Source organism: Numenius arquata, chromosome 10 (assembly GCF_964106895.1).
Source record: "Numenius arquata chromosome 10, bNumArq3.hap1.1, whole genome shotgun sequence".
NCBI classification, from domain to species: domain Eukaryota; kingdom Metazoa; phylum Chordata; class Aves; order Charadriiformes; family Scolopacidae; genus Numenius; species Numenius arquata.
Genome location: NC_133585.1, coordinates 54480901 through 54625079, shown reverse-complemented (window position 1 = coordinate 54625079; position 144179 = coordinate 54480901). Strand labels below are relative to the sequence as shown.

The window sequence follows — 144179 nt, the reverse complement described above, 5'->3', positions numbered from 1 at the left end:
TCCTGCAGGAAAGGCTGCGGCAGCGCTTTTTAGGCATCAGTGGAATAATTCAGTGACATAAGTGAGATCAGAATTTGGCCTCCCCGCTTCATCTTTTTAGAAAAGTCCCTCGGTATACAAATGCAGATGTTGTAATTCTTAAATTAGGCTATTTGGCTTGCCTGGGGAGCAGGCGCCGGCCAGAACACAGGGAGCTCACAGCCCAATGTACACTGTTTGTGAGAATTAAATGTTTATAGCCGGATACAGCTGATTTTGGGGGCAGGAGAGAAAAGGAGGAGGAGAAGGAGGAAAAGAAAGAAGTGCAGGGAGGGGGGGAGAGGAGGGGAGAATGAAATCACAGAACCCACTGAATGTCAGCTCTGTGTGTCCCCCCCGAGGAGGACGAGGACCACCCATGGGGAGGACAAGGGGGCAAAACCTTTGCTCAGAATGCTGCCTGCCTCCCAAATGCAGCATCCCACAAAGCAGCTGCAGTGAAAAAGTACTCACCAGCCTCAAGAGCAGGTATAAACTTCATGCTCTCCGGGCTTCGGATGCATCCTCTCAGCTGTGTTTATATATATTGGTCTAGAACACAGGACACCTACGGGATTCGGTTAATCTTGGCTGATGTAGGAGAGCTCAGGCTCGCGTTTCAGGAGGGCAGGTGGCAGATGCATTATTTCTCTCCTTAAGGATCCCGCCAGGAAAGAATGGAGTTTTCACTACAGCTTAGATTGCCCAGAAGTAGTTTATGAATATACCAAGTATTTTCTGAATTGAGCCGCTTCTTCAACATGGAGCCCCAGGCACTTTTACACGGATGCTGCCAGCTTCGGCTGTGATTTTTTATTTTTTTTTTTTTCTTAGTTCTAGCTTGACTTTTTAAAGTTTTTCCTTTCTCTAGGCAGAGTTTTGAGGCCTAACGATTTGCATCGCACCTTTGTGGCTGCAGAGACCACCGCAACCTAAATCGATTTATCGACTTCAAATGGTTTGCCAAGAAGCTTTGAGGCGAAGGGCAGGATTTAGCCACTTGGTGGAGGGGGCAGGACTACAGCGTAAGCACAGCGGGGCTCCCTGCGTTGTACTCAGCCTCTTAACTCTCCTCCAGTAGTACTTTCATTATAATAATTTCTAAACAACTCGCTTTAATCTGGATCCTTTTTTGTTGCCTGTGTGTTTTGTTAATGGTCTGTGGGTTTTTTGCCTGAATGGAACCAAAACAAGGTGGGATAGCAACAGCACCCTGAATTTTTTATGTCGGTTTTATCCTTAAAAAAAAGACCAGACCACAAATGAAAAAAGACCCAGGTGAAATAAATTATACTCAGAGTAATGACAGCATTGCACCTCCTCACGGACAAGGTTTTGGCTTATTTTTGCACCCTTGGCTTCCAGGCGGTCCTTGGGAAAGGTGATATTTCAAGCTTGGAGGTGCCAGCGGTGCTTCCCCTTCCAAAGCTGTGACTGTGAGAGCAACCCCTTCCTTCCTCTTCCTCACAGCGGCTGTGCTTTGTTCGTAGAAATACACCTTGTCTCTTATTTATAAAAAAAATATATTTTTTTTAATATTATATATTAAAAAATGTTATTTTTCCCAGAGAGTAGCAGCGAGGCCGGGTTCGATGACACCAACATTTCTGTCTTCAGAAGCTCCTCCATCACTGGAAGAGATGGGTGGGTTGTATCTCTCCTCTGCCTGGGGAGAGGGGCTGGGAAAGGGGGAGGAATTCCAGAGGGATGACTTTTTCATCTACAGAACTGCTTTAAAAGCCCTGGTCACAAACCTACAGATTTCAGCAGTTTCTTCCACCTGTGCACCACCCTTTAAAATAATACACTTTGCACTTACTAGGGATGTTTTCCAGGCACTGAATTGACTTACAAAGTTGTATGCGCCAGTCAAAATTTTAGAAAATAAGCAACAGAAAAAGGGGTAAAATGTTTATAGTGTGTTGTGTCCTGTATCAATACTCATAGGTGTATGCACAGGCATATATTTTACTGCTGAATTTATTTGGATTATTAATTTATCTCAACGTGGAGGGGGTTTCATTCCCATTTTGCAGGGGGATAAAGACATTTCAAGAACTCTTGCCAAAGGTAGCTTGATGAGTAAGAGTGGAAGGTACTGAAATAAACTCAACATCTTCATTCCAGTAATTTTATATTTTAATATGATAATATATCTGCAGCTGTGATAAGTGGTTCCTATTAAATTACATTTTTGCAATAACAAGGCATCTTACTTGTAATAACGAGTAACATGGGCTATCTAAAATTAGTAATTCTTGTATTGTGTCTGCATCGAGGTTTAGGAAAAAAAACCTCAAAAAATAAGCCGTAGGAAACTGCGGTTGGTTTTGCTCCGCCTTTTGAGCTGCCTGCAGACTGTTTTTTACAGGATTAAAAATCTCTATATAGGCTGAAGGGTAGGCTGGCTGAGTTCACCCGAGAAAAACCTGTCAAAGGCAAAGATGACACCTCTGGTTCAGGAAGGATCCAAGTTGCAAGTTGTTTCTCATTCTGAAAAAGAGGGTGCTCGGTTGGAGTCCCCTTCTCTGGAGACCTTCAAGCCCTGCCTGGATGCAGCCCTGAGTGATGTGCTCTGGGCAACCCTGCTTTGGCAGGGGAGTTGGATCGGATGGTCTCTAGAGGTCCCTTCCAACTCTGACAATTCCGTGATTCCGGTTGAGCCTGTGCCCTTTTGTCTCCAGAACCTGGATAGAAAAGTCACGGAAATCGACAAGAAGTAGTTGTTCCGGGTTTAGTTTTTTTAGGCTACGCTCTGAATTTGCCCGCTTGTGCAAGTCTGAAGGAAAATGTTACGACTCTGGAAACCGCAATAGAACACTTTTATTATGGCATGTTGTAAAAAGTGGAGGAATAAACGTTGGGATGGACCGTGCGCTCTTGTAAATGTTTGGGCCCGTATTTGGAGTACGTGGGGGGCACAGCACAGTCTGGAATAATTGCTTGCAACAAATCTCCCCTTAATAAACCAGTGCTGGGAGAGACACATAATTCAAAGTCAGAGCAGCTGGCTGTCAGCTGGCATAGACTGGTTCTCACCTTTTTTGGAGTAAAGGTGTGGGGTTTTTTTTTCCCCTTCTCTGTTTCTCACAAACCCCCTTTTATTTTTATATTTTTATTTTATTCAGGAGGATGGGAACGGTGCAGTGGGGTTACTTGACCACAGCGCCACAGGAAAAAAAAAAAGTGGAAAAACTAAACAAAATTACACCATCATTTCTATAGAAAACCAGAACGGTTTATTTCCCTGTTCTTAAAAAATAATCTTACTGTGGTTTTTGACAGCAACTCTTCGAAAGCCTTTTCACTTTTTGGCACCGGATGCGTTCGCAGCAACTGTGTTTTGTATTTGGGATATCCTGGTCTTAAAGAATATTTTCCCTTTCCCATAGGTGCCAGCCAAGACACACCGGGGGCAGAAGAACTCTTATTATGTGAAAATTATCAGCTATTGCGCTTCACTGCTGTTATTCTGGCATGTTTAGTTTGGAGAAGAGGAGGCTGAGGGGGGACCTCATTGCCCTCTACAGCTCCCTGAAAGGAGGGTGTAGAGAGGTGGGTGTTGGCCTCTTCTCCCAAGGGAATAATGGCAGGACCAGAGGAAATGGTCTGAAGTTGGGGCAGGGGAGGTTTAGAGTAGATATCAGGAAGAATGACTTTCCTGAGAGAGTGGTCAGGCACTGGAACAGCCTGCCCAGGGAGGTGGTGGAGTCGCCATCCCTGGAGGTATTTAAGAAGCGTGTAGACATGGCACTTCAGGGCATGCTCTAGTGCCCGAGATTGTTGGGTTGTTTCTGTTTGTGGGTGGGGTGGTGTGTGGTTGTGGGCATTTGTCTTGGTTTGGTTTTGGTGTTTGGTGTTCTGGGATTTTTTTGGGTTTTTTTGGTTTTGGTGTTTGTTTTTACTATTATTTTTTTTTTTGTTGGTTGGACTCGATGATCTCAAAGGTCCCATCCAACCAAAAATATTCTGTGATTCTGTGATTCCTGCCTGATAATAACCTCTTTCTGGTAGCGCCTGGCCATTGAGGAGTCGTTCAGGTACCTGATGTGTCTCAAAGAGATAACACTACTAAGACCATTCATTTGTGTCACTCCCTGCTCTGTATTGACCCTGATAACTACCAGAAGCTGTCATCTGTATAATTAAGAGTTTGAGTGGTGTGGCATTAGGTGCAATTGTCTGTTCTCTGAAAGTGCGAAGGTAAAGTAGTTATCAAGGAATTGTGGAAGATGAGTAAGACAAGGACCAACACTACTAGACGTGTGCTAGACCTATACTAGAGAGGCTGCCCAGAGAGATGGTTGAGTCTCCTTGTCTGGAGACATTTAAAACCCGCCTGGGCACGTTCCTGTGCAACCTGCTCTGGGTGACCCTGCTCTGGCAGGGGGTTGGACTGGATGATCCCCAGAGGTCCCTTCCAACCCCATATGAAATAAAAACCTATACATCAGTCATGTTACAGCAATGGCATTCTAAAATCCTTTCCCAAAGATATTTGTTCAGAATAGGTATGTATGTATGCTTTTTTCCTTCTCTTTTTTTTTAACTGTTAGATGAAATTTTTCTCCAAAAATCAAAAAATACGATACAAACTGGACAGGATTAACATGCTCAACACTGAAGATACCTGTGCAGAGAATTGCGAAATAAACAGTCCTTGCGTGGGAATGACTGAGCTGTTTCTCATAAGGTTAAGTGATAGGCTAAGTGATAATTAAGTAAATCAAGATGAAAGAATCATAGAATCGAAGAGAGAAACATGGAATAAAGCCAATATAAGAAATAAGAGGCTGAGATGTCCACATCCCCCTTTCCAGCAAGAGGAGATGGAAGAGGGAGAGGAGGCTCAGCCACCTCTGGCTGAAGACGAACTAAACACCCACTCTGCTGCCACAGTCTCTTTAGACAGTCGGTTTGTTTATTTAGAGGGCTCCATAGAAGTGTGCCATAAGAACTGTTGAGATTTAGATTTTCCTGTCCAAGGGTAATAAACAGTCCACTTTGAAAATGAATTGAATTGGTTTTACAGTATACCCACCTCTGGCCCTGAGATCGCTGATTTCCATTTGGATGTAATTCTGTCATCTCAGTTCCTGCTCATAGAAAATAATTGATTTTTTTTTCTTCTAAATTAGGTATTTAGCTTTAGCTAAATATGACGATTGACTTTTTTTTTTTTTTTTTTTTTTTCCTAACTAGGGGAATGATTAACTACAGTAGTTACATGATTAACAGTGGTTAAACTACTGGTTTGGTCAGTAGTTTTACATAGGCTGAATACATTTTTACTGTAATTTGGCTATATTCTTACACTGCAAAGACTCTCTTATTTATTATCTACTGCAACACACTCCTGTGAAAAAGTGTCCATTTGTATGGACAAGCAAACTGAGGCTTCTAGTCCTAAAAAAGAATGGCATAGTCTAATCTTCAGGTACTTGAACAATTTATGGGAACCTAGCAGGTACTTGAACAATTTATGGGAAATGCTTGAATAACATTTTCTATTCATTACTCAGAATTTTCAAGGCTGATGTAAAGTTATTTGCTTTCTAAAAGTTTTCAACTCTAAGGAAAAACAAACTAAAAAGCATATTTTCGGTGTGTTTCTCCAGGTGTCATGGATTTGAGATTTCTGGCTAAACGTTGTGATGCCACCACGGAGATGTTCGGTGGCCACGTGTCCCTCAGCCCTTTCCGTGGGCTTTGGCTGGGTGACTGTGACCGTCTGGGCTGGGGTCTGCCTTCCCAGTGTGACCTGGAACCTGCTCAGTTTTTCTCTGGAGCCAGCTGTGCTCGACATGTTCTCTTTTTGGTTTAGGAAATGGGAATAAACCTGACCCACTGCTGATCAGAAATGGTTGCTTGCGACATCAAGGACATTAGTAGCCAAAATCAGTTCACTTTCAAGACTTTTTGTTTCTGAGAGAACGTGAGTTATGTGGCCAAATTCCTTTTCTTTTCCTCTCTTCGAGAGGACCTTGTTTTAAATTTTATTGGTTGTGATGCAGCTCTGCTGTGCTTGCGTTGACAAAGTCAAGGTTCTTGCCCCACCTTTGGTTTAAGTTGAAGTGAAGAATAGCTTAGGTCTTAATAGAGCAGGACTGTGGCTGGTTTCAGCTGGCACAGGGGTTTGCAGACTTCAGTGCCTGAAGTTCTGCCAGTCATGGTGTCCCCCTTCGTTCTGGATTTGGGGACAACGAAGGAGCACGAATAATAAACTCCCGCTGACATCTGGAGGAGGCAGTAGCTGTAACTCATGACAGAGGTCACTGGTGGGACAGGAGGTGTGTATTGTGTCCTCTTTTCCTGCTGCCAGTCATTTACTTTTTATAGGCATTAAATGTTAAAATAAAAATGATTGTACATTATGAGCACTTCCTCTGATGAAGTATACAAATGCCCTTTGAAACAAAGTGAACTAAGTCTAGGACTGAGTTAGATTCAACATTCCGCTGGAGTAGCTTTATGTTAGGGCTTGATTCATTTGTATCCCAGCTGTAACTGCCATTTTTACTGATTTTCCTATTAACAAAGCCCAAATGACAGCTCCCAGGCTGGCCTGTAGGAAAGGCCTGAGGTGAGCCTATTAAATGTGTTAACTTTAATAGGGCTGTATTTCTTTAAAGGCTGTGTATATATATAACCTTATTTTTCTATGTGTATCAATAGCGAGATGTCTTTTCAGAAGGTATGTAATTTAATTTTTAACAATATTAAGACAAACATACTGTCAGTCTATTTTCTAAATTCATACTTCGTTATTTCTTCTTGTGGCTAAACAAACCTTTTGTTCATTCTTAGCATCTGTACAGGGTCTCACGGGATGGAATTAATTTTCTTCAGAGCAGCCCGTATGGTGCTCTGGTTTCGATTTGTGACCAAACCAGTGTTGATAACACCGATGTTTTTGTTATTAACACCTCTCTGTTTCTCACTCTGTCCCCTCAGGGAGCAGGTTGGGGGTGGGCAAGAGGTGGGACAGTGGATCCAACTGACCAAAGGGATATTCCACACCAAATAATGTCACCTTCAGCCATAAAATTGGTAACCGAGATTTTTTTCCAAGGTGGCCTTTGCTGGGGGATTGGCCGGGCACCCTTCTGCTGGTGGGAGGTGGTGAGTGACAGACTTCGCGTCCCTTGGTCTTTGGTTTGCTTGGGTTTTCTTCGCTTTTTAAGCCATCTTTGTCTTGACCCACGAATTTTTGTCGCTTTTTTCTCCGTCTCCCCTGAAAGCAAGTGACTGGGCGGGGGTTTAGGTGTCAGCTGGGGCCAACCCACCATATGTCAATTAAAAGCTTGTTTCTTTTTTGTAAGGTTGTTGGAATTTTGACGTTACATTGTAGTGTAAAATGTATGGATGTATGAACTTTGTGCAGAGGGAGGAAGGGCCCAAGTCTAGCAACTAATGAGAACTCTCTTTTCTTGTGCCAAATCTGAAATCCCTTGATATGGGAAATTTCTTTACATGGGTAGGCAGAAGTAGTGTCAGCTGCAAAAACAATGAAAGCTTTTGAACAAACTGGGGACCTCTGCAGAAACTTCACTGTGTTTAGGTGAAAATTGTTATTTGCCAACTGAAATATACACCGGGTCTGCTTTATTTCTTCATTAGTGAACGTACGTGTAAGCCAAGATTAATTCCACTCGTCAGTTGGTTTGGATTAGGTGTAAAACAAACACGGGCACAGAAACTAGTCATAGTGCCTCGGCTTTCACGTTATATTAAGTCAGTCAAAAACTTTTAAACTTTAAAACAATGTAATCTTAAATGAGAGGTGTTTGAAATGCTAATCCAAATTAATTCTTGGTTGCTGTTCTCTCTGCTGCAGGGCTCAGAGGAAAATGTAATTCAATAAGAAAAATGGGCCGTTGTGGAGGTAAGCAAAAGTTGTAACTTTGAGGAGACCTCCAAAGAATTCAGGTTAGAGCAGGACCTTCTAAGCTGTGGTGTGTATATCACTAAGTGAATTGAAGAGAAACGTGGCAAGGTACAGAGCTAAGTGTCAACTACTAACGTTGGTAGGTGTTGCAAAGGCAGCTGTCACTGGAAGAGTGTTGTCAACTGCTAGATATTTGTAAGTGACAGAATGCAAATCCCTTCCACAAATTTCAGAACAAGGTTCCCTGACAGTTGTACGTGATTTAATGCCATACATCCCCTTTATGTTTTTTCTACTAAACTCCCTTAGAATAAGATTTGCTCTAGGTCATCAAAAGCTTGACCATACAAAACATTATTATGGTGTTCCCAAGCAAAACTTTATTATGGTGTACTCATACAACCTTGTGATCTAATTAAAGGAAAATTGTTACTTCCCAAGGTGTAGAAATGTGCTTTGGTTTCCACCCACCCCTTTCATCCTTTTTTTGAGGTCGGATGCAGCCTCTCATTATATTTAACTGAGTACACTGAAAGTGTGTGCGGGAACATCATCTGGTTCCAGCCTGCAGGGTTTGTAGGGCAGCGGTGAGGACAGTAGGGTTTCCATTTCACTTGTGTTGTCACGTTGACGGATTAGCCAGTGCTTGTCGGGGGTTATGTGCCAAGGGACGTCTCTTGAACCTGATTCCAAAGAAAACAACAAGGCTTTCCAATCGATGAAAGCCTGAAGAGGCTCTTCCTGGTTGTTAGAAACAGATGACTGAAAAACTCAGGCACATAAAAACATAAAACGCTTCTGTGTTCGGGGTAGTTTACATGTTGGGTGGAGTGTATGCAATAACTTAATATGATCTCTTGATTTCATTAGAAAAAAATTTTCTCTTAACAATATTAAAACTAACCTTCTGAAAAACAACTCTGCACTATGGTACTTGAGGTGGAATGTATTTCTCAGACCTGTTTGAAGGAAATAGCTATGAAAGCTTTATTGTGGTTTATTTTTGGTCACACAAGTAGAGGCACGTTGCATTTACAGCCTGTTTGCACCATTAATATGTGGGTTAGAAGCTACAGCCTCTCTAATGGGGATTACATTAGAGCCGTTAGATCGACCTTTTGATCCTGAGGTCTTTATTTTTTGGTCATTCTGGACTCATTCCTGGCACTGGAAAAAAAGAATGAACACAAGAGCACGAGAAACCACCAACTTCTTTAGTTCTTTTGGTACTATCAGTGGACTGAAGGGGAGTTAAGGAAAGATTAGTCAAGAACGGTCTGGACTCACATGAACCCCATGTAGTTTCTGGTACCCCTATTGTGACTGTTTCCCGTAGCCAGACAAACTAATTTAAAGTTTTTTTGCCTTACGCTGAAAAGTGCTGTGGTTTGTATATTTAGGCCAATTACCTCAACACATAGTTGAAGGCTCTCAAGTAAGTGAAATAAGCGGGGTGAAACACTACAAAAAGTGGAAAAGTGTGATGTCGAATGAACTGAATGTTCATACCCATAAAAATAGACACTTTTTTTCCTCTGTCAAGTTTTACCTTAGCATCATTGAGTCTCACTCACACAATTTTACCAGCATTCTGTAAGAAAAATATTCCCTTTAGCTGGCTTAGGAATGACAGATTAGATGTGATCGTGTTCTTCTGCAGTGAACTAATACGTCTGCTCAAAAATATCACTGAAACTTGTACTGTTCCACTTGCAGAAATGCGTTATTTTTCTTCACCTCTTTCAAAATGGATGAAAGTTTTCATGAGTTATGTTTCGGAGCTTTGTATCCAGTGCATTGTCTTTTAACAACTGGACTTCTTAGGTCAAATTCATCGTTCAAGTACGGATGGTGACAAGAGGTGTGGATGAATTAGAAACTTTTCTTCAAATATTTTCAGTCTTCCTGTGATATCTTTAGAATCACAGAATGGTTTGGGTTGGAAGGGACCTTAAAGACCATCCAGTCCCACCCCCTGCCCTGGGCAGGGACACTTCCCACCAGACCACGTTGCTCCAAGCCCTGTCCAACCTGGCCTTGAACCCCTCCAGGGATGGGCAGAATTTACCTCATATTCTTGATAAATTCTAGGCCCTTCAAATATTAGCTATTTATCATAAGCCAAAGCAAATCCACATACAGTTGTATGACTTGGTTAAAAGTATATGGTGATAAAGGTGTCAGACTATTCATCATGTCTTCATGGCAAACTTGAGGAATCATTTTGATTTTGTCATATAATGACAAAAAACAACCTCCAAATGAGAAGAAGCTGAATGCAAACTATCTGTCAAAGTGATGACTGATGCGACATTCTGGCATCCAGGCAGATTCCAACACATTTTGTGGTTTCTTGGTGTTCAGTGTGTATCATGTAATAATTTGTTTGGCCAATGTGCTAGACGCTGCCATTTAGAAAGGATTCCATTTTAATTAGCTATAATAATTTGCTATGAAATGATTTAAACAGATTGTAGCAGCCTGGCTTGACTCTGACTGTTGGCGGTATTAACAGCGTTCTGGCTTTTCTATAAGAGGAAAACCCATTATTTTTAGTTTGGAACGCGTTCAAGTTTAACTATTCACAAGAAGAGTGCGTAGAATTCCATAGGCTCTGGGAGAGCTCACAATGGGAAAGCGTGTTGGGAAAACTCACAAGTGGTCCACCCGTGCCAAATGAGATTCCCCTGTAGCATGTTACTTAAAGATCTGTAAATAAGTTGGCATTTATTAATGAGCCCACTGATAATGATTTTATTAATGCTGTGAGGCTCTTCCACTTGGAACTATTTGTTTCTTCTGTGTGTGTATTTTATTCACTTTTAAAAAATAACCACAAAGGTCATTGACACGAATTGGCATGGGTTCCATACTTCCAGTCATGGGGCTTACAGAAGAGTAAATAAAATTCTTTTAATCAACTTGAAGAGGCTTTAGGTTAGGTTGTAGCTGGGTAGGAGTTGTATGGGCATAACAGCATACTCCTGCTTTACTCTATTTGATTCCTGGGCTCCTCTGTCCTGCCATTGCTGCTCCAGCAGAAGGACAATGAACTTCTTCACCACAGGACAGGGAAGAGGAGGTGTAAAAAGGACTCACCGTGGCCTTTTCTTGTTTGATATCTGGTGTCCTGGTGGCATGGTATGACCAGAGGTGGCCACTTCCCGGAGTGGCTGGCCCACTGTAAGGTTTAGAGCCCTCCTCGCCTTTACCCAGGGCTTGTCTCTTCCTTCATGGGACTCCAGAAGTCAAAGGTGACACTTCAAAGTGGAGTCCTGGCAGGACTCAGGGATGGAGAAGCTTTGAAAGTGTTGGCTTGTCTCAGAGTCCAATAGAAGTGGCATGTGATCCCTTTTTCTTTCTCTGCCGGACCATCAGACAGGTAATTTCTGCATCTTTTAGTGGCCCATTATATATTTATGTACTGCCTTTCAGCCCCTTACTGGCCAAAATAAGCAGCACAATCAATTTCCAAATGAAAGCCAAAAAGTGTATTGGTCACAGGAATGGAAAGATAATTGGTTTAATACAAAAAAGCATTGCTTCGCTTCTGAAACATACCAAGAAAATGTTGGTAGATTGTTTTAGAAAGAGAGATATGATTAAATTATAAAAACTTCACAGCCACGTGAGTTATTGGAGCTTAGAGAAGCTGATGCTTTGATGAGTCCAACTGATAAAACTTACCGTTTTTTTTTTTCTCCCAGATTTTTTTGGCACAAAAGTATCTATTTGTAATCTGAGTTTGGAAATTTCAGTTTAAGAGCAGGTTGGGAGCAATTGGCCTGGTGTGAGTTATGGTAGTCAGGCAGAAAAGCTGAGATAAAATGGTATTGAATATGTGTGAGTCTTCCTAAGAGGAGGGAGGCACAGACCGTTTACCCCCGAAATCAGGTGCAGGTAGTTTAATGCTTAGAAAAACGAGGAAATAATGAGAGGTGACATATTTGTATTGGACACAATGTATTATCCCTCTGCAATCCCTGGTGATTGTGTGTGGTAATGGGAATGCTCAGAACTGAGATATCAATATTTCTTACTCGAATTAGACTTGAACTTGGTATTTGGAGTTTCAGCAAGTGCATAAAGACAACACTGAGCTTTGTTTTTCCCAAACCTTGTTGGCATAATTCTGTCAAATACCGTATTTTTAAGTGGATGTTTATAGCTAAGTGTCATTTGTCCTGTGAGCTTTGCGTTCTGCTTTGATCCTTACGAAAATTTGGACTTATATGGTGAAAAGAACAAAGAAGTTGAAGGTTTTTTTGTGAGTTAAACCAATTTGTGCTGCAAATCGCTTTCAGCCAGCGAAACATCCTGGTCCTGGTGTTTGTAACATAGACTGTGGTGGGGGCTTCTGTTTGCAATATCTAAATATAGTGTAAGTTATTAAAATGGTATCCTTTCTAGGTGAGCTTTTAGGACTATACGTAGTCTTAAAAGTTTATTTCTAAATTAATATAATTTCATATTGTCAGATTATTCTGTATTTTAATTTTCATAGGAAAAAGCTGGGTTAATTTTAAAATGTCAGTATTCTGTTGAATACTCAACACTGCAATTGCCTTTCAGCATTAATCTGCCTCTATTTTAATTAAAATATACTCAAAAAAATGAAACACTTGAAACAGTTTAAGAAAGGAACTTGCTTGAAATACTTGATGAATGCGAACGTGGTCCAAATTGGCAGCCATAACTAAATAAAGAAACAGTCCTGTAACCGTGTTCCCCCCTCTTCTCCACCAGCCGTGACTAAGAGGGAGTGTTTTCTTCTTCACAATAAGAGGAAATCTCATTTGTTACACGGTAACTTTTAATGTTATCTCTGTAAGCACTGTTTAAAGACAAATTACAATACCAAACACAGATTTAATGGAAAAAACATGTATTGAACATGGGAAAAATGTATAGTTTGGTCCTATGAAAATCCCTGGATTTTTTTTTTTAAGTAACCTGTTCTATATTAAAAACAAAATACTTGAAGAAATTGTTTTCTTTCATGTCCCTGAAGTGGTTTCAACAGATGTTCCGTGTTTCGTCTTGTAAGTGATACTTTTAAAGCCATCTGTGGCGTTGTAAAGGCTGAGGATGGTGACAGAAAATTAGAGCCTTCGTTTTATATTTTGGAAGAGGATCTTGGAACTAGTCCTGATACCTCTGGTGGGTTTGCCACTGAGTTTAACAAGCCTTGAATGAAACCTTGAGTCTCCAATCAGGGCATCCAAAACCACACAATTTTCCTTAACCTACCATAGTTAAGTAAGAGATGTAACGCTTCCTAATCTCAATAAGTAATACATTTTTATTATTAATATTTTCTTATGAAACATGATATTGAGTGATACAACAAATAGAAGTCGACGGATGACGTGTAACAAAGTTTTAATCTGGATTTCCAATCCCATATAAACCTGTGAAAATACTTGGATAGTCTTTAATAATATGTTGGATTAATCTTAATGGTTTATTGATAATAAAGATGCTTAACTGATGTACTTATAAGAGAGGATAATCATTCTCAAAATCGGTTGGTTTATGTAAATTGTACAAGAAAGTAAACTAGATGCAAGCAGCTCCATTCCCAGTTCTACTCAGAGGTTGTCTGTGTTCTGCCCCTGTGTATAAATCTGGTTCTTATTCTGGAAAATGAAGGGACTTATTCTTTTCACAATTTATGGGTTTATAGAGTTTAATATATTAGTGCTACTATTGGAAATAGCTTTGTATGCAATTCAAATGCCTTTTTCAATTGGTTTATGACATTCTGTTAAACATAGGGACAATTAGGATCTTACACTTGAACAAAGTAAAAGAAAAAGAAAAAATAACTATAGAAAATAGAAACTGAAGTAAAAAAACACTGTAATGCAAGTGCAATATAGAATAGCTGTGTGATTATGATCCAGAAGTTATTTTAATGCCTTACTATGTATCTTTCCTTTATGTATTTAGATTTCAGTGCAAATTTTACTTTGAATTTTCTTGCTTTGTAATATTAGATTTTGAAGTATTTTCACATCCATATAACGCTTTTCTTTCTCTTACAATTGCTGATGCACACTGTTAAACTTAACATTCCTCCAGAAAAGAATCTCTGTTGAAATACTGAAATAACAGAGGGGGGTTGTTGTATTAGTTTAATCCTGTTTAAATTTGCAGTCAGCAATTAATGGAAGTAAAACAAAACATTTGGGTTGAATTTTGCAATTTTGGTCAGTGAAAATCTGTTTGATTGCATTCGTAAATCATCATTTCTGAGGGGCTCAGAGACTTAGAGCCCCTCTCAGGAAATTGGGTTGCTCTTTGGTGTTAGAAATGGTGCAAATGGGCACAAGATAGACAAAACTAGAAAAAGAACCTGAGAAATGGCCATTCCCGGGGTGAAGCCAAGTAACCTCTACAAAAGTGAAGCTGATTTATTACTTTGGTGACCAGTACACCATAAGTTTATCTGCTTTTTGCAGTTGAGTCAGAAACACTCTTAATTTTTTTTCTTTTTTAAGGAATTAAGGAGCACCTCCCCTATGAAGACAGGCTGAGAGAGCTGGGGTTGTTCAGCCTGGAGAAGAGAAGGCTCCAGGGAGACCTCATAGCAGCCTTCCAATATCTGAAGGGAGCCTACAGGAGAGCCGGAGGGGGACTCTTTGTCAGGAGATGTAGTGACAGGACAAGGGGTAATGGTTTTAAATTGGAAGAGGGGAGATTTAGATTAGATATTAGGAAGAAATTCTTTACCGTGAGGGTAGTGAACCACTGGAACAGGTTGCCCAGGGAAGTGGTGGATGCCCCATCCCTGGAAGTGTTTAAGGCCAGGCTGGATGGGGCTTGAGCAACCTGCTCTAGTGGGAGGTGTCCCTGCCCAGGGCAGGGGGCTTGGAACTCGATGATCTTTAAGGTCCCTTCCCACTCTAACCATTCTATGATTCTATGAATTTATTCTATAAGAGAAATCATAGAAAGACATGGAAAGTAGGCCTTCAAAGCATGCCAACGCTTTGCCTAGTTTATTCTCTCACCCCAAAGCAGTGTCATGTATATATTTGTCTTCCCCAGTGAATATTTAAGATCCAGCTGGGCACAGAACTCCACATCCCTAGACAATTAGTGCCAATGTTTCGCTGTTTTGAGTTCTAGAAACCGTCTTTGTGAAACTGAAGTCTTGTTGACCAATGTCTTCTTTACACCCTTCTATCGAGTGATATTACAATTTATTGGATCATCCTGGGATCATCCAAATTTTACAAGACATCTCAGTGGCAGTTGCTTTTATGTATTTAAAGAATGTTACATTGGCTAAAACAAGACTTCTTTTTCCAGCTTGTTTCCCCTAATTTAAGTTATTTCAATCTTAGTTCGTAGTGTTTTCACCTGATCATTCTTGCTGCCCACGAGCAGAACACAGGCTAAAATGATGCTTCGCTGTAAAACCAAGAAAGATGTTGTTGCTGTTACTTGTCCAACGCAAGTGAAATATTTGAAAAACAGTAATTAATGCAGAGAATCTGGAAAAAAATGAACTTTTTCAAACAAACACTTGTTGATATCAGTAGTGGTGGAAACAGAAGGTGGTTTGCTGTCTACTGGCATTATGTTATTTAACGAGTCATGATAGCAATGAGTGTTAAGGCCAGTGCAAGGCTTCAGATGGAATAATATCTCTGGGTACAAGCAATAAGGATTATCATGAAACCAGAAGAGCAGGAAACACGCCATCTATCAATCAAACCACTTTTCTTAAGGATGAGATCCCTTAAAGGTCTTAGCATTCTTAGCTAAGAACCTTTTGTCCAAAGAGGAAAAAGTGATCAAAATTCATTGTTTGGATAGAATAATGAAACAAAGCATTCTTTTCCCTGGATTCTCCTTTTGCATCAAGGGGCGGGCAGATGAGAAGGTATTTCTTGTGTAGTTTATAGTAAGACTTTCTGTAACTTCACTTTGCAATTGTTTTATTAGGAAAGTTTCAGAAAACCGTGCCACTCAGACACTTGCTTTTGTGCATTGTTCCAAATATAATCTAAGCATCATAGTCGTGTTCAGCACCCACCTTGAAACAACATTTACTTGACTAGATCTCCAAAATTATATCTAAATTAAATGTTTTTGCATTTTTTTTTAAACAGGCTTTTTTTTTTTAATGATCAGCCAACTATATTATAGTCCTGTAAAAAGCAATTATTCTGTATATTATTTTTAACCTCTAAAACCAGTCTGAGTTAAAATCCTCTTCCCATTTTTTGTAAAATAAAATGCTTAATATGTGTTAAATTAGAGGTTTTCAGAAACTGTGATTTCTGTAGTAATGTGGTTTCATTAATGAATGAGTGATTAGGAAGCAAATTCACAGGGGAGGAAGACAGTCTGAGGATTTTTGAAAAGCAAAAATTATTGCCTGGATTTAATGAGTGAGAACGATGGCATATCTTGTGCAGTAATTGCAACCTGTTTTATCAAATCATATGGTACATAAATGGAAGTCGTTTACCGAACACTATGCCAAAACAAACTAAGTTAAAGCGGATGTCTATTCCCCTTCAGATTTATTTCATCTGAAACTGAGATAATAAATTGTTGAAATGGGGCCAGAAAGACAATCAAGATAATCACATCACCAGACCTTTAGACGTTCCTGTATGGGAAAGAAGCTTTAATTTCACCGATTAATTAATTTCAATCTGTTTCAATGTTTTATTCGCACTCTGCCTTTGATTGGGCTGTGCCGGCAGCACTGAGTGCTTTGGCAGTGGTGTGGTTGCATGACGACTTGGGTACCAATAAAGATCAAAACACAGGAACAGCTGAGTCTCATTTCTGCTTGAGCGCGGTACAGTAGTTGTTTCCTTAAACCTTCAGTCCAGTAATTAGTTTTGGCATGTGCACCAGACGATTGTAATCAGCCACCTTTGCAGGCTGTGAAGTAGTAGCTACGTTTTGATATTCAGATAGTTATCTTTTTCTCCGTTAGACAAAAAACCAAAAACTTATTAGTGTAATAGTAAAAAAAAAAATATTTTACACAGTGTTCTGTCGCTCTTTGGGTATTTCACAAAAATATAAAACAACATTAGAGATACTGCATGGACGGTGTAAGAATATTGATTCTTACATTGTGCCTGGAAAGTCACTGCTGTCCTGTTCTGAAATATGATAAAGGGAACTGCTTCTTGAGACACGGAAAGATCAATCTTCTCTCCTTTTGCACAGCTGAACCCGCATGGATTTCTAGGACAATTTGTGTTTTTTCAAATGAGGGAAAAACCAGACTGGAACGTTCAAAGTACAGTTTCCATTAGGTGATAAATAAAAGGTTTTAATTGGAAATTTTAACTTCGGAAACTGGATCTAAATTTAGGAGCCTCTGAACAGCAACTTAAACCATCTCCAAGTGTAAAAATGAAGCCAGTGAGTTACTGGATTAAAAGTGTTTGAGTTCACAGGAGCTTTCTCTATTCCTGAAACAAGCATTTGTAGGCTAGCTGGGGTTTCTGACTGCAATTCAAGAATAATGTGATGGAAATCATTACAGCAGTTACAGTTGGGTGGGTTTTGACAGCTGGAGCTTGTAAAGATATAAATCTTTGTCTGCAGTACTTATCAAAATAAGCTGCTGTTCAGCCTAAGAAGCGCTGGGTGAAAGAGGACCTTTTTGTCCGGACGTCAGGATGCTCCTGGTGAGTATCGTGTGATGTTCATCCACCTGTAACGAAATGTGTCGGTATCTTACACTTACATAGACGCTGGAAACACCTTCCTTTCTTTTACATCTGAACAGTAGTTGGGGAACCATGATATCGTGGAGTCTACCTTTGATGGTACCAAAATCACCGAAACAGTGATGAGAACAGTAAAATCTCTAGCCAGGGTTAGAACATTTGATTTTATTTGTTGGCTTCTGACCTTAACTTTTCCAAATTACTACTTTCCATAAGGGGCACTAATCTGTTTATTAAAATGAAAATTTCATGAGGTTTCTGAGGAATTTCTTCATCTGCTGCGTAGGCATAGGTGATACCTTATTCATGCTGGGGAGCAGCCAACCACTATTTTACAAAGAAATTGCTCTCAACTCACCATTATCAAGAAAAAGGTGTGTGATATTTTGGTGGACACGGTTCAATAATTACCAAGAAAACAATTTTGAGAAACTTTTGAAGCATAAAATCATGTTGGAGTGAACCTGGCTCTTCAGCCTACTTCCTGAAGTCACCCTGTATTTTCTGGCTTTTGAGGCAGTCGGGTAATGAAGCCAGAAACACAATGAATATAATGCGAGGAAACATCTTTATCAACACCCATCCCCACAGTTTCATCTGAAAGTAATTCTTTTCTTTTTCTGGGTGGACTGTCCGTAGCCCATCCAGTATGGGAATCTCGGGTCTTAAATGAGAGCAATTAATAATTTTCAGGCTGACATAAGCATTTTCAGTGTTCCCAAGTTCACATCTATTAAAATACAGTTATTTTATTTGAGAACTGCATTTTTTATAACTAACTCCCTGCCTCTTTCTCACACGCACCCACACACATGCTTTTCATTGTATTTATTGGATAAAACGTCACTAGTGGATATTGCAGCACAGTTTGTATAGAGCATTAATCCATACCCTTAAAACACTATTAAAATATTCAACAATACTCTAGCTACTGTAGCATTTTAAATCCTTGATGTATTTTTCTAATGTCAAAGTTTACTTTACAAAGAGTTATTTCACTTAGTATTTCCAAGAAAGCAAACCAAAACTTTTAAACATGTTTTAAAACACTTAAATTTGAGTTTGAAAGGAAACATGAAAAGAAGACTAATTAACATCAAGGAGTGTAAATCATACAACGCTTTATTTGTTTGGGTAGGCAGGCGGAGTTACGTGGTAGGGTGGAGGCAGGATATCCTAGTCATCATAAATTTTTCCCCTATAATTATGAGGCCTAATCAGCATTTGGTGCGCACTTTTCTTTTCCTTTGTGCAAACACCCAGCGAAGTTGATACTGCTCTTTCTGCCGTCCAAAATCCTACAGTGGTTAGTGCCAACACTTGAAATGGCGTATCAGAATTCACGTGCATAGACAATCTTGTTAAATTTAGTCATTTGAGCCATGATGGAAAGGAAAAGGCTTTTTCTGTTTTTCTCCAAGTCCTGTTCTAATCAGTTTATCTGCATAGAGAAGTCTGGAGGCCTTGGCCATCTGCTCTGAAATGTACATTATAGCTACATTACAGTAGACGTGTAGCACGCTTGTTGACTGCCCATGACATAAAACCCTTATTTATGGGATACAGGGTCTTGAAGTCCTTCTAGCTTTTTATCATCGCAGAAGAGAAAGCTGGCTGAAATTCCCTGGAGCTTCCATTCATTTGTGAAGTGCATAGAATGGCAAAATGCTCAGAAATAGCTATGAATCACAGAATGGTTTGGGTTGGAAGGGACCTTAAAGACCATCCAGTGCCACCCCCTTCCTTGGGCAGGGACAACTCCCACCAGACCAGGTCACTCAAAGCCCTGTCCAACCTGGCCTTGAACCCCTCCAGGGATGGGGCAGCCACAGCTTCTCTGGGCAACCTGGGCCAGGCTCTCACCACCCTCACAGGAGAGAATTTCTTCCCCACATCTCAGCTCAATCTCCCCTGAACTGAAAGAGTTTGAAGTTTATTAAGACCATGCCATTTTCCAGATCAGCATGGGCTGTCACTCTGAGGGTCTCTGTCCCGTTTCCTGGACACCATGTGGTTGGGCAGTGCCTCAGCTGTGGAGACTTCCTCTCATAGAGAATGATGCCCGTCTGCACAAATACTTAGTTATTTGTTGCTCCAGCTATCCTCTGTATAAAAATCAGTAGTATCTGAGAGATGATATTGTATTGTATTGATTGGCGTTATCTTCTGTTGCCCAGTGCCTGTACTGGGAGAGACCAACCTCAGTTGTGAGCGGACCAGAGCAGAGAATTGCTCACACACGAAGATGGGACTGAGCTGAACGCAGGAGCTCCAGAACTGATAAATTTGGGGGAGAAGAGAGATTGGAACAGTTTCAAAACTGGAAAAAATAATTCTGTGGGGATAGCAGAATGGTTCAACAGTGATAATACAATGTACTCGCTTGGCCTGGTGGCCTTTCAAAGTAAGAAGGTAAATTAGCTGAGCTAAACTGAGGGGAGATTTGAGTAGCCCTGAAAAGGCGCGTGGAGATAATGGTTAATACATTGCATTCTCAGACTGCAGAAAGAATTTTTCTTTTCAAACGCAGTGAAGTGAAAACATTTGTCGGATGCACCTTTTAAGGCAAAATTGTGAAGACAATTTTAAACCCAAAAATCTGCATTCAAGTTCTTCATATGTACCTGACAAATACTTGTCATCTATAATAGCAATCAAACTCTACTTATTTGGTAGTTTAGGTATCTATTTAACAAACACTATCACTTTCACAGAAACATTGCACATTTTTTTGAAAGAAAAGCACCCTTCCCACACTCCCACCCCCTGCATTTTTTATAAAACATAAACGTTTTCTGACTGGATGATCCTGTTTTACAACCAGCTGTGAGTTGCCATTTATCAAGGCTGAATTTATTACATAAAAATATGAAAGCAATAAGTTTCTATAGAGATTCAGTATAAATCAGGTTTATTTTTTAAATAATTATTTAATCAAAGCCAGCTGGGTTTTCTAAGGCCTGATCAGCCAGAGACTAATAGATGAAAGCTAAAACTTGAATATAATCAAATGTGAATGTATAGAAAAATCAAATACTCTTTTAGAGTGCATGTGTCCTTAGAAGTAAATGTCAGATTACAATAAAACTCAGACTTCAAGATTTTTCTGTATATAAATGAAAATAAAAGCAAAGCATATCAATAAAACAATTCTGAAACGTCAGGTCAGAAGGAAGGAGGTGAATTTGGTAAAAAAGAATCAGCTGGAAATTACATATGACAGAAATACCAATATGTAGAGTTGATGTGGTGTTGATTTAGTCTTCACTTACAACGTCATTTCTGTTGAACAAATAAGTGAGTTCAGATTAGTGCATTTGGATATGTTTTAAAGTCTTCCTAACTTAATTTTATTAGGAACTCTAAAAGTTCTAAAAGTAGAACTCTTTTTATTATTTAGCATGCCCTTATCCATGCTTTCTCTCTACCTTGTTTGTGCACCTTTCTGAAGTTGTTATTGTATTACATATATACTATATACAATGTGTTATATGTACAACACAAATAGTATTGTATTGTTATCGGCATATACATATTTATATAGTGTCATAACTGACAAATTTCTACTTTTTTCCCATTAGTATTTCCTTATCTTGTAGGTTTTCATAGGATATATAGTAGCTAATAAACAAAAGTTAATTACACTAACTAATTTTTAATTTCAGTTGAGGTTCACCTAGGTCTTTTTTATTTCATGTGGATCTTTCACCCTAAAAGCTTCAATGGACTGAAGTAGTTGATAATGTTTGGTCTCTCCAGTTTCTTTGGTTTTACTGATTTTAAAAGGCAGACAGATATTATATTAAAATGATCAAAATCGATCGAATATATATATGTAATTACACGCATATAATAAATGTATGTATGCATAGTATATACTAATACATATAATTTAATATTTAATAAATATATATTTATTTATATAAATATATTCTATATATTCTACAATGTTTGTTTTGCCCTACCTCAAATATAGATAAACTCTACGTTGCTCTGCTCTATATATAGTATATAAAGGGTATAAAAGTTCTTAGTCTTGTTTTGTAATTTTGCTTTATGTTGTATACGCTCCTCTCATCATTGAAAAAAAAAAAAAAAACAATCCAAAATATTCCAATAACCACTGTTGCTGTGGAGTATTTTTGTATCGATGGAGCCATTGATTACACTTCACTGGTTTGTGTTCTTTTCTTGAAGTACGTAGCACTCTAGGTCCCATGCCAGGCTTAGAAAATATTCTTTGATTGGTATGTCTGTAGATAACTCAGTGCCCTTTGTTGCTTTCCTGGCTTTTTGTCAGCAATTTATTGAAGGATAAAGTTTTTTCCTGAGGGTTTTTTTTGTCTTCTTTTTCCCACGAGGCGATATTGGAGCAGCTTCTCAAAGTCAGCCATTGCCACTGAAGATCCCTGAAGATCACTGAAGATCTTGCCCCATCCCTGGAGGGGTTCAAGGCCGGGCTGGATGGGGCTTTGAGCAACCTGGTCTGGTGGGAGGTGTCCCTGCCCAGGGCAGGGGGGTTGGAACTGGATGGTCTTTACGGTCCCTTCCAACCCCAACCATTCTGTGAGTCTATGAAGATGGCCAAGCTGGTCCAGTCTCTTTAAGGCACCTCAAAGAGTGAAATAGTAAGAGATTTGGGTTTTTTTTGTTTGCTTTTTGAGTTTTTTAAGGCTGTATTGCTGAACGAGACAGTCCCACAGAAAGGTGCACTGGTTCACTGGCTGTACTAAACATAATTATTAGGAAAACTAAGGCTCAGTAACTAAATTGGCTGAGATCTCATTTCATTTCCTTTGTATTCCTGTAGACCTCTACCCTCAGGAACTGAGCTGTGGGTTTTACTTGTGAGAGCAGAAGGAAACGGGATGTCGTATTCTCTTGTCCTCAAGGCTTGAAGGGAGTTCACCTGCAAATTGTTTGGTCTAAAATTTCAAGTCCTGTTGCAAGACGTTTGAAAGTGGGGAAAAAACCCTGTGGAGCGCGTCTCTTCCTTCCATTACTTCCTGAGCGCCTTCGTTAGCAGCCTTGTAAAATCCTGTGCTTTATCAGATACCATTTATCTGCGCTAGGGATGACCCCGTCATGTTTGTCCATTGTCTGCTCGCTCATACATTAGCTCCCAGCTGTCAAACAAGTCATAGGTGGAGGCCCCATGGGCTGGCACTTCCTCCTCGCTTCCAGATGTACCGATAAAGGAGTCTCTGCCTGGACGTCTCTCGGGGTTTGAGGGGCTCTCGGCCTGAGGCTGAGGATTGGGTTGGGTTTCTCCCTCGCCCTATCTTGAGCACACAGACACACGCCTCTCGGTATCAACGGCGTGAAAGCACAACTCCAAAAGTCAGAAATACAAGCTTCTTTTTGATATACATTTTCGGAGCTTCTTGTCCTTGCTTGAGTCTTAACAAAAAAAGTACTAATAAAGCCCTGTTATTGTTTATAAAACGTCCAGCCAGAAGCAATAAAAGTAACGGAGTGGCCAAAGCAACAAAGCTAATACAGAATCACAGAATCACATGGGGTTGGAAGGGACCTCTGGAGATCGTCTAGTCCAGCCCCCCTGCCAAGGCAGGTCCAGCCAGAGCAGGTTGCGCAGGAATATTTTTTTACTTAAAAATTCCTCCTTGCTATTCTTATGCACATCCTCACGGCTGAGTAAGAAAAGTAAATTGAGCACTCCCTATTCTATTCTACGAGTTTTTTCCCCTTGATAAAAATATAATGCTGGAATTTGGGGTGTTGCTTCAGAAAATTTTGTCAACACGTGATTATTTAAGATTCAGAATTGATTTAATAGACAAAACCTGCCACTAGTTACAGAGGCAACTGAATGATAATGGGAAACAAAGGATACTCTTCTGTATATTGACTTCATTCAAATCCTCAAGTAATTTAAAGCTTCAGGTTCAGAAAATGCTGTATCAGTTTTGACATTGAAATTGGACATATTTAGTATAATAATCTAACTAGCTTGCACTGTAGTAGAAAATAATTTTAAAATAATCTTGGCTCTGGAATATTGTGCTGGAACTTGGCAGCTCTCTCTGGCTATTGTGACGCTTGAATTGAGCAGCTCAATCCCCACTAGGGTGGGGGTTGACTAACTATCCATAAATAAATTGAGAAATTATAGGTAATTATAAATGCACACAGTTGGCTCTATATATCTGTAAAGCTTCTACAGTGTTTGAAAGTCTATTGTCAAATTCTTTTTCTGGGAATTGGAGGGTGGGGTGTTCAGTGCTTCAAAAATAAATAAATAAGAAAGGGAAAGGGTGTGTTGTTCCTTGATCGATTCCAAGCCCAAGCTGGTACGCCGAGACTTTTATACGCTCGGGCTTTTGTAGTGGGTTGACTGGCTGAGTGTAGTTATGGGGAAATGCTAAATCCTTAATGCTTGACTGGAAATTTTCCCCAAAGATACTGATCTTCCGAGGCGTAATGTGCCTTTCACTAGGCAGATGTCTATCAGTGGTAAGAACATTTGGGACAGTCCCTCATAAAGTTGTGCGTGTAACAGACGTAGAAAGAGGTGAACTTCTGTTAACCTTTTCACGGCACACCCATGACCAGATAATTTACGTTTCAGAAAAGTACACAAATCAAGAAAATAAAGGGTTACTTGGTGCAAAGCAATGCTTTCTATTATTAACGCTTATTGCAGCAGCGAAGGAATTCTACCCAACTCTGTCCTGGAACATGTTGTTGGTATCTCCATGTGTAATGGAGAGACTGCCTTTGGCTGTTTGGGGAACCTGTTGCCGAAACTCACCCGAAGAGGAGAGAGAAAGCAAATGATGGCCCAGGAGATAAAAGGCAAGGGGGTCAGGGAGAATCTTGGGGGAGCAGGCACAGATCAGAAGTAGGGGTACAATATAAGCCTAAAAGTTTGGGAAAATTGTCATGGAAAATAAAGTTTTTATTGAACATTGAAATTTTTTACCTATATATTAATTATGAAATATTTTAAGCATTGACTTCCTTACTGGATTAAAGTTTATTTGACTTTGACAAGTAATATTTTAGCTCAGCTAAGGATATAGGATTTGGTCTATGGTTTAAAATAGATGTAGAATATATCTGGTAATGGGATTTTTTTCTTAATAAATCTGCTGCAACAGAAGATACTGAAATTGTCTTTCTGCTGGTCAATGCCAGGGTGAATCTTTTCACATTTTTGTGCTGTAAAGACAAAAATCTGTTCAAAGACAAGGTGTTGTGGGGTTTTTTCAGCATATTACTTCCTTCTGAGTCACAGAAAGTATTTTAAAAGCATGTATTGAATTAGAAAAACTTGTCTGACATTAACAACCTGCTGTGCCATTCACGTTTCTTTTTTCGTTGTAGCCGAAATGTCAGATACACACACGAACGCAGGTCTGAGCTTGCAGAAGAATAGTATTCAGCAAGAAATGGAAGTTTGTGGGAAAATTCCCATTTTGTGGGATTAGAACTAATGAAAAGTGATCTGCAAGACTTTCGGAAGCATTATTCCTACATGTTCAGCAGTACGAGTATAAATCAAAGACATATTTAGCTTTTTCTATTTTTAGATGATTTTTTTAAATGACAGGGTGTTTCAGTCTGCTTGACAGATAAATATGCAGGTATCATCTGAAATGAAACCTGTGGTAGTTTATCAAGGTAAAAGGAAACAGCTAAAAACTTCCTTTATTGTTGAATGTTCTAGATCCTCCTTGTAAAAGCGGATGTTACCAAATATTAATCAGCTTCATCCCTTATGTGGCTGATGACATGATGAAAAATAGCTGGACCTTCTTTCCGTCAAGTTTATATATGGTTTCTTGAGGGGAAATTTAAAAAGCAAACCTCCTTAAATACGCCCAGTCAATTATGGCTAGATACCAGGTATGACTTAGTAACTAGACTTTATGTAATGGAAAAAAGAATTAAAATTTTAGAACAGAATTAAATGAATTTAATTGGGATTTTATTTGTAGTGGTCAGTTTCCTGTCTCCTTATGGCATCAGCCAGAGTAACTCGACTTTGTAGCAAGTCCTTTCCAGCCTGGATAATTCTATGATTCTATGTAGTACTATTTAAAGAGGGTTGTTCTTTAACCTTTTGTAGGGAGAATTTGAAGAAAATTTAATGACTCTTTTAAAGATAGGGAGAAAAATACAAAATGCAAGTGTTTCACTTAATTTATTCTTGGGATAAAACAGTAGTCTTTTTCATTTTGAAATTACCATTTCCACTTCAGAAGGCAAATAAAGTTGAAAAATAAAACGAGAAAAATTTTAAATTAAGCAAAACAAAAATTGCAATGGAATGTTACATCTTAGATTAAGCTAAATATTTCAGGTAGGTTAAAATGCACTTCTCCTTGATCCCCCATTTAGACATTTCTTTTTTAGAGCTGAAAGATGTTTTTCATTAATGTGAACCCTATCAGCCAAGGGCTGCTGTTGCTGTGATTTTGAGAGTTTTGGTACAGAAGGAAAGACTATAATGTACTTCCATTCATTCTTCTTTGAGACATCACAGAAGATGGTTTATAGGCAGTTACTTTTCTACTCCGAAAAGCCACAACATCAGAAATGTCCAGAACAACAGACATAATTTGTTATTTTTGTTTTGGTTTTTTTTTTAATCTTTTCTTTTCAATTACTACAACACATCTATGGGTGGGTATGGGTTACCGTGGGATGTCGTTAGTATTTCTAAAGTTTGTTTTGTTTTGGTTTATTTCCTCTTCAGCTAGAACTGTTGCCTTCCTTTACATTTGGCTGATTACAAGCCCTGGATGAAGGCCATCTGGCTGAGTTTCAACCCAGATAAGGTTGGCAAGGAAGAATCTTTTGAGCAAATGTCAAAATCTGTACCTGCTCCCTCAGCTGAGACTGCCTTCAAGCTGGTACAGTGGGTTTACAGTAGTTTAAACCTTTCCAGTGTCATTATTTTTTCCTTACTTGAGATACAGCTTTTTTTATTTTTTTTCTAGTATTATGGTGATTCTTGACTTCTGATTAATGAGCGGCCGAAAGAGAGATTTAAGCCTTGAGTGAGTTCTCTGGCAGCTCTTTGTGGACAATCAACCACTAGAAAAAGACTGATCTCGTTTTGCTTTAGACGGAAGATGATGAAGTTGGAGCAGAGAGGCAGATTTTTTTTATCAGTCTAAAGATGATGACAACTTTCATAAAGACACTTTATCTTTAGGCACCGAGGAGTTGCAAACAAAGGCTTTAGGCAATAAACCACAAGTTCAGAATAGGGGAAAAGAAATGTTTTCTGGAGGAGCTATGAAGAAAGCCGGTTGATGGGTGGGAAAAGCAACTGGAGTCTCCTTTCTTGAGAAGAGAGCGCTGTAACTGTCTTTGATTTTCAGTATTTTTGTGCAATGCCTTAAAGGCTAAAATACAAGCTTTTAGTTTCCCTCCACGTACGTGATACCAGGTTCTGCTCACCTAAAATAGTGTGTTGGAATTGTAGTTTTCTTGAAAGGGCTTGAGACGTGTCTGCATAGAAGAGCAGAAGGTGGTGCATTGCCTAGGTATGGGTTAACGCTCACCTAATCTTGGCTTCCAAATGTGAAAAAAAAAAAAAAAATAGGAAAAAAAGGGTTCTTTTTACCTTTACTCATGGGAGAAGGATCATGGCAGTCTATACGGGCAGTGGCAAGGCAGTAGGTGAGTTATTCCTTTTTACTAAGTTTCCTCATGTTAAGTTCTGGTGCTACACCAACCAGATGTTAATCCCCAGTGTAATATTTAATGATGACAGCTGGCTTCACTAAAACACCCCTGAAAAATTCACAGGCTACATTATCTGACTAAAAATATTAACCGAAGGAAACCTGTCCTCGTGTGGTTGGTATAAAGACAAAGACCAGCAAGGACTTCATCTGATCGCTGCACTGCACAGTCTCAGTTTGAGGGCCTACAGACTTAGTTGACTAATCAATTTTCCATTATTCTTTTGCATTTATAAAAATAAGTCTATTTCTATATGTTAAAATGCTGTGGTGTTTCTATACCTAAGTCTTGGTGAATACTTTTACAACTTGGGAAGACAGTAAATTAGTTCAGCAGAAGCTTAATGGGCCGTCAAAGCGAGCTTGGGCATTGAGAAATATGTGTAATATTTAGGTAAAATAAGAAAGAACTGAAAAAATCATTCAGCAAATAGCTGAATTCCCTCAAATTCCCCTTCATTCCCTCAAATTCCTTGAGGGAGTTAACTCAAGGTCTTGGGAAGAGACCTTGGGAAGGTTAGCATTTCATAAGAACCCGCCCAGTTTTGATGTGTGGTTTGTATCGCTATTTTGTTTTAATCGATTGTTGCTGCTTCCTTATTAATTTCATTTTTAGTAAGCTTGATTTAAGTGTTATTCATGTAGTACTTGATTGCAATAGTACTTTTTGGTTTATTGAATTTTTAGATTTTCTTGGTTTCTATGAAACTCTGGCAAGCTCTAGAGAAACTTTTCACAGCGATGTTCACATGCCCAGAAGGTCAAATACACTTCCCACTGATATATTTTCAGGCTTTGTTTCCAGATCACTACTTTGCTTCTTTACACGATAACGATCACCATGTGCATGTGAAAACATGTTCTAGCAGGTACTTAGCAAGTCTTTACAGATGATCCATCTTTTAGCACTGCAGCCAAACAGTTAAAAAAAAAAAAATGACTTCGGGGAAAAAACAGGTTCTATAGTAAAAGCAAAGAAACAATAACATCTTCGGCTGCCAGCATATATTTATACTGGGTGGGCTATTGGCACAAGTAATCCCGAACTCTTTTATTAAGTGCATTTTTCCTGTAAATTCCCTGTAGCGTGTTATATTTTAGTTGATACTGTACCTAACCTGTCTCTAAGGCAACTGGGCTTGCTTTTTTGATTTCTAAGAGGGAAAATCATAAGACACACATATGGATATGCTAGAAAAAGAGACATCTGTAAGGAATTTAACTGCTACCCGCAGACTTTTCATTCCCATCCCTCTGTCTGATTCTCCTTGCTTATCCATAGGGGTCCGTTCGTGTAGGTCTGACTGGGATGAATGCACCGGTGTCAGATGAGAGAAGACTTTATCAAATGATTCAACAGAAAGGTATGCAAGGGGTGGGAGGTGACACAGAGTCGGCATTTAAAATCCTCTACGCCAGGGAACTGAAACCTCTCAGAATTTGGTGGAGATCACCCAGAGATCCAGTCAAGATGGAGCAAGTAGAGAAAATACGTAATGGTGTTACGTTGGAAAAAATCTGAAAGTTGAAAGGCATCAGCAGGACCCTGGTGCTAAAATGGAAAAGGCTTTAGATGAACAAGAAGGGTATTGTCATTTTAAGGCCTCTCGGAGGAATGGTCAATTTGTTATGTGTAAATAAACGTGTGATTAGATTTTATTTAGAATTTTACCTTTACTTTTTACTTGTAGTTTTATTTTATTGACTTTATCTCATACACGAAAAGAAAAGAAGACCTTGGGCATTTATAGTAGGCCTTTACATCAGGCAACTTCTCCAGCATTTTCTGTTATAACAAAAAATTAGGGGGAAGGGCTTAGTGGCTTTACCTGTGCTAGTGTCTGGACTTCTTATTTTATTCAGGTCATCTTCAAAAGGTTTTACTAGTTTCTGGGGTGCTGGTAAATTGGATGATGGTAAATGCATAGACCAGGTGAGTTTGTCTTGATTCAACTTTCCTGCAGAAAGGGGTGCCAGCAGGGGAATTTGTCATTAAACTTCTCTATTAAACAGCTCTATGAATTTCACATACTGAATTTCCTATTGGAACTGAGAAAAATCATGTTAATAATTATAGCAAAAGTCATTGAGTGACGACTGAACAAATAAAGCAGTTTTTGCATATTCGTAGTGAAAGCTGCTGCACCGTGGTGATTGTATTTCAGTGCAATGCAGCCCATCCCCTTTCTGTTCCAGAAGGTTACTGTCCCCAGCTCTCATATCTGTGAGGAACTGAAGAATAGTCTAACCAGAGAAGTTCATTTTTTATTCAAATATTTTTTAATAGTACGCAAGGAAGGACAGTCTCTCTTTAAACTTCATTTATTCCCCTTGAAAGGTTTAGTTGAAATTCAAAGACTAGGCATGTCTTCTGATGGAAGAAGGCTTACAGAAAGGGGTTTTTTATTACATTTCATGGTTAATTTATCTTTAATGAACAAAATTGAAGAAACATTGGGGCCTTAGCTGTTCTTAATATGCCACTGTGATACACTACCGCTGAATAGTGCCAAGTTTCTGAGCTGCCAAGTGGTCTTTGTACTCATGGCTCCATGGAAAAAAAATTGATTTCATGCCATATGATGACATATAAATAGGAAGGCCTGTTTCCTTGGAGGATATAATTTTCTTTTAACTTGAGAGAATATTTTATCATCACAATATCACGAGTAACTCTAAATGTTATCTTGCACTTCACGTCTGTTTCTTTGTTTTTGTCTTCTGTCTCTTTTGATGAATATGTTCTCCAGGGCTTATTGTGTGTACGCGTCTCATTTATGCATGATAAAAATTGCTGCTGGGTTTAATTTTGGTTGTACAGCCGTTTTCAGTCTTTACTTCAGTTTCCTTTGTTTGATTCATTGCTTTTCTTTATTTGGTGCCTTGCCACAAGCCAGATATTTCTGTAACCCCTATGAAAAAAAGTGCTAGTATATGATTAGGATATGGTCTCCTTCTACTCTTTCATATCATCACGTAGTCTGCAGACATGTTAATTTAAATTAGGATTTCCAAGTGGGTATAACTGTATTTTTTCTTATCGCTCTATTCCTCCTACACCTCAACAACTCCTTCTTTACATTTTAAAGGAAAGATAATGTCTGATAATGTATAAATTATTGCCTATCAACTTTTGAGCATCTTAACCTACTTAGTACTCGCTTCAGACAGTTTTCTCCAAATCCTTAATTTAATTAGAATTTGGATAGCAATGTAGATGAAAGAATAATTATGTCTTTAAATATTTCATATAATTTATATCCCCTGAACTATTTTTCCTAAACATTGCCATATTTGAAACAACTTTGTTGTTCTGAACCTCTGTATTTTTCAGCTTTCAACCTTAAAGAAGTTTTTCATCTCATTTCTCAAAATGTGTTGACTTTTTGTTGTTGGCTTTGGGTTTTTTTGTTTTGGTTTGTTGGTTTTTTTTTTTCCTTGGGAAAATATTTCTTCATGTTAAAACATATTATTTTAAAAAATGTTTGGAGACTCAAAGATTGAACACTGATGGGCTGCTGAAGTCAATTATCTCTTAACTTTTACATATATCTTTTTTTTAAAATAGAACTATGCAATTTAGTTATCTTTTACTGAGAAGTAGGTACTGCTTTTTATTTCATCCTGTGATCATTTAAATGAATCATGGTAGCACAAAGTAACATCCCAATAATATTGTCAGTGAAACGTGGTGTACACAGTTCCCAGAGATTCATACTTTAAAAAAAAAATAATTAAAAAGCCATAGAAATTATATTTTTATTGACAACTGCCGCTCCAGATTCAAACTGATATTTCTAAGGCACACTAATAATGTGTAAGGTAAAAGATATGGTTAAGATATTTTGCTCCCCAGTCACAGGTATTAAGTCGTGTATGTTTTCAAGCCAGAAAAAATGCTATTCCTGCTGCAAGAATGGCACAAGGAGGAAAGATGGTTGGTTTGGGATTTCTCTGACCAAATATTGACAACCATAATACAGACACCGTCATCAGAATTAGTCATCTGGCTTCGTTTACAGGCAGAAGAAAGAAACAGGCATTTCTACGGCATGACTAACCTCATTCAAAAAGCAGTGGGATAAAACACACCCTTTTGGAGCTCTGGAGGGACACGGAGGTGACTGGCTCAGGTGTGGCCAAGCAGTGGTGTCACCATCTACGGAACCGGGAGAGGTCACCATCCAGCGACCCACATGTACTGGGTGTAACTGAAGCCAGATGTGAGTACATACTACTCTGCGTAAATAAGACAGCGTCCTATTTTGCTGCTAAGAGTCAAATTTAATTAGATTTTGGTTTTATATTTTATTACATTTTCTTGACCTGCCGGGCTCCTTGTCCAATAAAATAAAACCAAGGGCATCTCTTCATGAACCTCTTGGAATCCTTTCTTAAAATCTGAATTACAAGTAGCAGTATTGCAATTCTCATTCTGTGCTCCTGCTAGGTTATGACGTTCAGGCTTGTTTTAGCTTGCTAATATAAACTTTGGAAATGTATAAAAAAATATTACATTAAAGTGTTTAACAGCTCGGTGGAAAACTATTGCTCCATAAATTTATGATCGGTGATGAAAAAAGTAGTGCAGGTGAAGCTGATTGTGATGAATGCAATTACAGTCAGGTTTGTAATTTTCCCTTTACATATTTGGGCTGTCTTTGGTCTTTATTTATTCAAGGTTTCGTAAATGACAGATGTTTATAGTTGAGAAAGTTGAGGAACTTCAGCTTTGTAGCTTTGTGATGAAGCAAATTCCATTGGACAGAGGAGACCACATCTGGGATTCCTTTGTAAGCCATCCTTGGAGCAATTTCCTTAGCAGCATTGAAAATAAGCACAGGAGTGACACAGTGAACAAAACCAAGACCTCAGAGCTTCCCATGGGAAATGTCTTTCTTGTGAGGTCACACATTCAGGCTGTCTCTTGTGCGTTAAATATGTGAATCCCTTTGGCACAGAGACCCATTTACCACAGAGGGGAAGGAGACTGGTCCACTATAGCCCATTATAGGTTATCAGTTAGGAATATGTTTTATTTCCTGGAAAGGTGCTTTAATCAGAAGGTGATTGTGCAAAGATGGGTAGTTCCTACCACTTGCAACTGGTTTTGCTTTTCTTCAAGGCAAAACCCCATAATCTACAAACCTGATTACTTTTGTCTTCAGTATTGGGTTTGAACAACGTACAGCAACAAAGCAAAGCTCTACATAAGGACTGTAAGGAGAAATAGTTATTTTTTGAGCAGCTTTTATGTTCAGCAATAAATTCACTGTGTGAGATAGGAGTGCAAGGAAAAGAAAGTCTTGTGCAATCTTATTCTCCTCTTTTGCAATGGCATGGATTAGATTAGACTTCAAATTAGCGTTTACATACTGGATTTCAATGGGTCTTTTCAACTTCTAAATTTTTATATATATATTTAAATAGTGCATATACAAATAGGCCGTGGAATCCTTGATAAAGTTGCAGTTTTCCAGTCCTTCTGGTCATTTTCTCGGATGGAAAGCAAGCAAAAAACCACACCAATACATCCATGTCCAATGTGAAGGTAGTTTGGTGGTACAACTGAACGGTGACCTCAGAAATATGTGAAAATTCAGAGGCTTGCTTAATCACTGTGCTTGTTCTTCCTTTTTAATTCTGGCACTGGTTTTCCTTCTTGATAAGTATGTAAATAAATAACATACCTTCCCTATCCAGACCTTCCGTTGTCCTCCCTTGTATGTGGGTTGCAATCAGAGAAAAAGATATGAAAGGCAATTTATCTTTATCAAGTATCATTATCAAATTGTGCCTGGGGTTATCTAGGATTATCCTGTTCTGCAGGGGGAAAAAAAAAAAAACCAACCCTAATTGCTCAGCACGGGGTTTATTCCACAGTCTCTCAGAATGCTCAGGATAAATAGAAAGAGGGTGTCCTCTCACTTCTTGAGAAGGCTGAAGACCTGGAGAGCCCATGTTTGGGTGCTTCTATAGGGCAGACAGTCCTACTGCTGGGTGTCCTTAGTTCTTGCAGACCAACTCCTCCTTCCACGCCTGAAGAAAAACGTGTGCATTTCCTTAAAGAGAGGGTCAGAGGAAAAGAAGGTCTTCTAGGTCCTTCTGTTATCCCATGGAGTAAGTCCTGTCTTGGCACCAGAGCAGGAGTCAGTGTAACAATACATAACCTGTTCTTCTGGAGTCAAAATCCATGAATTTAATGAAACTCAGGCTGCAGTTTTACAATAAAATTTACAAGAATTATGAAAAATGAAAAGATAGTGACTTGATTCCAATTCTAAAGGCAAACTCAAGTGAAAAATAAACCAGCTTCTCTTAGGAGAACTTCCAGAACACACTAGGTGGTGCTGTAGTCCCGACAGCAACTGCTGAACATGCTTTATTTGCTCTTTCCTACTGTCCAGGTAGAACTTGTTGCAGTGTGCTTTTTATAGATTTCCTAATACTTTTGAAAATATAAATATTTCCTGTATATTTAAAGATGCTGTTGCTGATCTTCTAAGTAGTAGGAACAACATTGCATGCTTTTGTTTTTTGTGTTTTGGTTTTTGGTCTGGTGAAATAGTCCAATAGGTTTTGGTTCTTGTACTCTTTTGGTTCTGGACATGGGTTGTCCTTCTGTTGTATATTTTCGGGAAAACTCTAGATGTTGTGCCAAAACACTTCTCGCTATGAACTTTATAATCTGTGTTTGCATCTGTACCACCACTTTACCAACATCAGTGACAGTAAATCACACATAGTCTGGAACAGGCATATCAGAAGTGCAGGAGGACGTACCAGATTTAGCTTCCCACTACCACCCGTGTAACCGTCATGGAGTCTTGTAGCCCCATAAATAGGGTGTTTCCATTGCTAGAAAAAGGAATGCTCACACATCTTTGTGTTGAGCTAACAGCCTGAGCTTCGGGTTTATCAGGCTCTGTCTGGACCTTGTCTCAGTCTTCCTGGAAGTTTGTTTTAGCTTGTTTAGCTGTTACGGCAATTACCTAATGACAGGACGACCGGGAATGATTTGTTCTATCTTTTGCTTAGCTTTGTGCAATTTCGTGGTATGTGCTTACTGTTGTGAGTATATTTTAATAATAGGTAATAATATCATAAAGTTATTCTATGTAGAATGAACTGTGTGTGACCCTGGAATAAAATGTAGAGTAGAGGAGATGGGGGGATGACAATGGAAGCCTTTTAAATTATAGTAGAGGCCCCGTTGCTATAAACCACTCCATGTGGTGGGTCACTGGTCACCACAGAAATGCAGCCTTGCGGCTGGTCAAAACCAGGGTCAGGGACTGCAAAGAGAACAGGGGAGAAGCATCCGATATGTTATAACACGCTATATATAGCAAATTTTGGTTGTAGCGTGGAGCTGTAAAAGCAGTGACACAAGCGATGTGTAGAGCATGTTAGAAAGGACATCAAGATGATGAACAGCCCTTAGAGGGGAGGAAGAAAACTTCATCATCACGCTCCTAGAGAAGAGTGGAAAGCAGTCATCAGGTTCCACTGTAAACCTTCGTCCTCTCCCAAACAAAGGGTGAGATAACACCAAAATAAGACATAGATACTAGGAAATATGTGAACTCAATTTTAACTAGTATTTTGGAAGCTTTTTTCTGTAATAGTATTCTTTGATTTTTCTCTCTTCCCCCCGCCCTCCCCAGTAATTATCAGATCTGGGCTAATAATAATTCCTTGATTAGACTGTTGCGATTTGAGATTTACAGAAGTAAGTTGTACTTTTTAACCTGTGAGGTTAAAACACCTGTAAGGTGTTCCTTTGGCCCACGTAAACAGCACAAGTTGTAGCTCAACAAACTGCGTTTTACTTCCCCCTCTTGGGGATCCTTGCACGAGCTGGGGCAAGGAGATAAAGAAAATATTTGGAAGTGGCAGGTTGAGAGAACGAGACTTCAGACATGCCATGTATGTTTTGGGATGATGTAACGTTTAATAACTCTTCCATAGCACTTTCTCACTCTCCTGTAATCCAAGAGTATGTATTTAAGCAAACATTCGTAGACTGCCATTGGCATTCTTCGTGTGGCAACTTCTCTATTCGTTGTCAGTAAGAAGAGTGAAAATTGAGTACAACTCTCAAAGGAAAAAAAAAGTCACTGAAGGAAATTATCTTGGGAATATTACCCATAGTCCTTTACATATATATATGGCTTAAAAAACAGTATGGATTCACAATGGTCCTTTTAATGTATCAGTAACAGCTGGAAATACTCTCTAGTCATGATGTGAATTGGGAATGGTGTGGGGAGATGTGAGAGCCCTCCAGTTCAACGTTTAGATTAACATTTTTAGGCAATTTGAACCCATACCCTAGAGGGAAATCAAAAGAACTACGTACTTTTATTAGTTCTACACAAGTCATATATTACTTTACTGTATCAGATTTTGTTTAGGTTATTTAAATAGAGTTCTTCTCTTGTCAAGTGGCCCATATTAAACTATAATTACATGTTGACATCCACTGAGAAGGAAAGGTTTCATCAGATGTTTACTATCATGTCAGAAGGACTTTGCTTTGGGTAGGCAAATATTGCAGAAATTAACTCAGCTTAATTAAATCTAAAAATATTGAAGGATTAATAGACTTCTTTTCAAAGTACTTAGCATTCTGTCAACATTGATTGTTTTTGAATTCTCTTCGATGGTTTTAACACAAAAAATGCCAACCTCCATATCAGGAAAATCTTTACTCCTACCTTTGCTTTTCAGTTCTCTATCTGAAAGCTTGTTTTATCCAGTGTGTTACCTATTACCCATATTTATTCGAGTACATTTTGATTCACCTTTCTAATGGTATTTTTCACCTTATAATTTCTTTAATTTCTGAAAAAAAATTCATTTTTTCTTATGTTTTAAGTGCAAAACTATACACAGTTAACTCAAAATTGAACCAAAATGGAGACATTAATTCCATTTTATTCATTTTTTCCATTCTAATCAGAAAATAATCACTTACCATCATCTTTTCTGTTACTTCAAAATCCATATTAAAAAAAGAAATAGATTTCCAGTTAAGCTGGAGAAATCCTGTGGGCTTTTGAGTTGATCCATCTATGGGTAAAAGCCTCAACTCTCTAGACAGCTGAGCATCCAACCAGGACACCCTTAACCGTAGGAATCTAAGTGTCCTCAGTTCCACTTTTTTGGTGAGAGTTCCAGCAATATGCCAAGTCTTATTTCTTTTCCATTCCACGAGTTGGGCGGATAAATAAAATTCTGTTTTAATAAATAAACATTTTCCCCAGCTTGCTCTCTCCTACCTGCAAAGCTGCTTCTGCTTGAAACTAAAATCTTTACATACGCATCTCTGAAACAAAATGTTTTCTTTCAGTGTACCACAAAAACTTAATGTCTTTTGAATCAGCCTAAAATCTGCTTCCTGAAGCTATTGTGATGCTTCATGAGAATTGAAAGTGTATCTCACACTATCATTGTGTCTGTTTGCCAGGGTCCCTCTCTAGACTATGAATTCTGGGGCTCACCATGATTGTGGTGAAGATGCTTCATTATAGGGACTTAGGCAAAGGCACAAAAGGCCAGTGATACTTTTTTTTTCTCTTTTTGTAAAGTAGAATTAACATAAGATTCCAGATTTTAAAAAAAATAAATCCCAAATTTCAAATTTCCTCTTATTTCAATAGCCGGAACAGAGACCTCTTGTCTTCTCACTCTATGGCTTCTGCAAGAATTCCTTTACAGTTCTGAGTAGTATTCAGTAACTATAAAAGTTTGATTTTTTTTTTAATCACATCTTCAGGCTAATTTCAGTAGATGAAGAAAATTAGATAACTTGGAATAATTTGAATGAGCTGGATTGTTACATCATGTAACAAGGCATGCCAGGGTAAGGAAATGCCATTTCCCCATAGGAAATTAAAACAATGAACACCTATTTTGAGATGAGAAAGATGCTATCAGTTTATGTAGACAAAAGTTCATCATATCTCATCATTTTATGATTATACAATAAATATAATTAAAGATGGAAAAGGATCTTGTAGATAGTGCTTTCTACTGGTACGCTGCTAGCAGCTTAATGAAGCAATGTTCAAAAAATCTCTGTAAGTAATTTGGAAAAGTTCATATTGCATCCTTCCTTGTTCCATAACAATTTTTGCCAAAACCTTTTTAGCTTTAGCTTCCCATCCTCTATGGACTTTTCTCTCTGTTGATACAAGGTGAAAGTTCTTTCTGTTTGCTTAAGAAGTTAAAACACATCCATGTTCCTTGGATATCCAAAGACAGGACGAGAATTAGGCCACTGCAGGGTTTTCCTCTGATGTTTTTTCTTCAAAACAAAGGCTGAATACAGATTGTCATAAACAGATACCACTTCAGTTCAAAAGGTAAATCTGTAGGGTCCCTCAGATTTCATCCCCTCCAGTGCATCTCTCATGATGCTAATGATCTGCTGGAAAAAATTAGCTAATTAGTTAATACAATGAGTTTTGGGAAGATCTAACTCTTATAGGAGTTTGACCAAAATTATGGAATTCTGCCCGCCAAAGATGATGATGTTCAGCAATTGCCAACCTTCCGTAAAACTTACTGAATGTGCTTTTGATTAGTTCCTTGGCATAGATGGAGAAAAACCTACCATGGGTGCAAGCAAGGAAAACCAGAGAAACGAGGTGCAGCCTGGTTCCCCCCTCTCCTGCCTGCCCCCTCCCCCCTCCCCGGGATTAATGAGATAAAAATAAAGACGGCTTTTGTGAGTCTAAGACAAAATGTTTTGAAAATGCTCAGATAAGTATAAGCTTATATTAGTTATATTCTTCTAATGCTGGCTTTTAATGCAAATAAGAACCTCAGGACCTTATTATTTATAACCTATAACTTAACAGACCAGTTGTTAACTTGGCTAGTAACAATCCAGATATGCAGACAACACTGTTTCCATCTGAGAATAATCTTTAATGACCTAATCTGTTGGGGTTTTTTTGGTGAAAGTGCCTTGTGACATTGCATCTTTTCAATTTACAATTAATATAAGATAATGGTAAGATAAAAAAAAAAAAAAAAGGAATTATAGGTTTAACTCTGATTGCAAATCTGTAGTTTTATAGAAATCTGTTGAATTTAGGTTTGGAAAACTGCGTTCAGAATCCATGCCGTAACAAAATTCCTAACATTTTTGCATGCTAATTACAGATACGAAGGTTCCCTAAATACACTAGCCAGCCTTACCCTCTAGCTTGCAGGTATTTGAAAGCTTTTCTTCCTCGTTTTTGGTCCATATTTTACTGAAGTTGCTGAGAAACTTGCACTGGTAAAGCAGGATTGTGTTAAGTTTTAGATTTTCTATTTAAATATCTTAAAATTTTCATTAGCAGTTCTCAGCTTTTGGAAAACCAGAACCATCTTGAATTCTTTAAAAAAGAGGAGAATTTGGGGGACTATTTAAACTCAGCATTGGGCTGGGCTATATAAACTGTTAAAAATAGTCATTTTGACTGAAAAATAACAATGAATAGACAGGGTATGTGATATTTATTGATCTTACATCTGCAAAAATTAAAAGTGAACATTCAGAAGCCCTTGGCATAGAAGTCCTACAATGTCACTTTTGGTTTATATCAGTGAAACCAAGAACAGGGTCAAAGGAATTTGTTTCTACAGAAAACCTGCAGTGTCCAGGAAACATGCAAAAGGACTCATTCTGTTCACAATTTTCATTTTTACATTCCCTTCCAGCCTAAAAGAGCTCGGGAATTTTAAAAGTTTCACAAGAGCTATTTGTAAGAGCAGCTTAGATCTGTGGTCAATTTGCCAAATATTTCTTTTTGTGGCACTTTGAGGGTTTTTTACAGTAATTTAGTTTCTTTTAAGGCGCAATCAGAGAGACAGAATTTAAAGACGGAGTTATTAAACTGAGTTATATTCCTGTGGGAGTGATGGTGATACATTCCTATCACTCTATAAAGGAAAATAAGAAGGCTCATCAAACGCAAGAGGAGATTTTATTTGGATAAATCATGTAATATTGCTTTGAGTAAGTATAACTCTTAAATCTCCCAAGCTCTGAAGGTCAGGGAAATCACTCACATGATCTACTTAATTCCTTCTCAAAGTATGTTAATGGAGTAAGTGTAAAGTAGAAAGAAGCAAACAAGGAAGGCATAAATATTTGTATTTATGTCTGTTGCACTGAGTTGAGACTTGCAAACTCAAGGTGAGTTAAAATTCCTCAGTTTATTCCTGAGGATTAAGGATGGACCTTGCATAAATTGGCCTGTCCTATTGTAGGAGGAGATCTATTGATTTTCTCTCCGATTTATTTCGTCGTGTCAAGCTCTCAAACGGCGTCACCAAACCGGAGAGGTGCCTCGTTTTTTTTGGTTTTTTTTTTGAAGTTTTCTGGTTGGTGCAATGGAACTGCGGTGACAGTAGCTGTGAGGCTTTGCTGGTTTAAAATGTAACCCTGTTAAATATCAACCCAAGGCTCCCGCCGTCCTCAGCTGGTGCGTGACTCGCCTGTTTACAGAAAACCCGCTGCATGTTTCTGGCTGTTTACAAAGTGGCTCCAGAGGTTTACTCAGCAGTGCTCTGCTTTCAACAAAGCTGAGCCCTATTTCCGACTGATTTTCTGTTTTTTTTTTTTTTGGACTTCCATGAAAAGGAGGAACATTCTGAGTTTATTTAGGCCCACGTTTTGCTTCTGAGCTGGCTTTAGAGCCCAGTTCAGAATCAGTTCAGTGGGAGCTCTTTCTAGAGGAATTCTCTCCTGGGCAGATATAAAGACTTTAGATTTATTGGTACCTACCTTAGTTTTGGATCCCAAAGAAGACTTTGAGGGTGTTTTAGATTTACTTTTTCTATTTTACTTCTTGCTTTTAGTGGGATTTAGGATTGTTGGAAGGTCCTCAGTGAACAGGAAGGTGACAGCATCACACTGTTCTTGACCACTTTCACCCCATGATCCATAAGAATCCGTGGGAGTAGTTTCTGTCGTTTCCTTAAATTGTTTAGATGTATAGTCAAATATGTCTAACGATAACATTTTGATTCTTAAAAACAGTTCTTCGCTTGACTGTACTTTTTTTTCTTTCCTCTTGAGTTTATTTATCAGTTCATGACTCTGTTGCTTGACACCAAAGCTGATTTCTCCTGATATGTTGTCTCGTACATTCCTGCAGGGAAATTGTCACCCCTCAAGGATTACTTGTGATAGGACACTCCTTTCCACCCACAGGTTTGATCATAAACACAAGTTCTGTACTTTCTCCTGCAGGGTCAAATAGAAGGATCATGGATTGGGAGGAAGAGAACTCCTTTTCCACAACAAATATTTTGAATGACTGAATTGCATTGTAGGAAATACCTAACTCTTATGTACTCCATACTATGAATTTTTTTCCTTGTTTTCACTGAACTGAAAGTTATTCTTTATATTAATTAAGGAAATTATAAAGTGAAAATCAAAGTACACCTGCATTACTTGTAATTCCATCTCTCATTTCGTTTCCTGCTGAGGAAACCAGGCCCTTTGAGGTGGAGACAATAGGCTAGAATCCATAAGAATTTTATTTAAAGAAAACTAGCAGTCATATTAAGTGAAAACTATAAAATAAATGTATGCAACTTTTTTTTTCTTCTTTTGTTGTGAGAACAGTAGTTTAGATGATTTTAGTCCTTTAATGTTCTGTTTTAAAACTATATGGGTGAAGTGATTTTGGAACATCTCTGTTCTTGGTAGGTATTTTGGGATACCTTTAAATGTGTGACAAAATGTGACAAATCCATAATCTCATTTAAAAATTTTGGTCTTTTTTATCCTTATACTGAGGATCTGAGAAATAAAAGCAAATTGTTTTCATAAGATACAAACTCATTATCATAGAATCATAAAATATATCAAGTTGGAAGGGATCCATAAGGATAATACTCATTCCTTTGGAGTCTTTGCTGTTTCAGACTGTGTTTCTGTGGTGATTATTCAAATTTTCATAGCCTTGTCTTACAGGCTACAAAAGAGAAATTAAATCTTAAAATACAAAGAAGAAATAAAGTCATGATTAATTGCAGACATATGCAATTTTAGTATTTGTTTTCACAATCAGTTTTGGTTGTCTTAGATTTACCACTTGTAATTACTTAGAATTGCAAGTTATTATTTCATCAAAAATATGCAGGGAGGAGCATAAAACATAATAATAATAATAATAAAAAATCAACTGGATTTCTTAGCATTATGAGATGAAATAGTTCGCTGTTCCAATGGATATCTATTGAATAGTATTCTTCAATCATCTATCTCAAATCTGGTACTACTTGATATAGGTTAATGGCTTGAATAATGGAATAAAAAGAATATATAGCATATTTGCAGATAACAGTGACCCAGAAGGAAGCCATAAAGTATACAGGATGAGAGATTAGAATGGTTTTTAAAAATGGAAGAAAATATTTCGGAAATACCTGATAGAAGGAAAAGTTGTATGCCTAAATGAGAAAAATCATGAGGCTGGTGGAATAAAGTAGGTGGAATGCAGAACTTCATATTGGCAAAATGGGAAATATGAAGAGAAGTGTTATGTATAAAACATGTCAGACAGTCTCTTTGCTTTAAACTAAGTTAGAAAGATGTAAACATGATTTTAGAAGACACGATTCCATGATGAAAAATGGAAGGACTTCGGTTTTTTTAGAATAAAAAAAGAGGAGACTGGGTTGAATAGTGTTTGAATAAATACAGGATAACACTACTTAAAAATAGTATTTTTTTCTTGTATTCAGATTTGAAATTGCAGAAATCAGTTGGCTTCAAATCGCAATCAGGAAAAATGAGGCAAGATGGAAAACTGTCAATGGTAAGTGCAGATGAACAGATTGCTTAGAGGGCTATGGAATCTCTAACATTGTTTATTTAAACATTTCTTTATATTTTTAAACTTTTCTATTTAGAATTATGTGAGTGTGCGTGATCCACACCTTAACATATGGGAATCTATCTTGAGGGCACTTACAGAATCTTTCTACTACACTTTCCTTTTTCCTGTTTTCAGGCTGTGTTTTCAGCCTACATAATATATATAGTCTATCATCTTACATATGATGTTTTGTAAGTGTAGGTTGCCAATTTAAATAGAGTGGGATAGAACTGGAGATACTTTGCTCTGTGTATGCAGAAAAAAAGCCACAAGATATTAAAAAAAAAAAGAAACAAGATACTTTATCTTGGAAATGGAGCAGAATATTGTGAGATATTCTCAGGTGCTGTGAATATTACGATGCCAACAGTTCAGGGAGTCTTTTATGAACACTGGATTGTAAATTTAAAATAAAGCACTAAAAAGTTGAAGTGCAAAGTGATGTCAGAGAGAACGACAGACCTTCAAGCTAACCTGAAAAATCAGTGCCTGGCAGTAGCAACAAAGCTTTATTTAAAGATATTTCTAGATGCTTTGAAAGGCATCCCTGGCATGATTACATTGCAGATCAAACTTGCTGTATTTGGGTAAGCATTTGAGGTTGATACTGTAGGGCATACAAATAAGAGTGAGAAACAAAGCACTTCTGTGTATTTAAAAAAAAAATTCCTCTAGTCAGCCATGGTGCTGTGTATAAGAAAATATGTAGTCAGTTTTAAAAAGAGAAAGGCAAATTGTGACAAAGCAAAAAGAGGTATCCTCATGTTGTGGATCAGCCTTCATGCCTAGAATATGATGGTGTACACCTCTTCAGATGTACAAGCAGTTCCATGCAGACCAGCATTGTGGGTGATGTATGCAAAGTAATTCTATAATCAGATATCAAACTAGCATTTTTTAGGGCTAAACAATAGAAGAACTGGTTATTTAAAGAAGCAACATGCAGCTACTCTTAGGTTTCCAGCTGAAAATAGCTAAGTTCAAGTGCATTCCCAGTGATATAAAACAGTCATAAAATACTAGCTGGTACACGTTCCTCAGAGCAGAAAGAGGAGGGAGGAGGCAAAGAAGAGAAAAACTCTGTAGGATCTGAAAAATGAAATAATATAGGAGCTTTGGTTGACTTTTCAAATTCTCCTGACTGGTGTCTTTTGTGTGTTTCATGCAATTCTTTGGTTTATAATAATTAAGATAGTTTCAGTCCACATCACAGAAAAATGTGAACGTGTTGTTTCAGAAATTTGGATTATAGGATCAATTGGTGATGTGTTCAACTCCTCACGAAATCTCACTTATTGATTAAAGAGAAAGCAACCTTGATTGATTAAAACCAAGCTTGCAGTCCTCAGGAGCCCAAAAAACCTTCACACAGTTAGTGATTTGTTTAAGTCACTCTTTGATTCTTTTGAATAACTTGATGTCCTTTATAAAATTTGTAATGCCAACACGCATGCCTGCATTGGAGCTGAAGTATATTTTCTTAATTAGGAACTATGAGGGAATAATCAAAATTTGCAAAGATGCTAGTCTAGCTCCATATAAATACCGAAGGAAGTGATGAGGTATTTGTTGTGAAAAGTATACATGCATGGAGTTACATACCCTGGAGCTGGGAAAAATGGGCTGAACCTACTAAAATGCTGAATTAGATTGCTGACCCTTGGAAATCAGGTCATTCGTTCTTCAACGCTGGCTTATTCTTCGTAGCCGTGTAACACTCCGTAAAAACAGTTTCAAAGTCACATAAAAGCTGAAACTCTGCAGTTGAAAGTCATGTATTTGAGTGCTTTGGAACCTAAATGTCACTGAAAATGGAAGGTAACACTCAAATTTGGGCACGTTTTAAAATCATGCTCTCAGCCTAGTCCCTGAAGAGCAATGGAGGGTCGACATAGCTTTCAAAAGACAATAGAAGGAAATGCCTTTAAGGGAGCTGTTGAAGAAAAGCCTTTTAAAATAGCCTCTAAGTCCTTTTAGACTCTGCCTTCAATTCTGCTGCAAGGCGACGGTGTCTCAGGATGTGGCTGTTACGGTGCTGTTGAGGGGTTTTGTACGTGAATGTTCAGTGAGGCAATGGGGTGACATTAGATAAAAGGTGTGAACTAAGAACATTTACAATTATTTTACAAGGAGGCATACAGAATAACTTCTTCATGAAGTCATAGAGGTGAAGAGGGTGATTCTAGTCCATTTTTCTACGTGTCTCATTGAGAGTGGAATACAATCAAGTATTTGCCATGAGGCTTGGTTTCAGTTGTAGTAAGCTATGGGGCGAGAAATATCGTAGAATGCTAGAATGGTTTGGGTTGGAAGGGACCTTAAATATCATCCAGTTCCCCCCCCTGCCCTGGGCAGGGACATCTCCCACCAGACCAGGTTGCTCAAAGCCCCGTCCAACCTGACCATGAACACCTCCAGGGATATGCCTGGACGGAGTAACAGATGTAGTGAGTATCTGCTCATGAAATGATAATTTATTTATCTTTGATTGAATAAAATTACCAAATGAGTCAGCTTTTATCAGAATTGGACAGCATTTCTCATCGTTCTGCATGAAACCAGTGTTGCCACGTACAAACTTTTGACCATGGTTTTGTAACTCCTTCATCCCCTCTACTGGGAAATAAAGAAGCGCACAAACAAAAAACTGCAAAAAAACCCTCTTTCCAATGAAAAACTTTCTACAATAGATGAGAACATGTTTTACTGTTCACCAGACAGAGCTTTTTACCCCTAAATTCCACGTTGGGCACACAGGATTTTTCCCTCTCTGATGCAAACTGAAATATATGGAAGCCTTGTTTGATATGGCTTCTAAGAAAAGCAGGAGTGAGGGAGGGAAGCTTAAAATAATAATCTCAGTTACTGTCTTTAAGACACAGGGCTAATGAAGGGCTCACCATTTTTAGTCAGTAGATTATGTACAAGCAAATATTTAGGATATTTTTCCAGTTTAATTTCTCCTTTCTGACTAGTTGCTTGAGATTCTTTGCTCCTCAAAGAGCAGATTGCTAAGGAAGAAAATGTAACATATTTGCTACAGTTTAGGAAGCGTGTGAAGCTTCGCTTGCTGCAAATAAATATGGTCCATGGAATTGTGTCCTTTTTGGCCAATCCTGCAAGAATAATAATTGTATTCCTGGATATTAAGAGGCTGGAAGAAGGTGACTCAGTTGTGGAAACTGTTTTTAGAATCCCTGCAAGCTTTGCAAGGTGCATTTCATGTAGAGATTGGTCATAAGCCAGACTGTAATTTCTGTGGAACCAGCCTGTTGGATGAGTTCACGTGTGAATATCGGTATTTTGAATAGTTCCATGGGGTGAAAATGGGAGGGGAAGTAAGAACTCTGACGGCGTATGCAACATCTTTAGATTCTGGCCTGCGAAACTCTCTTCTAGACTTGCTTCTAGGTAATAATTCAAAAGAGTTCTTTACCTGGAAGAAATGAAAGTCAAACATTGTATAGCTTTGCTGATGATAGTTTTTTGAATGCTTAATTTCATTAACCACATTTTAGACCACATTCCTTACTTGCTGGTTTAGCTGGTGGTTCCTCCGGAGGATGAATGTCTTCTCAGTTCCTCCTTTGAAATGCGTATTGCAAGTCCTCTTGGCCAAATGTTCTGCTCCTTTTCTTGCAATGAGAGCATCTTTTGAGGTAGTTCTTCCTCCCTGCTCTTCTCATTTTTATTCATTTTCAAAAACAGAAGGTCTGCTGCTGGGATTTTTATGTTCTTCTTGGGGCTTTTCCAACATCTATCACATAGTATGTATGAGGTGTGTGGAAAAGGCAAGACGATGCACATTTTGGGGAAGCAGCAGCATAAAACATAGCTCCTATTTCCCTTTTAGAATAAATTTCACTTTAAATATAAACTAAATTTTAAGGGATTGCCTCAGAAGAGATTTGTTTAAATACATACATTAGCGATTTGGTTCTGTGGTTGTCTTCAGAAGATGTTTAATTAAACAAATGCTTATTAGCTTATCCTAACAGTTTAGCAGCTGTCAGAACATGTAATTTTAAAGGTCAACGCTTAGGTAGCTATCTTCTAAATCCTGAGGGGGAAGAAAAGAGGGACAAAGATCAGTGCTTGGGTAGTTTACCTTGCTTTGAATGGAAAGAAAAACCCAAACAAACCATAAAATCTTAACAATCACTTTGCTTTCATCATGTCTTAAAAGGCTTGTTGCAAAGCCTTTCTCCCTCGTGAAGCCAAGCAGGATTTGTCCCTTTATGATGATTGTCTCAGAGCAGTTAAAATGCAGGAAAATGAGTTTAGCAGCTGACAAAATTAGCGCAACTCCAGGGACTAATAAAAAGAAAAGCTGTGATGTTGACACATCAGATAACATCCTTGGGATGTGGGACAACACCTAATGTGCGTTTGGTCTGACCTGCCCTGTGCCTGTGTGGCAGCCCTTGAGTACAGTAATTAACTTGAAGAGGGACATTATGCTTAGGTTTCAAACTGTATATACTACTTAAAGGAGAATAAACATTTTGCTGCAAGTCTGGGGGATCTAAACATAATCTGAATTTGTGGAGAGCTGCACTGCAGTAGTTATTCATGCTTAAATGCCCCTTACAAAATGTGTGTGTTTGTTATTTCTTCAGTGTGTGAATGTGTATATGTCTAATAATGTTCATACGTCTAATAATGTTCATATTTAGAAAATATTTAATGGGTCTATGAGTGACAAAAGCCAGTACGTATATAGATATATATTCAATGTATAGCAAGAAATCATAAGAATTACTAAGTATGTGTTCTTCAAAAATATTTCCAGATGAAAAAACAGACAATCAAAATAGCAGTAGGAAAAAGAATTATGAAAAAAGAAAAATGGTGGTTTAAGACAAGTTAATTTCCAAAATACTGTTTTAATTACCTTGAACTAAATAGGTCGAGGACTTGAATGTGCAGAAAAGGCCTGCAAGTCAAAATGCAAAAGAGAAAAGACCCACAACACCTTTGCAGGGAAGGTCTCCAGGCTTATCTGGATGAATAGTGACCTGAGAAAGAATCTCTTCCCTCCTGCCCTAAAGGCAGCCTGAAGGAGAGCTGTGTCTTGTAGGTCAGAGAAAGTAGGAAACAGAATTGGCAGAAGTCAAGATGGAGCAACCTACCATCTTTTTTGCTTTCCTTTTTCCTCTTCCTTGCTTAGGACATGTCATATTGTGAGTCTTCTGAAAAACCTGCTTTTTCTGAAAGTAATTTTGCCATTTTCAAGCAGGCTGATTGGTACAAAACAATCCCTTCGTTGTTTTGTTAGCCTGGATGCTTTTGCTAGAAAATCTGTTGGCTACGCTACCACATAGTTATAAAATTACTTGTCCTGCAGTATTAAATAGAAAATAGATAGATTTTAAAATTACTAGAGCACATAATTCTGTAAACTTGGGTACTTTCCTTACTCATACGTCTCTAGATGCATTCAGTAATGATGAAAGGCTTGAAAGCCTTACGGATATAACATCGCTACTGCAAACATCTTGCATCATCTTGATGAGTAAAAGAAAACTCTGGATGATAATTTGGCCTATTTTTTGGCCTATAATCTGGCCTAAGACTCAGATCCTTCTTTGCAGACATTGTCTGAATCGTTTTCACTGCCATTCAGGCTATATATCTTCTCTCTGAAAGATATTATATTAAACCTGTTGTAAATCTGCTTTTTTGGGTAGAAAAATTTTTGGGTAGAAAGAGGTTTGCATTACATACATAATTGTTATGAAGTTTTCAGTAGAGGAGTTCGGTTTGTTTGCATTCATAGAAAAAAAACACACTGGCTCCAGTGATTTCATACATGGAAAGTCCTGGAGATGCAGGAGTTTCTGTTCAATCTCTCCTGAAATTATGTCAATCCAGGTATGACCTGCATGTCAATAAGGAAGCACCACATAAAGGAAAGAAACCTGTAGTATGTGACTAGACTTTGTCCCCCTCAAGTAACTTGGACAATAAATATGTTTTTTTGGGAGGGATTTACCCTCCCCATTGCTGATGATTCCTATATCTCCTAATCCTAAGAACTCCTGTGTGTCCTGCTACACACCCTGCCACAGCATTTCAGTGCTAGGAAAAGATCTTGCACCTCCTCTAAACCTCTCTCTGCTCTGCTGCTTAAGCCAACTTTTCCCCCAAATTCTGCAAGAGTCATGTCAGGAGGCTGCTGTGTGGAGGGCAGGGGATGCAGGAGGTCTCCTGGGATGCCATTTCAGGTGTCACTCTCCAAAGCTCTTCACCTGCAATGGAGAAACGGACTTTCATGACTTTTTAGTGGCTTCTTGTGGCATGTCCTTCCTAGTCCCTTCTGTAGTGTACAGTAGAGTAGTCATTCAGCACAGCTCTGACAAACAAATACCACTGATGCATGAAGAAGGTGAAGCAGTGGAAGGGCTGGTGGGACTTTTCAAGGAGGGTCTGCAAAGATTTGAAACCTGCAAAGCAGGTTTACAATGTCCTGAATTCTACCCTGTGTCTATACGTGTGGTAATTGCATACTGGATGAAAAGAGGGGTTTTTTGCAACGTATGCTACATAGAATCATAGAATGGTTTGGATTGGAAGGGATCTTTAAGATCATCTAGTTCCAACCCCCTGCCATGGGCAGGGACACCTCCCACCAGACCAGGTGGAAATTCAGAAGTCAACGCTAGTGGAGAGTGCTGCAGTTTCAGGGACGCGTGCTGAAACCATGATGAACCTTTACCTTGGAGAATATGTTACCGTAGTCTTTCTTTGTCACATTTCTTTCTCGCTCTTCTACTGATTTATCTGGAGAACACAATTTGCAGATTTTTTTAACCATGATGTTTAATTGCTGGGATACCTTCATCTAGATATTTTTCAATATCTGAGGACTTACATTCAAGATTGTCTTTTATTTAGGAGAAATTATGGCTTAGATGGAAGTTTTGACTTTGAGGCAAAGCCTATTGGTTGGGTGGTTTTGGTGTCTATTGTTCTCACACTTGGAGTAGATTATTTTAGTGGTCTTCTCATAAATATGAATTATTTTTTTCTCTGAATGCCTCTTTGCCATTGACAGATTCTTGAAAAGTGGCTATAGGTTATTTTTGCTTTAAGAAATATTTAGTTTAGGTGATATCTTCAGAAATAAAGAAAAAAAAAAAGAAAAAATTGCATTGTATTAAGTATTTTCATTCCAAATGTAATTTTCATTTCAGAAGAGAAAATTGTCTGGAACTCTTGCAAAGCAAAATGATTACTGAAGTATGGAACATTTTTTGTGTTTGTACACTCCTTACAGGTTCAAGGAAATGAAATTCATTCATGTTTGGCGTATCATATGCATAATCCCATAGAGTTCAAAGTCTTGTTTTACACTTCAGCACTGGGAATCGGGATTTCCCAACACAATGCGGTCACAAAAAATGAATTAGCACTGACGCAGGGCTCATGACCTCCTTGGCGCCAAGGGGCTACATTTAGCCAATTTCCTGCAAGGATATGGTTCAAGGACAGTTTCTCACCGTTGCCTAATGTAATTTATACGATCACATTTACCTTTTCTTTTAAGTTTTACAGGAGTGACTTTTTAAAAAAATCAATTTTTAATGGTTATTTGAACACCGTTCCCTCGTTGAAAATAAGATTTCATTCCACTGCCTTTGTATCTGCCCTGTTTGACTGTTAAGTCCCACGTTTTGTTATTTCAGCAGACTTCAAACGTGTAATAAATAAATTTCCACTGGGTTGGCACTTCCTTTTTGCTTCCTGATGTAGGGATTGATTGTTCTTTGCAAGTCTCTCGGGATTTTATGAGCTTTCTCAGAATGACTGACTTGCCCACAAATTCAACCACCATAATTTTCAGAAACCGTTCACACAGAAAAGCCGATAGAGGCAATTTTTAGAACAATAGCAACTGCTGCATATTGTATGAGATCAAATGCCTTCTCAGGTGTAACAGGAGATACAAACAATGATGGAATTGACTCAAAATGTTGTTAGTAATGGGATTTGAGTCAGTTGCAGGGAAAGTTGTTGAGATGAAACGTTGTACAAGAGAATATTCTTAGAGTAGGGATTTTTCACAAGGGAGGTCTTTACATATGCATAAAAATAGTAGAGTGGCTGCTTAGACCACAATTTGGAAGCTTGATGAGTACTGTGGCGATGAAACAATATTAAAACTACTTACTGAAACGCTCTTAAATTGAGGACATAGTAAAATTTTAGTCATAAATCTAAATTATGTCAAGAATGTAACAGAATAATTAAATATCTCAACTGGAAAAAAAAAGAAACTAAAGCATTAAAAATGTTTGAGAAAGCAAAAGTTCAAGGTTCAATTCAAGTGGCTAAAGATAGAGTAGGTAGGTAGATAGATACATACATGCAATCTCCCACTAGGCAGTGGAAGAGAGCGGTCAGACACCCACCCCCCCTTAGCCTTCTTCAGGAAGCCCAGCTACCCCAGCCTCTCCTTCTACGCCTTGTGGACCACCACCATCTCAGTGGTCGGCCACTTGATTGCCTCCAGTTTGCATGGGTTGTTATTGAACTGGGGAGCCCAAAACTGGGCACAACATATCAAATACACTCTTGCAGGTGCCAACCAGAGAGAAATAGTCTCTTGCCTCTTCCTTCTGGTTGTATCTCTTCACATGGCCCTGCTTCATTGCTGCAAGGGCAATTCTCTGGGCCATGTTCAACTTGTTGCCTGCCTGGACCTTCAGATCCTTTTGTACAAAGCTGCTTTTTGGACTGCCTGCCCTCAGGCTGTAGCGTTGCATGGGCTTATTCCACCCAAGGTGTGGGGTTTTGTATTTGTACTTTATGAGGCAAACCTTGTCCTTCAGCTTGTCAAGATCCCTCTGAAGGACAGCTCTACGCTACAGTACATTGACGGCTGCTCCAGGTTTGGTGTCATTCCTGAACTTTATCAGTAAAGGTCTGTTCTGTTCCATCATCCAAGCTGCTGGTGAACGTGTTCAAGAATATTTGCCTGAGAACTATTGACCCCTGAGGAATGTCACTGGTAATCGCCATCCACCCAGACGTCACACTGTTAACAACCAAAAATTTTCCGTAGAGTTAGTGGATTGAGTATTCTAGAGCGGAACAGCGATAATGAATAAATTCTGTAATATCACATACCCAAGTTTTTGGATGTCTGATTTGGATTTCCTATCAATTCTTTAAATGCTTTAACCAATTAGAAGGTTCCTCTGGAGCCAACTTGGTGCATGTCTGGACAGTTGGACTGTTATTGCCCTATCAGATCTTATTGGTAGATATTTTTTTAAGTCAATGCTTGCCAATACTAAGAAGCAGAAAATGAGATTGCAGAGTTATTTCCTATTCCAAATACAGGGTAAAACTGGATTAAACATTTAAACACAGTAATTACTGGAAAAGATGTTTTGTAATGATGCACTAGCACTCCTAGACTTACTATTAAAAATATTTCTGGAAAGCATTTTAAGTGACGCAGAAGTAAGTGTAAATTATGTAATTAATTTATACTTAAGGAAAACAAAAAGATTTTGTATGTTAAACACACAATATTTAACAGACTGCTTTTTTAGACTTACATAGAAGGATTATTATTACTTTATATATTCTATATGGATTAGAAGTAGTCATTCTACATGTATAGAATGCATACTGTGTTTTCCATGCCATACAGTGTAACTCCTGCTAGAAGGTGTAACAAAATAAGTCTGTAATCTCTGCTTATTGATTCCTAATTTACATTTGGATCAATTATTGCTGGAGTGGTCCATATGTGACCCTTGGGAGTCTTGGGTTTTAATGTAAGTTCCCCTGCCCTTAGTAGAGTGTGTGAAGGGCCCTAGCAGAAGGTGGTGGCAGAGGCTGCAGAAGGCTGTGGTCACCCTTGGTACAGGGTTGGACCAAGGCTGAGGTCACCCTTGGTGCACATCTGGACCTTCTACTCTGGGGCACCAGAGGACTAGTTGTCCTCTCCATCTTCTGCACCACCTTCAAGGCCTTCTCTGCCTTCTCTCATCTCCTTTGGGAACCTGGAGAGCTATGTCTCCTGGTGATGTGAAGATTTGGGTATGTGACTCATGGATTCGTGTGTTGCATTTGAAAAACTAAGACATAGACTTCCTCTGCTCAAATGTTAAAAAAAAATGCTGTTGGCACAGTCATTCATTTGGGAATAGGTGGTTACTTGACTGCTGTGCAAATGTTGTACTAAGGAATGGAGTATAACATCACGTAATTTTCCTACGTTCCTACCCTCAGAAAAAAAATGTCAAGGGCTTTGGTCCAAAGTAATCACGTTTCCTGTTTTCACCGACCGTTTGTACAGTTTTACCATATTGTGTGGAAAGACCGCTGGAATTATATATCCTGTATAAGCAACCACTGTACAAGTTTGTACTTGGGAAGTAAATGAGCTCAGAAATGTTTGTAGAGTCTGCCATTTGCTGAAAGGGACTGAAACTACTTATTAATTTGCCAATGTATTGATGTCCTGTATAATCAAGATAACTCAGCCATTTTTATGAGAACTTTATGCCCAATGGCATAACTTTCAGTCTTCAGTTGTAACTAATGTGCAACTAGTGCCTACAATGAAACTGGAAATTCAGCAGAGCACTTTTTCTCATCTAGCTGCATGAATTTAGAAATTCTCTACTAAGAGAAAAGAACTGAGAGTTTGATGTCTGTTGCTCAATAGTTAATTCAAAGTATGCATTTTTTTTCTTGCTGTCTTTCAAAGACAACTGTTCCCCCTTTCCCAAGAACTGGACCGTCGTGTGGGTTTTGTTGGATGTGGTACTTTCTTGGAGCGAGTTGGGATTGTGTAGGAAACTAGTCAGGCATTTGAGTTAGGCATTGAAGGTAAACATCAAAAACTAAAGTTTTGTGATAAAAGATGAACTTTACCTCTTCGTAGGGTGCGCCTCAATGTGGGGGATTGAGATGCCATTTGGAAGGATGCATGAAGTTGAAACAGAAAGGAGACCGTTACTGTGCTCTTGTGAAGATGTTGGTTTCCTACAGAAAGAGTAGCTGTGGGAAAAGAACAGAAATGGATCAGAAAAGTTGGCCAGAGGCTGCATTGTTAATGTTGTATGGGATCAGAGGAGATATAAATTGAATATAATAGGTGATATATGCATGATATATAGTGAGACTGCCTGTCTCACTAGTGCTGGCTACCAGATCTTAATACCTGGTCATACAGCACTTCAAGCAATTTTAATTTTAATAAATCAATGTTTGCAGTGAAACAGAGGATATGCCTTGTTTGCATCTTGTCATGGGAATTAGTCTACTGTTTAGAAAACAGATCAGCCTAATGCTGGCCTGAATAGGCTTATGCAAGAGCAAAAAAAAGCCACTTCTATTGTTTTTATTTTTGAATGCCTGTCGTTAAATTTTTTTTTATTTCTTTTCATTTCTTGAAGATTTATGAAATATATGAATAGTACTGGAACCATCATTTTATTGAGTAATATGAAAACCTTGCAGTGTTCTCTGCCTTATTTGCAGTTAAGCATCTCTAGAGAATATGTTTAACGTTGTCTTTTCTATGTTTTATTTTAGCATGAGAGGGAGATTAAATCTCTCTTAGGAATGCGCAGTATTTGGCATAATCTAAAAGCAAAACAGGATTTATCAGAGTTCTAACTAAAGAAAAAATTAGTCTAAACTGTCTGTTTTAAAACTTCCTGAACCTTGTATAAAAGAGTTTTGCTGTCAGTGACGGTTGTTTCAAATGCACTTAATCTTAATTAACACTTCATTAATGGTGGGATGTTTAATTTTCTCTGTCTTATTTTTTTTTAAGTCTTCTTCCATGAGGCTCACTTTGAGCTTGGCAGTGTTGCTCACTCTCTTGAAAAGCTAACAAGGATTCCGGTAGATATCGGTTACTTCATTTTGTGTAAAAACACATGATGCTGTCTCAAGCTATGGAGTTCTAAGAAATACAGTTACTTATTTGGTAAACGTAAAGAGTTTTCAGGTAGAATATTCATGAGTATATGTAGTACTTCCCTCCCAGAGCAATCAATGATCAACATCCAACAGGAGTGGTGGATGACATTTACCAGGCCTCGCTACTCTGAAGACTGATCTCGGTCTTACAGTGATGCCATTAAAGTGAATAATACCATTTAAATTAGAGGAAACACTCAGTGATGTCAGCAACAAGCTGTCTCCTGCAGACATAATGGTTTTGGCTTGCCTTTAGCTAACCTCTTCTTGATGGTCTTCTTGGAAGCCAAGAAAATTATTTGTTTATTTGGTCATTTATTTATTTTTAATTTCCTGCATATTGATTTTTCTTCCTGCGAGTTTGAGAATCACAGAATGATATGGGGTTGGAAGGGACCTCTGGAGATCATCCAGTCCAACCCCCTGCCAGAGCAGGGTCACCCGGAGCAGGTTGGACAGGAACATGTCCAGGTGAGTTTGAATATCTCCGGAGAATGAGACTCCACCACCTCTCTGGGCAGCCAGCCTGTTCCAGGGCTCTGGCACCTTCAAGAAGCCCCCTAATACAGATGATCATCAGGCTACGCTAAAGGCAGGTCCAAGAAGCTGCCCTATGTGCAAGTCACAGAAGAAGCCAGGATCTCAGAAGCATGGGGGGGCTGCAGCCACATCCCCACCTTGATACAGCCCAGGGAGAGTATGGCGGGTCAAGAACCCAGTGTTCTGCAGGAACTGGGGCTGTGGGGTGTGAAAGGTGACGTTTTTCTCAACCTGATGCTTGTTTATGGCCTGTTGTCATATCGTTGCTAGAGTTACTAAAATAAAAATATTTTGGAAGTATTTTTCAAAATAAACTGCAGTTAAAGAATATAAGTTATATTTCCTGTGCATTTTGAACAACAGTGGCAAGTAACTAATAAAGTAGAGGGAAAGGTTGACTGGTAGATCTTCAATAGCTAAAGACTTGTGATTGCAAAGATTTGTAAAAGCTGAACGTTTGTAAACTTAATACAGTATAAATCTAATGCAGTATTTTACTGAATGAATAGATGAACTTTTAACTCTTTGATTCTCTAAAGCATAACCTATTACTGAGTATTAATCTGTCAAAAGAGTAAAATAGTAATTTTTTATATATATACTTGCAGTAATATTAAAACGTCTCATCACTGCCCTGCCTGTTCTTGCAAATAAATACATGAAAGTGCTGTCAGACAGTTCTATAGTTCCCCCACAGATGACACTAATATGTACTTAAAATATATTTGAAAATTCATTCTCTTATTTTGGAAATTACCTTTGAGAAATGCTTAATCTCTACATAAAGCATATATTTGTATATATATTATTTTTATATATTATATTTTATATTATATATTATATTTTATAATATATAATATAAATTATATATAATATATATAAAAATATATATAATATAATATTTTATATTATATATATTATATATATATTTTTTTTTTCAGGAAAATAAATGTTAGTACTACATCTTCCTCTAATGGATGTAACTGCCTTGATTTAGCCTCAGGAAAATATTTCTGTGTTTGATTTTTAAAACTTAATATTACTTGAGTTTAATTCCAGATAAGCTTCCAGGCAGTGTGTCTGCAATACAAATCCAAGATATTCTAGTGCTTCAGTAACAGGTTATTTGCTGTATTTCAAAATAATTAGCTCTTAAATAGTTTATTAAAAACGGATTGGAGCAACTGAAACCAATATACTATCTACCTTGATGTTAACCCATAGACTGTGTGTTCTGTGGCTGAGTAGCTCCCTGCATCCCAGTTACTGGAGATCACGATATCATAAATTGTCTTTCTTGTCTCAAGTGCAATTTGCTAGGGCGATTTCTGTATCAGCTATTTTTATTTGCAAGTATGCTTTGGGAGGCTCTCAACTGGAATAATATTTATTATTATTGTTTGCTTGGTCAGAAGGGATTTGCACACTTGGAATGTAAAGCTTCAGACTTTTTAGCACTTGTTCTTTCATATATGTATAGTTAAGAGTATCACTACACAACTATAAATAGATTAATCCCCATGTCTATTTGAAGTAGAGAAGGAAAGAGAACTTAACGGTAATAGAGAGGAAAGCAATGCCATTTTTAGTGAGAGATTGGATATAAAAGGGAAATGGAAGGGTTAGAGTTAACAGTGATGTGTAAGAGAGGCTGAAGGGAAAATACAGCTATTGTTGTGGGGAGATTGAGATATGGTCCAGAAATCGAAGAGAAGTAATTTAAGTTGAGAAAGGGGGCAAAGGGGAAGAGTTCAATGACTACATACGGCTGATTATAAATGTAGCAAATGGATAAAGAGTTTGCTGAAAATCATCTGAAAGGTCAGTGTCTGTTGGGAATGGATACAGTACCCTTACCCTGGAAAAATATCTGAATCTACAAGATGTTATTGTCATGACAAGGTTTTGCTGACAAGAAAAGAGAATAAATGGTAATACACAACTTGCAGAGCTATCCATAATGGTTTGCCAACAAGTAGCAGTGCTTATGCAAAAGAGCAAAGCATTGTGGTTTGAGTTGGTTTGGGGTTTTTTGTTTGCTGGTTGGTTTTGGATTTTTTTTTTTTAAATTTTTTTTCTAGAATGTGCTGTGATTTGTAATTCAATACATTCTCAAGCTGAAGTAAGGTCCCCTGATTCATAGCTTCAGACTATAGATAAAAATATACATTTTTATAATGATACATTACTGACATGTTAGAAACTGTGCTATTGTACAATTGGTGACCTTTTAATTCAGGTTGCTACTGTTCAGATTCCATTACAACATTTGGATGTGAAAAATCTGGATAAAATGAGTCCATATGTGCTCTTCCATAAAAATGGTTTGATCTATCTGGAGCTTTTAAGAACTCTAGTGTAATCCAGAGTCTTAAACCTTCATTGAACTGGACTAATTTTATTAGTTCTTATTAGTACTTCATATTTAGAACAGTAAAAAAAATTAATACCTGGTCCATTTGTTCTTAGTGTTTCATCCCTCAATCAGAAGGTTGTCCTGTGTTCTTTCCCAGAAGTTTTATCTGAAATGGGAAAGGAAAAGAGAAAGAGATGAAAGAGGAAGCTATTAAATACATTATCAACTATTATTTTCATTCTTTCAATAAAGTAAAAATCTTATAATACTAACAATTGCTATAGTATATTGTCTAAGTTACAAAAGTTCTGAAAATTCTGAGTTGGTCACCTTTAAACTTTTCTACTTGAGGGCAACCTTGTGTCCCTCCAAATAATGCAAAATTAAATAACAGTTAATGAATTAAATAATCATTAAGGAATATAGTCTTAAATTAAATAATATTTAAAAGAATATATTCTATTCCTCAGGATAATCTGTTGATGAGCTTACTGGCTGCGGAAATTATTCCATTCCTAGCTTTTGGCCTATGTGTGATAGCTCGTTATACTTCCAGGAAATCAGAGAGAGGGAGAGAGATGTTAAAATTCCAGGGCATCTGGAGTTGTCGCTGACATCTGAAGACCGAAAATGAGAATATTGAAAGCAATCCTAACGCTAAGCCGTTCAAGATGATCTGCTACATATGCGAGAATTCATGCTGGTCTTTCAAATAGAACAGAGAAAAATTGATTTACTTTCTTGTTCAGCATGAATTAAGCAAACGCACCAGCAGGCTGACAACTCTCACGCTGTAAATAGCATGTCCTTCTGTTAATACAGGTAGAGAGGGGTTGCTCTGCGTAATTTATGGTCTCCATATAGGAAAATATTGAAAGAGTACAGAAACGGTTGTAAATTCCTGATGAAATGCAAGCGTAAGTCTGTTTACTATTAAATGTGATTTACTGCAGTTACACTCTCTCTCCGCTCCCTGTATTTTTTGCAGAGAGTAGAGGGGTTTTACACAAATAACAATATGAGCTTTTTATTCTGAGTGAGTGCAGAATAACTCGTACAGAGAATCATCACCTCTATTTTTAGATCTTCTTTTAAGCTGTATAGTCTCTCTTTAAGGTATTTTAAGAACACCAAGTTAAGATTTGAAATGAAGATGAAAATCACAATCAAATAACGCTTCGAAACTGAAAATTGTGTAAATCTATCAGCTACTTTATATAATAGATGCAAGGAAGACCTGCTATGCAGCTTATGCCACCACTCTATATTTCTCCATAGATAAATTCTTGCTTAAATATAGATGGTTTTGTGCCGGCACTGAGATAAACAGAATCCCATTTTATCATACAGAATGGGAAATCTGTAGCCTATACGAATGATGATAATTGTGATATTTATTGTGTTCTTGTGTATAATGCATTTCAAAAAAGATTCACTAGTTCTATGTAAAGCAGAACTGGAGAGCCTGATTACCAGAAAATGCTGTCAACTGCTTGAATGTATTGCTCTACTCATCTGCATAACTTTGAGAAGAGTCCACCAGTCACTTTGCTCAGGCATAAACCCGATTTGTGGCAACTTTCAGAAGTCAGCTCTTTGCTTTCTTTAAATCTTAGTTTTACTTAGCGATTTATTAATTCATGTCCAGAAGTCTCAATATGGAGAAAGTTAAGAAATGGAAAAAAAAAATGCATTTGAGAAAGTCATTCTTATTGAGTGCCCATGTTTGTGATAAAGTTGGAGCTCCCATTTTCCAGCTCCCTGCCTTCCCTTCCCTGGCCTGATGGGTTTTATGATTTTGGAGTGTAGCAAGCTCAGTAGAAATCCAAATATCTGCTCAGCCAGAATGGTTTTATTAGCTCTGCTTTCATGAACTCCTTTCAGATAGTTTAGTGAAGTAAAGTGAGCATTGCTTGGTTTAGTAGGTTTTTTTATTTGCGCAGTATTCTAACATGCACTTTTTACACTCTACATAGAATTACATGTTGGAGTGCAGTTCTGCTCTGTCTTCATGTGTGCCCTCCTCCTTTTTAGCCACAAGTACATATTTTATCTGTTAGATACTGGCTTACTTAGCCTCTGTTCTTGGTTTTGGATTTGCTTTGTCCTTCCCCCACTGCCACTCTTCTGTATTGGGCTTGGAGAGAAATTAAAAAGCTTATTTTGGGAGCTTCACCTACAGATTGCTTTCTCTTCATTAAAGTTTGCTCTTCAATTGATTTCTTGAGATATTTTGTGCTTCCTTCAAGCAGGTGACACATAGAAGTGGCTGCCTGGATCTTTAGTAATACTGAATATTTTGACTATTAACCTCTTGATGTGAGGTTGATGTTGCCAGTTCAGACACTGGCACAACGACCAATCCAGCCCATGGGAGTTGTGTAAAGGTGGGTTTCAATGTCAGACTGTCATCCAGATTTCTACCTGCATTTGATTGCTGAGGCAGGATAGTAATACGGACATTCCCCGGTATTTCTGTGCCTAAACTTCATCCCGTTATCCTGTTTGGATAATGCACAGCTGGCCTCTTGGGAAGGACACAGAAGACACAAGGCGTAGAGCGAAAAGCGCGAACTCCCAAACAGCCTCTCATCCCGCCTACACTTGTTAGACTGTCCCGACCCACGATGGGGACCAAGTAATTAAAAATAGCTGTCATTCAGTTTTAGGAACTCTGATACCTAAATATGCAAGAATCTAGAAAAGCACCCCCTCCCCCCAGTCCCCAACTTTCTAGGAAATAATAGGAAATAATGCTATTTCATTAATATCTCTTTTAAGAACAGCTGCTTAGAACCAGCACTTCAGGCTAATGACATCTGAAATTATTTCTGTAGATCTGCCCACTCCTGTTACAAATATCTTGCTTTGCAGCTTTGCTTGTTCCACTTCCGCACCCAATAAAGTTTCTGTAATTTACCAACTTCCTTCCAGCTTCTGAAATATTTTAATTTTGAATAGATGGTTCTATGCACATTTCTTTTCCCATGTGAGTTAAAAATCTTACCTTTTTTTAGAGTTGCAGATGTTTGATTTTGCATTCTCTTTAATAAAGAGAAGTCCTGACAATTTCTTTATGTCAATCCATACCAGACCAGTGGAAGTCCTTTCATGTTCCCCTTGGAATATTAATGGTAATTTTTTTCCTTCAAAGTATTTTTGCACACACAGATATTGTTGATCAAGACATCTGATTGACTATATGAAAGCATAGAGCGCACCAAAGCATTTTGAATTATTAATTGTAAATTTTACAACATAGCCTGTAGCACTCAATAAAAAGCATAGCTGGCATTTTCACTTTCATACTAACAACCTTCAACAGACGTTATTTTATATTATTCTTTAGGAATCCTAACAGGAAATAAAATGAAAGGTGAATATGTTGGAATGTGAGAAGTTGCTGCAGTCCTTTAAGTGTAGTCCTTCTCCTCAGGCAACGTACAGGATCTCCAGCGTTTCCATTAGTTATTAATTGTACTTGCTTTGCTAATTTCATTCTAGAGACAGAAATACCACTGGTCAGGAAACACCAAGTATAACTCTTTCTATTTCAAATAACATATATAACAGGTATGAGAAAAATCTCTGTAGTTGTCTTTTCATAAAAGTGCTTTCTTTTAACATCTTTTCCCCCCCTTTTAAGACCCTGGTAATAAAGCTGAATTGTAGTTCCTGTCTATAGGCAGATGATTAAACATTCTCACCATTATATAATACAATTTCCATTTTATTTTAAACATACTTTGCATGATATAAAAATATTGATCACAGTGAGCTTTAACAATTGTTACTGCTATAAACAGAAATGCTGCACAATGGTTTTAGTGGAAATAAATTATATAGTCATTATCTCTTTTAAAAAAAAAAAAAAAATCACAAGAAGAAGAACCTAGGCTGTTTGGTCATTGGCAGAAAATAAGTCCTTATTGAGTCCTTTACAAAACATGAACCCCAGTTATTTTCTACATTTGCTTTCCACATCTTGAGAAAAGCACAATGTGTCCGTCTCTGAAAGCCCCACAGGGTCCCTGGTGCACATTTAATTCCAAATATTAGCAAAGTTTCTGCTGTTCTTTTGTTCTCATGGAAAAAAGAAAAAATGTACACCCAAGCAGGGAGTAGTGCTCTCTTCGCTAATTCATGAGTGGTCTTTTCCAATATGTGGGTACGCAGCGGCACACTTCTTCGCTGAAATAAAACCCAGCATCGCAGCGTTTCGTTCGGACTGTGCACGGCGGTCTGTAACAACTGAAGAAACGCAAAAAAAAGTAGGGATTAATCACGGAATCACAGAATCACAGAATCACATGGGGTTGGAAGGGACCTCTGGAGATCATCCAGTCCAAACCCCTGCCAGAGCAGGTCCACCCAGAGCAGGTCGCACAGGAGCGTGTCCAGGCGGGTTTTGAATGTCTCCAGAGGTGGAGACTCCACCACCTCCCTGGGCAGCCTGTTCCAGGGCTCTGCCACCCTCACAGGAAAGAAGTTCCTCCTCATGTTTAGGTGGAACTTGTTACATTCAAGTTTGTGCCCATTTCCTCTTGTCCTGTCCCTGGGCACCACTGAAAAAAGACTGGTCCCATCCTCCTGACACCCACCCTTTAAGTATTTATAGGCCTTGATCAGATCCCCCCTCAGCCTTCTCTTCTCCAGACTAAAAAGACCCAAGTCCCTCAGCCTTTCCTCATCAGAGAGATGTTCTAGTCCTCTGATCATCTTTGTAGCCCTAATGAAATTAATGAAACACAATCATTCATATTAATCTGGAGTAGAAAGCTGTGTACATTTAGACTGCCATTTCTCGACAGGATACTTAATTCCTACAAATACAAGTCTTTTAACTTCTATTTACGTTCTTGCATAAGAAGGTCCTAAATTAGACCATTCTTCACAAAAGCCAAGAAAAGAATGAATAATGAATGCTATTGAAGAGAAATTATTCTATTGCAACAGATACTCATGAATATTTTTAACATATTGCCTGGTTGTAGCTTCATTCTAATCTTCAGTAGTACTTTTTAAAATTTAATATTGAAAATACAGCGATGTTTTTCTCTACTTCAATAGGCTTGTTATGACGCACTGCATGTTTGAGGTGGCAATCCAGAACCAGGTGGTGATCAAATTTACCATCTTCTCACCCAGGACTGTTTCTCACCTCATTCACTGCTGCAATAAGCCCGAGAGAGATTTCTCTGCCTTTGTTACCCCCTGACTCTGATCTGGAAAACAAGAACATACGTCCTTCACGCTGCAAACTTTTATAGCCATTCCCTGAGGCCAGGGGGGGATATATCGATGCCTCACATTGCATCTATCTATGGAATAGATGACATTTATGATAAATCTTAAAGGAAAAAGAACAGAAGTAGTCCTTACTTGATTAAAATAAGTTTAACAGAGCATTAAATCACAAGTCACATCCACCTAAAACACAACACAATTTTTCTTCGCAGATTCCTTGACTGAAAAATAGAAGTTATACAAAGATAATATCTGTGGTTGTCCCTGAACTCTTCCTTTTCCTATTTTATTTTTCTATTAAAACAAGAAGTTGACCTAAAATAACCTTACAATAACAATGCTAAATACTTTCTGGTGTATAATGGAGACAAAGTACAAGTCTGGGGGGTTTTTTTTCAGACACTGGCAAGGAGTCAAAAGACAAAAGTATATGTTTTGAATTTCAACATAGTATTTAAATAATGTGTGCCTGTTTGTGAAACACTGATATTATGATCTATTACTATAATTCCTACTTACTTCAGTTCAAAGACACGACAGTACACTATATTAAGGCAATGTCACTCTCCTTTTCCTGAGGCAACTCTTCTTTCGGGCTTGTGGCTACTCTTATTATTGTTGCAGATAAGTTAATATGGTGTGTGCTTGTTTTGGAATCCAATTTACCACTCGGCAATAATTTGTTTATGAGATGACATCTGGATTACAGTTACATTAATTCAAGCCAGCGAGTGCAACCAAGGAACCTGGCTATGAGGAAAACTGTAAGGAATGAGGAAGGCTGCAAACATGACATTTATTAACTAGTCACATCTTGCTCAGTGTTTGCAATGTCGTTAATCACAGATTATTTCACCAGTGTGGTCTCTGTAATTAAGGGAGTAACATGATTTTGTGCCACTTAATATAGATATTTGAGATGAGTGTAGCAGCTCACGGGAATCTCTCAAAGCCCTACTCATCTTTTCCCCAATGGTGTTTGGAAATCGTGGTAAAAGGCAACAAAAATCACGGTATCACTTGAGAAAGAAAGCAAGAGAACTTTACTGTCTCGCTTTTTCGCTGAAGGACCTAGTGCTCCGAGCAAACGGGCAGCCAGCAGTAGGTTGTTCTGGGAAAAAAGGTACTCCGTAGAGATGCAGTGGATGAAACACTGACCTCACTTGCCTTTTTGCCCATCCCTGCCGTGAAAGTTAGGCTATTTAATGTACTGAATGACCGTAGAATGAAATAACAGAAAGATATGGGAAAAAAAATAAAAAAAGAAAAAAAAAGGAAAAAGCTCAACTCTTCCACCCACTTATGACTCGCTGCACAAGCCGAGAAGCAGCCAGGTAATCGTTAAATAGGGGAAGTTCATTTGTGAACTGCAAACTTCACTTACAGTTGAGCGTGCCGCAAAGCATCCCTCCCGTGGGACTTGGTGTCTAGCAGCGGTCAAGGTCAGGTCACTGCAATTTTATCCTTATCTGGAACACTTCAACAGAGCAAGAAAGCCCCTCTCCTCCTCTAAAACGCTTTGCAGCTGAGGTGCCTAGTTATCTGGCCTGGCCAAAACTGACCAAAATACATTTTTGAGGTGATAGCACTGGGTGAATAGTAGCAGAGTCATTGTAACTGTATAAATGTGGTTTCCTTAGGAAACTCTGCTGAACAATAGACTAGCTCTTTCAAAAGATTAAGGCTGAATGTTGTTTATGGAGTGCTTCCATGTGACAGAAGCCTGTGTTGATGAGGCCAACCCGAGCCTGCTGGAGCTAAGGTAGATGTGCAGCCAATATATGTAGTGCTGGGTGAGCCAGTGGCAACTTTCTCTTTATGGTCAGAAATTGTGATTCTTTTTTTTTTTTGCTACCAAATGCTCAGCTTCGAGATTTTAGAGAGTCTAACATCTGCATGGATGAAACTGAAGTAGGAATGTTACTTTTAGTGGTGGTGACAGCATGATCACCTGTAAAGCCAGTAGAATTATTGGTGTTTTGTTGGGCTTTTTCCTTTTCTTTTTTCTTCCGGTCCTGTTCTCTGTAAATGACTTTTTATTCCTGTCCTCTGGAGCAGGGTCTAACATTAGACACTGAGGCATTTCAGGTCGAGTGCATAAAAATGCAGGTCCTTCAAAACCTGAACCTACAAGGACCTACAAGGACCGTCTGTCTGCACAGGGACAGACACTAGGACACGGCGATGGGGTCTGCTCCTGTCCAGGTCTCAGGCATCTTCCACAGTTATAGCGTGGCACCTCCATTTACACGCTCTTATAGCAGCCAGGGATCTTTCTTTCAAAAGACAAAGAGGACTCTGCAAGGTTTTTTCTTGCTTTGACAGAAACCTTGTGGACACACCAAATATGCAAGGAACCTGTGCTAAGAGCTTTTCAAGAAGGAGGAGAGGTTGCCTCCTCAATTTTCCTTAACAATGCTACTATCTCCAGGGCTATTGGTTGGAGAGCTGTGGAGTCACACTATATACAAATAATTCTCTCTCTCTACACAAAGATAAACTGCTTAGAAAAGAGAAACAGCTAAAAGCACCCCATATCACATTGTCCTTGCAAGTGAGAAAGGGGTTCAAACTCTTTATCATATCCAACCACAACACCACAGAGAAAAGCTCAACCGCCTCCTTCAAATACCAAGTCTTTAAATCAATAGAGGTGGCATCAGATACCTATTAGGGCATTTCTTAGCTTTTTGAATGCCTGACTTCTCCAGGTGTGAGTGTTCTTTTAAAATGCACACAGTTTATACGCGTAGCACTGCTGGAAGTGCACACTCGAGTAGCGCTAAGAATTTGTAACGTGCTAAAGTTCATGTAATCAGATTGTTTTTTTCCCTCTGCAAACATAAAATTAAAATAAAAACTAAATGATAGAGAAGAATTATTTCTTATGTTTCTAACAACCCTTCTATTCCACTCAAAAAAAAAAAAAAAGGCCAAACAGGAAAACACATAATGTCAGTTACTATTAATCTTTTCCTCTATTTTAGAGATTTCAACACAGGTCTCATTCCTAATATTAGACATTTTTTCTTTATTCAAGATGAACTAATGAATATATATCTGGCAATATATTTATTACTAACTACATGTTATATTAAAGCAATACGTAAGGTTTACTTTTGATAAACACGACATTTAAATGTCCAAGTTTTTCTGACCACGGACATCTAAGTGTCCCAATTTTCTATTTTCCATTTCCAGTGCCTGAACATTTCTGGAATTGTTATTTGTCATTAATATAATAGAAGGATTCCCATATGTCACTAAATAAGTGATCTTTCTGCTCCAAATGGCATTGCTTCTGTTTTAACAAATTCACTTTACAGGAAAACTTTCTTCACAAAATACACAAAGCAAAAATGAAATGGTTTGTTTCTGAGAACCTAAAGTCATTCGCATTTTTATATATAGACTGCTACCACTATGGGTGTAGCTGTTGTGGAAGGAAAAGCTCCCATGATATATAAAGAAACTGCAGAGTTTTTTTCCTGACCAAATCCCATTTTAAAAGATGAATGTGGGCAGCCTGTTTTACAGTTATATATGTTTATTTTTCACAGAAATCACCCAGAGCTATAAGACTTTTTTATGCATTCATGAATCTTTAGTATCAGTTGAGTGAAATGAAGGATATGCAAAAATTTAGGAAGTGAAAATGAATAATGATATCTCCAGAACTAACCCATCAAATCCATTCCAAAAAAGGAATATTTGAGTTATTTCAATTGCAATATTCAGTTCTGGGGAAAAATAGAGTGGGATTTTGAGTAGCATTAAAAAAAATGGGGAGCTTGAACTTACAGCTCATTTTCATTAAAAGAAAAAAAATTAAATCACATGAAGTAGTAATAGGAGTACAAGAAACTACACATACTTTAAAATACTACTTCTGCCTCATAGTTTCCTCTTAGAGGTGATAAAAACCACAGAAGATAAAACTGAATTGAAGAGAGTTTTAGTGTTTACTTTAGGCTACAAAGCAATCCATCAAGGCAACTAATGACACAACCGAAAATTTTACACCTTGAACACAATGAAAGGGCTAAAGACTGAGTTTTTACCTGCATGTCTGGTGATGGAACCTTTTGCCTTTTAAGAAGCATTTATTGGGAGATTCTATACATTCACAGATGCACTTTGCAGGATTTAGTGGCTGATGTTTAGGACAGGTCTTTTTACATACACACTGGCATTTATCTTCATCGAACTCCTTGTTGGGCCCACAGGAACCGGGAAGAAGTTTGTTTTTGCACATGCACTGACACGACGATCTGTCCAATTCCTTGTGAGGTCCACAGCTGGAGGGCCGCACGCCTCCCTTGCAGACACACTGGCAGGTCTCTTCATCCAGCTCTTTGTTTGGTCCGCAAATATGGAATCCTTCAGACGTGTCTAGAAACACAGTGGAGAAATTGCAGTTATCAGAATTTTGCCTCTACCCATCTTGCATTTTTAAGTGAAGAAATTATATGAAATTTGTACCTTTTAAGGTGTTTTAAGAACGAACATATGTCAAAGACAGGCAACAACCATTAATAACATTGGTAAAGAAAAAGATTCAACTATTTACTTTTCATGTTTTTAATTTCTCCTTTAGCTAAATGAAAACATGGAACTACATTTAACTGTTTAAGCAAAACTGCTTACCAGAATCTCCAAGGTGAGAAGAGAAACCAAAATCATGCTGTGACAAACATCTGCAGATTTGATTATTCCAGATATGATTTTTTGGGCAGGTCTTGTTTGCCACATGACACCTGTGGAATGAATTACACTGTTGATTTACTATCAGACTATCTGAAGAAAAAAATTGATTTTAGGTGCTAATTGCTTTTGTTTCCCTCCATTACAAAACCCTTTCGAAAATCTTCAGCTCATTCGAAAATCTTCTTTTTAACTCCTATCAAATCTGTTACTAATTAAGATTCTACCAACTATGGGGATCATCAACCATTTGTTGGGGACACCTTCCCACATTTCAAGTTTTAGCTCTAACTTCTAGAAACTGATATTTTTACTTTCCTAAGGTACTTTGGAAACAGATCTAATCCTTGAAAGTAAGCCTCATAGAGAAAATAGACCAGTATTAAAAATATTTGTGTGCCAAATACCACATAGGTGGTTAACAGGCAACATTTTCTACATTGATTTTTGCAGTACAAAAAATGTTTTCACGCATACAGACATCAAAAGACGGCTGATAATAGTTTCTGAATGAATGCTGTAGACCAAACTCTAATTTCTGAAACAAAATCAGATTATCGGATTCCTTTTCCCTTTATGTGAAAGTTATGTGACATTAACTGACTCTTTCTCACCAGCCACTCAAATCCTGGACAACTTTCTTGAATCTAAAGATTTGGACTCCAGCAGAGATGCCTCTTCACTTTAGAAATGAAAGTCAATAAAACAATTTAACAATTTAATGCTCTTTACCTGCTGGAGTTTTGTAGCTGTACCAAATAAAACATTTAATCTATACAACATACGTCCAAACCACATCTAAAATACGTTTGTCAATCAGTTCTAAGGTGCCTACCTACAAACCATGTGACAAAAAGCTCCTCATAGAGACCAGGATCTGAAAGATGTATATTGAAGGCCCCTCTGCTTCCCCTACCCCAAAACAGAAAAAATTCTAAAATTAAGAGAGTCAATTTTCTAACTCAGTTGCACGTCCTGATGGAATTCTGTATAAACAAAGAGTACAATTTGATACCATTAATCCAAGAGGTATTCTGAAACACAGATAAGCATGAACTGACATGCCTCAGCTACGCAAGTACGTTGAGGTAGATACTACTTTTTGGAAGGAAAAGAAGGAGAGAACAGGCAAAGACCTAGACCTTAATTTTCAGGATAAAATTTTTCAGAAAATATATTTTATATAAAACCAAAAAGAAGATCAACTATTTGTATTCTATCTTAGATATCATTTCTTTCTTCTTCCTAACATGTACCTGGGCACCATGGCATAATCCAGCCTTGAATTCTTACTAAACCCCAAGTGTTATTACCCTAAACCCAGAGATTACACTCCTAGGCTTTTCTTTGCAGTAATACATAAGAAAGCCAAGACTATATTTCTGTTAAAATGAGCATGCACATAAATACATGCACCCACGTCGATCTGCCACTGTGACAAGAACGTACACTTCCAACTTTGGAATTTATGACAGTTCTATTAGCATTCAAACCTCTAAATAAAAATGTTAAGGAAAAATCAGAAGTTGAAAAGAAATTGAGAACATTAGTACAAACAAATGCTGGTGGGATTCTGAAGAGCACCCAGGCACACACTAGGAACATCTTTACTTCCCTTTCTAGAATCTAGAAGCACTCAGCTTGGTGTGTTTTGGGTTTCCCCCCCCCTATTTTCTTGAAAAAGCCACAGATTTTAAACTTAAAGACAGTACCTAAGAGTAGAGAAGGCCTGTATATATTCTGAGCTAGTACTCCTCTGTCATCCCTTTCTTGAAGCATGATCCCTTACTGGGAGTGCTAGTCAGCGTGTGGTAGCCGAACGCTTAATTCCCTCTAATTATGGCAGCTGCTTCCTGGCTAGAATAAACTCTTGCAATGGTCATTACAACTGCTCTTTGTCTGGAAGCATGAGAAGCTGCCAACAGACAGCACAATCTCACTTTATTATTGACTCCTGGGTTTTGAATTTTAAAAACCTGTTCATTACACAATTAATTAAACTATTAATAGATTTGTTTCCTAATATTTTTCTAGTCCACTGTTTATGATCTGTGTTTTGATGAACAAATTCAATAGTTTGAATTCAAGTAGAATATAATATATTTTTAGCTGGAACACGTCAGAAAACATCAAGACTTTAAGTGAATGTAAACACAGAGGAGATGACCCAGCTTCCATCTCAGTATTTTGCAGTATTCCTTATAAAAAATGTCTACAATTAATTCCAATTCAGCTTTGAGTCATTGGTTCCTTCCTAAAGCAACTGTTAGTCTGTTACGTATTTTTGTTCTACTAAATATTTATACAACATTAAACCATCACTCAGTTGTCTAGGACAAAGGGAAGGAGTTCTTCAGGTGTTTTAACAACAACTGCTTCAGTGCCAGGTTCCCTCTGTGACTTTCTCATTCAAAATCACCAAAGAAATCAATATGCTAATTCTGCAGCCTGTCAATTAACCCTCTATTTCCCCTTCCCATTTTGTTTTATTTTCACTCTTGGCATATGAAAAGGTCCAAAAAGATTTGGAGCCAAGGATTCCCTAACACCAGGACTTTTTTTTTAACAGCGTTTCAAATAGGAAAATACAGTTTTAGAGAGAAACGTTGTCTAACCCTTATTAGCAAAAATAAGTATTTTGTGATAGTTTTATGATGACTTTAAAAAAATCACGGAATGATACGGGGTTGGAAGGGACCTCTGGAGATCACCTAGTCCAACCCCCCAAAAAGTGGATTTTATTGATGTTTCCTTTACGCCTCAATTGCACTGTAGCTCTTTCCATGAAACAAACCCCACAGACAACATTCTTTTTCATTTTTAGACCGTCTAGTTCCAATTTATCCACTGGGTAGAAAGGTAATGCTACTTTAGTTAACATTTTTCTCCATGTAAAACAATATTAGCTCCTTTGCAAAATGCATTCTGCTACTACTGATGTGCGTAAGTTCACCCACCGTAACTGTAAAAGCTCCCAGGAATATTTAAGAAAAAAATAAAAATAAAAATTAAATATAGGCACGCTCATAATGTGAAGGGAAAGACAAGTCTTCTACTCACTGAGTTTGTGTTGCTGGCAAGGAACGTCTGATGATGGAATGAACTTGTCTGTAAACATCCAGCTTCGACATGCAGCGGCAGGACGTGTGATTGGCAAAACTGACGGTTACGGGCTTGGGGCCGTGAGAGAGAGGCACCGTGATCTCAAACAGCTGTGACAGGGAAAGAAAAGATGTTTTTTATAAGCCAGGAACAGCACAACTTAAAAAAAAAAAAAAAAACAAAAAAACCAAAACCAGAAAAAGCTAAAAGGAATTTAAGTTTGAGGTTTTGCTCTCTGCCATCATTCAATTATATCACTAAATAAGCATTATGTGCAAAATGAGCACAATAGCTCTGCTACAATAATGAACGTTTTTAGTGTTAAACTCTGTTACATGCCTGTTTGCGCACCGTAACGTTCAAACTATCATTGTTAAGAGAGGAAAACGTACAAAGAGCTCATTTGTCCAGAGGAAATGACTTTACATTGGCAGCCTTATACAAAAAAAATCTAAAAAGTGACATTTGGAAAGTGCTTCAAAAAGTTGGAAAACAAGAATAACTTAAAAAAGGGGTAAGCTACAACCTCATACATCAGTTGCACAACTACAAGAGCTTGTGTAAAGCAGCAATATATTGGACTTAGATCAAAAGATTTTTGGATGAACAAGTTTTGAATTGCAGCATACTCTGTCTTTGACCTTCCAGTACTTGCATCAATGCAAAATGTATGGTTAGCCTAACAGAATGCATCTTGAACTATTAAATTTTTGGGGGGATATTAAGAAATATTCACTATTAATAATCATGTATGTGAATGAATAAAAACCTAATTTTAGTGGGAAATGTAGTTCATTTGGTGGAAGAGAACAATTTCAGCGATACCTTGAAAAACCAACGTGTTGGCAGACAAACAGGGAGACTCATTTCGATACTCAATTCAGGACATCTACTTTGTCAAATTAAGAAGGTTTCACTGTAAGACTCAAACCTCAATAGTATCCTGAAAAGTTGGGATGAATACTTCAGGTCAAAGTTTTTAAAACTATTTTTGGTAGTATTTTTAAAAGGTTAATAGTGCACTGTTGTCTTTTAGGCAAAGATATATTTTTCCAAATATATTTAAGAATATTTCTGCATTTTCTAGGGACTTTCCTAAAAACATGGTCATTGGTTATTATTCCAGTTTCAGTTGATGAGACTGTATTCAGCTAATTTTTAGCTGAAATTTATTCGCAATATTTTTTTATAATCAATAACTTAATGCACGGCATACAGGCAGCATGCAAATGTAGTGAAAATGCTTGTAATATTAAATGATTCAAAATGTGAAGGACATCTACAGATCTCCTGAAAACCATACCTCGTACCCAAGTTGGCAAGTGAATCTGGGTGCCAGCAAGTCCACGGGTGTAGCACGAGGTAAAGGGGCACTTGTGCAGCTGGCAAAAAAGCTCATACTATCGATATACCTAAACTACACAACTTAAAACCTAAACTTAAACCTAAACTGTATAAAGCTTCATCAACTCTTATAGCAATTATCTATTTTGCAAAACAAATTTTGACAGTATTTAGTGACCGGATCTTTAAAAAAGTATAGCATTGGAAGCGTCATCATACAAGAACTGAAATGGCAAAAGTATTATATTTGCATTTTTTTTTTCCATTACAGATGATTACAATGTTATTATTTTGCTGCAAAAGTACCACATCCCTTATATCAGTTTTAAATAGTTTTTTTTTTCCCCCCACTAGAATCTAAAAATGCAAACTGGTATAAGTTTGCTTTCGTAGAAAGAAAATCAAAAAAACCCCACTTTTCTGCAATTTCCAAATATTGATGAAATAAACTATCCATCTAGGAAGCTACTATGGAAAGAATTTCTCTTGTTAAAGAGACTTTTAGCCAAAGCATATTAACATTTGCATTCTTGCTCCAGCTGCAAAACAAATAACACTTCTTAACATTTTGGTCTTGAGTCATTAATAAGATAAGGGCACACATCCACTTCCAGTTTAAAATTTGGTATCAATAAAATGAACATCTAAATCAGTGTCTGCCTCTCTCAAATGTAATTATCACCAGATGCACCTCCAGGGTTTGCACTAAGTTCAACACAGACTTCTGGAAACAGACTTTATAATAATGAACTTTTTATTATACTTATAATCCTTCTTGGCTTCCAAACCAATATTGGCTCCTTTACCCTTATCTATTATAAAAGTTCCTTTAAATTAATCACAAAAGGCGTTCTTACCGAGATGCCTCATCCAAAAAGAGCAGCAATCGTAACACAGAGCTATCATTTTCATACTAATATTTTATATGAAAATAGCTTTATGTACTTATTCATTTCCTTTTAAAATATGCACTTGTTTGAAGGCCATCATAGGTTTTGTTATATCTAACTAGGAAACTGGAGAGGAGGAAGAGACAGAAAGGACCGTTTTTACAAAAAAATATCTTCCATTTTTGCATTCAGTACACATTTGAGAAAATATACGCTGAGTTCTTTGGGTATCTGTTTTTTAAATACTGACCTTTAACCAGATGACAAAAATCCCCCACATACACAAGACTTGTGTCTTTTTTTGAACAAGTTGGGCTTTCAGAAAGACAGCACAACTGCTGAGACCTCTGAAAGTCTGAACAGCTAAGGGTCTACAGATGTCAAAGCCTTTACTATATTAAATACATTGTAAGAAAAATTATTGTTAAAAGATATATATGGATGCTGCAATTTCAAACCCCTGGAAGAGGTCCCCTTCAGCCCAACTGCTCCCATCAACACTGCAGCGGTGCAGGGCAGAAAAAGCCTCGTTAAACAGCATAAAGGTAGACTCATTTCCTTGACCTCATTGAATTACCTTCAGTTTGTTCAACTAAATTCTCTTAATAGCAATGTATTTTACATCACTTACTAGTAGCTACTGTTTATACATAAAGTAAAAAAACCAAAGCCAGCTATTTATGTTAGAGATTATATTATATTATGTTATATTAAGTATTACATTTCCAGTCCTCACTAGAAAGTGCTTTAAGTGCTTAAAATGATACATGAAGCAGCATTTTGAAAATGGATATAAACCAGATTATTTCCCTTAACGGAAATGACAGAAATGAAATATTGTGGTTGGAATTATTGATTTATTCTTCCAGCACTTTTTATTTGTCTGCACACGCTATTAGGATACCATCTTCTGATGCACACTGAAAAAGGAGATATTTTTTCTTCTCTGATGAGAATGAAAACACATCAAGAAGAGATTTCACAGGAAATAAATTATTGCAAAGTAGTCTGTTACAGAAAATGTATTTAATGCTCAGAATAACCCTCTTTAAATATTCTCTGGCATTTTGAAATAAATCCGTTCTACAGAAAATCTACATTCTGCTCTCAGCTGTGGTAGCCGCATCTCTAAATCCAATGAAGCTATTTAAGGGTAAGTGATTAAACTCTCAATATACATAACCTGGGTTTGAATTACCACCTTAATAAATGCTTTCTGGTTTTGTTAGCATCTCTCATTTATTTATTGCTCATCTTCTTCATCCAATAGAACAATAAACTCAACATCTCTTGTCACTACAGAGCATGGTTGGCAACGCATAACAGCCAAGTGTCAATATCTAGAAAGGGTATTTCTACGCAAAATGAACCGTAACATCGTGTATGAGGTTGGGGCTGGACTCCCTTCTTTTCTGGCACTGTTGCTGGTTGTGGTAGAACAACTGGTACTGCTGGAACCCACATTGTTCATACAGCTACCTCTTCCTGGAAATCAGATGGCTTCTATTTCTCCCTGATCCCTCATTCAGGGAGGGAATCCCTGTATTCCTCGAGGTCCAAATCTTCTCTCCCTTCCCGACTTCAAATCAGCAAAAATTGGACTAATTCATGCTACAGGCAATAGGAAATGACATTTCCTTCATGTCTGTTCAAGGACCAAAGCCTAAAGACAGACATTCAGGACCAAAGACTGCAAAGAACAAGCTTCAGTTCCCAGAAGAACACGAGAACCCACACAAGTAGGGATTAGGGCAGTTTTTTCAGTGAAGAGCTTTTATTGCTTGCAGTTTTGAGAAAAACATTAGTAATTATAGTACCGTAAACAGCAAATTCAAGTACATTAAATGAGCATTGCTAAAGTTATACTCAACTTGCCCATGCTGTCCTGTGCATCTGCACTACCAACAGTGCATTGAGGGCAGGAAACCAGTGGAGAACAACCACCATAGCAATATTGATAGCATAGCTAAACAGTATTATATCTAACAAAACTAAACAGAAAAAATGCCAAAAAATTACAGTCAAAGCTCTATCCTAACCTCTTCCATATGAGCTAATATGTGACAAATATATCCAAGTCTCCCAACAATTCCATGTGCTTCCTTGAGTTCTTTTTTAACACTTAAGAGTACGCAGACTCTCTCAAAGATAACAAACCACACATTTCTAACACAAAAAACCAGCTGTTATATCCTTTACCTAAAATAAGGGAACATGAAATTTCTTTTCAGAGAAAAAAAAAATCCTGGTTTTTGTTTTATCAATAAAGCCCTATATACTTCTCTCTCACTCTGGTCCAAGAAAGAGCAGAACCATAATTTTTGCAGAATTTTTAAAGCAAAAATCTAAGAAGTAAAACCAACACATCAAGCTGAGTCAGGCACCTGGCAGAGAAAATTTTAACCCCTATTGTTAAAGATCAGCAAAGTTAGGCTGAGAAGGACAATAGAATTTATAACGGAGTATGTCGGGTGATCTTAATACTTCACTTTTTAAACTAGAGTTGCTTACCATTGAACAAGACTATGTGTGACTATAAATGCTTTTTCCCCATTTTTCTGTCATGAAAAAATTCAAGACCCTTGTATAGTAAATGGCTAAAATAGAAATTTTTGTGCTAAAACCACGACAGTCATTGATGTTATATAGATTTTTTTAAAAAATTTTTGGTTACAGGACATTTTTTAATTTTTTTTTAAGGATTTGTAGTTTCTGTAGTTCCCACTGCCCTATATCAAGAGGACTTTATATCTGCCTTTCAACCTAGCCAAACTCGAAACATTCATCTTCAATAATGAAGGGAGGTCATTTTTCTTCATCCATTTGGATTACACAATCTGTAATAAGGTGTATTTTAGGCTTAATACTTAACCTTCATTCCACTGCACCAGCCAAAATTAAAAGGCAGCATATCCTACAGACCCGAACATGAGCTTCTTATGCTTGTATTTTCTGCCTCCCAGTACAGATAGGTATATAATCAAATAACTTTTCAGACTAATATAAAGGTAAGTGAATAATTAGATCACTTTTACCATCATGTGCACAGCTACAATCAATTTTTTTTACCCTAGATTTTCATTCTTTTACACATAAATTTTTTAAATCCTTGAAGATCGGTGCATATGCTCAGGTGAGAAACACAGCAAGAGGACACCGGGGAAAAGGTGTCTCTGAATTGCTCTCCGCAACCTGCAATTACTGTGATGCCAAGTGCACCATTCCCCTTCATTCCAATCTTCCCAAAGCACTACCAGAATTCCTATAATAAAAAAAATTTCCCATATATTTCTCTTCGCTGATGCTTAGGAAACCATGTATTTTTGATTCACTGCATTGATAGCTTCTTCTTTGGACTAGAAGGATGTCATGCCATACTTTCCAGAAAAAACTGTTGATTTTTATAGAAAGTATTTCTTTGCTTCAGTAGCTAAATTAATTTATTCAGCACTGTCATCATATGTGCCAATATCCATTGTATCAGTACTATTATTATGATCACTGAGTTTTGAAATATAAAATAATCAAAACTCTTATTTTCCTATCAGGATGAGGGAAGCTTATCATTATAGATACTTTTCAAATACAGAATTTATGTATGATTTTTTTTCCCCAGATTACAGTAACTACACTACATTCTTCTGGTGGATTGTGGGTTACTTTAAGAAGTTTCCCTTAAATCGATTGACTCTCAGTTTCCATCACTTGTGATCTTTGCAATTCTTAAAGTGTCAGTAGGACTGGCCAAATATAACCTGTCTAACAGAGCACAACGTGTCTAGAGAGATTTTCAAGCTAAGGATATAAGACTTTTTGATTTCAAAACTCTAAACATCTCTATACCAGAAAGAAAGAAAATAGGCTATTTGAAACATGGTACATCATCATTATTTATTTTACTATCTAACTCTTTCAAATAAAGAGTATTTCAAGGCTTATGTGTGACACAACAGGTAATTTATCTGATATAACACATTTCATATCTGTTTAATACGCTTGGATTCCTTATTCTATCTTTTTATATTTTAATCACTTTTTTCCCCAGAAATTTAAAAAAAAAAAGCATTTGGAATTTATACTAATGTATCTCCCACTATTAATAGTACCTACTATATCATAGAATCATGGAACGGCTTGGGTTGGAAGGGACCTTAAAGACCATCCAGTTCCAACCCCCTATACTGTATCATTATAGTCATCACTCTAACAGAAAAATGCATGGGAAAAGGCAAAAATGGTAAAGTTCAAAAAGACTGAAAATTCTTGTGACATATGCATCTTCAAATTGTGTAAAGGAACACCATGTACATCTCAAATATGGGAAACAATTTCAAGCTGTTAGCTTGTTTCCTGTGAGAACAGCTCCTCTAAATCTAATTTCAAACTGCTTAGAACGATGTTTTCCCTTGAGGGACTATTACTGTAACCACGAAACAGGAAGATTTAAGACCTTTACATCAAATTTGTTGAAAGAAGCCAAAAAACTGTCCGTCTTGCCAGCAAAGAGGAAGAATGGAATGAGATGGCTCTTTAATATCTCCTCACTGCTTCCCTTCAACATATAAGCAAGTACCTACAGGTGGGACATAAAAAACTACAGCTGAGGGACAGGCTGTTGCTCCACCAGGTAGTTCCAGTCTTTGTAACTGTTGTTGAATTACTCATGGAAACAGAGAGCAGCTGCTTGATTAATTACGAATTAGAGAAAAAACCAACACAAGCACACCACAAAACCAAAACCCAACCGACCACCCTCGCCACAGACCTGCACTAGACAAGCCGCCACTTATAAAGTCGGGCTGTTGCAGTGTCGCGGGTCTAGGAGAAGGAAAAGATCTACTGCATTTTATGAATTAGCCTAGGGCGTCCTCAAATGTTCTCACAGACCTTGCACCACATCTTAATTAAGAAATTGTCTCACAACCCAATTGTGATTATGTAAACACCCCTTAGCAACTACAGAAACAGTTTTTGTGGAAAAAAGGGTATTAAAAGCAAAGCAGAATACTTTTAAATTTTTCTCCTAGTAAAGTTAAGTAGCAAGAAAAATGAAGCACAGCCCAAACTAGAGAACTATTGACCTCTCTCTGGACCACCACAGTGTTCCATAAGCCAATCTGGGAACATCTGACCTACTCCATTCTCCTGCCAGGCAATGATTTGCTCCCCATAAAAATAACTTCTATACTTAGCTCTTTCCTTTTTAATTCATTTTCATGAAAGCTGATATCAACTTTCTTTAGATTTTAATGTCTGGAACCAGTTCTAGAGCTTGCCCTCATAGTAAGACCTTCAGCTGAAAGGTGAATTTCCCACTGAGAACCTTTTCTGCAGGGTGAACGGTATGAAGTTATCGGATGGAGTTTATGCACCAAAAATAAAGCTACAAAAATGGTGATTTATGAAAAAAACCCAAATCCTGGTTACTAACCATTTGTTCTCATTTCATTCAGGAAATAAAAGGAAAACAGTACTGAAAATAGGTGCGTAGGGACCTATTCCACAGAAGGGTCTTGAATCCAATACTTTTTTCTTCCTAATTCTCATCTGCTTATAGGGTAAGCTGTGGTCACAGAACTTTAAAAAGATTTGAGATGATGACAGATGAAGAGATATAGCTATAGGTCTCTTCCTTTATAAGGGTTTTTTAAAAACTGCATTCTGTCAAGGACCAGATAAAACTGGAAAGCAGAAGCAAGATAGAAAACTGAGAAATTAAATTGCTTGCTTTTACAGAATAGGTAAGAAAACAAACCAATGCTATTGCCCCTTTCTTCTTTCTGATAAATCCTTTAACATTTTCCTTTTCAGAGTCTCTCAAATCTTTAACTACTCCTGTATCATATCACCACCAATAACATCAGGAACTTAAAAAACAAACTCGGTACTAGTCTAAATTTTTTCTACTAGGCCAAAAAAATATTACTTTGCTCAATAGATACGAACAGAAAGATGAATAGAAAAAGCATTATTTACCCCAAACTGACAAGGTACTCAAAGACCAGGACATCAAATTGCTAAACACAATAACTGTAACAAGACCATCCTTTATTCAAGTCAGCTAAACTTTAAAAATACATGCCAAGAAAAAAAAAAAAAAAGAAAGGTCATATTTATTGGTTTATAACATGAAAATTATATTTGCATCTTTCAAGCAACTGGAATTAGGACAGCTGTTTGTGGGAATAACTATGGGCTTGAACAAGTGTTGTCATTTTCCTGGTTTAAGTTATTTAAGTTACATTATTCCTGTGCTGTGTGGCTGTCTATCACTATCTTACACTGAGGATTGAAAATTCTTGGTAGAATATACTATTTCAGACAGAGAGATTTAGTGAGAAATGAGGACAGAAAATGTATTAAAAGAAAAGATTTGTTTTTTTCCTGTTTTCCTTATGTCCTCTTTTCCTACTCCCTTCTCAATATGGCTCAGAGCACAGAGAAGTTTCATGTTAAAGAAATGACATTTCCATGGGCCACGATTTTATAGTTGGCTATAAAGTTGTGTATCTTCCTTACAAATACGTACTGCACCTTCAGCGAGATAAGTCTACTTGAAAAAGAAGCAGGATTTCCACTAAAATTAGGTTTTTTCAACGTATCAGAAAGATGAGGTAAAAAGAGGAAAAGCCCACAACCAACGAAAGACCTACCAAACCCACAGCAAAAGCAAAACACCCTAGCAAATATTTTGAAGCATGGCTATTTTTACACGATTCTTGAGGGAAATGTTGTAAGACAATCGTGATAATTGTTACAGCTACTTAAAATAGACTATGCATGTATGCTTTTCCTTTAAAGGCAGCTTGGAGGCTCAGTGCATCATCTCTGCACGCTCCTACCCGATCACTAGCCCTGACCTTGAAGAATAAAAACCACACCTACACCTGAGGAAGATGCATTAAAACAACAACAACAACAACAAAAGGTATAAATACTAATATCTCTTAATACAGTAAAAGTTCCTATAAGGCTTTATTTGCAACATGTATCCTGTTTGGATTTCCTAAAAATGTCTTCGCTACTAAAATTACAGGCTAGTTTTCCAGAGTGCTTGCCTCGTACAGCAGGCAAACGGTAGATGTGAAAAAAAAAAAGGATAGAATTAAGTTTCATAGATAATCTCAAACCTGAGAATTGGACATGATATTTTTATTTTTTTTTTCACTTAAAAAAAGAGAATATATTTGGGGGAATAGAGTGTCAAACATTTTCTTCCGGGAAGTAGCCTCTTCAGCTGTTTTTCCTGTGTATTCTGGAATTAATTTTTCCTTCCCCGTAGCAGCGATAAGGTGGCTTAAAGTACGCATGGTCATAAATTGATTTGCAAGGAGCACTAGGATGGTAATAAGAGTGAGAACTTACTGTCTTGCTGATGTAATTTGTGCTGATATTCATACACTGGAGTCCTTCGCTATTGCAGCAGCCTCCACATCTGTAGATGGATACACATGGGGGTTTAAAGAAGGTGTTTGTAGTGGCTCCAAACTCTTTTCCCACATCCACACACACTTCACGTGGCATGCACTGAGTTTTTCTCCATTCAGTATCAATACCTGCCAAGTTATAGGGAATTTCATTTGTTATAAAGTAACTGTTCCAAAACAATACTCTCCTGCAGGAAGTTAGTAGGGCTTTTCTTAAAGTTTAGAACCAGAATATGCATTGCTAGAGTCACAACCTTTATTTAGTGAATATCACTCTGTGTCAACTTCTAGCTAATTTTTCTTCTTTGTAGGGATGTGACATATTGTCATGGAGCAGAAGAAAAGTCACAGTGGTGCTAAGAGGGGACCTAACAAGGTTGGGAAGATCTTAAAACGTAGAAACAGAAGTAGTGGGTTAGAAGGGACTTTTAAAGGTCATCTAGTCCAATTCACCCACCATGAGTGTGGACATCCTCAATGAGACCATGTTGCTCACAGTCCCGTCCAGCCTGGTCTTGAACCCCTCCAGGGATGGGGCAGCCACAGCTTCTCTGGGCAACCTGGGCCAGGGTCTCACCACCCTCACAGCAAAGAATTTCCTCCTGAGATCTCATCTAAATCTCCCCTCTTTCAGCGTCAAACCCTTCCCCCTCATCCTATGGCTCCCCTCCCTAATCAAGAGTCCCTCCCCACCTCTCCTGGAGCCCCTTTAGGGACTGGAAGGGGCTCTAAGGTCTCCCTGGAGCCTTCTCTTCTCCAGGCTGAACCCCCCCCAACTCTCTCAGCCTGTCCTCACAGCAGAGGGGCTCCAGCCCTCACAGCATCTCCGTGGCCTCCTCTGGCCCCACTCCAACAGGTCCATGTCCTTCTGATGTTGGTGGCCCCAGAGCTGGAGGCAGCACTGCAGGGGGGTTTCCCCAGAGTGGAGCAGAGGGGCAGAATCCACCCGCCTCGCTCTGCTCACCAGCAGCTAAAGCTGTACGTGTTCTTTCTTCTATGCCTGGGGTGAGTCTCACCTTGAGTGAAGTCTAAAGAAGGACTGCACATCTCTGCAAAGTAATTTTAACTGGTCCCACACAGCACTTCACCTGGATACTATATACTAAAAAAACCTAAATTTGATGCCTACATACTTAACATGAAATTAATTTGAATATATGTTTACTGTGTTAACTACAAGAGTATAATTTAAAGCAAAAGGTTATTTCTGAGCAATTACATGCACCATATGATTTAATCTGGAGGGTGATATTTGTGCCCAGATTATCCATGCAAATTTGGGCAAACATTTCACATGGTGGTATAAAGCATTTTGCCAAATACAATCTTACACCAACAGCCATGAGACTTGCAGCTGTAGAGGCCAATTTATAATCTCTTGGCACCAGTTTTTGGTAGGCTATTCAGCAAAAATGGAAATTTCACCTAATGTCTACTGCAAAGTCTCCATTAAGGTACATGATTTCCAATATAATGTCAGAAAATACACCTCCTGTTATAAATCCTGTGTTTCTCTGTCTACAAGCACTTGCTGAAACTGTAAGCTAATATGTTTTTATCCGGGCCATCTGGAACACTAAGGGATATTCACCTATTTGTTTGAAAGCTGGGTTTTTTTCTGGTTTGAGCATAACATCATGACAACCACCCTCTTGTATCAGGAAAAAGCTATGAGTGGATTATTTGGTGTCCTAACGCAATAACGTAAAAGAGGGGAAAGCATTACCAGCCGTGACGTAATTGCAGAAAATGAGCAGAAACAGTTGAATGAATCCAACCATTAGTGCCCTCTTTGCTTTATTGCAAAATCGTTACAGCCTCTACAAAGCAGAATTCCTTATACCTGCAGAAAAACACATAACTTCCTACATCTACTGAGCTACACCTTTCCTAGAATGAATGTACCAAAAATACGACTGTGGAGCAATTTATTTCACTATGGAAGGTTGACTGTCAACGATTTTATATTACAGACATGACATCAAATCAAACTGCTGAGGTTGGTTTCCTCATGATGCTTAGCTTTTAAAATATTGAGAAGCCTTCGGGTTTTAATTTATCGTGTGTGAGACGGTGGTTTGTGTCCTGTACTTACTTTTCAGGATCTCTGCATTATAGTGTGCTGCGGCAAATTTCAGGGAATCATCTGATCTCGTGTCAAAGGTGGAGTGTTCCCTGTTGTGTTGCCAACCTCCTTTCCTCAATTGACATTTGAACATTTTCCAGTATTCTGGGTAAAGTACTGTCATGAGTTCATCCACACTGGACACAGACCGCAACTGCTCTTCCAGGTCTTTGCTTGCATGAGCCTGTCAAAGTAACATGCAAGATTAATTACTTTCTCTATCACACAAGGTTTGCTGGAAACTAGCCCGAAAAACAACTCAAACATTGTAAAATGAAGCTGTGCTCAAAGGGGTCCTCGTCACAAAAACTCCTTTTGTCAGTCAATGCCAAGGGTAGTATATTGATAACTACTGAAATGTTTTGCTTCTGCCACTAATTCTTTATCACACTTGTAGTTCAAAACATCTGTGTGAGAAAGGAGCTACAGAATTAAGCCTATACAAATATGGTTTGCATATTAAAAAACAAAAAAGGCACTTTTTATCCCATAAAGTTCTCATGATAATATTTGAATACTTAAACCCCAAAATATTTACATGATATTCATGTTATTTAATATCACATACTCTTAAACTAACATGAATTTTTTGCCCATTTTCACTTAGACCAGAAAAATCAAACACCCAGAAACGGAAAAAAAAAATTAGAAAAAAAGAAGAAAATAATTCCTGTTATTTTGTACCTTTTAAGATAATATTTTAATAAGCAAATTCTATTATAAAACACTAATCCTTAAATCAGTAGGAGTCGAGGACCTTGGTACCTTTAAGAATCTGAACTGCCCACTCCCTCACTGCTAAGAGTTTCAACAGAAACTCTTCAGGGCTCTAAGCACCACACTCCTTAACTTCTTGTTTCAAGAGCAGCCCCAAATCCTGTAATTGCGCTTTCTGAGTTGCTGGCTTTTGCACAAACTCACTGCAATTGCATTTTCCTAGAAAAGACTCAGATTTATACTCTAATTTCTCAATTAGCTGGAAGATTCCTCTATCTTCTTAGATGGAACAACATATTGCATCAAAGGGCTGTTGTTATTCCCTGCCCACCCTCTCTCATCCCTCAATCGCTGTCTTCCCAAAGGGAAAGGCAGGAAGGAGAAGGAAAAGTAAAGAACCTCTCGCCACCTTCTCAGCCTAGGTGGCCCTTAGATGGCAGTATGAGACATGAAATATAGAGGTACATGTCTTAAAAAGTGTCCCGCGACTGGCTCCAGGCTCTGCTATAGAACTGCTGCCCTGGGCCAAGAGACACCAGGCTGTAACAGCGGAAAACGTGTGTCTGAAACCAGAAGTATGAAACTATACAAACTGAAATTTAAGATTTCTTATCGAAGTCCACTACTAACAAAATGAATTCTTCCAAATTGAGGAAATTCTTTCAATTAAGTTGATTTGCATTCTTTCAATTAAGTTAATTTGAACGCTATGCAAATAAAACAACTGGTTCTGAACCAGTTCACCCGAACCAGAACTGCTCCCTCTCTCACAAACAACTCACAGGGCATAAAACAGGACGTGCTCTCGCATCCTCACCAGGTCCCAAACCCAGGAGAAACACCTGGGTAAGGCAGAGTCACAGACCTCATTTCTGCAACTACAAAAGCCAAAGCTCATACAGATTTTGAAGTCATATCATACATCCAAGTGTTACAGAGTGAAAAAAAATATGTTTTCACTAAACCCTCACTGACTGCAGTGTCATGACAGACCACTTCGTCCTGGGAGATTTTAAAAATCAATCTCTCAGTCTCAGAAACACACTCATTCAGGACTTCATCTCTTTCTTTGCCTCTGTAGGAAGGATCAATTCTGCCCCAAGCCACCCAGCAAGAGTATCTTGGGACCTTGCCTTCAAATTCGTTGGCAACAAATGTGCCAACGTTGGCCCCTGGCTGCCCACCAGCCCTGCTCTCCTTGCAGGACACCACACAGGTTCTCAATCAGTGGGTCACAGACAAAAATCCAAGCGGAACAAACAACATGGGAATGTGTATGGCACGGGAGGTCACGGCATGGAGGTGGCACGTGGATCCTGTCCCAAGGCCGGATGCCAGTCCATTACGTAAGACACGGGAATGGAAACTATGTTTAGTCACCCAGTAGCCGATACTAGGAGGTCCCAGCAGATCACGGGGGTGACAAGGGAAGAGAATCCAACCAAAGGGTCCCCAACCTTTGACGAATCCCTTAAGAGCCTGTGCAGCCCACTGTGGACAAGATGTTGGCTATTGCTGTTTCAGGTATTCAAGCTAGAGGCCTAGATCATCAGAAGAATAAGTATTGAAACTCAAAATTACTTAGTTTCTAAGAAGCCAGGGTATGGAGAGGGAAAGAGGTTATATTTGTTAGAGATTATGTGTGTTGATGAAATCCTCTTTGATCAGGAAATCAAGTCATGTCTTTCCAGCTGGACAGAAAATTTGGTATACACATATAAAATATGTATGAATGTAAGTCAAAGCATGAAGAAATTTGTGGATTTAATAAAGTATTGTATCAAATTCAATCAAGTACTGTTTTCAAATAAATTCCTTCCTGGATATTCCATGGGCCAGAGTACCACGCGAAGGATAGAGAATATTGCCTGCAACATGAAGCGCTCACTTAATATGAGCAAAAGGAAAACAATTTCTGGAGCAGATACACAAAATTACCTTTTTTAGAAAAAGAAGTCATCATTATTGCATCAGAATTATTTTCTGCTTTGCTTAATAAAGCCATTTGATTGTAAAAACGGCTTCAATTCCAACTTATAAATACATGGTGGAAAACCAATTCGGTCACTGGAGGGCTTTTGTTCTCTTTTCTGACTTAGCAATAAAGGGAGAAGGAATTCCACACATGTAAACCAAATGCAGTACATGCAGTGCCCAGAGTTGGGGAAAAATATAATAGAAAATAGATGTTGATTTTTCAATATGTTTCCAATTCTACCTTGATACAGAAATCTTCCTGGTATATCCACTGTACGGCTATGGAAGGCAGGTATTTTTGAGCTTCAGCAAATTACTCTTGTCTGTGTCAAAGCATTTAAAGGAACATACGTGTAAGGAGCTTGTGGAGTGATTTAATTTTGTACAACAGTCAAACTTTATTGTTGACATGAACATCAAACTAACTCTTAAGTCCTGTTTGATTAGAAAAGTGTGTCCAGCATACAGTGAAAGCATCAGGCTGTTAAGGATTGTTAAAAAGAGTTTCTAAATTTTTAAGAGGGGAAAGCAACTGCTTCTGTAAATATGATAATTGTCTCATAATATTTTTTGTTTTGTCCAAATTTTGATTAATTTCACAAAAATATATTGACTTGGTCCCTCCTCTTTGTTCCAAATTCTTTGTTTTTTCTTAAATGTGCATAGGCTTCTAGTGTAGGACACTGAGAAAGAATTTAAAACCACAAAATCATCTTGAAATGGAAATCCAGATTTCAACACCAATTTAAAATTTATGACAAGACACAAAGTAAGTAACATCAACAAAAATGCACTACAAATCAGAGAAGCCCAAATTTTTCATTGATCTTACGCAAGCCCAGATTAGTGAAATTTGGAAAGAAATATTGTTTGTAGATACGATTACTGTCACCAGGCTAGTTAGTCCCAAATGTAATCTTAAATTTTAAGAAAAAAAAGGAAAAAAAAGAAATAGAAAAGAATACTAAAAAAATTATCTATTGTTTGAAAGGAATATAATGCAAGAAATGTTTTGATAAGAGAAATTCTGCAACTTTTAATACTAAAGTAAGCTTTTTGATAAATGTAAATAGTGTATTGATTTTCTTATGAATCAGTTGCAGTGTGCTCCACATGGAATCCTGGGCCAACTCTTTAATGCTTTTCTGAAAACGCATTCTGGGATCTATGTTCTACATGGAGAAGGATTGATTGCTGTCCTTTCATTGGCCGTTCTACTGTTTTTGTCAGTTTTGCTTATTATTAAATGTTGTCCTGCATGATCACTTAAAAATCCTAGAAACTATACTGACTCAACCTTTGACGAGCCCATCTCTACGAGAGGATAGATGATATTGAGCAAAATAACAACTTAAAATACAGGGATGAATGGAGAATACAGTAAAGGCAAGCTGGCTTCGGTTCACTACTTCTGCATTATTTCCTGAGAACAGGGGAAATGGCAAATACACATATAAATAAAGTAGTAAAGCTTGATGACAAGTTCTCTCTCCCTATTATTTATTTAACTTAGGAACATTTTATTCTGTCAAAGTGTTTTTTTTTCACAATGTGGGTTTCCACTACGTGGTATGTCCAGTTTTTCATAAAATTATAGCTTGCAAGAGGAGAGGCAGGAAACCAAATAGGCTCTATACCCATTAACAAAATCAAACCTATAATAGATTTTCCATGCATTACATTATTTGTCGTCCGCACGCCCCTAGTGTCTGCCTCTATTATTAATAACAAAGGTCAGAACACTTAATATTTGGCAGTGTGCTTGACACATAATTGATGGCGCAATGTGCTATAACGGTACTTTACGCATCTGCTCCGATTATAGTTGTCAGCTCATTTCATTTTCAAGGATTTTGTTGACAATTCTTAATAAGAAAATGCTGTCTATAAAATCTTGCATTTTAATATGTTTGTGTACTGAATTTATTGACTGACTGAAATGTATTAAAAATCAAGCAGTTAAATTGTAATGTTGAAACAAACAGCGTGCAAGCAAATGGAAATATTGCAAAAGAAAACTACGTATAAACACTTCACTTGCATAATATTTTATTGCAATTTTCATGTATTCCAGCACTAGTTTTTTTTGGAAGTTGATGCTAGTAGAAAAAGAAAATATCTTTCTCTAATTTCTAATTAATATAATATAATATAATATAAATAATATCTTCTCTCTAATTTCTAATATAAATTAAATATCTTAGGCATAAATAAATTCAACTTTTTATCCACCTCTACATTCATGCTAGAATAGGGTTCATTTTTCTCTCATATGCACCAATTTATCAGATAATAAAACTGAAAGACTGTCTGCAGTTGTAAACTTTTAAGTTACTACTTAAGTTACTACTAAATAACACAAGAAAAGGGTGCCTTACAGAAGTGAAATGGTAACAGGGAGCAGCTTTTTTTATTTCACGTTACTTTAAATAAGTAGTAAGACCACTGCAGTTAATTTGTACTAAATCAAAACATCATGAGAACAGCAGAGATTAGAATCAGTCTCTGTTCCAAAGATCTTACAAAGGACGTCAGACAAATAAAACAAGTAAGAATGAAAGTATAAAATAAATAAAATGGTCTGAATTATATTATGCTTTTAGTGATCTTGATTCATTCTGGCATTTTAAATACCAAGAATAACACCAGGCAAAGAAAACAAATAAATGATGGGTGGGGGGAAGAATGTACAACGTGGATCCGCAAGGGGAAAAAAATGAGTTTGAGGAGGGATTTGAAAGAGAATTTGTCAAAAAGGAAGAAAAAGACATTGGCTATGAGGATAAGCTTAAGACTGCGGAAGTTTCACTTCTATATTTGACACTACCTTTTTTTTGTCTGGAACATTTTTGGTGAGGAAGATGCATGAACTGCTAGAAAATGATCCTAGGCTTATATTATTTAATATTATTCTCCTATTTATGAGTACAAGTATTTAAGCCGAGGTAAGCATTGTAAAATTTCCATTTTAAGGGAAATCCAATTTTTATGCAAATCAGCATTTTTCAGGTAATATTTTATTTAGATATTCTTATGAAATGCTGAAAAACATATCTAAGGTTATAGATTTGCACAAGGGCACTTATGTTTGGTCCTTCAGTCAAATATTTAGCAGCTGCCGAGGGTCTGAAACACATTTCTTGGCTGGTGCTTGTTCCTCAAGTACCTGCATTCCTGAATGGTTCTCAACGTTCCCTAATAAACTGCCAGCACTTTCCTACCTTCAATGGGAATTACTTATGAAAATACCCTTTTTTGACCTGAGTCTGATCTCCCTGGGAAGCAGAGAGAGAAAAAAAATCATTCCTCCCTTTCTAGACCAACTCCCTGTGCTGTTGCCTGGCTTCTTTAGAAGCTTATTGTCAGTGATCAGTTCTCCCAGGTCTCTATGAGCCTGGGCAATCAAGACATTGATGTAGGTGACATGGTATCTGACACAATCAGAGATGGTGTCATAAGAGGAACCCATATCACCTAGACATGCATACATAGAATCACAGCATGGTTTGAGTTGAAACGGACCTCAAAGGTCATCTCGTTCGACCCCCCTGCCCTAGGCAGGGACACCTCCCATCAGACCAGGTTGCTCCAAGCCCCCTCCAGCCTGGCCTTGAACCCCTCCAGGGATGGGGCAGCCACAGCTTCTCTGGGCAACCTGGGCCAGTGCCTCACATGTGTGCGCAGAAACGGGAAAAGGTGTCAATGAACACAGTTTCTGACTCTGATGGCAAGCGGGGTTGAGAAAGAAGTTGGTCGCACCATAGCCAGACCCTGAATATCTACGACCGTCTTTGAAGCAACTTGACAACTAGATTACAGTAACAAAAAAGGTTTTGTTTTCATGGACTTGAGCCCAGTCTTTGAAATTTGCATTGTTCCATGGCCGTAGTCTTCAACTGGTGGCCATAAAACCCAGCAGACTATTTCTAAGAATACGGCAAGTCATAAGTGCAAAATAAACGATGAAAGTCGAGCCCTTTATCAATAGACTCGATTCACTATTCAGGAGCTCACACGAGATGAGCCACAAATTAAAGGTCAAGGGCTGCACAGCCGTTATGGAAATTTGTGGGATAACCATTTGCTGTTTAATTGCAGTTGAATCTGGATTCTTTAATTGATTCAAAGACTGATGCGGAAGCTTCCCTGTAGGAGTACAAATAGATTGGGAATCAATAAGGATTTGGATTATTGCTGCCGAAAGGCTTACATCTGATTAAATCTTGGAGACACTGGACGGTGCAATCTGTACCCACTGGGATTTGAGTATTAGTTTCTTGGCCACCCTCGAATACAGCCAGCAGTGATGACAAACGCAGGGATCCCTGTGACTGGGTGCCCGACCAGCAGAAAGAGGGAACCATTTGTAAGTAAAACCCATTTGTAAAGTAAAAATAAAGGGCAACACTATGAAAGGGACGCACACAATTCTGAGATTTCTTGGATATATTTCTTAACTACTTAGAAATTGAACACCAATATAAATTCTGGTTATAAGGTCTTACTCTCCAATAAAAAGATAAAATACCACTTAAGCAATTATTATTTTTAATGTTTTGAATATTGCTGGCTTTTTTTCTTAAATACCCCGCAACCTTTTGTTTTCCTTCCAACAGTCAGATGTATCTCATTAGAATCGGTACCCAAGAATAAACTACCAGGCCTTTATAAGAAGATTGTTTATTTTCATTCTTTACTGAGCTTTCATTGGTGTTACCGTTACTTTTGTTAGCAACTGCCATTAGCTTTGTCAGTAAAAACAAGGAAATATGGAGGTAGTTTTTGAAGAAAACTCTTAACATGGCGACACTGCCATTATCTGTCAGGGCTTCAGCAGACGTAACACAGGCAGTTAGAATTAAAAAAGCTTCTTGGTATCGAGTAGAGATTACCAAATACAAAGGTAAGGGACAAGCCCTGTATTTTAATCCGACTGCCAGCCCATTTTGAGATTCTGCTTGAGAAAACTAATCCTAGAAACTAATTACTCAGTGACAATTAAGAGTTCTGGCCGTGTATCAAGCGATGGGCTTCAAAAAGGCAGTGGGTGCAGTTTTAACGTAATGTTTTCTGTTCTACGGGTCAATAGTTCACACAGGTTGCCCAGAGAAGCTGTGGCTGCCCCATCCCTGGAGGGGTTCAAGGCCAGGCTGGATGCGGTTTGGAGCAACCTGGTCTGGTGGGAGGTGTCCCTGCCCAGGGCAGGGGGTGGCACTGGATGGGCTTTAAGGTCTCTTCCAAACCAGACCATTCTGTGATTCTATGGTTCTGTGATTAAGAAGCTGCGATAAGAAATTGCCCTTTCTTAAGAACATTTCAGTGTTATGCAGAATACATAGGCTACAGCATATGGGGTGTTTTTACTACGATAAGAGTATTTAGTTTTCAGCTCAACTCTCTTGTTTATTCTTGAATTTTTAACAACGTGGCTGTTTATAGGACGGAAGGATTACAGGAACACGTCACCTCTTATCATTGTTGTATAATTTCTCTTGCTGTTAAGTAACTTTCCTTTTCACCAATTTTTTCAATCACTATTTGAAGCCCAGAGCAAATGTAGTTAATCCATGGTCTAAATATTTAGCAACAAGTCACAGAAATTTCTTGAATTAATTATACTTTTAAAATAGTTCTTAAAATAAATAATTTCACAGGCTGTGAAATTAGATCAATTGGATTTCAAAGAAAAAGTTGAACTTTATTCCTAAACAAATGTCTTAATCTAATAGGACATGATTTCTGTATCGTTAAACAAGCCTTGCACAGTTTACAGATCTGTACAGAAATATTAATTAGAAGACCACCTACCTTGTCACATTGCCTATTTCAACAACTATGCCAGCTATAAACACAATACGCTATTTAAAACTCAACAAAGAGCTAAAGAATAATGAAGAAGTTATAACACATCAATTCCAGTTGCAAAATCTTTTTTTTTAATTATTACAAATGAGTTTTGTATAAATTAAAAAAGGAAACACAGAGGATCTTGGAAATGTGGGCATTTTATTAAATTTTAGAGTTTCTAAGTGTATGCCATTAAAGTGACATTATTATCTGATTATTTTATTTAGCATCACATTTCTTCTGTTTATTTACCCAAGTCAATAAAAGAACTCTATTTAGTAACTCAAAGTAACGTGCTGGACTAACATCCCACAGCTAAGCCTTTGGTAACTAAGGTATTAAACGGGGAAATTTCATTAATAAACAAAACACCAGAAGAAACTTTTATTTTTGCTGTCAAAGTATTACTGAACTATTTTACGGAAAGGTTCTTTGCTAATGTAGGTGAAAGACAGAGATCTTCTGAATTTCCTTAGCCTGAGGGAGGCACCCAATGCAAAGGACCCGCCACCCACCGCCTGCTGGTGCTCACCCTCATAATCTGGGGTTGAAATTTGTTCCACCCGAAATTCTACAGAAACAAACCCACCTGTTTAGACATTGAGCCTGTAATACATTTGTCCTTGCCCTTTGATGCTGCTGGGAAAAAATAGCCTGACAACAGAGAAAAGCACTATCCAATCTTAATCCCAAAATTCCACATGGATTAGAAGAGTACAAAGAGAAGAAGATTTATTTCCAAGCCTGTAAGTACAAGACTGCATTGAAAGCGTTTTAAAACCAGAAGACAATAACAAAACGCTTCATCCCCGCACAAGGCCATAATGTTCCATTAAGAACAAATTATTTAAAGCCAAGAAAATACAGTTAAAACATCAATTTGAGAAATTCTCAACACAATTTGAGAAAGGCATGGCATGCGAACGACCATATAAAAGATCAGGAGCTCTCACATCCCTTCTGAGCCATGGGGAGGAACGAATACAAAGCAACAGAGGTTTTTGATGACAAAAAGAGAAGTATTACCGTGTATCACTGATGGAGAAAGCTTATCGTACCATGTAAAAACCCAGAGGTATTAAGGGATTTGTCAGCAAGGCACAAGAGATGGGGAAAGGCAAAAGAATCCTTGAGAACGGCAAATCCAAGAACTAGATTGAGACTTGGTCACAACTCCCTTTCATGCAACCAAATCAGGAGAAATGTATGTTGCCCATTATTTTTGGCTTAAATTATTCTGAATAGCGTATTGCACTGTAACGTTACTTAAAAAGGGTCAGGGAACATCAGCAGCGTTAAAGAAGATCCTAATTTATACCTACAGGACACAGAGTAATCCAATGCTGAACACTATGTTATCAGAAGACATTCTGAAGAAGGCTTGAATGCAGAATGAAGGGTTTTTTTTTGCAAAAACAGATTGACAAAGCGTGCCCTGAGCTATCAACTTCCACGGGATCGCAGGAACACGTATATTCTCTGATGAAAGGTATAATACTGCATACTGAAATCCACAATAGTGACATGAGTTGAAACTTGTCCCACACCACCTTGCTGGGCTGCCTGCATTCTTACCCGGGCCCAGAAACTAATGAAAAAGAAAACGGATTTATAGGGATTATATATATTAAAAGGGGGGCATACAGAGAGCGGAGAAAAGAGGAACAGAACTTCTAGTTATTCAAAGTCTGCGGAACGATGTAAGGAAGATGTTTAGAATTACACTAAGCACATGCATAGATCTTACTGTTACACTGACATATTAAGCATTTTATCTGCTCTTAGAAGTAAACAATTATTTATGAAAATAAATGGGTTTACATCACTGCATTTTGTATTGACCCGGTCACAGAGCCTTGAACAGAAGAACCTTAAGTGAACAAATCCAGGTGTTGGGTTTGTGAGGGGGAGATGGGGGTGAGGGAGGAGAGAGATAAAGGAGTAAAGGTTGGTTGGTACCAGGATAGGGCAAACTAACACCCAGGCTCATATAAATAAATAATATTTAATAAACCGTGGGGTTTATTCTCCAGAAGCAAAGCTACACACCTCCAGATGCCAGACTCTAATACAAAAGGAAGTCACAATTAAATCAAAGTAAAGGGCTCTAGACTTTCCAAATAAAACAGATCCTATCACATTCGTCACTTTCCACAAAAATAGAAGGTTCCAGGGGTTTTTGAGATTTTAGCAGGAGAAAGGATCAAAGCAGGAGAATTTATGCAGAAGAGAAATTTCAATTTCTCTAGCACTACCAGCAACCCTTCAGGAAGGGCTTTTTCAAGCCTAGGAAACCACTTCCCAAAGCCGATCTGCAGAGACTATTTATAGTGATTTGCATATAAAACCACGATGGAGTTATGCACACACAAAATTCATAAAGTAGGTTTCCTTTGACTTTTTTTTCCGCAACAGTTCATTGTGTATACCCTGAAGGACACACACATCTCTGCAGGATGGCAGTCCTCAAAATTGGAATTTTGGGCATACGCTGGTTAATACCAAGAGCCTTTTGTCGTCACGGAGGTTACCATTTACAGGACCAGACCATGAAACAATTTCTGTCTGTTCCCGCGCACGTTTCCAGCATTTCTTTTACTGAGAACTGCAATTTCCTCAACACTTTGAGACAGCAGCTCTTTTCAAACAAAGCAGATTCAGACGCAGGGAACACATGTCCCATTAGAGCAACTGGCAGCGAGAATGACATTTCTGGTCTGCTGAATTAAATTCTGTTTGAAAAGAAAGTGTTTTGTTTATTTTCAATTTTATTTGAACTAGGATGGCAAAAGAGGGGAAAAATGTAACTGAATGAGCTTTAAGAACATTTTGTTTCATATTGAAATAGTTTTAAAACAATTTGGAGAGCAATTATTAATGTCGCTTTATAAACACTTATGGCAGATGCTGTTATATATTTTTATTAATTTACTTGGTGGTTAATACTGACATCCCACACAATAATCTCCCTCCCATTTCTGAAAAGTCACATAACTGTCACCCTGTATTATTAGGGACAAAACTATCTACTAAAATTCTGGTTTCCCTGAGAAGGAAAGGAACAAAGAATGCAGAATTTTTCTGCTCCAAATGACTCAGATTTTAAAAGCGTAGCTTTAATAGGTCTCTCTGCAATTATTCACATTTGTCATTTGGATCAATTAGAACTTTAACTGTGGCATAATTGTATTTTCCTCTGAGATGTCATTAAAACTGACTGTGCCTTTAAACCCCCGTGCCCAGATGCTACGGGTACAGCTAATCACAGGCACAAAGGCCCAGTCAAGGTCAGGCTGCGAGTTTGTCTCTAATTGCCCAGTTATACATTCCTTGTGCCCCCAAATCTTCTACCGACTTCAATGGGATTTTTGTTTCGGGGAGGATTACAGGATTTCGCCTCCTGCTTTAAGCACTGCATCTATACATCGCTCTGCGCCCTATGTTTCAGTCCCTACGCTCACACTATCTGTGGTTTTACTAACCCTAAATATCACGTCGAGCTTTTGAAGTCTTTCACCCTCCCAATGCCTTAAAACTCCGTTTCCTTTTGTTATACTTGACTTTCTTTCGCTCTTCTACGGTCAACATTATTGGACTTGGAAAATTAGTTACCTGGCAGCCAGTGTTTGTCCCACTGCTGCTATATTTTTCATTTCAAACATGCTAATTTGCTTTCAAAACCTATTGACCTCACTACCGTATTAGTCATTCTGCTAAAACACAAAGACAGTATTTTTCCTACCCCGAAGTCTTTTTCTTAAATTCTTGGTTACATTTCAGCTCCTTATTAAAGCTGTCTGGTGATTTTTAGATGATCTGACCAATGCCCATAATAGCTTTTGTTGACTTCTCTGCACATTTTTGCCTGTCACAGCTTGTTGGCACGATTCATTCTCAACTCCAATTTTTTATTTTTTTTTTTTAGATGTTTACATCAGGTCGCCTGCAGTCCTTCCTTAGTTTACCCCACAGCATATGTTCATAAAGCATTTTTTCATCGTTATGCAAACACTCCAATCTAGACAAAGCGCATGCTATCATTTTTTATCAGACCAGCTGCACGACTCAAAGGCCAAGGGTGTTTTTGTGCCGTCAGTCCGGGCCTGTTGGGCTCTTCCCCATCCAAAGCGGACGCGTGAGGAAACCCAGACGCAGCTGACCAGACAGGTCACTCAAGGGCCTGCTTCTCACGGCGCAAACACAAACCACCCCAAGTTCATCCCCGGCGTATCCCAGCTGGGTGGCACCGATGAAGACCTCCTGCCACCTCCTCCAAGCACCCAATGCTGCACTGCGCCCCACAAACACGTTTCCGGGGGGGCTGAAACAGACCCTTTGACTATTTGAAAACCAAAATACACTCCAAACCCATCACCTACAAAAACCCCTCTGAACTGAAGGACCCTCCAAAACAAGAAAAAAAGTAATAATGCCTCAGAGAGGTTTTATGGGAACCAGAGGGACCCGCAGGAACTGCCACGGCAAGTGCGCGTGTTCAGCCTGCTCTGAGCAGCATCCAGCACTTTTCAATGTCTTCATCAATGACAGGGACGCTGGGACCAAGGGCACCCTCAGCAGCTCTGCGGATCACATCAAGCTGAGTAGTGTGGCTGACATACCTGAGGGACAGAATGCCATCCAGAGGGGCCTGGACAGGCCTGAGAAGTGGGCCCACGTGAACCTCATGAGGTTCAACAAGTCCAAGAGCAGGGTCGGGGCAACCCCTGGTACCCATACAGGCTGGGGGATAAAAGGATGGAGAGCAGCCCCGAGGAGAAGGACTTGGGGGTACTGGTGGGTGAGAAGCTGGACATGAGCCGGCCACGGGCACTCACAGCCCAGAAAGCCCCACACACACTGGGCTGCATCCCCAGCAGCGTGGCCAGCAGGGCGAGGGGGGGGATTCTGCCCCTCTGCTCCGCTCTGGGGAGACACCCCCCAGTGCTGCCTCCAGCTCTGGGGCCACCAACATCAGAAGGACATGGACCTGTTGGAGCGGGGCCAGAGGAGGCCACGGAGATGCTGTGAGGGCTGGAGCCCCTCTGCTGTGAGGACAGGCTGAGAGAGTTGGGGGGGTTCAGCCTGGAGAAGAGAAGGCTCCGGGGAGACCTTAGAGCCCCTTCCAGTCCCTAAAGGGCCTCCAGGAGAGATGGGGAGGGACTCTTTATGGGACCTGTTGTGATAGGACAAAGGGGAATGGCTTTAAACTAAAAGAGGGGAGATTTAGATGAGCTATAAGGAAGAAATTTTTTTCCTTTGGCTGGTGGGACACTTTGGCTGGTGGTGAGGCTGGTGGCCCAGGTTGCCCAGAGGAGCTGTGGATGCCCCATCCCTGAAAACATTCAAGGCTGGGTTGGATGAGGCTCTGAACAACCTGATCTAGTTGAAGATGTCCCTGTTCATGGCAAGGGGTTGGACTAGATGGTCTTTAAAGGTTACTTCCAACTCAAACCATTCTATGATTCTATATCCCAGTGGCCAGGGGGCCAGAGTTTGCTCTCTACTACAGTACACAAAGACTGCCTAAATATAGGCTTTTCCTTAAGAAATATCAAGTACCTGTGATATGTGTGGCACAAAGGCTTTTAAAATCTTAATTAACTTCTAATGCCTCCCAAAGTAATACCTGGCACATGGATCCCCTGGAAAGTGAAAACAGACCAACGACATGAGGAGACAACATCTATGATTCACAACATGGTAACTCCCCATGCAGGTTGTATCACAGGGAAGCCAAGCAGCTTCTGGGTACTACAGTTTAGTCTAATAATTTTATTGATCCATATTAATTTTCTGTTGTGTATCTCAAGGTATTTACCAGATAAATTTTGCAGAAATGGGCTTTTGCTCAATACTCCCTCCCAGGCAAGGGCTACCTCAAGCTCCCTGACCAGCCGTATTCTAAACGTTCTGCTGGATTAAACAGAAAAGCGTTAATGCTGAAAGACTTTACACATCATGGACTCAGCCTCTGCTACTGCAAGTGTTTCAAGCAAAATACCAAAAATAATCCAACCAGAGTTGTCCAGGTGGAAAGCCAAGCACTTGCTGTTTTTTCCATAGGGATACGTTACCGGTCTGTCACACCCTCTGAACTCCCTCACGTTTCTCATCCTGTCTCAGGTCCATACTGTCTATGCTGATGTTCTCAGTGATGTCTCCACTATTGTAGCAGAACACTTTGATATAAATGTATAAAAATAAACTCTGTGTTTGAGAAATACACGGGCTCCATAATGCATTGTCAAGAAAAAATTTAACCATTTGCTCTATCAATTAGAAATATGCACTGGTGAGCAATGAACATTTTGATTGTTATGTAAAACATCTAGATTGCAACAAATTTAACAATTTTTTTTTTCTGATTCTTAAATGCTTTAAAAAATTATGACCGATAACATTTCCTGTAGACTTTGTTTCTACACAAGCCAGTGGTCTTCAGCTTCTGCTGGTTTTTGGGCAGCATCAAATGTTTCTGTCGGCCTCAGTTTTCGTTTCTGATTTGTGAGCAACACATTAATGGCGCATCACAGACTGAGAAGCTGTGACTTAACAGACTGATTTTTGTCTTATGAAATGCCAATGCTCTAACATGTTTTTATTAGCAAAGCCTCTTTTCTCTACAGCTGTGAATTATAGCATTTTAAAAGAGTAGAAAAAATATCATATTCCCTTATCTATGGTTGGTTTTTACAGTTAAACATATAACTATAGTCATTTTTCATCCTCTGGTGTACATGCATTTCAGTATAGTTTTATTGTCCTTCGAACAAGATTTTTTGAGCAGCAGATGAAAGATGAAGAATTGGTTATATGAGAATCAGAAACATTAACTAAAGTGAAGCACTGGGTAAAGTATATTCATTTAGCTCAAAACCCACCAGTTAGTTGCAAGCATCAGAAGATGTGTAATCACTGCTCAGGTTTTGTAGTTTCTCTGATACCACTATGGGAGCAATCAGAATATTCTTTGATGGGGTCCACTTTCAAGGTTACATTATGATCCAACACAGTGTGAAAGTGTTGCTGACAATTGACCTACGCACCGGTATTTTTCATGCTCGAAAAGCACATGCCAGTCAGGAGATTTTATCAGCTATTTACTTTAAACACAAAAGAGCACTTAACTCCTACTGATAAATAACATGTAATTCTCTTTCAGTCTCATGGCACTCGGTCCCATCAAAAGGGGAGGCTGGATAGCAAGAACCGTCAGATCGATCCAGTCCAAAGGCCAGACTGCTGAAATTTAAATGAAAGAAGTATTATTTTGCTATTCTGCCTGTAAGCAACACGGAGCACACACATGGAGGGTGTGACTCAGAACGGGACAATCCAGTGTTTGGAAGGTAACGAGCCCTGCCAAGTAAGTCCACATTTTTAAACTGAACTTAAACCTGTATCTTTTCTGTGAATTGAAATTCTTGTGTGGCTCATTTTGAGCTCCTTTCAGTAAAGCCTGCACTAAGCCATGCTAGTTTGTAGCCTGCAGACAGAACAGAACACACTTTCCCTCTGAAGTGTCCAGACAGATCTTTTCCATTCTCAGCCTTTTTCAGATTTTTAACCAATACCTGTCATTTAAGAACAGATCCCTGTTCTCTGCAACCACATGTGGTTGCCTTCCTGAGCTTAATTCCAACATTCCCTCAGAGCATTTCTTACATGAGATGCCTAAAACCCCTCTCAACAGTCTTTAAGACCAGACAACACATGCATTAAAATCTGTCTCTCGGCAGTGACTGCCCAATGATGCTATTTGTGCCACAGACTCCAGTGCTGTCAAACTCAGTACCTTCCTGGGGCTAAATACTCTTGGAGGGAGTTCTGGAGAGTGCACAGACATTCCTTGTATGAATGGCAACATCTCATTTCATTTGCCCCATCCCTGGAGGGGTTCAAGGCCAGGTTGGACGGGGCTTTGAGCAACCTGGCCTGGTGGGATGTGTCCCTGCCCAGGACAGGGGGTGGAACTGGATGATCTGCAAGGTCCCTTCCAACCCAAACCATTCTATGATACTTTCTGTTTACAAAATTAGTGTTCAAATATTGACCACAGGAAATACATGGGAAAGGGAACAATACTCTAAGTCTTCAGTTCCTACAGCTTTGCTCAGTGGTAACATGTAAGACCACACTCCTTAAAATCCCACCTAAATTCTTTAAGATAGCCGTGTCAGGCAAACATCACTGGCAGGCACAATTATACTTATTATACCAATTATACCTATTTATTAATATACCCATACCCATTTATTCATACTTGAAGCAACAGAATTTCTAAGTGAAAAAACCTAAAAGCACCCTGTCCCTGACTATACCAATATTACTGATAAAACACTTTACATCTGCTAATAAAAGTAAGGTACAAGTTACGTTTGTTATCAAATCCCGAATCAGGAGTTATAGCATATTACAGAGATTTGCCTTTAAATATAAAGTGGTTGCCTCAGGATTCATACTTAATCTGGTCTTCAAAAAGCAGGAGCTATCCTAGATAGAACTAGACGTCAGAAAGTGTACATCCAGACCGAAAATATGGCACATTATTCTAAATAAATTGTTTGCTTATGATTTTTTTTTTTCAAAGGAATATTACATAGACAATGAAGTATAGTCAAATCCAGCAATAGTATAAATGGCACAAAGGAATATGCAGTTATGTATGTGCTCTTTCATAATTTCAGATTCATCACAGATACCAATGAGTCACATTTTTATGATTTCAGATATATTAGTGGGTCACACAGAAACATTTTTGACGTATAAAGGATAGACAAGTGTGGGAAGACTTAACGAACTGCGAAATATAATTTTTATTAAAAATGTCTCCCAAATGCAGCTAAAATAGGTAAACGCAGCCTAAACCTTGAGATTTGAGTGGCTATTGCTTATTTTTATTCATGTACTTGACTGCCTTACAAAAGGAAATATTTTGCAGATACAAGAAAGTATTTAGCTCCTCTGAAAAAAAAAAAAAAATGGCAAAATCACATGGATTTAGCAGCCAAACTTTTACAACATTGCCAATGTCTGTACTTTATACCTAAAGTCCAGAATCTGTGACTGATGCAGTTACCGAAAAATCATGTCTTTAAAATAAACTTAACATCTCCTGATAACGTTTAAAAACCAAACCTTAAAGGAACAGAACCACACAGAAAAATAGAAAATTAATTAAATTTTTGCATCTTCTATTTTATACCTGACTCCCAATTTCTAGCTATTTCAACACAGCAGTAACACTCTAAGCATCCAGAAATCAATACTCCAAATGAAAGTCTAGAGAACAGACGCCCCTTAACACGAGTAATTGAACTGAATATTGAAAACCGCAACCTCTGTAAGGGGAAATTTTTTCATTAACTTTCGTTCTTTTAAAGAATAAGAATTGGTAAAGTTTATTTCAGGAATACGTTCTTTCTCCTGATATGTATCTGCTTATAAAAAATGAACATACAGAATATAATGCAAGTTATTAATTATATTGAGTTAAGTTGTCTGCATTTGAAGGACAGGTGTTAAGAACAGATTGAGAAAGTTAATGTCAGGAAAATTTCATCCCACAAAGGAGTAACTTTATCTTGAAAGAGAAGTGAACTTTACCACAGACACAATTTGCACAGACAAATTATTATTTGTCAACGAATGAAAAAATAACACTGATTTACACTTCGTTTCTAAAGAAAAGACAAAAACTGGAGAAACCTCCCATTCTGTCTCTCACATCATTTTTGAGCGTGTGTTATGGGACTGCTTCCAAGAAACCCCCCCTCCTACTCCTCCCTATCTTTCCCTATGATCCTCAATTTTAAAACATCTGTTTCTCTGGGATTTCACCTTCTTTCCTTCAATATTGACTCAAGAGTCGTGTTTCACCTCTGATCTCATCCCCTTGGATACCATCAGGGAAACCAGAACTTCTATAACAATACTGAAGGGACTCAGAGCAGTAGAATAGTAGTCTCCTTATCGAGGCTAAATACAAAAACTGGAAACTGAACACTAATAACTCAATTTTACAGCAACATTCAAGGTTTTAAATTTTTTGACATTTTTGACATCTGCACGCTCCTGACTGGGATGTGGGGAATTAACTTGATGGCTTCTGAAAGTGGGAATGGGTGTGTTTCTCTCTATGTGCCTCCCCACCTCCATTACCAAATAATAAACCACTAGTAATGCTACCTTTAACAAAACATTTAAGTTGTAAAAGCACGTTGTATTTTTATGCTATAAACATACAGCAAATTCCACTAAATTATTATTGGAGTTTGGCAAAAAGGTCTGAACAGAAGCAGGTTTGGGGGTTGAGTTTTTTCCTTTTGTGTTTTTGTTTTGTTTGGGGGTTTTGGTTACTTTCTATTCCTCCTAGAATGACAGAATTACTCGAGTTGGGAAGGTTCTCCAACGGCCATCTAGTCCAACCTCCTGATCAAACCTCCAGAGACAAAAAAAATCTACAACCTTTCTGGAAAACTTGTTCTGATGCTCAATTATCCTCACAGAAGACCTTCCCTCCCCCCACCCTTATATCCTTTTGGAGTCTCTCCTGTTTCAACTTCTGACCAGCGTCTCTTGTTCTAACCCTGTGCACCTCAGTGTACAGCCTGGCTCCATCTTTTTAGTAATCTCAAGTTTTGGAAGACCACCACTAAGTCCAGTCCTCTCAGACTCTTCTCAAAGGGCACATGTTCCAGCTTGGTGGCCCGCTGCTAGACTCAGTCAAGTTTACTGACATCTTTCTTGTACTCTTTTTACTTTTTTCCCCCCAAAACCAGACACAGTGTTCCACATGTGGATTAACAAGCGTCAAATAGAGGAGGACAACCACTTTGTTCAATTTACTGGCCGTGCTCCTCTTGGTAGAGCCCAGGATGCTGTCAGCCTGGACAACACTGGCTCACGTTCAGCTTACGGTCTACCAGGACCCTCACGTCCTTCTCTGCAGAGCTGCTCCCCAATCAGTCAGCCCCAGACTCTATCACCCTCCATCCCAGGTTAAAGGCTCTGCATTTGTCTTCACTGAATTTCGTCAGATTCCTGACAGTCCATTCTTCCAGTGCAAAGTGCATTCCTCGAATGGCAACGCTGCCCTGACATCTATCAGCTGCCTCCATGCCTCCAGTTTGGTGTCATCTAGAAATCTTATGAGGGTGCGCTCTATCTCACCACAATGTACCTTCTCCTCATTCTGTTACTGACAAAGATGTAAAACGGGATGGATACCAGGAGAGGACCCTGAGGAAAGGTACTTGTAACTGGCCTCCAAACAGAGGATGAACCGTTAACTACACTCTGGAACCCAAGCTTCCATCCAACCAGACCATAACATCCTAACATGAATATAAGAATACCGTGGGAGACAGCATCAAAAACCTTGCTGAAGTCAAAGTAGATGAAGTCCACTTCTCTGCCCTCATCCACAGATCTAGTCATTTCATCATAGATGGGGATCAGATTAGCCAAGCTGCCTCCAAAAGGATCACGGAATCACAGAATTTTCAGAGTTGGAAGGGACCTCTAGAGATCATCTAGTCCAACTCCCCTGCTAAAGCAGGGTTGCCCAGAGCACATCACTCAGGGCTGCATCAAGGCGGGTCTTGAAAATCTCCAGAGAAGGGGATTCCACACCCTCCCCGGGCAGCCTGTTCCAGGGCTCTGTCACCCTCACCGGAAAGAAGTTTCACCTCGTATTTAAATGGAACTTCCTCTGTTCCAGCTTGTGCCCATTGCCCCTCATCCTGTCACTGGAAACCACTGAAAAGAGTCCAACTCCATCATCCTTCAACCCACCCTTTAGGTACTTGTAAACATAGATAAGGTCTCCTCTCAGCCTCCTCTTCTCCAGGCTAAAGAGCCCCAGCTCTTTGAGTCTTTCCTCATAAGGGAGATGCTCCAATCCCTTAATCATCTTAGTTGCCCTACGTTGGACTCTCTCCAGTAGTTCCCTGTCTCTCTTGAACTGGGGAGCCCAGAACTGGACGCAGTATTCCAGTTGTGGCTTCACCAGTGCAGAGCAGAGGGGGAGAATGACCTCCCTAATTTACCATTTACCTGAATAAACCAAAGCATATTCTGTTGAAGGCCAGGATGAATACTCCGCTACCTGCCTTCTTCACTCCCCTCAGGACGCTGAGCTCCAGTAATTCATGGTTGCCACAAGCCAAAGTGGCCATTGATGATTACCTCCTTGGCCAGTTCTTTCTTTGTGAGAACAGGGTCACCCTGGTATATTGCATCTACATTAGAGTCCCTTGATGGTCTCCAGAAACCTTCCAAGTTGCTTATATGTATTGTCCTTCCAGCAGATGTCAGGGAAGCTAAAGCCTCCCCAAAGAACAAGGGTCTCTGAGTTGCTTAAATAACTTTGTCCTCATACTGATCAAATGATCTGTGACATACGCTCACCATAATCTCCCCCACACCAGCCCCTCCTCTGATCCTAATCCACAAGCAACCTGTCTACTGCAAATGCTTCTCCATGGAAAGGAAAACCCCCATCCCTGTGTTCCCTGTCCACCTTCCTACATCCATCCATCACAGCTGCTCCAACGATGCCGTAGTGAGGTGTCTGCACACAGAGCTCTGCCTCCTCCTGACTGATCCCTCCGTTGTGTGTGTCTCTGTGCCGGCAATCCTTCCCTGACACTCTATAAACCAGAAGATTTATGTTTTGCTTTGGAGTTCTGCCTCGGATTTGACCATCTGCTGATTGTACTTTTCTGTCCGTCATCCAAATTTTGGATTCTTTTCTCCCAACAAATTTTTTCCTTCTCTCTAAAATCTGTTTCTATCTCTCTCTGTTCCAGTAAGAAAATGAAAAAAAAAAAAAAAAAAAGTGTGTACAGACAATCTGACAAAGTAGCAGTTTTTCTGTCAGCTATCACACTTCAAATTAGCATTGCTGCTTCTGGCAAAGCCATAATGTGGTAAATTAAAATAATTAAAAAGCTGTAGAAGTCTATACAGTAGCATGTTCAACCAGCATCACACATACAGGCAATGGAAGGAAAGGCTATTAGCCAAACGAGGCTAAAATCTCTTCCAACACAGTGATTTTAAAGACTGAAAATAATATCTAGGACTGAGTGAATAGCCATATGGGCGCAGCTGTCCTGCACTGGAACTTCAGCCACCTCATTTGAAAGTTAGCTGAGGGCCACCGGCAGAGTGCAGTGCTGAGATTGCCCAATGTCATTGTTTACCTGGGATACCCTCAGGAGCCGGACTGGGCTCCCTTACTCCTCTTGAAGGACAAAAGGCCTTGCAGAGGGATCTAGATAGATTGGAGCATTGAACAATGATTAATGGGATGAAACTTAACAAGTCCAAAAGCCGTATTCTGCACCTAGGATGGAGTAGTGCCGGGCACAGGTATAAATTAAGAGCGGAGTGGCTGGAGAGCAGCCCTGCAGAAAGGGACCTGGGGGTGCTGGTCAGCAGCACTGAATCACAGAATCACAGAATTGTCCAGGTTGGAAGGGACCTGTCAGATCATTGAGTCCAACCATCAACCTAACACTGACAAAACCACCACTAACCCATGTCCCTCAGCACCACCTCTGCCCGGCTTTTAAATACCTCCAGGGATGGTGACTCCACCACTGCCCTGGACAGCCTCTTCCAAGGCTTGACAACCCTTTCCATGAAGAAATTTTTCCTAATATCCATCCTAAACCTCCCCTGGCGCAACTTGAGGCCGTTTCCTCTTGTCCTATTGCTCGTTCCTTGGGGGAAGAGACTGCTCCCCCTGGGTACACCCTCCTTTCAGGGAACTGTGGAGAGCGATAAGGTCTCCCTTGAGTATTGTGTGCAGTTCTGGGCACTGCAATTCAACAAGGATGTGAAGGTCCTTGAACGTGTCCAGAGGAGGGCAATAAAGCTGGTGACAGGGCTGGACGGAATGTCCTGTGAGGAGTGGCTGAGGACTCTGGGTTTGTCTAGTTTTGAGGAAAGGAGGCTAAGGGGTGGTCTCCTGGCTCTCTACAGCTTCCTGAGGAGGGCATGTGGAGAGGGAGGTGCTGAGCTCTTCTACCTGGGATCCAGGGAATGGATGTGTGGGAATGGTTCAAAGCTGCACCAGAGGAGGTTTACACTGGACATCAGCAAGCATCTCTTTACCGAGAGGGTGGTCAAACCCTGGAACAGGCTTCCTAGAGAGCTGGCTGATGCCCCAAGCCTGTCAGAGTTTAAGAGGCATTTGGACAATGCCCTTAATAATTCGCTTTAACTTTTGGTCAGGCCCAAACTGGTCAAGCAGTTGGACTAGATGATCGTCGTAGGCCCCTTCCAACTGAAATATCCTATTCTGTTCTAGTATCTGGAGGTCATTGATGTTATCCCTTTGAAGCTGAACTGCACACGGAAAGGCAAGTCTGAAACCACGCTCCAAGGAAGAGGTTCTCAGGAAAGGGAAAAGCAGAAAGGGCGGGAGCCCTTTAACTCTGCGAGAGCTTTAACTCTGAAAAAAAGGCACAAAACCGCTTGCAACACTTATACTACCATGGTTCAGGGTTTAGATATATCGAATACAAAGTAACAGAGCCCAAAACGTGTCCTAAACCAGAAAAATCAGCAGGGCCCCGGTTCTACCGGGGATATTTCCCAGCAGGACATGGAAACACTGAGCAGCAGTGAGGATCACCAGCCTCACATCTTGAACGGGAATTCCACTTCCTCGGCCAAGGCTGCAGGAAAGCTTTGGAGAATGATGAGAAGAGGGTCTCATGGGGGGGCTACTATTTAGAAGAAATGTATGTTGTTTCTCTTCCAACCAGTCAACTGGCTGATGGTAACCTAATATCTCCTTAGTGAGTGGAGGTCACTAAAAACCCGAGGTGTCGTTGACCCCTCTAGTAAGCTCAGAGAGTCTGAGAGGAGGAATAGACCCACATCTCCATGTGCTGAAAAAAACCAGTGTTAATGTTGGCTACTGAATTTGAAAAACATATCAGACAACTGCCATTGGTGAGCTATTGCTATAATATTGTAAAAATTGCAGATCACTCCTGGCTCCTCGTAAACAAAATACTCTCAATCCAAATTTTGAATTTGTGAATTTTCAAGTGAAACTACTTTCATCCTTAAAACTGAGCACATTTTTTTTTTTTTCCAATTAAACCATGGAGATAATCCCCAAGGTTAAAACAAAGAGATATACACATCTGTGGGCTGGAGTACAGATTAGCCATTATTTTAACATTTGTGTTTGAAACAAAGCTGTTATGAAACACAAACAAACATTGCCTGGTGGCTGCTCCTGTATTTACAGACTCTCAGGCAAGACTGTATAACTGTCGAGTATAATTTCCTATATATTGCTTGGTTAGAGAAAGTTTTTTAGAAGCTAGATCACACCATAGAAAAAGGCATGGAAAAACCAAAGATGCAGGAGCAATAGAGGGATGTTCCCCATCATTCCATGAAGCCTTTTTTTTTTTCAAAATTGAGAGCAAAGCAGGTTGTATAACATTATAACAGCTCTAGGATAAAATCAGAATTATTTCTGCTTGGTTTTAAACTCTAGAAAAAAAAGGCAACCCAACCCCTTTGCTAGAAACAAATGAAAAAAACCAGTCAAAACATACTTGAAGAAGCGATTCTGTCTTTACAGCTGTTGTGACCACAACTACACTGATTTTAGCAGAGTTCAGACTATTCACAGCAGCTGAAGATCTGGTCTTCCAATTTAAATTCTGTCTTGACTTTGAGTAATTCTGTTGAGGTCACCAGAACAGGGTTACACAGGACATAAATTTGCCCCAAGGGCTTTTGTTGCCTAAGCTATATTTATATTACATTAATGTATAAACAGAAAATGCCTAACAAGTTCCAGTAAAGCAATTCATGTAATTAGCTTGTAACTTGTGCTTAGGTCTCTCAAGGGTTACTGCGGGTCAAATTAGGGAAATGTATTTCTGAAAAGCAAAAGTCCTGAAATAATAAAGCTTCAGCTTGCATTTTGAGGTGGTAGAACGTCTGCCTTATGACTTCTAATAATCTTTTTCAAAAGTAAATGGATTAAAACGATAGGACAAAATACATCTGAAACTGTGGAATATCGTATTAAAAGGCAAATGGTAGTTCTGTGGGTTTTCACAAATAAAATTACTTTAGTTAATTTCTGTTTAAACTTCAGAACGGGAGAAAGCAACAAATAACATCACCACAAAAGGAAGACTTTTTTTCATACATTCTAAACTAGGAAAAAGAATTCAAATGCAAACAAATAGTAAGTATTGTCCATTTTGTACTATCTGTAACCTGTCCTGGTTTGGAGTTGAAAACTCAGTAAAAGTTGCATTGTACGAAGCCCATACCAATTAGCAGGATCGGGGCCTAGAAATGAAATGCCAGGGAAACAGGGTAACTGTTTTTAGGAAGATGATGCCACTAGTCACACACTTGAAGAGGTCAGCCCTGTCTTCTTTCACAAGCAGCAGCATGGTTTCATTTTAACAAGACAAAAATTATGTAACTTGAAGGTCAAGAAACAGCGTCAGACATGCATTATCTACGAGAATGCCAGAGAGGAGAATTCCTTTTTTATTAACTAAACCTGTCTGAGAACCCGAAAGAGCCACTAAAATATAATTAAAATAAATTATCAAAGGTCACCATGCACTCGTTGTTCATTTGGATAACTATAAAGGCAGATAGCAGCCGTTGATAACTCTCATTTATTGAATTTATTAACAAGCTGCAGGAATGTGCTTGCTGCATTACATGACTGTGCATATTGAACAAGTGTTTTATTTCAACTCTACTTTCTTCCAGTTTACATAGTCCAGAACCATCTACACTATGCAAACACGTAACAGGGTTGGTTTTTTTTAAGATCCTGTTACATCACACATGACATTTTTGAACACACCTGTTAGTTACAGAAAACTGCAAAGAAATAGTAAGGAAATGCAACCTCCTTGGGGTCTAAAAAGGACAGATAAATCCTGATTTTAAGACAACTACTAGCGGCATGTAGTTCGCTAGATTTATATGTCAGTACATCAGATCTCTGGATTTTTTCATGCTAAATATGTAAATCCCTTTTTTTGCGGTTGCTGACAAAGCAGGAACTTTGAAAGATGAGATCAAAAGGAATAAAATAGTCAAATCTGCTTGAGTGCAGTTAACAATAGAAAAACATGATGCTGCCATATACGGCTAGAATATCAAGTGATGTGGGCAGCCACAAGCGCATCAACTTTAATGGAGAAAGACAGAAATACATATTTCTGAAATATGGGCAGAAATGGAAAAAATGCATTTGACAGCTCACAGAAGACAGCAAGCTCTGGTAAAATACAGGTATTTTTGATGCTGCTTTCAGGCTGCCTTATAGCTTACATCACATTGTTTCTAATTTGTTTGTGTAGATATATTTCTAATTTGTAACTGTAAATAAAAAGTCCTTTGAATTCAAAAAGGAATTCAAGCGAGTCAGATAGTTCCCACTGAAATAAGAGGAAATATTATTGTTTCTGATTTATGTGGGAGGAACAGCTGGCACTTATTATGTCTATGTACTCCATCAATCACCAGCAACACATAAACTCTGATAAATCTACCTTATGTCCCCCTGAATACAAAGCTGTTTTTCCTCTCCTAGACCAGATTGTTAGCTTATATAAAAGTGGTGCAGCTCTAAATCCAGCCCTCTATTGTCTAATCAGTACAAATGATTTACCAGGCACAAATTTATCTAGTTTAGCTTTTTACAGATTTTTAGATGATGATGATGATGATTATTATTATTATTATCCTCAAGTGATTGAGCTCTGCTCAGAACACTCTTAGAGGATAAACAGCACTGGTACATCAGCTGGTTTTGGTCAAAGTTGTAATTCCAATAGACCTACTACAGCACGTGCTGTTTATAGACAGACAATCTACTGCAACTGGAGAGTGACAAGAGGAAAGTTGGTGGTAAGGACGTTAATTAACCACAGAAAGATGAGCAGGACACGGCCTCTCAACATCCAACCACCCAATGTATGGGGCATTAGCATCGGGGAACACACCGTGCTTTAACTTTCCAATCTGCTGAGGAAAGAATGAAGCAGAACAGATTGTCCAGCAAGTTTCTGTTACAGGCTTATCACAATTTTGAGTACAGAGGATAGAGAAAACCACGAGAGAGCAAACATTTCTGAATTTGACTCAAACAACATGAGAGGACTTAGTCTAGGATGAGAAGAAGGAAATAAAGAGTTTTTGATTGAGAGTCCATTAACCTTCAAAAGAAAGTTGATCTTCTACCTAACAGAGAGGAGCATCTTATTGACCTTATTGATTACACTGATTGATCTTATTGATTACACTGAGAAGACAGAATTACATTTTTTTAGTCTCTCTTTTCTTTTTTAAACAAGGTGAATTGCAGTCAGGCAGCTGACATGGTTCACACAGCGACAAAGAGCTTCAACTAAAATGGGGAAAGCATTCTCCTGCATTTTAATCTGGACTCTTTAAAAATCAAATGACTTTGTCTAGTTTTCCCTAAAGTAATTGTAATTTTGAGAGAAGGAACAACAGAGCTGTCAGTTGCTATCTTTGAGAAGGATCACTGAGCTGGAGGATGGGTGATTACAGGAGACTGGAAAAGAATGAGCAGAGACACCTCCCACCAGACCAGGTTGCTCAAAGCCCCGTCCAACCTGGCCTTGAACTCCTCCAGGGAAGGGGCAGCCACAGCTTCTCTGGGCAACCTGGGCCACCACCCTCACCCTCTGGATGGTAGCAAGCAGCATTCTAACATTTCACATGGGGAAGAGCCACACTTTCTCCCTGTGAGCCTGCAGCCCAGGCTCACTGCTCCCACCACCCTTCTCCCAACCTTGGACCATCCCTGGACACCGTTGCAGCCACTGGCCAGACCCAGAGAGTCTCTGCTGCTGAGTGGATCACACATACTTTCAAACTCAGTATTTCGGCAGCACGATAAAGGTTTGCAGCCCAAACCTGCTAGAGCTGCACATCAAACATTTGTACAAAAGCTTTTTTTGTGGTTTTTTTTTTCCCCATGAGCCTACCCCATGCATGATTTTGTGAGATCCTGTGACCTAAGGGAGCCACTAAAGGCTACTGATAAGCAAACTTGACCCTTTCTCCAACGTGTTGCACTGCTTAAAGGCTACAAGAAACAGAAACAGTTGTCATGGAGCTGCGCTTCCTCTTATGGTTATTCTTGAGAAAAAAAAAAAAAAAATCTGTGTCCTTTTTTCTGCCAGCTCAGATGCCTGACCCTTGTTTTCTTGGAAAGCTTGTGACCTCAGTGTGAATTACAAGCCTCATGTTGTCTACTCTGTAATTTATTTTGACTTTAGTAAGACTTTTTTCCTTGATATTCTAAGATGCAGGAAACATGGTCTAGAGGAAGCTACAACAAAGAGGGAAGCAAAACTTGGAAAACTTTACCCTACAGCGTTTATCAATGGTTCACTGTCAAAGAGAACACAGCTGTACGTTTGGGGCTGTGCTATTCAACATATCCATTACGGATTTGGGTGGTGGAAGAGGGAAATGTTTACATAATATGAAGCTGCCTACTTTGCCATAGGCTGTAAAAGCTTCGGAGGACCGGATCAGAATTCAAAAGGACCTTGGCCAATAAGATAAATACTCAAAGACAAAGAAAGATGATGAGATTTTGTTAGTAGGCTTCCTCTCTTCAGCATCTTTTCAGTTCTGGCCTTCAAGAAGGAATACTCAACCGGACAGACACAAATTGAAGAAGGTCCAGCTTTCTAGCAGTTCTTCAGAAAAGCCTTCTATGAGTCACAAGCTGAACACAAGTTAACATCTACAAGGAACAAACTGAAGGGACCATTGTTTAGTCTAAAGAAGAGGAGCCTGAGGGGAGTAAAGGGCTAAATACAAAGGAGGAGGAAATAAGCCATCCTCCATATCCATATTATCCAGGACAAATAGTAACAATCTTAAATTTACAGCACAGAATATTTACATTGGATGTTAGGGAAGAGTTGTGTTGAATAATCTCCTTTTCTAGAGATCTGTGTGGGAAGGTACATGCAGAAGGTACATAAGCAACATTCCCCATTTGTCCCATAATGTTGTTCCCTTGACTGTCCCATGCAAAGACCTACCATGGCTTTTTTGTTTGCTTTTAATCTAGACAGTATCTTGTTTTTCTGCCAGTCTTGTGGTAAAACTGTACCACCGCACATGAAGCCACAGGAAGCAATCAAGACAAATTTCTCTAATGGAAATAGATGATCATATCCTATTAAAAAGCGTTACAAATATCCCAAAGTATATGTAACAAAATAAGGACGTGTTGATTCAAAATTTCTTTTGTTCTGAGGCTTCAGCTTGATTCAGTGGAGCAAATACTGCTTCAAAATTCATGTGAACAGCTCTATATGGGGGTTTGATTCCATGAAAAAGTGTCCTTGTGTGTAAGTAATTATATGTATTAGGAGTGTACAGTTCCTTTGAGAAATTAAAGCACATTAAATTCCAGTTGCATGAGAACTAATCCAATAGATTGACTTTTCCTTAAATGTGGTGGATATAGCCAGCAACAAAATCCCTTTCTGCGAATATATTACTGTTAAACTATTATTTTGTGCTGCAGTTGCAAAACAGCGGCACAGATACTGTTTGAATACCTGTTCCCAGCTCAGGGCTCTCTCTACCATATTGCCACCCGGTATTTTAAGAGGGAGGGGGAGAGGAAAGAGAATAAAAGGGAAACAGATCTTCTTGTGACTAATGAATCAATCCCAAGTGCTTGTTTAAGGTGTGGTATCACTCTCACAAGGAATATAAATACCATGTAAAATGTAGGAGCTCTTTTTTCTTTTTTTTGGTAGTTGTGTAAAATTTATGATGACTCTCAGACTACAAAATCCACTCCAACCATGTAACACCACATATATAAAATTGAACAGACAAAAATGTACTTAGGCTTTAAGAGGCTGAAATACAAGGGGAACCACAGCCTTGAAATGTAATTTTTCAGCCAGCAGAAGACTTACATTGTTGTCCAGCTACTTTCTGCTTTCGTGAATTCAGAGAGAAGCCACCCATCCCCTCACTGGCTCTACATAAAAACAGATCTATGGCTTAGCCACGGAATGACCAGCTCTTTGTGTGAGAAACACTTGCATAGTTGCTTGATTTACTGACCCACTACAAGAATCTTTAAGTCCTTTAGAAGGAGAAGAAAATGTAGTCTTGAAGCGATAAATTCATAATACATGGACCTCAACACCAACATTTCTAAGTCTCATACACATAATGCTGGGGATCAGTCTTAAGTCAAAGCTTTGCATTTAGAGTGATGACAGCTTGCTAAACAGCTAAAAAGAAATTATGGTGTGATTTAAGAAATTATTTTGCTATTTTGTTTAATAAAATATTTTATGACAATGAGGTAGCCTTATTCTGAAGTAATGGAAAACCTGGAATTTCATTAATTTGGTGAAATATGAAGTAAATTATAATATATAATCATAGAATTGCCTAGGTTGGAAGGGACCTTTCAGATCATCTAGTCCAACCATCAACCTAAGCCAACCTTTCACATAAAGTAAGGTAGTTTACGACACAGAAAACCAGAAATTTTACCTCCTCCTCTTTAAAACAAAACCCAAAAATCTTGTATGTCACTAAACCATGCAGAAGTCCACAAACCATACTCGGACAAGTAAAGCTTCTAATTAAAAAGAGACCCATTTTCAATGAAAAAGAGATTGCTATGCAAATGCAGAATCTGGGTCCAACCCCCACCAAAACCAATAACGATATATCTACCAGTTTTGGTGGACGGTGAGCCAAACATATACAAGGGGTGCCTGGAGCTATAGAACTAGATTTGAGACGCGGTAAGCACAAGTACTGCCTTGGTGACTTATCATCCTCCAAAAATCTTCTGCCTGTTGATGACAGAGAAAGGGATCTGAAGTGGAAGATGTAAGAAGAGGAAATAACAGGAGGGTTATTAACCAAACTCATCCAGCTTTGCTGCCGCTCATGATAACTCATACGGCCAAGTCCACAGTTAGTCATCTCCTCAGGGGAGCTTTATAGGAGCACTTAAAGGAGTCTTTGCCCTGGAGCTTCTTTGTTTAAATAAGCCCATAATGTAGCGATAATTGGTATTCACACTTAGTATTTGTGCGTGGCTACAATTTATCTTTCCTACATATCATCACAGTAAGAAAAAAAAAATGTAAGCAAAACCAAATTAACTGCCATGAGTAAGAGTGATGAGAATTCTTAAAAATGACCGATTAGTAATTTTAAAACATTTAATTAATCTAATTTTAGACTGCTAACAATCAGGAAGACATCAGTAAGAACTCTAAAGCTTTCTTTCACTTTCCAGATAATGCTTTAAAGCAATTTAATATTTAACTACGTTAGTGGTTTAAACCATAATATCAGAAACAATGCAGTTGTATTCCAAGAGTTGAAAAGTGAATCAGACAGAAAACTGAATGTTGCATTTAAATAAGATGCTTTTTTAAAAACTATGATTTTCTAATCAGCAAAAGCGTTCTAAAGTTCTAAAAATGATACGGGTATGAATTAATCCCATCAAAACATACCGAGTATCCCATTATGGTTTTAATCTGAAGGAGAATTACTGAAATCAAATCATCAGGCTATTTAAGTTGCATGACAATTTGAAGTTAGAGTAAGCATCTTTCACAATAATTATGTCATAAAAAACCTGAAATATTTGACTTTTCAGAAAGAATTCTCCCCTACAATAACAACACTAACACTGCAGCTCTGGCTGAGGTTACAGTTATATAACTGAGCTCAAATGTTTTGCTGTTTGAAGCTACTTCATTTTAGGGAGAATAAAAACTGAAAATTACTGTTGGTCCCACTTTTAATACGATTCAAGTTTAATTGAAAGCATTTGCTAAAAAATAATAAAAAACAAAACAAACAAACAAACAAAAAACAACCCCAACAAAATAAAACTCTTAAGCACATAGCTCTCTGAAACAGCTCCATATTGAATCTTAACTCTAGCTAATTTCTAGATAAATTAAAAGGTAAAGCTCCAAGGACTAACCTCATTTTCTACATGTGAGAAATGCCACTGCAAAAAAGTATTCCTCGCCTTCTGGCTTTGGTCAAAAAAATAAGTAAATAAGTTTTAAACCTGTATATCAATGGCCATACTTCATTCTTGATAGAGCACAAATTGTTTGAGTAAACGAGGTAATGGTGAAGTGGATGGGGATCGGTTGAACCTGGTCTGGTGGGAGGTGTCCCTGCCCAGGGCAGGGGGGTTGGAACTGGATGGTCTTCAAGGTCCGTTCCAACTCTAACCATTCTATGATTCTATGACACAAAGAGCAAATCTGGATTTTTGTTCCTTCTTCTGTTTGGACTCAAAGCCCTTTGAGGCAGGGCCCTGTTCTTGCTACCACAAGATGTAGAACAACAGAAGATGAATCACATTGAAAGGCCTAAATAATTCCTAACAACGTCAACACAGCGGCAATAACGTAAGAATTATTGCTAAGCCAGCACTAACGCATCAAATAAAACTACACACTTACCACATTTTTAAAAAAGTCACTAACCTGCATAGTTTTTCAACCGTGCCAGACATGACGTGGTGACAAGAAAAAATACACAAACAGAAATCTTCAACAGTAAAAAGCTTTAAGATTTGCCAGGCCCCAGCGTTTACACGTTCAAACTATTTTTCCTTTCAAGGTGTACACTCCAACAGCCGAGCAACAGGTATTTTCCTTTCTGTTCATCGCACTCATAAAAGACTCACTCAGGAAGTTTTGACTAAGCAGAAAAGAAAGCTTTGTTAGTAAGAAAACAAATTTGAGTCAATAAAATGTGCGATCCGTATCACCTGTTTGTGGATGTTTGCTTTGCACACATACTAATTTTTAAACTTCTTCCTGATATGATTGTTTTGATTTTGGAATAGCTGGGAAATTGTTACATAAGTCACAATATGGTATTACTGAGATTGCAGCGGCCGTCAGCTCTCGGGCGACTTAAGCTTTTAAAGACAATTTTTTTAATTGTTTTGTGACAATTGTGACAGGTTGTGACATTTTTTTTTTCACTTTAGAGATATCAAAAATTTTTAAGAACATAAAATGCAGTTGGATCAGTCAGCTATCTACAAAAAAAAAAAATCTATATCCAAAAATAATAGCTATCAAAATGACAAAAACAAATATATGGACAAAAATCTAAATATATTAACTAAAAGTGGCTTCACAGAACACTAAGGCTAAATGAAAGACTGCATTAGATACAGTTTGATAAGCCCATACAGCTCCCAGTTGCAGCCTAGTGTACCCAGTTCTCAGGATTTCATCTAGATTTTTCTGTTTGGACTACTCTTTGGAGATGCAATAGAACAAACCACAAAGATTGGAAATCCAAATAACTCATTTTCAGTGAGAGGTGGAAAACACCTCGACTTCCTACATTCATAAAGTACTGAGGGAAACAAAGGCTTTTGGTAAGAGGTTTTGGGAGGGAATGAAATCTGGAACAAGAGAGAAGAGTAAAGGAACATGGGTTTATAGCAAAAGAGTATTTTGGACCACTACAGCTCCAGCTGAGGGAGAAGGAACTTCCATCTCAGCAGCCATTTAGAAGCAGGGAGATCTTGGTTGTCCTCCAAAGCTGTCTAAATGGTAGCGCTGAAGGACTGAAGCAGACAAGAGCATGGAGAGGCTCTGTAATAGTGTCCACAACTCCTAATCTTTTCCGGAACCCAAAGACCTTAGAAACCTTCACAAAATCTCAAGCTGCTCATCAACTCAACTGTCTCTGATAGTTGAAGTGAAGAAACCGTGCAGTTGGAGTTTATGAGAGCAGATGTTTAAGCTACTGGATGCCGGGGGTGTCTGAAAGTCCTGCTCTCAGAGGCGAGAGGTACGTGGAGGCAAGGTGTAGTGTTCCAGCCTGTCCTAATTAAGAGAAGCCCATGCAGATTCATCATAGTGAGATCCAAGCACAGCAGACCCAAGAGCAGTGGAGTCCTAAACAAAAAAACAAACAAACGCCAAACCCCCACAAACCCAAACAAACAAAAACCAGATCCAAGTCATGAACCGAAAAGGCCAATGTTTTTAAAGCTGCCTTCAATAGAAACAATAAAGGAAAAAAACTTGACCTTTAGACTTACACTGCCTTTTATAATTAACAGATATTAAAAAGAAATCAAATAGTTTCTTGTATTTTCACATATCCCTATATAATTGCCCAATAATGTTAATGTACTTCAAACTTTAATTGACTCTTAAAACTCATGGCAAAAGCATTTCTTGCCAGTAATTTTTAATTTTTATATGATCTTGAAGTGCACACTTCAGCCCCAACAAAATAATTATTTATACACACGCTGGGACTAATCCAAAGCCTACTAAGACCATTGTTAGGTCTTTCACTAACTTCAGAAACTCTGAATCAGATCTTTGATCTCATAACTACCAACAGAGAGCTCATGATCTTCATGTACAGGGTCATCACCTCGAGGAAATTCAACGACAGAAGTGCAGCCAGTAAACTCAAAGTAGGGATACGTAACCCGAAATGACAGCTGCCAGCAGCAAAGGGTTGAAATTACCTGTTTGCAGTTTCTGTATCCAACACCACACACTCAGAGATCAGAAATATACGCCACATGCTGCATATTTATGCTTTTTTTTTTTTTTTTGGAACTAGAAGCCCAAGTGTGTATCACAACTGTGATTCAAAGCCTGAATATTCAAAGCAGGCTTTCAAACCAGCAGCGAGACACCTGAATTAAGAAAGCCTGGCATCGTTTTTGCTCTACCTACGTTGCACGATGCATTTAATCATGGCATTTATTTCCAATCCAAACAAAAAACGTGGAGGTAGTTTGTGACGACGCATGAGTTAATGGCAAATCAGCTCCCCAGTGCACTGACTGTGAAGTGCCTGCTGCAGCACCGAATCAAGCACGGACGAAACCCACCTTTCCAAGAAGCTTCCCGCAGGCTCTCCCATGGCTCCATCCTGCCCCAGCTAGTGCCGAGAAACACCCTAGCCTTAAACAGGGGTTCAAGCACGGGTGCCTTCTGACAAATTCAAGACTGGAACTGCTTTCTAACTCCTTTTTCCCTTAAACAAAGAGCTGGTTGTTGAAAATTACAGAAGCAAAATAAAAAATAGGTTTTTTTGTGTCTTCGCTTTCTGTAGCAATTAATATGGTTTTACATACACACATGTAAACTTGCACACTAAAAAAATGCAGAACCAGTTTTGCGGTTTCTGGTTTTTTTCCTAAACATGGAGAGAATAAGAGCCACCCTCACTGCCCTGCCCATGACTTCTCCTCCAGGAGGAGCTTCTTATGTACTTCAAGTCCCTGGCTGGTCCCCACTGCTTTCCAGCCGGGGAATTACTCTGACCTGGTCTGCCCTCTGGACATGACACTTCAGCTGCATTCACAGGCTGGGAAGGGGGACTTGGCTGAAAGGAGCATTTTCTTGAGCCGAAGTGTTTTACGTGAAGTGCTACAGGTTGTTCAAGTAGAGCCTCTTAGCAAGGGAATGAAAGGAAGAGGACAAATGCCCACAGCAGAACTTCCATGCCACGGCTATTGTGGCCTGAGATTTCCAAGCAGCTCTGATTTACTCAGCGGCTGCTCCACAGCACTCACCTTACAGTGGCTCATGAGGACCCCTGCCCTGCTCCCACCTACACCCGCTTTGTGCTTCACAACAGACAAAATGTCTATTTTAATAGGATTTTTTGCTGACTTATGTAGGAAACATCTGATGTACAGTGATGATTTACTTAGGAGAGGTTTAGAGTGGACATACAGAAAAAATTCTTCCCTGAAAGGGTTGTCAAGCCTTGGAAGAGGCTGCCCAGGGCAGTGGTGGAGTCACCATCCCTGGAGGCATTTAAAAGCCGGGCAGACGTGGTGCTGAGGGACATGCGTTAGCGTTGATCTTGGCAGCGTTGGGTTGATTGTTGGACTCGATGATCTTAAAGGTCTTTTCCAATCTAAAGGATTCTATGACTTTATAATTCTGACAAAACAAGCTGGAGTTGCGTGTTCTGTCTAACCGTGCTCAGAACCCAACCACGATGTTTCACCGTACTTAACTCTGCTCTGCTTACCAGTTTGAAAGAGTAGCGTATCCTGGCACCCGTTGCACCCATACAGTTCTTTGGGACTCCTAAAGGAGTGTCCCCAAGGGGAATCTCTCCAGAATGCCCATTGGCACTCTCTGAAGGCATCTCACGCAGCCTGCCGAGCTTGAGTTCTGTGTGAGGTGCAACAGGATCTTCCAGCTAAAAAACACACTTAGTGGAGGGGGTCAGCAATCACTTTTATGTATGGTTTAGTGACCTGAATGCTTGCCTAAGAAATTTGGATCAATTATTCCAGTAAGTGTCATGTTTTAACCCCAGCTGGCAGTTGAACAACGCAGCCACTCACAGCCCACCAGGTAGGATTGGGGACAGAATCAGAAGAATAAAAGTGAGAAAACTCATAGGTTGAGATAAAGAGAGCTTAATAAGTAAAGCAAAAGCTGGCCACACAAGCAAAAGCAAAACAAGGAATTCATTCCTTGCTCCCCATCGCAGGTGGGAGTTCAGCTATCCCCAGGAACGCTGGGCTCCATTACGTGTAACGGTGACTCGGGAAGACAAAAGCCATCAGTCCCAATGTCCCACACTTCCTTCTTCTTCCCCCGCTTTATACACTGAGCATGACATTCCATGGGATGGAATATTCCTGTGGTCAGTTGGGGTCATCTCTCCTGGCTATGTCCCCTCCCAGATCCTTGTTTCCCCCGGCCCATTGCTGGTGGGGCAGTGTGAGGAGCAGAAAATCCCTTGAGAGTTCTGCAACAACCGAAACCACCAGGGCCCTATCACACTATTCCCGTCCCAAACCCAAAACACAGAACTGTACAAGCTATTAGTAAGAAAGTCAACTCCATCTCAGCTGAAACCACAATGCACGGTTTCTACCAGAAGTTCAAAACCACCATGTGAGTCTCACCAGGTGCCCGATTCAGCACGTTGTTTTGCCTGGCACGAGGCTGCTGCCCAGGGTCTCGGTGCCCAGAGGTTAGGGACGGATATATCATATTCTGTGATTCTATGATATCCCAAGTGTGGTCGTAGCCACTCACGGGATCTGGACCATGGCAGCTTCCTGCTCTTTTTTTTTTCTCCCCCTTTGTTGCTGCTGAAAGATCAGACCTTTGATCTTTTACCCAAAAATATAACCAAGAGTAAAGGCTTGAGATTTGTACTGGGATTGTTGGCTACATGCTTTGTTTCCTTCTGCATGTGGGTCTGCACGTAAGTCTGCAGGTTGGGACAAAAATATGAATCAGGTTCTATTTTCACATTAGCGCAAGCCCAGAATAACTACTGACGTACTACATTTATTTGGGATAAACAACTGCATAACTGAAAGAATATAAGCCAAAATAACTCTTAGATTTATAGGTTTAGCTTCTTTAGTTTATGATTTTTAAACTCCTGAAAAAAATCAGAACAGTCATATATTTTTGATATGCAAAGTGTATTCCATGTTGTTTAGCATGCTCAGTTTAGGAAAAATGGTGCATTTATATTTAAGTATAAAATAAATTATCCTTATTGCCTAAATACACTGCTTGAAAGATTAATTCATTTTGTTAGCAATATTGCCAAATCTGATTTTCATCTTCAAACAGAGCTTTTACTGTTTTACTTAAAACTCCTGGAGGCAATCACAGTTCAGACTTTCACATATGCTTCTATGCAAAACACTGCAATGACAAAAAACTCTAAAAAATGTAATACTTCTTCCAAAGGCAGAAAGGTCGTTTGGACTGAGGTGCCCAAAATTACTGACTGGATTTGGCTCACTAGAACAATTCCTTCTGCACGTAGCTACAACACCCTCCCTCCTGTCCTCCTTTTCGGATACCTCTAGATAGAAATAAGGGCAAGCTGGGGCTGCAGGAATTATTCACATAACTTGTTCCCTGTCATAATCATAGAATCATAAATTCATAGCATACCAGGTTAGAAGGAACCTCAATGATCATCTGATCCAACCTTTCTTGGCAAAAGCCAATCTGGACAAGTCCAGCAATGCTGGGGAATCCACCAGTTCCCTGGGGAGATGATTCCAGTGGCTGATTGTTCTCAGTGTGAAAAATTTCCCTCTTGTGTCCAGTTGGAATCTCCCCAGGATTAACTTGTACCCATCACCCCTTGTCCTTTCCATGTAACTCCTTGTAAAAAGGAAGTCTCTATCTTCTTTGTAGCCACCCTTTAAATACCGGAGCGTGGTGACAAGGTCTCCCCTAAGCCTTCTTTTCTCAAAGCTGAACAAACCCAGTTCTCTCAGCCTGTCCTCTTATGACAGACTTCCCAGTCCTTGGATCATCTTGGTGGCCTTTCTCTGGACCCTCTCCAGCCTGTCCACATCTTTTGTGTACAACGGGGACCAAAACTGAGCACGGGATTCCAGGTGTGGCCTGACCAGCACTGGATAGAGTGAAATAATGATGACTTCTGCTGGTGATGCCCTTGTAGATGCAACCCAGCATCCTGTTGGCTTTCTTTGCCGCAGCAGCTCACTCTTCACTTAAAGTGAGCCTGTTGTCCATAACGTTTACAGAAAGACCACAGCTCTTCTCTCTTCACTTAGCTAGAAATGGGGACGCCATGATGATACCTGCTCCGGTTTACTGGTGGATGATGGATGCATGTCCGCTCACATAAAAGCAGCATGTGTGCTTGGAAGAGGACAAGTGAGGGCATGAAGGACATGTAAGAGGCAGCACACAATCTCTGACCCCGTGATGAGATGTGTAGCCATCACAATGAAGGGAGACACCCGTATGGCAGTCACTGATAAGCATGTCTTGGGATGAAGTTGTTGGGTTACATCACTTGAATAATATTGACTTCTATTATCAGCTGATTTGATAGGAAATAACTACATTTTGGTCTCGTAGAATTATACCTCATTAAACCTCAGGGTTGTCTCACATCACGCACTAATCAGATCAGCCCATCTCAAAATCAAGAGAGGATCCTGCAAAGCAGACACTCGAAGACAAGAACAACAACCCACAATGCCAAACTGTTTCTGTAGGAGAACTGTAAAATAACTGTAAAGTTATGAATGGCAAAACCCAAATTATTATATACTGTTTCTCACAAAACAAGGACTGCTTGAAATCTAAGGAAACAATCAAATACCAGGTTTAAAATAAAGAAAAGGGCAAGAGGAAAAAAGGAGCAACCGCCTCCCCACCAAGACTCATTTACACGGTGCAACTCAAATTCATTGCCATGGAAGACTGGGGAGGCCAGAGCTATAAACAGCCATAACAAAGGAATTCAGCAAACTCGGCGTGGGTGAGTATGTAACTGGATAATGAACTGGGTGGACTGGAATTACCCTGACTCAGCCCTCATCTGCTGCCTAATGGAAGCGAAAGGATAAAACTGGAAAAAAAAAGCATCTCTCCACTTCAAATGCAGTCCTTCAGCATTCATGACTCAACCAGATGAAATACTAACCCGTATGGACCTCAGCGTGGTAGTCCTTATGCTTTTTTGTACTTGTAGCCAGACCAAAGAGGACTTTGGCATGTCATATATGTGCCTGTACGAAGGTATGCTGCCTGGAGGGTCAGGTACACCAAGGGAAGATCATCTGCTCCAACCTCCTGCACGCAACAGCCATTCTCATCTCTGTATCTCAGCACGGAACCCAACGTCTTGGAAACACAGATGCTCTCAAGTAAGAGCCTTTAGACTTGATGATCAGAATAGATGCTAAAGTCACCATTTCCCTTGACAGTTTATTCCAAAGATTAGTCACTCACAGTTCAGAAGAAAAAACCCAACCAACCAATGTCTCTGACTTCAGTTATTAATTTCTCCTATGCCTTTTGCCATGTTACATTTTCTCTTTTCCAAAGATTTCCACATGCTTTCCCCAGCCATCTTTGGATCTGCAACTCTTTAAGACTCTCACTAGAAGTTATTTTCCTCTCTCTCTTTTTATTGTTGAGCTTCTCTTTCGCCCAATCCATTTTTTTCAGGGCAGATCTGTAGACATCAAAACTGGAGATGGAAGCCCGGTAGCTGTCTTGCTGTCCTACTCGTGCCAGAAGAGGGAAGGAGGATACGTCTCCGCTACAACCCACTGATGTTCCCTTCTACACGTATGAGATTCTTACGATCCTTTCTCAGTGACAATACTCTAGTCAAGGATTACATAGAAATATATTTATTATGGCTCTTAAGTCTTTATTCTAGTACGATATCTCACAATATAGTCTTCTATCTATGTAAAAAGTATACTCAATTTTAAATAGTAGGAGGCAAAAAACACATAACCTAAATCACAGTTATGTTTCAAGTTTAAAGGTTTTTTATGAGTTTACAGTCTCTTTACTTTGTTGGACTCTTGATTTTTCACATTTAGGACTGCCAGCATTTTACTCCAGCAGGGTGAGAAAACCCAAACCAGTTGTTAGAGACCCTTTCAAACTGATATTCCTGTTCATTTACCTTGGATTTATACTAAAAACTGAAAGGGAACTCTTTGTACGTGATGGAGCAGATAGGAGTGACACAGGAAGCACTTCTGCAGCAGTAATATATATTTTTTTATTGCTCTCCCTATCTTTATAGGTTGTCATTTTATAGGCCATATAAAACACTATTGCAATTTATTACTGAGGCCATTCAGACTAGCATAGCATGGCATTTAAATGATTCCTTAAGTTAAAATTGCCAGGGTATCAAGAAGACATTTTCCCTAATGTTTTGTTTCTGCTACTGCTCATTACCAATCCTAAATATGAGACCCGAGCATCATGCAGAAATATGAGGTCAGGAGTATCATGCTGAAAAATCAGGGCACTCCACTGGATTTGAAGTAAGGGTTTCGATTGATGCGTTTCCATTTTCCTTTCTAACAAAGCTGACAAGCCTTTTGCCATAAAAGCATGAATGGGGAACACAGGGAGTTACATTCAGTGTTCCTCATTTGTTGTACCTCCTGTGAAGCTGCCACATGGAGCACTGGGGCAGAGAACTTCACTTCAAGTACAAATCACCTGGGCTTTTTTTTTGTAATCATGGTCTACTGAAAACATCTTTTTTTTGTTGTTGTTTAAAGCAGAGAGATGAAGTTACAGTTTGGGGCAAATAAGAAAAGAATAAGATAACTGTGAAACGCTTCTGACTCAGATGAAATGACTAAGTCTGAGAGAGGTGGCTCAGGTTCTACTTCACTCAGGAAAAAAACAACAACTTAGAATCGTAGAATCACAGAAAGGTTTTGGTTGGAAGGGACCTTTAAAGGTCACCTAGTTCAGCCTTCCTGGGCAGGGACACCTCCCACCAGACCAGGTTGCTCCAAGCCCCCTCCAACCTGGCCTTGAACCCCTCCAGGGATGGGGCAGCCACAGCTTCTCTGGGCAACCTGGGCCAGGCTCTCACCACCCTCAGAGTGAAAAATTTCTTCCTGAGATTTCATCTCAGTCTCCCCTCTTTCAATGTCAAACCCTTCCTCCTCCTCCTATGGCTCCCCTCCCTGATCCAGAGTCCCTCCCCAGCTTTCCTGGAGCCCCTTTAGGGACTAGAAGGGGCTCTAAGGTCTCCCTGGAGCCTTCTCTTCTCCAGGCTGAACCCCCCCAACTCTCTCAGCCTGTCCTCACAGCAGAGGGACTCCAGCCCTCCCAGCATCTCCGTGGCCTCCTCTGGCCCCGCTCCAACAGGTCCATGTCCTTCTGATGTTGGTGGCCCCCCAAGCTGGAGGCAGCACTGGGGGGATGTCTCCCCAGAGTGGAGCAGAGGGGCAGAAAATCCTCTTCAGACAGAGCAGACACCGTGTTTTGACAGTATGGTGGGTCAGGCAGCTAACAATTAGAAAAGCTTCTCTAAACAAAGACACAATTCTGGCTTGAAAATATGTTTGTTCCAAATAAACACACTTCTCCTGACAACGCACATTTGCTGCACTTCAGTATAGTAGATTTCAATATTAAACTTAAATATGAGTATACAGACTGAAAAACTTGACTTCAATAAAACATTAATAAACATAGGAACTGAATATCCTGGAGTCTTAACATACACCTGGGTATTATATTCTTATCAAGACTGTAACAAACTAATAGCCAGTTCCTGAAAAACAGCTTCTCAGTCTGCAGCTACAGTCCCTCCTCCACATTTATCAGAGCTGATAAGCTTTAGGCATTGTGTAAAAATAGGCAGTTAACCAAAAAAAAAAAATAAAAAATAGGTGTATGTTTCCAATTTTAAGACTGGCTTTGCATTTTTAATTTGTTTTCCCTATGATTCTTAATTTTCTACATCATAACTGACCAAACCACAAAATTAGAAGAGATTATTTCATGGAAAAAATGTCAGTAATTTTACTTCAGCTATAAAACTGTTTGCTGAGTTCTAAGTACACATTAAATATCTTGAAAATAATAATACATATTTAAAAGGATCTATGTGTATATGTATACACACACAGATTTTGAGTGTGTGTGTGTGCCCATACGTATAAGGGTGGAAACAGCATCACTATATTCTATAGTTACACCTAAATTCAGCAACAGCATCCGGATGCAGAACAATACATTAAAATAAAAGTATATGACCTCAGGAAATTCCATACTAAAATTGTCTCTCCTTTAATTCCACTGTATTAACACCAAGTGGGAATCGGGACAACAGTTGTTGTTGGGTATCAGATGTGTTGATCTAATACACAGTTGATTTAAAAGAAAAAGAAAAAATATACATGCTTTAGACTCTTTCAGCATGAAATATGTTCTATAGTGTTCCTGTTAAGCTTAGTTTCTGGGTCCATGCTGTTGGAGCTGTAGGAATAATTGGACAACAATTCCCACCTCTTCCCTGCTGCTCCTGCTTTTCTTTATCCCTTTCACCTTCTCCAACCACTTGCTATTTATAACTCGGCACCAACCGACGGGATTTACACAGTAAGCAAAGCTTCAGTCCCTCAGCAACCTTTCAAGCTCAGTCTGAGGACAAAAAGCTTCATATACTTCAGAAAAAAACCCTCAACAATTTCAGCGAAAAAGAAACGCAAAATACTGAAAGTGACTGAAAAGAGTTGCTGTAGTTACACAAGATAAATGAGCAGGCACTTATTTCATTTATCCCCCCCCGCCCCCGCAATCAGTATCCTCACTTAAAAGTAACTTCTGATACTTGAAAAATCTGAAGAAACCTTGAAGCTGTGGCTGATGAGGTCGTGTTGTGTGTTCCTCATAGGTGCCTTTCTCTGTCTTTTAGCTACAGGAGCCCAGACAGCGCGACTCAGTTGCTTAACCTTTAAGCAGATAACGTGAGATAAGGCCAACCAATAACCACCGGTGTTTTCCAAGGAATTACTGCCTCCTTCAAGGCATTTTCTGCTCTGCTGCTGGTTTTCCACAGGAGATCACAAAGTGAAAAGAAAACAGCCCCTTGCATCTGAGTGACCAGCACCGCTGGGATCTGAAGTTGTTGATCAACAAATGTCCTAGACTGCCACCAAAAATCCTCCCACCTCTACTACTCCTACTCCCGGCTGCTCATTCCTGCCCTCCCACCAGCCCTCGTCTCCGGTGCGGACACAAGGACACGTGAAGCCAAGAGGTAAACCAGACAGAACACGTGGTCCGACCGAGCCCTCCCCAAGGCTCCCACCTTTCCTACACGAGTTGTCCTTCAGGGCACGTTCCCGACTCGGTTCCCCGTGCAGATCCCCACATCCTCCTCCCGGCAGGGGACAAACAAGCGAGTGGGCAATGGGAAGGCTGTTTGGGCACCAAACTACGTGGGTTTATGCGGTTAACTTCAGCTGGAACTGCTCCAATTTTCCCCACTTGTAAGACCTTGTTTCCAGCGGTTTATTCAAAGGTTTTGACAGACTTTAACCTGAAGCTTGATTTTTCCACTGAGGAGCTATCCCAATGCCTGTTTCTTGTCCACATTAAAACAGCGCAGCCCCCTCCACGAAGATTTGTAGCATCTTAAACCGACAGGGAAGTATGAGCTGGAGTGATGAGACGAGAAAGAAAAAACAGAAGGTGCCCCAGGAGTGTACTTTATCATCTTCGGCAAAGTTTGCCCAGCAAATAAGCATTACAGCTTATGAATTTCACAGTTTGATGAAGGAGAGAAGCAAGGAGTAGAGAAAGCAGCAAGGAACTGGAGAGAGATTTAAAACACAGGAGGCTTATCAGAAAGATGAAGAGAGACTTTTTAGTGGGACCTGTTGCGATGGGACAAGAGGTAATGGTTTTAAACTAAAAGAGGGAAGGTTTAGACAAACTCTAAGGAAGACATTTTTTACGTTGAGGGTGGTGAAACGCTGGCCCAGCTTGGCCAGAGAAATGGTAAATGTCCCATCCCTGGCAACATTCAAGCAAATTAATTTATTGCAGCCAACTCTTAAGTAAAAACACTGCGATTTCAGTAACAAAAACAATTAAAAAAAAAAATAATCACTTGTCCTTCCCAGGTACAGCTCTGGCAGAGTTTGGAATGAAATATAGTGCCCTCAAAGAGGTGGAAGAAATTTCTCACACTGTTGTGATCATCACTGAGTAGGGGGGAGTGTTTCTTCTTTGTTTGTTTTTTGCCCATATTATAATCCAGCTAAAGCATTTCCATTTCAGAGCATCAGGACGCTGGTTGCAAAATAATTCCGATTTTCTGGAAGGACACCCGAAAATAATCGGCAAGCAGTGGATGAGAGTAGTTGTGTCTGAAATTCAGCCACTTTAATGATTACCAAAGTGAATGCTTATTAATTTTATTTTTCATTCAAGATTGCTACTCAGCTATCAGTGCAAGCTTTATAAGATAAGCAATTAATTGCACATCTTAGACTTTGCACTTACTTTAAATTCCTCAACACTGCACTAACTCATAAAGTGAGAGGGAAATTCCCACTCTAATGGAGCCAGTTAGCTAACGAGCACACTCTGCTCTGGCTCAGGATAAGCTTTCCTTTGAATAACTTCCTCATTAGGCAGTTGAAAAGTTAAAAAATGGGATGATAAAAATGTAAGTCTTTAAAAGAGCACGTGTGAAACAGGCTGTAAGTTCAGGGCTGTATGACAATGCCCACAACAGGGATTTTCAGGAATTCATTGTGCATGTTATTTATGGAAGGAAAGAGAATAAAATCAAAGCTAAATATAGTTTTCACAGTTGTAATAAAGAACGTGCAGAATAAAAGCAGAATTCAATAGGTTGGCACAAACACGGAACAAATACTTAGAAGAAAAAAACCAGATGAATATCCAGAAGAACTTCAATTTTATTCAACACATCACTTGTTAGATAATACCTCTAAGATAATAATAGGGATTTAAACATATATGCCTCGGTGGGACCCTTAGCAAGAGGCACAGATTGCTCAGACAGAGCAGCACATGGCACTTCTCTAGTGAGGCAGAGGAGAGCTGGCCCAACACCATGAAGAAGAAGGAACAATGAACAAAAGGAGAAAAAGAAAATCCAAACCCTCGATGACTTAATTTTCTTCAGGAGAAGATGGAAGTTTCTAAGGGACTAACGCTGGAACTGCAGCTCACAGTATATAATCCTTATCTGAAGTTTCCCTTAATTCCCTTATCTTCTCCCTCCTTCTGGAAGAGGAGGAATGTGAATTAAGGGAAATTTGGGACCCAATTGTTTAGGACCCAACTCCACCACCTTCCTCTAAATATTCCTGTAACTCCTCCCATGTTTTCTTATGGAGTAGGGCATCAGGAGCAAGACTAGATCTCCTGGTTTACCCCTTTACTCAGCAGTGAGCTTCTGCTCACCAAGTGGCATTTGGAAGACGGAATTTCCCACAAACAAATCCATAATAAGGGTTCCAGCTGCCAGAAACATCTCAGAAGAGCTACAGATTTGGATGCTGACCTATAGGGAAAATACTGCCTAAAGCTGGCAAAACCATGGGCAGACAGCAAGCAAAGAGACACCACACGGAATAAAGGTCTAAAGATGGAAATAAAAATCAGCCTCTTAATGAATGGGGCAGGGGAAACATGACATTGGACCCAGTCCCTGTGGCGGGTCAAAATATAAAAAACACATTTGTATTTGATTGAAATATAGTATGAAAGAATTAAATGGCACATCTATGTTTTATCTTTAGTCTGGTCTTTGAGAATTTCAGGACATATACCCCAGATCCCAAAATAAAGAGCAAATTTTATTTTCTAAGTGCTGAAAGGAACATTTTTTGCCTGTGTAACACCCAAGATTCAAAGAATAGAGAAGTAAAGAATATTAACAGTAGAATAAGTCTTTACAGATATTGCAGGTTGCCGAAAATCAAAGCAGCTCCACTGCACCCACGCTGGCACCATAGTTCAGGTTCTCCTGGAGTCTTCGGTATGAAACTAGACAAATCCATGGACAAGATGTCCACAAACAGAGAACGAAGGGAAGAGGCAGGGACGTGCCTCCTACACCCTCAGTCCAACAACTGTGGGTGTCAGGAGGGTACGAGGGGAGTGAACTGCAGAACCCAGCTAAGCCCAGATGTTCTCCTCAAAGAGCATGCCTCTGCTGAGACTGATGGAGGCCAAACACTTGTCCTGGCAGACCATTAGTCTGCTAATGGGATATTTTTTATATTCTTATGCTTTAGGCTAGGCTTGACACGTATCTAAAAAATTTGCAAGCGTGGGTTGGTTCCTGATGAATTTCCTTAGTCATACGCACCTCGTTAATGCACACAACCAACCTCTCACAGATCTTGCCTGACAGTAACATCTTATTGTTAACAGGCATAAACAACCTCTGCTGCCGTGTTGCACAGATTACTTTGAAAGCACATCTCATTTCTTTAAAAAAAAAAAAAAATCATTAAGGACATTAAATATACAGCGCATGGTTTATAACTCGGAAGATAGCTAGTCCCATTAACTCTCTCGCTGTGCACACTGGCAGGGAGAAAAACACATTCAAAGCATAAGGAACACATAGGTTAAATAATCATACATCATCTTGAAACAGACCCCTAAGAACAGCTTGAATGTGAATTTTGAGGAAGTATTAAGAACTACGAAATGCCTTCCCCCATCCAGTTCTTCAGCATAAATACAGGCAGTTCTTTAAAGGAGGCATTTTAAGCACAGTCTCATCTGACTTGTTACAAAATACTCTCCAATCAAGACACGCTTTTAAAATAAATATATAAGTGGAATTATGAGGAAAGAGAACAAAACCATCATTGTGTCCCTACACCTATCCAGGGTGTCCCACATCCGGAATCCTGGCTGCGCTCCTGGCTCTCCCCTCTCCTTGTTCTGCAGCCTTAAAGAGAATTAAGAAAGATCTGAAGTCGGCTGATCAAAGGTAAGGAACAGCTCATTACAAAAAACAGGTTACACCAGTGGAGGATCTTTAGTCTGAAAAAGAACAATGGAGAGGAAGACTTGATGAAGCCACAGGTGGCACAGACAGAATTGTTCCCTGCCTCACCCAGGACAAGGACCGGGGAAGTTTCATACATAATTATGCCAGGTGCCAGGATCAAGACGAACAAAAGGAATGGTTCTTTCATTTTTTGGGCTTGTTTGGTGGTTTGTTTTTTTTTAATTTACTATTATAACTATTAAACAGAACATCCACTCAAAGCCAAACCTCTTGATAGAGAAAGGTGGTGGTGTCAAAAGCTTCCGTGGGCTCAATAACCACCTGGGTAATGCTTAGGAGAAAAGTCAGCTGAATTAAATTAAATAAAAGGAAACAAAATAATCCCCCCGCACGCCCCTCGTCATTTAAGGCAAGGAAGTCCCCAAGCTGCCCTGCTGCCAGCAGTCTGTAAGCACGTAGTGATGCTCTCCATTTCTTACGCTCCGAAGGAGGTTGTCAAGTAGGTCCTGTAACTTGGCAGGGCCATGGGTGGCGAGGGCATAAATAAAAAGGGAAGATGTCTGGCCAAAAAACCTCACTAAGAGGTACTGGAAGAGTCAGAAGAGCCACTGTAGCCAGGTGCACATTGCCATGGTTGCCCTCACACTACAAAAAATGTGATGAGCCTGTGGATCCTGTGAGCATCTGATGCCTGCTGTTGGGTTTTCCAACTGAAGTCCCCAGACGGCCAAGGAATGAGCAGCAGGTATACGATTGCACACCAGGATTTGGAGGCCTCTCCTGAACATGGTCTGTGAGACACAAGGGTGAAGAAACAGAACAAGCAGAGTATAAGTGTCCCAAGCTGTTTCCGTGTGAAGGTTTGGGGACAAATCAGCTGGATGTCACACAACAAGACCCCCACAGGAGAATCAAGCAGGACAGCTCACAGGACAGAGGATAAGAAAGAAACTTTTGGGAACCAAGGACTCAGTGGGCACTGTCTTCCTGCAGGAAGAGACATGCCCATGGCCAATGGGCAGCCTTCAGCTGGAAGGAACTGGGGAGAAGAGGGTGTGGGAGGGAAGGTGTGACAGATCGTATCCATGAGGTTCCCAACAACAACGTCAGTCTCCAAGCCATCCTCTGCCACATCAGCGGGGCACGCTGTGCAGCCGGGGCCATCCAACAAGGTTGCCCGTGTTAGATACTGTGGAAAATGGCACGTAGGGCTAACCTGGGATTTTCTCTGACCAGCTACAGCCATTCTTCTACTCTTATGTGACTTCAATACTCAAAATAAATGCCACAAGCCAACTAAACACAGAGTGAAGCATCAACTCGATCATGTTTGTCGTAAGAGATGAGGATTTGAAAATTTCATTAATTTTCTGAAACCATTAGGTAAGATATTTAAAGACTTTCATTACTACAAAGAGCCTTTTTATGTTATTAATCCAGATTAGTAATGACTGCTCAGTTTAGAGTTTGCCTAATTCTTTAGTTCTACCTGATGCAACAGAACAACCTAATTCTTCCTTCCTTTGAAGCATGACCCTGCCCTCTGAAAATCCCTCACCGCTCCTTCTCCTACTTCCTGCTCCAAAATCATCATGTCTCCAAAATCAGCCCATCCACAGATATTTCAGAAAAGAAAGTACTCAGAAGCCTCTAAAGCTCTTTACTCCTTTCATTTGTTTTTAGCGATTTGATCACCTGCTGGCCCAGCCTGGAGAAAAAAAAGACAAAAAAAGAAGCGGGGTTTTCCTTAATCTTAAGGATCCTCATCATTTTCACAGCTGATGATCAGAGAGAAATAGGCAGGTCTTCTGGGGTAAGAAAAACATCTCTACTACAGCAGAGATGGGGAGGGACTCTTGATCAGGGAGGGGGGCCATAGGAGGAGGGGGAAGGGTTTGACACTGAAAGAGGGGAGATGGAATGAGATCTGGAGAAGAGATTCTCTCCTGTGAGGGTGGTGAGAGCCTGGCCCAGGTTGCCCAGAGAAGCTGTGGCTGCCCCATCCCTGGAGGGGTTCAAGGCCAGGTTGGAGGGGGCTTTGAGCAACCTGGTCTGGTGGGAGGTGTCCCTGCCCAGGGCAGGGGTTGGGACTGGATGATCTTTAAAGGTCCCTTCCAACCCAAACCATCCTATGATTCTTTGATTCTATGTCTTGAGGTGCACCTGGGAACACCAGGCAGAAGTAACAAACTCTAAGTACTACTAACGCTCCAGCTATCGAGCAAGGAGACCCTCAGGCAATTTGATTTTGGGCCTAACCTCTTGGCTTCTGCTGCCTGGTAGTTTTGATGAAACCTCCATGCAAGACCATGAAACTTTAGAAAGGAGACAGGCCAATACCTGCCACGTTTAGTCATGTCAGCGGAATGTTTAGTGGCTGTTAACGTTCTCCTGAAAGCTGTGCCCTGTACAACAGGGTTCTCGGTATTTTCAACTGAACCAACATTTTGCTCTTCTCTACCAGCCAGAAACACCCGACTGGAGAGACAAAATAATTGTCCATCGCTATCTTCCTTCCAGGAAAAAATATTTCTCCATGTTTACTGAAGCTACAGTGATTCAACAGTGTGAGCCTGCTGATTATTAACAAGATTGTCCCATTTCCTCCAAATCACAGAATATTTCTATGTAAGGATATAAAGGAAATAAAATTTTAAAAATCTTTATGGTGAAGAGACATTGAAATCTTAGCATGACTGCCCTGACATCCATGAATAAAAGGAAATGAAGTGAATGGTCACGTTTGTACCAGCAGGACTTTGTTACGCAAGATTTTCTGGGGAGCGCGTGGGGCGAAGAGGAAGTCGTCGGCTCTGCTTTAACTGGGAAACATCTGTCCCTGGGCGAGGGACAAACGTCAAGCAGGCCCTACCTCACAAGTTTAGCTCTTGGTTCCCTTAGGCAGCTAATTACACTGCTAATCTCACGATAAATAGCAATTCCATGTCTCCATCAAAAGTCCTAGTACTCTTACATTTACATTTCTGTCAAGTCTATCTATCTGCAGCCAGTTACAAATCCATATAAATGGAATTAAGTTATGTAATTTTCCTTTTCTGCATTATTTCTAAGAAGAAATAGCAGGAGTGGTGATAATAAGTAACGCTGAGCGTGCAAACAAGCAGAGATTTACTCCTCGGCAGTACACCAAAGAGCGAACAAGCCTTTCAGAGGTACAAAATACACGCACTTCCTTTGACTTCCAGTGAAACGTACTTTTGTGGTATCTCCTAATCTCCAGTTCACAGCGGCTGCAAAGCAGACTTTGCAGTACTTAGCAGTTGTTAGTCAAGAAGAATGACAGGTCAAGACTGCGGTGAATTCTCAAAACTCCAAAGGCAACATTTTCAAAGAAAATAGGTTTGTGGTTGCGTTGTTTTTTTTTTTTTAACCATCTCAAAACGACGTTCAAGACTTGTGACAAAAAATGCTCTCCCTTTTTTTCTTAAGGAACTAATAAAACCAAAGCTGCTCAAGCACAGTTTTTCCTTACAGCTTGTTTTTTTCACTTCTCAGGCTTTCCTCATATTTTAAACTCTTCAGATCTTTTTTTTTTTTCCTTTCTCCATGTTAAGTTTCTTTAATGTGCATATACCACAAAGTAAGACCACCTACACGGACAATTCCTGCAGCTCAACTTTGTTCAAGCACATTCAAGTGTGAATTCCAGCCCACAGATCCCAGTCTTGGTGCTCAGGAGCTCCATGAGCAGGAGAGCAGGTTCCCAGCAGTGTCCCTTTGGGTTCACCCTGGGTCACAAGGGGGACCTCGTGCACACCATCCTTGCGCTTCTTCCTCAGCAAGAATCCCATAGGATTGGGATTCCAGTTGGCAGAGCAGGAACATGGATCCCACCATCTCTGGACAGTACACCTCAACCAACCACCAGCTTTACTTCAGAGAAGCACAGAATGGTAGCAGTTGGAGGGGATCTCTGGAGATCATCGAGTCCAACCCCCTGCCAGGGCAGGGTCACCCAGAACAGGTTGGACGGGAACGTGTCCAAGCGGGTTTTGAAGATCTCCAGAGAAGGAGCCTCAACACCCTCTCTGGGCAGCCTGTTCCAGGGCTCTGCCACCTTCACAGGAAAGAGGTTTTTCCACATGTTCAGACAGAATTTCCCATTTTTCAGTTTGTGCCTGCTGCCCCTTGTCCTGTCACTGGGCACCATTGAGAAGAGTCTGGCCCCATCCTCTTGCCACCTGCCCTTTAGATATTGCTCAGCATTGATGAGGTCCCCTCTCAGTCTGCTCTTCTCCAGGCTGAACAGCCCCAGGTCCCTCAGACTTTCCCCAGCAGAGAGATGCTCCAGTTCCTTGATCATCTTTGTAGCCTCCGCCAGACTCTCTCCAGTAGTTCCCTGTTCATCTCTAACTGGGGAGCCCAGAACTGGACCCAGTGCTCCAGATGTGGCCTCACCAGGGCAGAGCAGAGGGGGAGGATGACCTCCCTCCACCTGTTGGCCACTCTCTTGTCAATGCCCCTCAGGAGACCATTGGCCTTTTTGACCACAAGGGCACATTGCTGGCTCCTGGGCAACTTGACTGATCTTCTCATGATCTTTAAGTATGGATCCCATACTTGCAGGGCAATGAGCATTAGTGCCCTATTTGGAAAGGGGTGAACAGATCAAACTTGAGTCACATTTTCATTTACGTTTCAAATTACATTTCATTGTCTACAGAAACATGAGTAAGCAGAGAGGAGCTAAGGTGTCCATCTCCACTTGGCCAGTTTTTCTCCTGGCTCTTAATATTGTGACTGATGCAGCCAGCACGTTCTGGACAGCTGGAGCAGTCCACCACAAATACCTTTGGTCTGCTGAATTCCGCAGGCAGATGAAGTCGAAGGACAGCGAGAGTAGTTTTGCTTCTTCTGAAAGATCTTCAGTAGGGTATCTACTGAAATTTTGACACATGCATGGGGTGGTTGCTACAGATGTCCTTTGGGAAAAAAAAAAGAGGAAATAGCCAAACACTGTGGCGTTCTCAGAAGAAATCCCATCGGCTGAATTCCTCTCTTCTCTCTGTCAACGGAGCACAATTCTTGGGTAAGAAAAGTCAAAGAGTTAAGCCATTTTATGGTGTAAAGGATTTTGCTCCAGATGACATCTGATTCCTGAAACGACTTATTTCTCAACGCTGCCACAAGCAGGTAGGAGTAACACAGGGGATTCCACACCTGGGATACCAGAGAGGAACACCGTGTCCCCTGCTCCACAGTAGCCGTCTGGTGCCTTCCAAGAACTGTCCCATTCTTTGCCAGTATTTCCCCTTTTCCAGGATAAAACGTCCTGCTCTCCTCAGTGAGGAACAGGATGCAAAACAGCTCCAACGGGTTTTAAGCTGCATCCTCAAGGTCAGGCTGTTTGAAAAGTGTCACCGAGTGGACGAAGCCATTATGTGAACGGTATGGAACGCCACAGGGTTCAGGGTGACGGCACTGATAATGTCACCCTGAAAATTAATGTCATCAACTTCCCCAAGCAATCAGTTTTCACTGACGTTAACCACAATCCCGACCCCAAGAATTTTCTGCAGAAGCTGTATTGCCTCAAGGAGGATAATGTGTTCATCCTGAACAGAATTCAGCAAAAACTACAGTGTAGCCAAAATATACCAACTACTACTATTTTTTTTTCCCCTTCAGTTATCAGAAGGTGTTTGTGCTGTGCCTTCTCCACTTTTGTATTCGGAAGGAGTTATAGCCATCTTACACACGTCAGGAAATGTCAAAAGAGAAACCAAATTACTAAAGAGCTTGCGGGATTGAGTTACACTGGTTACAATGGAAGAGTAGAAGAATAAGTGACTTACAGTTTAGCTATTTCCTAACTAAATGAAATGCAACAAAGAGGGGAAAAAATACAGTAACGCATAAATATTAAGTCATCAGAAAAACTTCTGGTGACAGATAAACAGAAACCAAGGAAAACAAGTTGACAAATTCATATACAATAGGAATTCAAACAAGCAATCCCCCACAGTCCCCCCAAGCTAGCCAAGTTTTAAATTAAAATTCTGGTGCAATTTATGCAGCTATCAGTGCCTTTGAAACAGATTCGTGTATACACGGAGGGGAACTTGGTACTACGTGTCACTCAGGGTAGAAGCAAGGTGGAATTAGGGGGATAAAAAAAAAAAAAAAGGTATTGAAAGTTTATAGTAGATAATGGAAACCATCACACTTATCCTACTCACTAAACAAATTTCAACACCTTCCCAAACGTAAAACTCCTAAGAAGCAACTCAGACTTTGTTACTTGGAAGATGTGAGCTCTCTCAATCTTGCTTGGAATTTCTTATAATTCATTCTACAAACAGCTGTAGCACATTTTTTACATTAAACGAGGATATTATAACTTGATAGGATACCAGGCTGACTCCAGTTGGATTCTCTTTTGTTCCAAGCATTTTGTTTTAATGAATCACTGACCACACTCAAGCAGCTGAACAAGAGGTTCTGAGACAGATGTCCTACCCTGGATGAGGGGTATCAATGGGAGAGGGTTATTTCCATCACCCTCACCTACAACAGCCTGAAGAGCAAGGTTTTTTTACTAAAACAAGCAGACACACACCCTTGAAGAACAAGCAAGAGTTTAAACACACACTGAGCCTAAGTGAGCGTAAAAATACTATATTTGAGGGGATGTTTCTGTAAAGCCTCCACACGCTGCAGGTGGTTAAAGTGATCCCCAAAGCTTCTGGAGACCCTTCAGAAGCACGGTGATTTGTCAGCAGCAATCCCCTGAAATCCCTCGCACAAGAGACCCAGGAATGCACATACCTACGCCACGAAGCATGAGCTCTGGGGGCTTAGTACTGCCCTCTGCTCGCACAAAGGGTTTAATAATTATGTTTGCAGAAGCATCGCTTGGGCTTCATAAGAGGTCCTATTACGTTACTTATGTTCACCCCGTTGTATCCGATGCAAATCGTGCTTCTAAAACAAAAGGAGATATTTGTGTCTAAAAAAAGAGAGTGGCTACACACACTCGTGAAAAGGAAAAGTCACAGCAGACAAAACAGTAAGAGAAGAAAAAATAACATCCTCCCTGCCCGCTCGGTTTAGCGCTGGTGGAGTACCGGGAGGGAGCTTTATGCTTGGTTTCGGAGGGGAAAACCCCCCAGCCTGGTCTCTCAGCAGGGCACGGAGTGTCCCACACGTCAGTGACCGGGAGCTGGCCAGAAACCCCATGGCTTTGAGGTTACGCCACCCAGATACAGCGACAGGAGGAAACCCCAGAAATTAACTCGCTGCTTCTCCTCCCCCTCCCACAAGAACATGTTGTATTTAAACTCCCTTAGCCATTTATTATTGGGTCAGATTTAAAATAATAGTAATTAAAAGGTGTCTCTCAGCTGAGGTAGCACCCGAGATAAATGGAACTCAAGTAAGCACACCTATTTTCATTGCAAAAAGCAAATCACAGCACAAAGACTGTCCTGTACTTAATTGCTGTCTGTCTAACGAGGCCCCAGTGCCGCTGCCAGGGATGCACTTTAGAACAGGCAGATACTTTTCCATTCGTTATTCCCATTCCAATATAAAACTAGGAATCACGGAACGGCTTTGGTTGGAAGCCTTGCAAAAATACAGCTTTAAACCTCCTAAAGCCACATAGGACACGAGAGCAGCGTCGCTTTTGTGGAGTCACATAACCCCAAAGGCTGGACCACACAACAAAAGGAAGGTGCAGCCACAGCAAACCCTCCCAGCTGCGGGGCTGCTTCCCAGTTAGCGTTACCATTACCAGTACTGTCACCATAAATAACCTGCTCCTCCTGTTGCCAACCCTATGACCATTCATGCAGCCCAGGCACATGCTACTGTCAGAATCTAATAAGTTTAATTTGTGCATAGATTTCCCCTATGGTTCATTTTACAACTTTCAACAAAGAAACAATAAGGAATTTATTTATCTATTTATTTATTTGTTTATTAAAAATACTTTGTCCTCCTGGGTAGAGAGCACATACTCATTGCATGGTCCCAATTCAAAAGTACATAAGGAACAAGAGCTAAAGACTAAACACGTTATAAGAGTTACTAAAATGTTCACAGACGGTACGAGGAGCTGAAGTTTCGAGCCCCCGGTGCTGCCCAGCTGCTCACCCTCTCCTTGCTGGGCTGCTCCAAGCATCCCTGCTCCCACCCGAGCTCCGGGAGCTCCAGGGGCAGGTGGGTCGATTCCCCGCTCCCACCTTAAGCAGGATGAATTCTGGAGAACAAAAATTCCCAGTTGCCTTCCCCAGATGGGGAGAGGGAGCCCAGCGTGGCTGCAGGGGGTGTCACCTCATCGGGGGAACCCCCTGTGCTGCAGGAAACCCCGAAGAGGTGACGTAGGGCAGGATTCCTTCCCGCCCCACCGAGCAGCCAGTTCAGGTGCAATGCATTAATCCGGGCCCCGTAAGCTTGTTAAATAATGAACTCTACGCCTAGGCTGGAAAAAAAAAAAGCGGGGGCGAGGGGGGGAGGCAGCGTTGCACAAGCTTATCAGTGCCCGCTTGCTGCGGGACATGCCCTTGCAGGAGCGGGGTATGAAGAATTACTGCTATTTATATCCGTACCGCTTCCAGGCTGCTGCAGATCTCCAGGGCGAGATCAGCGCCCGGCACTTAGGCACCTGCACGAAACCACGACACCCTCCTGGCCCGCCCGGCTTCTCCTCCTGCGCTGGAGGATCCGCAGCTTCAGCCACGCTTTTTAAAATGTTTCTTAAAATAGGAGCGAAGAAAAACAAAAATATTGCGTAATTTGACCCAAAAGGCCGTATGACCCGCACTTTGGCATCAGTGTGATATGCAGGAGGGGGGTGGCAAGGAAAAACAGAGGAAACATAACATCTCTGAACACATGCTCGAGCGATCACGCATTTTTCAGTGAAGTTAAGAAAGTTCAAGCAGATGACTTTTTTCTTTTTTTTTTTCCTGACAATATAATCATATTTTCCTTGAAACAATTACTTACAGTTTACTTATTTAATCCTTTCATAATTGCTTCAGACGCTCCTCTCAGCATTCTCTCATCCACAGAGCACTCACTCCAACAGCTCCAGCAAAAGCAACACACTCACAACTGAAGGCTTCCAACATGACTAAGTCTTCTTGGATCCAGAGTCATCCTCTCTCTCTCTCTCTCCCCACTACTCACCAGTAGGACATTTTCCTGCTAACGCAATCGCTTAACACACGCTGTCCCACTCCCTTCCCGCTCTCTTGACCTCCCTTCCTTTGATTTGCTGACAGTTCCCCCTTTTTCCAGGGAGCACTTGTGCTTCCACCCAGTGCGGGGGCAGCTCCCAAAGACCTGGAGGTTCTTCCAAGAAGCAGAGTGACTGTCCCCAACACGTGCGTGGGGACACACAGCATTGCTCCAGAGAACATCCTCATTATCAGCTGTACAAAGCATGGACCATGCTCCATAGGATCACGGAATGGTTCGGGTTGGAAGGGACCTTAAAGACCATCGAGTCCCAACCCCCTGCCCTGGGCAGGGACACCTCCCACCAGACCAGGTTGCTCCAAGCCCCATCCAGCCTGGCCTTATTCTTTCTACCTTTCCAGCATTCTGAGGCTTCAAACACCAGTCTCACCCAGTAAATAACGGACTCGCAGTCACAGGCTGGAAAGAGCTGAGGTATTTTTACCCTTCACTAAGTTTTGCATTTTTTTTTTTTATAAATAGTCCAAGTGATAAGAGACACCAGCTGAACCGATTTCGCTTTCCTCTTTTTAAATACTTACCTTCGAAAAATATTTGACAAACATTTAAGCAACCCGATCGCCGACAGCAGACTAACATTGAGAACATTGCAGTGCAAGCATTCGGCTGCAATCGGGATATCGGAAAAGAAGCTACAACAGAGCAGTCGGTGTTTGAAGAGAGACTCCAGTATAACTCAGCAACCTTCTCCGCGCAGAACGGTATCTGAAACGCACGGCTTTCTGCGAACAACAGATGGTCCACAAGAGTTTGAACAGCTGAAACAAGTACAGCTGGTGTACGCTATCAAAACTTGACTTCCAACACAGTTAGGGTAAAATCTCCCAAATTTCTAGTCAGTAAACTGAACAGCATAGGGGAAAAAAAAAAAAAAAAAAAAAACCACAACTAGAATATCAGCTTAATTTTTAATCCAGACACTTCCCTCCCCGCCCCTTACTGAAATGAATAATCAATGAGCCGGGTCAGGACGGCTTTCAGTAAGTGTGTCAGAAATCCTCAGAACGCGGAGGGGAGGGTAAGAGCTGTTAGAAACTCATCAAAGGGCTTCCTAATAACGCCCCGCGCTTATCCAGCCACACGCCCCGCATCCTTTCTGTGCCCCGACACACCGGGAACTGCAAAGCCAGGGGTACCGGCGGCACCGCAACCCCGCGGTACCAAACTTCCAACGCCAGCAAAAAAAATAACCCTGAATTGTGAGCGTTTGTCACCGGATTCCGCGAATTTAAGCCCAACCTTCACCCTGCAGCCGGGCAGAAGGAAAGCTTCCAGCCTCCGGCGTCACCGTACAGCTCCCGCCACCCGCAGCACCAAGGGACGTCTCAGCGCACGGCCAGTCTCGGGGTGCGCTGTCACCGTGTCCCCCCGCTCCGTCCCTGCCCACGGCCGCTGCCCGGACCACCCCACCTCCCCCCCCGCCCCCCCGCTGCAGCTCCCCGGAGCGGGGCGGCCCCCGGTGAACCCCCCATCCCGCCGGGATCGCTGCCCCCTCCCAGCCCCGCTCCAACCGGCGGGACCGGGAGGGGGACCGGGGCCACGGACTCGGACTGGGAGCGGGGACCGGGTTGGAGACCGGGAGCCGGGACGGGGAACAGGGCCAGGGACCCAGACCGGGTCCGGGAGCAGGATGGGGACCGGGGCCACGGATCCGGCCTGGGGCCGGGGACCGGTACCAGGGACCCGGACCGGGGAAAGGACCAGGGCCAGGGACCCGGACCGGGAGCGGGGACCAGGACGGGCACCAGGACCACGGATCCGGACCGGGATGGGGACCGGGATGAGGACCCGGCCCGGGAGCCGGGACACGGACCGGGATGGGAACCGGGAGCCGGGAGCGCTCCCCACCGGGCAGCCCCCGCACGGCGGCAGGAGCGGAGCGAAGGGCACGGGCGGCGGGGACCGGGGGCTTACCTTCGCCTCCCCCGCGTCGGGCTCCTCCTCGTAGTAGCCCTGGCCGGACTGGTCGGCGGCGGCGGCCGGGGGCTGCCGGGGTCCCAGCAGCACGGCGCCGGCAGCCAGGCAGCAACCCAGGGAGAGCAGCTCCAGCAAGTGCATCCTGCAAAGATGGCAGGGCGGAGCGGCGGGAGGAATGCAGGCGAAATTACGAGGCTCCTTCTCGTCCTCTCTCTCTCTCTCCCCCCCAACCCCTTCCCTCCCTCCCCTCGCAATATCCAAGGCAGTAAAATCCGCGGGATGGAGAAGATGCGGCGGCGGTGGCGGCTCCCAGGCGCCTGCAGGAGAGTTCCCAACTTGGCGAATTCTCACCCAAAGTTATCCGGAGTTTGCCAGGTAAAAAAAACCACCAGGAAACCGGACATCCGAGGCTGCGCTCACTCGGGAGCAGGGGAGGTGGGAAGCGCAGAGAGGAGGAGGAGGAGAGGGAGGAGGAGGAGGAGGAGGAGGGAGGGGAAGGAGGGAGAGAGGGCGAGCGAGCGGCCGCTGCCAGCCGGGGAGCTCCCTTCGTCCTCCCGCGGGGGTCGGGCCGAGGGGCTCGGCTCCGCGCCGCTCCGCACCTCCCTCCGCGGAGCTCTTCCCGTCCCCGGAGCTCGCTCCCGCTCCCCGCGGAGCTCCCGCTCTCCGCTCCCTCCGGCGCCTGTCAGCGGGTGCGCGGCGGCGGCGGGGGCCGCGCATGGCGAAAGCGCCCTCTGCCTGCGCGGCGAGAGGGGCCGGCGGCGGCCTTCCTCCTCCTCCTCCTCCTCCTCCTCCTCCTCGGTCTCCTCCTCCTCCTCCTTCTCCTCCCGGCGGCCCCCCGGGGAGCGGATCGCCCCGCACCCCGAACTAAACCAGCGTAGGAACCGTCTGCCAGTTACACTGTGATTAAAAGTTACCAAAAAAAAAGAAAAAAAGAAAAAAAAAAAAAAAGAGAAAAAAGAATGAAACAGTAAACCCCAAACAGCTCCCGCGTTGCTGACAGTGGCAACACCACCTCCTGCTCAAATCTCCGCCGGGCAAAAAGTCATATTCCCTGTACTATTATTTCTGCTCGAGGTGAACAGCATTACTGGTCTCGGTTTAAATTGTTAGAAAGGTTTTCAAGTTGTTCTGCATCACTTCTACACATCTTTTGGTAAAAAGATCGCATGGGAACGAACGGTGGGGGCAGATTCCTGACTGCCTTGGCTGGGTGCTGGCAGTCTGCTCCCTGCCCAGGACAGGGGGTTGGAACTAGATGATCTTTAAGGTCCTTTCTAACCCAAACCATTCCGCGATTCTGTGTTACACCACTCTTTTTCTCCGGGAATCCCATCCAGGGAATGACATTCTGGGAATAACTAATTCAGGATAAAGTTGTCTCTAGCAGGCCTTTAGGTACCTCCTCTTCCTTTTGATTTACTTCTTACCAAGATGGTATTTCAGCTTGTTGCTACACAAATAAATTATTTTGCTCCTAGGCAGCAATCACAGCCTTTGCAATCAGAATGAGATCTAAAGTTTAAATAGAGCTACAGTTTAAACATTTTTATAGCTACTAGAAAATTATTAGAGCACTAACAATTTTTTAACATCTTCACCACGCAGTAAAGCAATGAAGCAAAGACAGTGGCAGAAGTTAAGCAGAACAGCTATGAAGATATAAAATAACGTACACAAATTAAGAAGCCTATTGTTCTTCAGGGGACCCTGACAGCGCCGCGGATCAAAGCATAGGATTAAAGCCTAAAGGCAGCACAGTCCAGGATGCAAAACCCATCTAAATAGAAACACAGCGTTACTGGTTTGAGTTTAAACACGTTACAATCTCTCAGGAAGGGCACAGGCTGGTGTAGAAAACAATTTCTTTTGCAGCACATTAATAAAATCCACCTGATAAACCATGCACAGATAATATTATTTCAGTATCCGAATGCCAGGCAAGGAGTGCCTCCCCGTAACTAAACCACAAACCGGGATGGAACATACCGCTCCCGCTGTGCCATCATAATATCAGCTGGCTGCGTTATTTGTTTCCCCAGCTCTCTCATTCTGTCCCTTTTCTCCCCCCGCCTGATTCATAGAACATCCATCACGGGATCAAAGGCTTTTATGCAAGAGAGCGTTTCCACCAGCTGCCCGGTACGGCAAGTTTGAAGTGTCATAATTGAAAGGCAGTAATCATAGTCGCAGGGCCTCAGGTCACAGTCTAATCACAAGGGTTTTGAACAGAGCGGTTGAAGCCTATGATACGTTCTGTCTTCTGTTTGCAAACAAATAAGTATTCCATTGGGTCTGGGTGACTTTAAGATTTCCCTCAATTCAGGCTGTATTTCTTTCCACCCCATCAAAGATCACTAATTTAAAGGTTTGCTGATCTAAAATCTTTTTTCCTTTCCCCGCTGCCTAACGATTAATATTGCACCTCTTGTCTTCCAATTAAGCAGAAATCAGCCTACAAGACAATTAATTTAAAGTTCTAAGTACAGTGGCAGTGAACTGACCTTATAAACACAAACGACTGAAGAGACATCCCCAGCAGCAGAGAGATACAGGTCTAGGTCTTGCCCCGTTATGTTTCAATGCCAACGATAGCTAACATTGACAAACCAAGGAAAACTTTGATGCCAGCTGTAGGATTCCTTCAAATGAATTCTCTTGATGTTGTTTTAAAACTGAATTTGAAAAGATCCAGACCCTGTTGTGTTGTTCAAGTTGGTGTAACGTAGATCCATCAAGCTCATTCCTCTCTTGTGCCTAAACAAATCCACTGTGTTCATCCCCAACACATTCCCAGTACATTCTGGAACATGGATCAGTCCCTGGTTCCCATCTCCACTCACCAGAAATGGGGAAAGTCACAGGAACCGCTGTAAGAAACGTGACCTGAGACTGGGAAATAGAAAAGTGTCTACAGCAGCAACAAAAATCAGCAATTTGTAATTTGGTCTATTTGCCTATTTTAGAATTAAATTTTAATGTTAAATGTTTTCTTTTCACAGAATGTCATTTCCGTTCTCCTTATATTTAATTTTTTTTTTTCTGTGATTCAAACCAATCTCCTTTGCGTTCTCCTCTTGAATAAGCATATGGAGGCGTGTCCAAGAGTTGAAACGACAGGTAGCATGGTTTGCTTTAGTTTCAACACACAGAGTGAGTTTGAGGGGAATTTATACTTAATGTCTGCCTCAAAGATAGAAAACATTGTTCCCCAAGCACAGAAACTCAAAAGAGTGTGGAAGAGCCATTCTGGAGCCATTCCAAAAGGCGACAGCACTGTAGTAACCTTCAGTCCTTAGTTCCTCTGCGCATAGGACTCCCCCAATATTTCCTCTAATGCTTAAAAGCATGGGGAAAAAAATGTGGGTATTGACCAGTGTCTTAAATGTTTATATCTGTTTTTTTCTATTAAAAAATCCTATGTAAATACTGTAAACGAGGCTGATATGTATAGGGAAAAAAAGAAAGGAGGAACAGGCATTTCAGGATCAGTGCCAAGCTACTCGAACAGCTGCTCACTCATGCATTTGCTGCCAATTGAATCTTTCAATCCCAAATTTTATTACACGTTTCTTATCGCTCATCCCCTTCCAGTAACCGGTGCTACGGAAGAGAACACGTAGCTACCAAAAAAAGATGGAGCAGTGGATTCCAGGCTGTAGTCTCACTTCTCTCCTCAAACCCTCTTCTATATATAAACCAGGTATGATTTAATGGAAATATTTAGGAATACTGCAGTTTTACTGCTTGTGTGCATAACAGTCTTCCTCATTCCTCTCAAGGAGATTTAAAAACATATTTTTCTTTTTGTACAGGCCCTCATTTCGTATTTTCTTATATGATCCTAGAAAAGGATCTACGAGTGGTGGCTTGAAGATCATCAAAAGGAACCGAAATCTTTTCCTTGGCTTCGATCGGGCATCTTCACTGTAAAACTTAACCTGTGGGAAACTGCTCTACATCAAACCTCCAGGTAGGGATCATGAAATGTAGCTTTATCCATTCATTTTTCTCTAAAAATATCACCCGGATGAGTAACTTCAATTCAGTGAGAAAGACATCACTGCTGCAAAATCTTTTTCTGCAACGTTTGACATCGCAACCGGCACTTTTTTATTATCGAGAAATTTCTCTTTCGTTTGGTGTGAAGGTTGGTCCCTCTTGAAAA

General features: G+C 39.9%; 1 protein-coding gene across 1 annotated transcript; it reads right to left on the bottom strand.

The window, feature by feature from the left end:
* Positions 1-60793: 60793 nt before the first annotated feature.
* Positions 60794-140155, bottom strand: VEGFC (vascular endothelial growth factor C). The gene is made up of 7 exons (XM_074155012.1): positions 140012-140155; positions 81890-82103; positions 79733-79923; positions 70092-70243; positions 66975-67084; positions 66389-66719; positions 60794-61331 (listed from the first exon to the last, which is right to left on the bottom strand). Exons 1-7 carry the CDS (start codon positions 140153-140155, stop codon positions 61217-61219), a joined length of 1257 nt encoding a protein of 418 aa, XP_074011113.1. The 3' UTR covers positions 60794-61216.
* Between the last annotated feature and the right edge of the window lie 4024 nt (positions 140156-144179).

What these genes read in the sequence shown, in the direction of transcription:
- VEGFC (XM_074155012.1), bottom strand. Translation starts at nt 140,155, where the DNA reads ATGCACTTGCTGGAGCTGCTCTCCCTGGGTTGCTGCCTGGCTGCCGGC. An exon ending in TTGCCAGCAACACAAACTCA is followed by an intron (nt 67,085 to 70,091) that starts GTGAGTAGAAGA and finishes TTCATTCCACAG; the next exon opens with GTGTCATGTGGCAAACAAGA. An exon ending in TTCCATCACCAGACATGCAG is followed by an intron (nt 61,332 to 66,388) that starts GTAAAAACTCAG and finishes GCGTTTCTTCAG; the next exon opens with TTGTTACAGACCGCCGTGCA.